This window comes from Triturus cristatus, chromosome 4_2, assembly GCF_964204655.1.
Source record: "Triturus cristatus chromosome 4_2, aTriCri1.1, whole genome shotgun sequence".
In the NCBI taxonomy this organism is placed as follows: domain Eukaryota; kingdom Metazoa; phylum Chordata; class Amphibia; order Caudata; family Salamandridae; genus Triturus; species Triturus cristatus.
In genome coordinates, this window is record NC_140586.1 from 421,285,952 (window position 1) to 421,430,130 (window position 144,179).

Genomic DNA, 144,179 nt, shown 5'->3' on the forward strand with positions numbered 1-144,179 from the left:
GCAGTTGCCCAGGCGACAGCAGCTACAACCCGTGAATGCTCTGGGGACCACTGAGTTCCTCTTCAGAGCCATTGGAAAATGGAGACACTTCCTCCGGATTGGCACAGGACACAGTGTTACCTCCCAGGGTTACCCCCAAACAGCAGATGACCTTCTCTGACCGACAGGCTGCTGTGGTACTCCTCCGGTGATCATCCTTCACCACCCCTGAGTCCTGGGGGAGGGGTCTCTGGCTTTCACCCATAGGGACATTACTTTAGATCTACAGGTCACACTCACACCTTTACACTTCTCCTTCATGATCAATAGCATTCGTTACCCTCCCATCTGCAAGCCATTTCCCCCTTCCGTAGGTAATACCTTTGGAAGCCCCATTCTGGCTTCCCACTTCATGGTTCAGGTTCTCCAGGAGTTGCCAAATCCTCCCTTTCCCTTTCCCTTTCCCATACCCCAAACACCCACAAAACAGCAGAACATGGTGGGCAGCTGAACTCTCCCTACTGCTTGGGAACATGAGGGACTGACCCTATTTAACATTGATGCCCCCCCCCCCCCCCAACAATATCAAATAGTCTCCTGGAGCATTAAAAGCCTTCATGGACCAACAAAAAGGTAAAAAATCAACTTCCTTTTTGACATGGACCGGAGATGTTGGAGGGTGCAGGCTTACGCCAGTATTTATTCTACCTGTGCTAGAGGGGCTCTGATGTTGATAAAGGCAGGCATGCAACTACAAGTTCTATCACAGAAACTTATCTCTGGGGGTAGATCTGTCCTGCTGGAAGCCAAACTGGATGGCTCCCCACTTATCAGAGGCAGCATTTACGCCCTATCCCTGATCAGGCTCCCTTCCTGCAGTACCTCTCTGCTTCAGTAGCAAAATGGGCGGACCTCCCCTCGGTCACCAGGGTGATTTCAACAGCACCTTAGACAAATGGCTTGACCGTTCAAACCCTCCTCTCCCTGAAGCCCCTTGTGTCGCAAAGGCACTCAGAACCTGGCCTCCTGACTCACTTATTGGTCCCTCCAGGAAGCGTGGCACCTGCACAATCCATGGTCAAACTCTACTTCTTCTCCCCAGTACACAACCTGTAAGTTCACCTGGACAGGACAGATTGTGCCCTCTGCCCATTGGTTTCCTCCTCTGATGTTTCGGACCTCAATCTTTTACCACTTTGCCTAACCTGAGGCAGAGCGCCCTCCCCTATGGTGGATGACCCGGCATTCTGGGGCACATTAGCAGATCAAATGACCAACTATTTTGAGCACAATGAGGGATCCACCTCAACCCTGGCTATGGAAGGCCTTTAAAGTGATGATCCAAGGGATGTGCAACTGTATGACCTTGGGTGAAAGGTGTGCAATACATCAAGGTTTGAATGATATTGAACGACAGTCCCTTGATATCAAATGCATGAGGGTTGACAACCCTTCTCTCCAATCTCGCTGCCTTCAGCTTCTGGAAGACGAGGTGGTGCTCCTGGAGCCACTATGGTGGTTAGTCAGTAAAGCCCATGTGATTGTCACTTAGTCAAAGGGTGACAAAACTGGGTGCTTATTGGAGTGGTTTATCGATAGAGAGGCATGGCAGCCGCAAACAACGACACTCTGTGGCCACGATGGGACATTCCTTTACTCCCAGCATATTCACAGATCCTTCATGGTATTCTACAGGGCACTACAGTGCCACCGCCATGACGATTCCTAGAAGCCATCCAGACCTTTGTGGGGGCAAATCCTCTCCCCTGATTGTCCCCTTTGGAGCAGGAGGGGATAGATACACCTATTACAGCACCAGAGAAGGACCTCACAAATCCAATTTCTTATCCCCCATAGCAGTTTAGAATACAAACTATAAAATCCTCAGTAAAATTCTAGCTGATTGCATAAGAGTTCTCCCCTGCCTGATGCATATCGACCCACCAGATCCATATGGACTTGGTCCATATGGCCCAGTACATATGGATCCAGATCCATATGTAGCCGGCCGCAATGCTTCACTGAATATTAGGAGGCTAATCATAACCAAATCATAAAGACTGCGCTGAAGTGCTGGCCACTGGCAGCTGACTTAATTTTAGATCATGAGAAGGCATTTAATTCCCTGAGCTGGGTATACTTATTCGAGTTCTGGCTAAGTTTGGCTTTAGGCATCGCACCATCTTATTGGCCCAGCTGCTGTGCTCGGATCCTTACATCCAAGGAAGTCTGGGTGACCTCTTGTCAAAACCACTACCGGTAGGCAGGGCCATGTGATAGGGATGCCCTCTCTTACCTCTTTTATTTGCACTCATGATGGAGCCCTTGGCTGCCAGACAGAATCTATGTATTCTCACAATACGCGGACAGCATATTTTATTTCAGGAAATTCACAGAGGATAACTCCAGGATCTCCAACCTCATAGTGACATTGGAGACATTATCAGGTCTCTGGGTCAGGTGGAACAAATCGTGTTTGTTCCCCCTGTCCACAGCGGTAGTGTAGGTGGACTGGCACCAGTAGGGGGGAATCAGTACACTGGGAGGCCTCATCCTTCCAGTACCTGGAGATCCAGATTTTTCATGAAGACCAGGACTCCTGGTTGGTAACCTTTGAGCTGCAGTGACGTCCCTGTGTTCCCAGGTAATGTAATGTTATGCAATGTATTTGGGCACTTATAAAGCGCAACTGCCACTCCAAAGGAGCATCATGGCGCTAAGCGGCAACATAGAAAGCCTGGTTGATTAACCCATACTAGATGCATAAGGTGACTTTTTGGGGGCTGCTTCTCTTGTCCATACTGGGTCACCTTGCCATCTCCAAGATGGTGATGACTCTTAACATTTTTGTTTTGCCAACCTCTTCACTGGTAGTTCCCTTGCACATATTTTGAGTACTTAATAGACTACTTGGCAAGCTCATCTGGCATAACTCTTTCTGCAGGGTAGCTTTTTCCAAATTGCAGTTCTCACTGGACGGAAGGTCTGGGACCCTAATTTTGAACTCTACAACTTGGTGACTCAGCTGCAGTGGCCAGTCTGCTGGATATCCAGGTCCTACTTGGAGGATACTGATACCGGGAGTCTGCCACTGTCAGAAGAGAGCTTGTCATCTGTTTAACCCCACTCATCTTTTATTGATGGTGCTTAAAAGCCTTGGAAGAGGCTTTTGTACTACTCACTGCTCTCCTCCCTATGGCCAAAGGGTGAGTTATACTTAGTGTAGTGTGGCAATTGATGGCACAATTATATCATGTCCATTTTTCTAGATCTTTTCAAGATTTGTATATATAATTCAAATGGAATATAATGTGTGTGAAAAAAGTACTCCGAACTAATTTGCAAAGGATAGGGAACTATGTAATGTAATGTAATGTAAAATGTAATGTAAAAATGTACTTCTATAGCGCAACTACCACTCCAGGGAGTATCTTGGCGCTCACTTGCCTTTGGACAGGATATATTTATTGGAAACATAAATGGCAGTGTGAATGAGGCTCGGGGTACTTTACCTGTCTCAAAATATCATACACAAAACTACAAGGATACTATGTTAAATGTTTTAAGATACATATATCTGTTTCACTTGGTTAAATAATGCGTAAGTAAATATTGCTCCCAACGATGTAACCCTGAATGTGGCCAAAATGGTAGCCTTTATATGTCTCTGAAATAAGGTGGTCATCAGCCCAGCCCCTGACCAACGACAATTGATTTTATTTAGGTGGTGATACCAGGGGGTTGCCCATTTAAATAGACACTCTAGATGCACAACTCTATGGCCCTTTAGCAGGCTCCCGACGCAACGCATAGGCTACTATCTTACTGCACGATGCACTTGCTTGTTTCAGAATAACAAAAATATGAAATAAAAAAAGCCTGCAAAATTCTCGGTTTGTGCTGCTGTCTTCTTTAATCAGAGGAATTTGCTGCTGTGATTCGGTTCAGTGAGCTGCTTTACTATTTGGAGTGCGGGAGTCAGAACGCACACAGTGAGCACCTGGATATGAGACTGAAGTTGTTTCTGGCATCTGACGTGAGGGTTTTGTGAACCTTCCATCTTCTGCCTAGTTTGCATGTGGCTGAATAGCATTGACCTGCACCTGAGAGGAAACAACCCTTGGAGACCCAGTAAGGGGCGTGCCGGGAATGCAGGGAAGGTGGGGTTTTCAGTTGCATCTCGGAGGAGATGCGGTGAGAGTTCTCAGTCTTACGGCTCCCAAAGCATTGCTTAATACCGTGGATGGGACAAACGGGAACTCTAAAATAACTCAGACAGTGCAAGGCATATTTTTAGCTTAATCACTCTCATAGCAGTGTCACGTGTTATGTGAGACTGTGAGAAACCACCACGAAGGTATTATGCTATGACAGTGAAAGTATTGGGCCTCGGGATCTCTACAACAGCTTCGAAATGTCAAAATATTTTGAAATCCTAACAGTACATTGTGAGTGTAGTGATTTGAAATAAGGAACTGGACCAACAGAGGAAAAATAAAGAATAGTGAAGAACACAAAAGGAGGTTACTTAAAGCACACACCATAGAAATTAATAAATGGGAGAGTAAAACTCTAAAAAAGTACATTGAGTGTCTACGAATTCCAAGAGGTCTGCGTATTTTTATACTAGCTGCACTCAATGCTATGGATTCAGATTTACTTAAACAATGGCAAACAGACACCACAGATTGCTCCATGAAATTGATAATTTATGCAGAGTTCAAGCTATCTAAAGGATTTAGTACAATCAAAAAACTAGAAAAGGCTTTGGAGAACACTAGTGAAACAGAGGAGGGAAACAAAGACATAAAAAAGACCTAGAAAAAAAATGGATAGTCATGAAAAGGAAGTTCAAATAAAGAATTTAAAGAAATTCAATAGAGACAGAATAAATTTTGCAATTGTCACCAGGCTCTTTGATTCTCTCCATAGTAGACAGACCATGGATCAGATTAGAGATCAAATTGAACCACAGTCAAGCATTTAAAGCTAAGAGGTAAGCTTGGGGGACAAAGACCCCTTCCAAACCTTTCCATAACTGGATTTCTTTGGGGAGATGCACATCTTACAGATGACAACAAGAAGGAAGGGCATAGGTGCTCCCATCCTGCCAAGTCAAACAGAACCAGAAAGAGCAGGAAAAGGAACACGGGAGAGGAGAAAAGAGAACATAACATTAATATCAACAGAAGATGAGATAGGAATAATTCTCTCATTCAATCAACTAGGAGAGAAACAGAGAGCTCTTAAACAAAGGCCTATTGTTATGCCCAAATATAGGAATTGAGCTGGGAACAGTAAGAATTGCAACAAAAAACCCCATAAAATTCAAATCTTCAAAGCCTTAAACTCTATCCATTCTAACTGAGGAAGATATACCCCATCTGAGAACACTATAACGTTTATAGGAAGGGCAAGTGCAACCCAAGAACAACAGATCATGGTACACTCTCTGGTTTAGAATTCTGCACAACAGCTGGCATTGAAACAGATACGTCAATCACAAGTGGCTGGTAGACAAAATCCAAATGTTGTCCGCAGTTATCAGCTGGAAACAGAATTGTTGTTTTTCAAGAACTAGTGTCTGAAGGCTTGAGAAATATAGCAGTTAAAGAATATAAAACAAATCATCACCCTCTTAGAGCCAACATGACCAGGGCATGTGGAAGACTCTAGCATAGGTTTTTTACTGGAAGGCGCCCTTCCAGTACAGAATACTATGCCTAGACATCTTTTAAAACGTTTCCTACTTTATATGTGTGCAGTACAGTGCAGCACACATGCAAAGATGATAAAGAAAGGAAAAATGAAAACATTTCTCCTTTTAACGCCTGCTTTCATATGGCGTTAATTTTCGTCACAAAAACCTTATCTCATATTATTTACATGGGGTTTTGCATCAAAAAGCGTTGGTGGTCGCATGGGAACGCCTATTGACGCAATGTACCGCAAAGCAGAGCTTTGCGCTACCTTGCGTTACTTTTAGTCAATATCCAGTGCAAAACAAATTGTGTGTTGGAAAGTAAATACTAAAAACATTCTGCGTGGGTTTGCGTCACTGTTGTGATGCAGACACAGTGCAAAATGTTAGAAAATGTGCCCCTAATTGCCGCATCCAATGTTTTGCTCAGCAGCCGCAGCCAACACTATCTAAGGTCGGGGTGTTGAATACAAAGGGGCAGATTAATGTTCCCTGGCGCATCCCTGCAAATCAGCAGGGATGCGCCAGGGAAGATGCGTCACGCAAGTTTGCCCTTGCGTCACCACAGATGCGCAGCATTTACAATGCGGTGCATCGTGGCGCAAGGACAAGCAGATGCGTGACGCATCTGCCAGCGTAAGGTTGGCGCATCGCTGGAGTTGCGTCGCAACCGCGATGCAGCTCCAGCAAGGCTCGGGGTGCCCCTATCCCTAACATGCTGCGTCAATCCCTACGCCTGCTTCAAGCAGGCGCAGGGATTCGACGCAGCATGGCCGGAAAAGTGACTGAGTGAAATCTTGTAAATTTCACTCAGCCACTTTTCGGAGGCGTTCCTGCGCCGGAACGCCCCCCCTGTGCAGGTACGCCCACATGTGGTGCAAGCTTTACAACGTGACGCATCTCCCTAGATGCGTCACGTTGTAAATCTGCCGTAGCATGGCGCTGCCTTTGCGCTGCCGCTGCGTCACAAAAGTGACGCAACGGCGGCGCAAAAGTGACGCACAGGACTTATAAATCTGCCCCTAAGGCTGCATAGCCCTGATTTCAAATCTTACAACACTCCCTGCTTTTTTAATCTCACTCTTACAGATTCCTTTTGATCCCTGCTTCCTCCCCTTGATATGGTTTTCCCAACTTGCTCTTCCGCTTCCTTCTCCCTTTTTGTGTTTTTCTTTGTCTTTCCCTGGCTCAAAGTATGTTGAGGGAAAATAAGTACACTTATTATGTTACAAGCAAAAACGGGAAACATGATCCATTAAATAAAGGGTCAAAAAGATCTTAAAAATAGAACAAATCCTCAACAGATTGAAGATTTGCAGGAGGAAAACCCTTGTCACTTACATATAGAAAGACGTAAATGCTAACACAGTAATGATTTCGAAATGTTCCAGGAGAATGTATTTAAGTAAACAAAGCAAATTATTTTAATATACTTTTTCCGACGAATTGGTCTGATAGGTAAATATACTCTAACAGAGTGCTCAGCTCCCATTGAATTGCGAGGATGTGTCTGTAAAATCCCATTTTCACATGCCTCCTCCTGTTCATTCTGGCTGCTGTAGAGCTTTCAGGCCCGTCACACCTGCGGCTGCTGCTGGCGCTCTTCCTGTACCTGGTGTGTATTCAGATGCAGCTCGCCCATCCTCCAGTCTGCGACAGTCACTGACTGAAGGTGTTTGCAGCACCGCTCGTTAAGGCGCCCTTTGTTATGCAGCACATCTTTCACTGGCCGAGGGAAGTACACTTCCTTTCCTCCCCCTTGCTTGAGAGCAGTAGGCCGAATTTACCTGGCAGTTTAAACGGAGTAGGAGTTCACAGACAAGAACAGAAATGGTTTATATTTAGCGCGGCATGGTGAATGTCATGTATGTAATTTATGTGAAGGAATACAAACGCCGCAATAATAGGTCTGATATTTTTCTTAAATAATCTAGTAATTATTTTCTCTGTTGCTTATGAAATTGAACCAAATTCATTGTTAAAATTCGGTCATTGTTAAAATTCGATGATGTTATAGGTTTATGCTTCGTTGTTGCATTTCCCAGGAAAACTTCATTCACTACAATCAATGTTTTATGTACTTTTTATGTGGTTTTTTTCTGCTATGTTTTGCGCGGGAATGAAAATTTAAAAAATAGTTTACGAAATTTGTGTTGTTCGCATGCTTTTCAAGTTCAAATTTTGAAAATATGAAAAAATCCTTAAAGGCCTTTTGAGTATTGGTCACTGACAGAAAATCTACCAATTGATGTTAGAAAGTAGTAAGTGCTTAGTTGGGATATTGTCTGGTATTAGGGGTATCTGCCAGCAGCATTATCTCTGCCATAGAGATCGATGGGCACGATAACTTTTCACAAGGTGGGAATTCTCAAACTGCGGATTTAGGACTTCCTTCTTAAATAGGCAGATTTTGCATTTCCATGCATGTCTGAATATGGCCCTTAATCTCCTTGAATCTGGTTTGAATATCTGCCTCAATTGTGCATGCTAAGAGCTGCATAGAATCTGGGCACAAAATGCCTCCGTTAGAGTTGTGTGGTTGTCAGAAAATCCTGCTGTTTGTGAATGAACAGCTAAATCAGAAACCAATCCAATAGCAGAATTTTCAATGAACAGAATCAATGAGGGAAGGAAAATGTAATGCTGGATAATCCGCACTAACCATATGGTGGATTCTCTATAAACCCTTATTAAGATGGAAATTCCGCCTGTGAACTGTTATTTTGCCACGTACTCCATAAATCAAAGTATTTTCTTTTATCTCCCAACACCAAATCATTCCTTTTAGGCTTATTTTCATTGGAGATTTCGGCAGCAGAGTTAAATATGTCAAGTTATTCTAGTGATGGAGCCAACTCCCTAGAAGCTGAGAATGCTTCAATGAAAACATAGCATTTTCACCACAAATTGGTGGATGTTCTTTTCACATGAAATGATGGTAAGAGAAGAAAATCCTAGTGGCAAACAGTGGAATAGCGTTGAGAATAGTGGTGTACAGTGGAGTGCCAGAGAGTGGAATAGCGTACAATGAAGGAGCATAGAGTAGAATAGCATACAGTAGAGTGGAGCAGTGTAGTGTTATAGAACAGAGAGGAGTGGAGTGAGGTAGAATGTAGTGGTGGACAGTGAAATAGCATGGAGTAGAGTGGTGTATAGTGGAGTGGCATACAGTAGAATAGCATACACTAAGTGGGTTAGAGTGGAGTGGCATACAGTAGAATAGCATACACTAAAGTGGGTTAGAGTGGAGTGGCATAGACTGAAATGGAATTGAGTGGAGTAGCAGAGAGTGGAGTGGCATACAGTGGAGTAGTGTAGTTTGGAATGAGGTACAGTGTAGTGGCATACAGTGTAATAGCATATGGGTGGCATACAGTGGAGTGGCATACAGTGGAGTGGCATACAGTACAATGGCATGGAGTTCATAGAGTGGAATAGCATATAATATAGAGGTTTAGACTGGAGTGGTGTGCAGTGGTATCGAGTGGAGTAGGGTACAGCGTAGTATTGTAGGATGGACATGCGTAGAGTGGAATAGAGTAGAGTGGAGTAGCATAGAATAGAGGGGCATACACTGCAGTGGCATACACTTTAGTGGCATACACTTTGGTGGATGTGCCTAATGCAGTGGCGGGTACTGTGGTTGGGCATAAAGCCACATTGGTCCAAGTGCATTAAAGGACAGAGGACTCGCTGAAGCCTATTTGCTAATGTTTTGGCAACAAAATTTATGTCATTGTTTATCAGGGAAATGGGGTTGGATGACGCACAACAGTTCACTGGGTGTCCAGCTTTGGGAAGTACCACTATAGAAGCTAAGTCTAGGTCGGATGGGAACGAGCCCTTTCACTTGCTTTTTGGTATAGAACCGGAGCAAGTGTGGGGCACAAATGTCTCTGAATTTAAAGTAGTATTCAAGAGGAAATTCATCAGAACCGGGAATCTTCCCACTTGCCAACCACGCATTGTGGACATTACTTCATTCTTCTGTAAGAGGGGGGTCCAGTTCTTCACACTGAGGGTTTGTGAGGTGTGGAAGTTGTATTCTGTCGAGGAGAGGGCTGGCTTGATGCCGGGTGGACCTCGGCTGGTGGTCATATAACCGTCCATAGCAGTTCTCAAAGGCTCCTGCTAGCTCGACTGGTGTGTGTAATTGGTGTCCTAATGGGTTTGTAATGAAGGGGTTCAATTTGGAGCCAGCATCTAAAGTGGCAATCCAGTAGAGGAGTTTACTGCTTTTATCCCCTTGGTCTTAAATGTGCCGGGTGGATTCGCTCCAGCATTTACGAGCCTCATTAAACTTATTAAACTTAAGTTGCTACAGTGCAACACTATTGAGATAGAGTTGGCGGCGGCGGAAGTCAGACACTTCAGGGACTGCTTTGGTCTCCAGCATTAAAAAATTATTTTCACGGTCTGTTATACGGCAGATTATCGCTTTCAATGTGTTTGGCTAAACCTCTGATCATGGCTTTACTTGCTGCCCGTAGGGTCCATGCCTCGGTGACCGACTCAACGCTTATCTCAAAGTAGGTGTGATCAATTATCTATAACGAACGAGGCATGGAGACACCAGAGTGGCCATTTATGGTGAATAGGGATTCCCACATGGAGGGTAACTGGTGAATGGTCAGAGATCCCTTGGGGGAGAATTGTTGCCACTGTCATGTGCGTCATGTCAATGGAAGGGAGAAGTATGAGATAGATGAGAGATAAAGATGTGTGTATGTATGGCCTTTCTCACGTGCCAGGTCTGCCAAATGTTTCATAATTCCAGGGAGTCAATCAAGGAGATAAACACCCTGGATTTATCCTGTAGATGTCTGGTGGTGGGCCTGACAAATTTTGTCTCGGTTAAGGATTGTGATAAAGTCACCGCCATGGACCGTTGTCCCAGGTGAAAGTTTGGGGATCACTTTTGTAAGCTTGTTGAGGGTCTGCCCCTGAAGCTGGAGTGGTAGTGAAATGCTAAGGATGCTGTATGGTTTCCCTTCTAGTGTCTCCACCACTCCAATGCAGGGACCTTGTGGGTTGGGGAATGACCACATGGCCACCAGTGGGAAGTGCTTGTGGACTAATATGGCTACCACTCTAGAGCCCCGACTAAAACCTGCATGAAAGACACAGTTGTATCTGAACCATCACAGGAAGGGGCAGTTAGAGCCCAATAAGTGGGTTTTTTGAAGTAGGGCTATGCTCGGCTGGTGCCGGTTGATAAATAGAAGGCCCAATATGCGTTTAATGTGGTCCATGAGGCCATAAACATACCATGAAATGAGGTGAAAGGCAGCAATGAGGACTATGAGTAGGTGTGGCTAGCATCCTGTGGATTGGTGCTAAGGCATGTGATGTATGGTCTTGGGTGCACACAAAGGAACCTCGGTGTAACAAACTAGAACAAGTAAGAACTTAAAACAGTTATTCCCCCAACAGTAACAACCACCACCCCACACTTCCACCCCAGAAGCATCTGTCACCCTGAAACTCTCAAACAACAAAACATAAAACATTTTGGAGCATTTGAGATGGACCTGATCCCGTGTACAATCATGGGTCTAAGTCAACTGGATGTTTATGCTGTACGCATCGGCAGCTGGATAGGTGGCCACATTTTTATTCGCCTTGGCCGTTGCATCAATCACCGTGGAAATTTCTCCCAACTCCAGGCAAGGTTTCTTGAGCCATCTAGGATGCCGTGATGGAGTGGTTCTCTGATTTAGGAGCTTCCGTGCTCATTTGCGGAGGATTCAGGGAAATATTTACATAGACTACGTCCCCTCCGGGTTATGGGCCACCGGTGTCACCTAGGCAACTTGGCACCACTGACAGCGGCAGAGGGTCCCACCCATTAACCAGATCTGGGGGATTGTGGCAACTGATTTCTTCCTTTTCTGCAGCTGGTTTCCAGGTGCCCTCGTGTTTCGGAGTAGTAATAGCTAGATTTGTGGATCACTTTCAATTTTGCTGGGAAGAGATCTATATATTGCAGGGGCATTTCCTTCAGTTTTGTTTTGAGCAATTTGTGTTGTTTCTGGACTGTCTTGTGTAGTTGAGGGATATCATATTGTGGGCTGACTGGAACAAGACTTTACCTTGGGTGCATGCTTCTCGCAGGATGTTGTCGCGGTCAATGTAGTTTAGAATTTTAGCTATCATAGAACATGGGGGTGCTTCCGATGGAAGTCATTGTGACAAGGCCCGGGGTGCTTGCACCACAATGAATCACAGGGATAGGACTCCCCCTGGGATGCAGGACCCGAAAAAGTTCTCTAGAAAGGTTTCTGGGTAGGGAATTTTGACAACTTCCGGGAATCCCGCGAATCGAAGAATCTTGCTTTTTGATCAGTTTTCTGCATCCATCCTCTGCTATAAACTCCACAGTGCAGATAGCGGAAATCAACGCAGTCACCTTCATCTTAAGGCCACCAACATCATCCTGCAGGGTGGCAACCCGTCCTTCCACTAAGTGACTCTGCCAGCCACATTACAAATGTCCAGGTGAAGGAGGGCGATGTCCACTCCTACCTTACTGATTTGTATTCCACCACTTCCTGTGAGGTTTGGATAGCTAGCAGGATTTGTTTAACTTTCTTGGCAGTTAGGGATTTTTGAGTTTGAGGATACTGGACATACTGTTTGGAGACCTCAGTGGAACTGGTGGTATACTTGTCAATTCTAGATTGGGGTTGGAGGGGCCTTCCGCATGCCCACTGCAGGTGAGGCAATTCAGCGGTTAGCTGGACACCAAGGCTTTGTTTGCATCAGGACAGTAGGAGCCACTGTGTTCTGGGTGGGTAGCACCTCCACAGTCTTTAGCCGAATCCTGGCAAGCGAGTACACCGGTGCCTGGGGATGGTGGGGTTGTTGGTGGGAGCACGAGCAGCCGGGGGTCCATATACCATTGATCCTGGTTACGCAGCTAGGCTGATACACAATGTGTATCCGCCCATGAGGCACGGGCCCTGTCACCTCAGTCATTATGCCCAAAGGGGTGCACCAGGTCCCAATCGGGCATCAGCTAGAATCCTTGAGACCGCCTTGACGGCAGGTGGGGAACACCCTCAAGTAGTGGCACCCTAATGTGCCGTGGTGTAGAGGGCTGAGGTCTAGGAGTTGTTGCACAGGTACGCCTACCCCCACCAGCACAGTTGTGGGGGCAGCTCGAGCAGCTGCGGGTATTCCTTTGACAGTATGTCACCTTTGCAACCACCGTGGACTCTCTCAGGACCAGCAGGCAAGGACAATTGGCCCCACAACCAGGAGTGGCCTTGCTGGTTGTGTCCACACCCTCCCAAGCAACAAAAAGCAGGAGTTGAGACCCCAGCCCCGCAGCCATCCACAGTATGGCTCACTCATGTTCCTTGTCTGACAAGGATCCAGTCTGGCAGAGACAGGGTGGGAAGCGGGATCGTCGCGTGGCTACCAGCTGCTTCAGTCTGGCTACCCATCTACCATTCGCCATCCGCAGATCACGACTAGGCACAATCATTCAGTCACAGCAGTCTGGGACTCCTGGGGTACCTCAGCAGGTCCTCTGTTTCATGGCTAGAGCAGTGCCACACCGCCTGGCAAGTCAGCGGACACACCTCCAAGTCCACTGGAAGCCAGCCAGCAAATCGACTACTTTCGGCACCACAACCACATTGGTGGCCACCAGCTGACATCTAGTAGAGGTGGAGTGTGTCTGGCCCAGCAGAGATGGCAGGGATGCAACAGATAGTGGAGGAAGACCGGGAGCATTTTTAAAATGCATCTGCCATCTTGGCCACTATGGCCATGTTCGCCGAAAGCAAATCTTTAACACAAATTTTATGTCAATTAAAGTGCAAAGAGCCAGTGAACAGAAGGTAACTAAGAGATACATTGTGGCTACTCAGTCTCTGCTCATGCCAAAAAACTGTCAAACTCATTTTTAGTGGGAATAATAACTATTTGATGGCAGCAATATGTAAAAATGTATGATTAATAAGATGAGCCATACAGCAAATGCTGCAATGACCTAACTTGCAAGTGCTGAACCATCCCATGCCGGTAAGGATGGCTAGAATGAAAAATTGGGAAGGCTTGTGATGGTGTCTGGTAGGGAAGCAGCACTTAAACCTAGTAATGAGGCTCATGAAATAGCGCATTAATATATATATATATTTTCAATTGTGTTTATTAAAAAGAAAATATACATGCACCAACTTTATGGGAGGAACCCTAATAGGGAGAATAGCCCAACATATAATTACATTAAGGTGAGCACCTATTTATATTTCCTCAACTAACCGTAAGTGTAATAGCTGACACCATAACTAAACCCCAAGTAGCGTATTAATCTCAACTGCACCTAATAGATAGTCCCATACAGAGAGAGAAGGCCATAAACTGTGTCTCAATAATAACACACTAATACATCCACTAAAATAAAAGCCCAAAGCAGCTCAGTCATCTAGTGTAGGTCACTTCTTTAGCATCAAAGGAAAGATTAGACTTCTGCCTCAAGATCCAAGGTTCCTTCCTCATGACCATTAAGCCGTGCCTCCTCATCTGTGATGCTGCGCTTATATCAAGAAATATAACTCTTGAATCTCTATAGGTAAGACTCTATAAAAGTGATGCAAACTTAGTGTAAAATGTTTTGTTGCCTGTGAGTTGCTTTGCGCTGCTTTTCAGCAAGAGAGGAATTGCATGGGTGTTGCATGGGTGCTCCCACCCAACCGCTCATGGATTTTGATGCATTTTCCTAACTACTAACATTGGTACACAGGGATTTGCACCAAAAATGTACACCTCCTTGAAGCAGGTGTAAGGGTTTTCAGAAAAGCAATCCAAACTTTGAGTGTGTGCTGCACTATACAGCACACATACAAAATGGGAAAAGCATTAAAGCATATTTTTTGTATTGAAGGGCCCCCTTCCAGTACAATACCTATTCTTGACAGAACGTGCACACCCTTGCACCACAGTGCAAGGATATATATGTTGGCACATAGCAGCCAAAAGTGTGCTAGGCAGAGAAAAACAGCACCAAACCTTAGATATGGTACTGTTTTGCTTGTCCCATTAACACAATGTAGGAAGCATCATCGGCTGCTGCTCTGCCTTGTGTTAAAGGTAAAGATAGGAAGCCTGCCCCTAAATTCTCAAAACTCTGCACGAAAAATTAAGTTTACTTTATAAATATTAAGTGTTTTATCTCTCACATTCCTATCAAATGAACCTCTCCTTACCCTCCTTCCTCTGCTTGCTTGCCTTCACTCTCCGAGTACAACCTTCTCTAACTTGCACACCTGTCTGCCCTATTCTCCACTACTGTATTTGCACAAAGTTGCTTACACCTCATTTCGTAGATCACATCTTGTCCTTCTTTGAAATTACATCCCTACAGTGTAACCATACTTTATCTCCTTTATTTAATACTCCAACCTTTGACATGAGTTCACATCTTTCCCACTAAGGGTCACACCTAACTCTTCTTAATTTAACCTACAACACAGAAACTGGATTAAAGGCACTAATCTCCTGTTCCGGAGTAGTGTACCATCCACTGTAGGCCTCATCTACACATCTTCAGGGGTAGTAAGAACTATATAAATGCAAATACAGTACACTACAATCCTAGCATCTGATGAGTCAGGAGGACTGACTGATCAGTTCACGGTAACTATTTTAGAAGTACAAATATGTACTAAGCGAGTTGTGTACTGTATGCAATAGATAAGAGGGAGTGTTGCTGAGCTAAATGTTTATGCTAGTACTATCAAAATGTATAATGGGCAGTCTAAGACTCTTCCTACTCAAGTTAAACACTAAAACATTCAGAAGGTGTATCATGAGGCTTCCAGTACAAATTTCGGCATGATGTCAAGCAGTTAAGGGAAGGGCAAGCTGTGTAAAATGCATCTAGCCAGGTTGTGTGATGATACCTTTGCCTTGAATGGTAAGTATATTTAAGGTAAGTAAACTGTATATATATATATATTCACTGAAAAAACCATAGGTTTCACACATGTTATAGTTAGCGGAAATTTTACTGATAAAAAACCAATGAAATTCCCCCGTTATAGTTAGTGCAGGCAACTATAACTCACGCGACCGCAATCCTCTGCTGATGCTAATACTGTATTTAGACACTTATTTGCCCATGTCTTCTTCCATAAATTTTTAGCTATACATATATTACAAATATTTTTTTTTCATAAAGACACATATGTCATCAGCAGAAGATTGCGGTTGCGTGAGTTATAGTTGCCTGCACTAACTATAACGGGGGAATTTCATTGGTTTTTTATCAGTAAAATTTCCGCTAACTATAACATGTGTGAAACCTATGGTTTTTTCAGTGAATTTGCAAGGTTTTTTAAATGCTAATTCCTAACTATAACGTGTGTGAAACCTATGGTTTTTTCAGTGAATTTGTACGTTTTTTTAAATGCTAAGTTACTTTACGCCATTTGTGGCGTGCGCGCCCACTTAACGCAGTTCGTTCCGTGCGCGCACAGTGAGCACGCGGTGCGCTTCGCGCACCGCGCACCCACTTTACGCAGTTAGTGCCGTGCACGCACGGTGGGCACGCGGTGCGCTACGCGCACCACGTGCCCTCGTTACGCTAGATGGGCCATGTACGCACGATGCGCTTCGCGCACCGTGCGCACATGGAGGACATATGATGCACTTCGTTTTGAAAGGTAATATTTAAATTTTTCACACCTCTAATAAGCCATGCGCAGGATTCGTCGACCGGCGCCAAAGTTATTCAAAATAGAATTTTGCGGATTTCCTATGGAAACGTGGTCCTAACTATAACTACCTACTGGCGACCGCCAGTAGGTAATAGATATACCCACACACCACTATTTTCCACTACCTACCCACAAACCCTAATATTACCCTTCCCACCCTTTACCCCTGCCCACCATTTAAACCTAAACTTACCCATACCTCCCTTTATCACTATCCATCTCATAACTATAAAATTACTCTTCACACCCTTTACCACTACCCACCCAAAACTCTACAATTACCCTTCACCACTAGCCACTCCTAAACCCCAAAGTTACCCGTACCACCCTTTGCCCACCCACCCTGAAACCCTAAAAATACCCTTAACTCCCTTAAACCCTAAAATAACCCTGTCTACCCTTTACCATTAGCCACCCCAAACCCTAAAATTATATGGGCAAAGCAACATAAAGACTCTGAATTCCTGGTACAACCATTAAAATGTAGCAATAAGCATTGATGCCTCAAAGTTATTTGCCAAAAATGCTAAAATCAGTTTACATTGTATCACAGCATAGTGCACCATCATTCTTTGATTGCAGTTAAGAATCAAACGCCAATAGTGAAGAATTCTGGGATTCGAAACTGACCCAAATTGATTTTAGCATTATTTATAAAGCCAATAACAATATTCAGGCACAAAAGTCTAAATTAAATACTTTATGTAAATCAAGTTTTATTTTAATAAATAGAGAAAAGGTTAATCTCAGGAAAATTATTTGACTAAACACAGGGTTATGCAGCTTTTCCTTTGAAATGTCTGTCCTTTCTGCTGCTAGTGTAAGTGTTTGGCAAGCAAAGTGTGTTTAAATGCTAAGTGTGTTTAAGGCTGCAATACCGCCTCCTGTCTACAGGGGCAGAGCTGAGCAAAAATACAAACACACTTGATGAAACACAGGTCCCCACAATGCAATTTTTTGAAAAGTTATAAAAATTGACACAGATGTTCCTGAAGCCATTTTTTATCATTTAAAAGGCATTACCTTGTGGGGACCTGGGATTAGGTCCCCACAGTGCAATCAAGTCCCCACAGCGTGAGTGTGTTATCACGCCCAAGTCCCCACAAGGATAGTCACACACACACACACACACACACACACACAGTTTACAAAACTTGGGTGGGTTTAAACACCACCAGAAGGTAAAGGAAAATTAGTGACTCAGAATGTAATATCCAGAAACTTTACCCCGTGCTGGTACTTTCAGATTGCAGCCACTGAGTCACTAGTTCTACAAATTATGGGGCGCATCAAAAGGTACAATTCTGGAGTCACCTCCGTCGACCTTCTCAAGGTCTGGGTGATGCTTTCTTTGCTGAGATTCTTTCTTAAAGGAAGAGGAACACCGTGATAACCAGACAAAAAGAAAACATTAAATAATAATAAACTAAAAAATAGAGCGCTCGGAGGTCAACACAGGGAATAACTGCGCCGTGAAAATGCTGATGGCTTTGCACTTTGTTGTGAAGAGATCTCAGTTGAGAGTCTTAGCTAAAACGCCAGGACTCTCAGAGATAACAGCAGTTTGGCCTCTACAAATCTGCTGTGATGCAGGCATTTTCAGAGTTTGAGGCAAAATTACATTTGACCATTTGTCATCGTATGTTCTATAATAATAAGGTATTTTCAGGCCATTTGTTGCTGTTTTGCACCCCTTTTTGTTCATTTGTGATAGTGCTGTCAAGAAGCTTCCTGCACAGCCTTAATGTCTATTTGGCCCATTAAACCCTGATAGTTGCTGTGTATTCCTATCCCAGCTCTAGTCAAGGTGGCCATTTTCTCTGCCTGCACCAGGGCCCCTCTATACTACTTTCACATAATAAATCAAAATAAACATATATGGCAGTAAGAATTTCAATTGATTGAGATGTATCTTCAGAGCAAAGACTTTGCCCCAAGAATGATGTGCGCTTGCCAGGTCTGCCAACATTATGTTTGTTCGCTGGAGCAGGCTGCATGGTATTAGATGTAGCCCTGAAAGGTGTGGGTGCATGCACTGACCCTGTGGTGGTTTTCCCTAAAAGAAAGTTTCCCATCAAAGAGCGTTGCATGAGCTCAGTGTTTTGTGGGCCAGATTTACAACTCACAAGTCTTAACTTTACAAAACCCTGCTAATGTTGTTTTGCTGTTGTGAAAATTAGTTGTCAGCTGACACCTCAGTGATAAACCGGTTGTTGAAGATGCTAAATCCCAACTTCCAGAAATTTTAGTAATGGGGGCCGGACTCCTAAAAAATATTGCCTGGGGGGCTTGCCTAAAAAGTTTGAAGACTTCCGCCTTAGGGCACTACTTTAATTAAAAGGTGTGGCCACACGCCACCCCCCTCTGTGAGCCATTATAGGTCCCAGGGAGCCCACCCAGGACACAGACTGTTCCCTGCTGGCAAAAAAAGCATCTGCTTCCATCTGGGGGGAACATTTGTAATTCTCCCATCAAATGGGAGCAAACCATAAGACTGCTCCCAGCCGGCGGGAGATTTAAAAATGCTCTCGCCAGCTGAGAGCAGACTTGTGCTCTGATTCCCTGCCCACAATCATTTTGACATGGAAACAGAACCTGTATTGCTCCCGCCCAGAGGCAGGCAGGCATAAATAGCTGCTCTCTCCGGGTGGGAGAAATGTTGGCTCCTACACCATGCCATGAGCCGGGTGGGGCCACGGGGACCCTATTGCTCTCCCCGCTGCCCCCAATGTGCTCTTTGGGTGCATGGGGTAGGCACTGGGGCACCCATCTCTTTCCCCGGGTGAAGGGGTTCCTGGGGCCGAAAAGGCTCTGGGAGGTGGGCTGCGCAGCACCCCTCCTTCAAAACAAAGAAAGGCCCCAGGGATGGGGTCCCCAGGGCCTATAAAGGTTCAAGGATGGGGGGGAAGTCGGCCCATCTCCCCTTTATTATATTTGGCCCTAGGGATGGGGTCCACGGGGCCTAATGAGCCTTAGAGAGTAGTGGTGGCACACTCTTCCCCTTAGATCTTGGTCCGGGTGTATGGGGTCACCGGTACTCAAGAAGGCTTGCGGAAGAGGGGGCGGGGGGTGCACTGGCCCTTCCCCTTTATTATTGTATCTGGTCTCAGTAGATATGGAGCCTATAAAGGCTCGGAGAAGGGGGCTGCACGCTCTCCTCTCCTGTTTAATTGCATTTGGCTAATTGGATGGGTTCCGTAGGGCCTTTTAATGCTTGGGGAGGAGGCCGCATGGCCCCCTCACCTTTTTATTGTAAATGGTCCCAGTAGAGAGTTTACACCACAGAGTATTAAAAATTGTCTACTAAGAACAGTGTACATTCTAAGCAAAATTTGTTAAAAAAAGACACTATTCACTTAAAATAACCACGGTCTGAAGGTGTTATAAATCATACTACCTGCAGCCTTCATACTGTGGTTCCCACTTTACAGATAGCCCATCTTCTGAAGCAAAACAAGCATCTGTACATATGTTAGTACCTGATGCACACAGTATTCTATGTTATGTAGAAATAGTCATGCTGTAATAATTATGTCTAATAACTCAAGGTTGCTTACAATACTTAGTATGTAGTCAGTAGAATCTTTGACCTGTTAGAAACTTTTTCTGCAGAACCAAAAAACGTGTGTGGAACATACTGTACACAAGTCATCACCTTCACTGGCACATAGAGTTACTCTGCAATACAAAGATTTATAACATCTTCAATACCTCTACACACCTATGATGCATTAGGAGCACATGCGTTTGTGAACACTTACAGCAAGGAGCTAGACAGAGGCTGGACAAATAATTAGGTAGAGAATTAATATGGTAGTTATCCACCACTATGAAAATTTTAAAACAAACTAACACTCATTGGATGATGCCATCAGTGATGTCATAAAGGATGTCATAGAACATGTCACAAGTGATGTAATATGTGAGGTCATAATCAGAGCATAGTAGGGGTGCAAGTTATAGCTAGCTCTGCTAACTATAGCTGGTGAATTTCTGTGTTTGTTTAGTTCAAAACATTAATGTTGTCACTGATATATTCACCTAACTAGAACATTACTTTGTTTCTCAGTTATTGTATATAGCTATATATTTATATGTATGAAAACTTAATGGAAATCTGTTTAAATAATTTCTCATTGCTCTGTGTGGGGTGCCCCTATAGGTATGAACTTTGGAAAGTTGTTTGCTCCCCTTTTATTGATCAAGCAAAACCAAGAGAATGTACAGCTCTGGAATCAGAGCCATGATCCTCTCATTAAATTTCTATCAGCAAGAGTTAATAAAACTACAGTGGGATTTGAACCTCACCATCTTTGACAATCAAGGGCTGTCTGCATGGCGAGCATTATGTGGATATTTGAGATATCTTTACTCTTTGCTCCCATGCTAGACCAAGATAATGCCCAGGAGAGCATCCATAACTATATGTTCATGTTTTTTTACAGTATCCATCATTTCAAAGATACAAAAGCATTAGGTCTTCAATAAAAAGGGGTTATAGCCAGTTTGCATGGAACCGGATACACACTTGCCAAAGGTGAAGCTAAGATGCAGGTAATGCATATCATATCCTTCTTGTCACTAGATCGTCACTGTTTGGGTCTTGTCTACCAGAGAGCTTTTAGATGTCTGTAGGCAAAAACCTCTTGTGGATCGTACCAAAAACGCACGGTGGGCAGACAGCCCACCCATTGTTTAAAAAGTTGATTTGTCAGTCTAAATTGATTGCTTCTCATTTAATGACTTGCCTGCCTCTTCTTCGGTTGTCCCTTTCCTGGAGCAAAGGCTTTTTTTCCACCCTTTTGATTGCCTGACTTCCACTGCTCACATTTTAGGAACTACTTTTTTCCTTTTTCACTAGCCACTCAATGAGAGTGCATATGCTTTGTTATGTTATGTGTATCTGTATAGCGCACAACTCACCCCAGAGGGTATCCTGATGCGGAAGCAAAAGCTGTATGGGCTAAACCAAGGTCAGGGCTAGGCGAAGAGCCAGTTCTTCAGTTTCTTGTGGAATGCAATAACTGAGAAGGAGGCTCAGAGGGGCAGGTCATTCCATGCCTTAAGAGTAAGGTAGGAAAAGGCACAACAGCTGGTTCTGTGGGGTGTGTGCAAAAAGGAGTCTGGCTGAGCAGAGGTGTCTGGTAGGTTTGTGGAAGTTTATGCAGTTGTAGAAGTATGTGAGACTAATGTTGTGACAGGCTTTGTATGTGTCCGTGAGGAGGTGGAAGAGTGCTTGTTTGTGGAGTGGGAGCCAGTGGAGCTTTTGAGGTGTGGGTGATGTGGCTTCTGAGCCTGGCAGCGGAGTATTATATGATATGGGGTCTTCTGGTCAGTTGAGTGTTGATTTCAGCAGTATGTTGCCATAGTACAGTTTGCTGGCAAAGATGGCTTGCAAGACACTTCTGCAAATGTTGGTGTGGTGCCATTTGAAGATCTCCTTGAGCATCTTGAGGATGTGGAAGTAACGGAGACATGTAATCAATCAGGGGACGGAAGAGCTGATATTTATAGATGTCCTGTTCCCATGCTCCTCAATGAACATATGAAAAGACACTCTGGGTGAACAGTTCCTCTCTTAAGGCATGTATGTGAAAGGTGTCACTATATGCCAATGGTATTGTCGCTGGGAGATCTGAATTTCAGATCTTCATGCCCTCACACACCTGTTAGGGTGTCATGCTTCATCATAGGGCACTCCTCGTCAGACCGGCGCTGCAATGTCCAACGGTCCTGGTAGCTACTTTGGCGGAGTTCTTTTGATCTGAGATCGCCGTATGTGAGAGGTGTATGTGGGCAACTGGTGCTATGTGTATAATAACGTGAATGGGTGAGTTTTAAAACAGGCTCCAGACCTAGAAATATTTTAATTCAGAAGGTAGAACTGAGACTGGGTAAAAACAGTGGTGCCACCAGCAGGACGTAAAGTGCCTAGGTGGCTGGTGAATTTATAAGGTCGACATGTTTCGTGTCATCTGCGCTCCGAAATCGAGCAACACTTCTTCAGGACCTATGGTAGGTGAAGGTGAACCCCAATGGAGAGCACCAAATAAAGGACATCCAAAATCGGATGGTGTAATAAGAACGGATGTTGATCCCTGGGCGGGACTCCGTCTAGCCTCTCCACCTTACTTGATGGAAAGTACCACTACATGGAATGAGGGGGAAGTTGGCCCACGAGTTTAAAGGATAACCAACGATTTCAAGGAGGGCAATGCCTGCTCTTCAGAGACCTCGCCGCCTCTTCCTTTTTATTTCATTGACTTTTATGTCCTGAATGAGCTCCTGGCAGTCCATGAAACACTAGGTTTGGATGTAAATTCTTCATCCGCGACATCTTTTCGCATACTGGATCCTATATGGACGAATGTATGTTCCATACTGGTAAGCCTAGAACTTTTATGCCCTCAATATTTTTATTTTTATTTTTTCGAGCATTATATTAAAAATTGATATTATTATAGCTATATTCCACCTTTCTTTCTTCCTTTAGTCCCCAGAAATACAGTCCTGATGAGACCCGGTATTTAAAAGTGGGTCGAAACGCCGTTGACAACAAAAATAAGAGACAGCCTTGACTGAATCACTGTATATTGTATATAAACTGTCCTTATATATTTTTTCCAATAACCTTGTATATTTTTGCTTTCTTCTGTTTGGTCACAATACAAAAGGTTATGGTGTTTTCACTGGGGATCACTTTGCACTGCGAATGTAAGAAAGAAAAGGTAGCTTGTATATATGAAATGTTTTATATGTGATTTAAAAAGTGTTTATTAAATAAAGTCCTCTGTTGAGGCTTGAAAAAAAATTTTTGGGAAAAAAATTGGTCTTTTGAGGGCCTATCGTTATTATTATTGATTTAGTCTTACTTTATTCCTTTTTGTTCATGGCTTACATATGTGAGATTGACTCATAAGCAACCATTGTTGAACATTTTCAAATGAGTTCCTTGTGAATGTTGTTTGTAGTGGATGTATGACGTTACAACGCACACTTTTACAACGCATGCACTTACAACACATTTTTTACAACGCATAATCCATTACAACGCACTACACTTACAACGCATGACACTACAACGCATTTTTAAAAACTACCATTACAACGCATACCATTACAACGCATAATATTTAATTGCATTTAAGGTAAGTATTAGATAGTATAGGGGTAAAAATTACTTTTCTAACTCCAGGGGGTGCAACAGTAGGGTAAGTGTTGGATAGTATAGGGGTAAAAATTACTATTCTAACTCCAGGGGGTGCAACAGTAGGGTAAGTGTTGGATAGTATAGGGGTAAAAATTGCTATTCTAACTCCAGGGGGTGCAACAGTAGGGTAAGTGTTGGATAGTATAGGGGTAAAAATTGCTATTCTAACTCCAGGGGGTGCAACAGTAGGGTAAGTGTTGGATAGTATAGGGGTAAAAATTACTATTCTAACTCCAGGGGGTGCAACAGTAGGGTAAGTGTTGGATAGTATAGGGGTAAAAATTGCTATTCTAACTCCAGGGGGTGCAACAGTAGGGTAAGTGTTGGATAGTATAGGGGTAAAAATTACTATTCTAACTCCAGGGGGTGCAACAGTAGGGTAAGTGTTGGATAGTATAGGGGTAAAAATTACTATTCTAACTCCAGGGGGTGCAACAGTAGGGTAAGTGTTGGATAGTATAGGGGTAAAAATTACTATTCTAACTCCAGGGGGTGCAACAGTAGGGTAAGTGTTGGATAGTGTAGTGTAATATTATGCGTTGTAATAGTATGCGTTGTAAAGGTATTTTTTAAAAATGCGTTGTAGTGTCATGCGTTGTAAGTGTAGTGCGTTGTAATGGATTATGCGTTGTAAAAAATGCGTTGTAAGTGTAGTGCGTTGTAACAGTTGCGTTGTAAAGGTTGTTCCCCGTTTGTAGTACTTTGTACTTACCCGGTTCACAGGGACATAAGGGTTGCTCTTGTGTTTTATAATATAGTCCATGAAACACAGCTCCTAACCCAGCAAATTCAAGGATTTACACAGAAACAAGCAATATTTCCCAGAGGCCCACTCCTAAAGGTGGTAGGGTTATCTAAAGAGGTGTAGAAGAAAAAGTCGGAACACACTGTGCTATGGCACAGCAAAAGGTGGCATCACATTTTTATTGACTGAGCAAGAGTTCTGTACCTGTGAAAACCCAGAAACAGGCTTAGTATTTGTGCTAACAAGCAAGTCTAGTCAAATCACTTGACTTTGCATTTTCTTCTTACATTAGCCATGAGAAGAGAAGGGACACATGTTTATAGATTTTGTGGGAACCCCACCAATATCAGTGAAAGGGAGTACAATCAGAAAACTACAAAAAAGGTTTGGCAAACCAGAGGACATAGCCAGTGCTTTAAACGGAAAAATAGAACTGCAGGTACTCTGTAACAGAGTAATTGCTTGCTTCTGAGAATTGACGGCACTCTCCAATTAAAAGTATTACGTTTTTCTTGAGAAGTACAGGTATTCTCCCTCTCAATACAAAAAAGTGCTGGTACTCCGTACCGGACAGTACCGGCCCATTTAAAGCACTGGACATAGCTTTGTCTTTTAAAAATTCTGCTCTCATTATTTTAGGATTTCCTTACAAGCAGTAAGTTAAGGAAAATTCCCTACTAAATTAAGGATAAAAGCAAATCAGGAAAGGCCAAGGCCAGGCTTGGGAAAGATACTGTATATTTGGTCCCTCTTACAGAAAAGGTAGATGTTTACACTGGGTGCCGCAAATGTATATTCTGAAATAGTACGCAGTCCGCACACAGGCCATACTTTCTATATATGACAGAGCAATTTCTTTAGGATATCTTAAAACTCAAACTTTTGAGACATACGCCACAATATGCTCCTTTCCACCCCATGTTTATACCTATATTGTCAATCATTATGCTGTTCCTTATGGTCTATATCAAACAAGAGCATAGGCTGTACATATTTTACCCTATTATTTAAGTACATATTCTCTCTTAGATCATACTCTTCTATTTCACACACCTTTTCAACAGATTGTACAAACAGATATACTACCAGAACACGGAAAAAAGTTATTTGCGCCAACTAAATATAACTTTATACTTTGGATTGAATGTATCCAGCAACACCTCATTAAAATGTATTTCGGTCTCATTTACTCTAGTGACATAACATAACTAAAAAGAAGACTTATTTTTTAAATATCCATGCTTGTCTGTCCTTAACATTAGACGGGACCATTGAATGATAACCAGTAATGTTCTAATACTTTTAACTCAATCAGACTCATGTCTACAAATAAAATTATTTTAAAATGTCCACGTCATAAGTAAACACAGTGTCCAGTGAAAAGGTAAACGATGCTTCATTTTTAACAGGAACTGATAAGGCCAAAGAGAATGCAATATATAGCGGTAACAGTACACACCTTCAGGTATTGTGAACACTAATCGGTACCAGGACTGGGTGCAGGAGCACCATATTGGATTCTGAGCACAAACCTAATGCTGTACATATATTACCATTTATCTAACAGAATCACATTTTCATTAACATTTGGTAGAAGATGACCACACACCTGCATGTCATGATTACTTATTCATTTTGACTATGGTCCATATATGAAGTAAATAACCAAAATAAACACACATCCTTAGGTCACAACAAAGTAGAAATCTGCGTTCTTTTGACATGAACAATCAGATCGCACCACTGACTCTAACAACTTGCTCATTTGGGTCCAGCATTTAAATTACTGCCATGCTTGAATCAATGTAGGCCTGACTTGCTTTTTACTGGCATCGATCTAGTTCGGTGTGAAAATGTGTGAGTTAGAACAATTTATATGTGAACATTTGCCAGGATTTCTTTTGTTATACTCCTTTCCTTCTTCCAATCAAATCAGCAGCAAATTCGCTGTAAAAATGGGTCTAGCACCATCTTGGTAGCCTTTGCTACTCCCCTCCTAATACTGACAATCCATTCCCTTGCAACGTAAACGTTCAATGACGCCCTGCACTTGTATATTATGAGGTAACGCACCATCAAAGGCATAGTATCACGTTCCTGGATGCTCCTGGTGGAACAGGAGGCTCCGACACTATACTGAAAACAGTTAACCACCATACAGTAACACCCATGTAAATCCTGGGTGCGAATAAACGTTTGGGTAGTAACCGAAAATTAGGATGAGACCAGTGGTTAAAGACTCTCCACATCACATGTGAAGGTGACTTGCACTGACTATTCTGTGTTGCATACATCTCAAAAGTAACACAAGTCACCTAATGCAAAATCTTTCCAGGCCTATAACTATGATTGACCATCTTATTTCTGCTTGCTATAATGGCAGCTGTAGTCTAATATTCGTGAAGTTTAAGTGCAGGTGTTTTCGGTATTTTCTGTTGCAGGGCGAACAAAGGACCTTCTCAATAGAAGACTCTGACAATGAGGTGACATGATTTTCTCACACAGCTTCAAATGATACCATTAGCAAGCCTTAGAATGCATTTATTAACCATGTATAAACACAAAACTGAACCGTAATGCATATGGATTATAATAATATTTTGTAGCTGAACGTAAGATTGATCTGATTGACAAGCCACTGTCTAACAACTGAACATATTTGTAGAACTCTTTGCACTATTTTTTAAATGAAATATACTCTCTCTCTAAATTCCTCGGAGCCAAGTGCCAAAAGGGATATTATATCTTATCATTTAGACATTAAATATGTTTAGTTGCGTTTTGAACTACTGGCAGATCTCCAATTTCCAGGTGCAAGGGAGTAAGGATAAAGACAAAGTCAGTGTGTTCCATGACCTTAAATACATAACTATGAATGCTATGGGTCTGTCAAGACACGGCGCATAAGAAGTGACACTGCGAGTGTGACATGCCTGGTGTAATCAAGTGGTCTGGTTATGTAACATTCGATGAAGCACCAAATATCAATCCAGAGCGGAAGAGAATTCTAAGGGCATCAAATATTTTGCCAAGACACGAGACTGCAAACGGTCTACCACAAGATGATACTTCAAACAAATGCAATTTTAGTGACGGGAGTGTCAAGCCTGGAATAAGAAAGCCAAGCAGCAATTGTCAACCGAGAGTCAGAATGCCCCGGTGGAACAATAAAGGTTTTGCTCAGAGAGAGTGAGGGAGAGATCATGCAATTAGATAGCAAATGCTGTCAAGTGTCATCATGCCATGTAGCAGCAAATTCAATGCAAGAAGTGTGTCCCATCAGGCGTAATACCAGGAAGCAGAGAATATAAACCTGTAACGAGTGGCGTGTTTAAAGGGGCTTTTAAGAGGAGTGGCATTCCAAAAGGCAGCGTGTGTCAACTCGTGGGGGCGTCATGACATGGATACCTAATAGAGTGCCAAGGGGTATGTCGCAGGGACGGGCGGAAATGGAAACTAGGAGGCCGGATTGATGGTTGAATGGTGAGGATTTATTGTAGAGTTTACAAGGTTATTCATAGACTCTCAGTTATCAGCATCATGGATGGTCAGGTGGTTGTGGTCTGGGTTCGACTGTCCAGTTTCGCTCTCCTCTTCGCCCGTATTCTCCCAGGATCCAAGTATGGTGATAGCCGTCCCGGAGTTCTCAAAGAGAAGAAAAGAGCTGTCAATAGTCTGTTCTGTCTCCAATAGTGTTTACCATCACCACACCCGAAGTGCATCAGGAAAGAAAGGGAACAAGAAAAGGATAAAGTAAAATTGAACCCTCCTCCTACGGAGGGACTATAAACTACTTGAGGCTTCCTTTTTGAACACGAGGGTGGCTGAACACTAGGGTGGCTGAGTTACGGGATATTCTCCCCCTATCCACTACAGCCGTAAGGTTTCCCTCTCCAACTGCCTCGGTAGAAACAAAGTGAGTTAAATTAAACTTTCTAAATAAAGAAGACTCGAACTGGGGTGAGGTAGTATGCAGCGCAGGACTGTTTTCTCTTTGGGAGATAATTTTCTCAATGGTGACATGAGCATGCGGGCGTTAGTGCAAGAACAGGAAAGGGTTGTGCCCAGGTTTATTTTCTGGCTCGTTACTCCCTTCCTTCCCTCCCGTCCCTGTTTGACCACTCACCGCGTCTGCCACAACTCTCCTGAGATGCGGCGGCCTCTCAGCGTCCTCTGGGGGCGTCCACCAGTCTTCGGACCAACTATCCGCGTCCTCCCCGATATGCTCGGTTCCTGCCGTGGTTTCCTCGTCCTTCGGTACTTCCCGCGACTCCTTCTCCAACCGCTGATCCATCTGGTTGAACTCCGCGGCGTCTTCCGGGTTCCTCCTTCTACGCGCCTCTTCTTCCAGCGTCCACCTCCTTAAGGACAGTTGTCCTGCCTTATCCGGTTGGTACCTCTTTCCCCATTCGCTGGGTTCCCCGTCCTTCTCCTCAATTTCCTGTAGAGAGGAGGGAGGGGGCTGTTGTTAACTCTTCGTGTCCCTTGATGTTATTTGGACAGAAGGCATCGGTAAAGGGTGAGTCCCCGTCCTCGTACGGCACCATTTTCTCACAGGGTATTAAAGGTTATCTAATTCCATCAGTGATGGCCTACATTACCAAAGGGAGCAAACATCATGAGAGGAGGTGAGCCACTAGAGGAGCGGCTGTGCATTGTTAGGGGGTGTGTCGAGTGGATCGGGGGCCAGTCAGTACTTTGAAACAGGGTTCAGAGAATTCAACTTGGGGGCTGATAACGGCGGTTCCCTGTGCATAGACTACACACAGTGTCCAGCGCAGTCCTTGCACTTCCTGCTGTTGCTGACAGAAGCTATTCTCCCGTGCTCGGGGTCCTGCTACGTCACTCAGGATGTGACATGCCCTGTTACTGGGAAACTTGTGCACAATCACAGTAGCGGCAAGATAGGCCCTGGCGCAGAGTGGTTTCCGGAGCTAAGTGAGCTTTCAAGCTACTATCAGCAGCGGAGGAGAATTTGGGCGGAAAACCAAAGGGGAGAGGCCGAAGGAGGGGAGCACTCAACAGAGAACATCACAGAGAAGAAGCACACTGGCATGGGAGTGCAACAAGGAGCATGGGGAGGGAGAGAAGCACACAGGAGAAAGAGCAAAACAGAACACAAGGCAGAGGGAGAGGAATCCCAAATGAGAGATAATGCGGGTAAGAGGCACACCAAGGACATGACTTGAAAACGCATGCCCTCTCATGAAATGCTTAAGCAAAAAAAAAAAAGACGCGCGGCCGCCAGACGCACTCTGTGGTGGGGGAGGGGGAGGAGGAGGAACGTTGAAGGCGAGGAAGACATGGAGGCGGAGCGAGGTGCGCACGCTTGGGCGCGTAACCGCACGCTCTATGCCTCACTAAAAGCTGTGGTTGGGCTTTTTGAAGCCCACTAACAAAGTCTCGCCAGAGCAGCGCTTGCGCGGACTCAGGCGAGACCTAAAAAGGAAGCCCAGCTGTAGTGTGGACTTGTGAAAATGTTTATGTGTTCCTGTATGGAAAACATTTTACAGTGGTCACTGAACACCAAGCATTGTTCACCATTTTTGGCAATCCTAAAGCCAACATGCCCCTCCTCATTGAGAGGTGGGGTTACGACTGCAGGAGTATAATTACATGATTGTGCATCATCCAGGAAAAGATCAAAACTCTGACAACTTCTCACATGAGCCAGTACAGTGTCATAGCATTACTTCTAAAGCGGCTGATGCCTATGTTAACTTCATTGTGAAGTCCAGTACCCCTGCTGCCATATTGGTAGACCAAATAAATGTTGCCACAAGTACTAACAGAGATTTGCTAATACTCAAAGACATTATTACACACCAATCATGGCTAACACATACTCGCGCTCTTCATGATAACCTTGAATACCAGGAATTAAAAAATGTGCAAGAAGAGCTTTCAGTTCCTCCAGATGGCATCATCTTACGAGGGTCGAGAATTGTCATACCCGAGAATCTGAGACAACAAGTTATTGAACTGGCCCATGAGGGACACGGTGGGGCTGTTGCTATGAAACATAGTTTAACTGTCAGTGTAGTTTTGCAGCTTGAAGAATTTTCTGGATTCACATGATGTATTATTCTGCCACCTAATGGATGGGTCTGGAATTCTCCACTATTTTGTAGTCCTTCTCTTTTAGATTTTTGTTTGTTGGTTGGCATCAACAGAACCTCCATTTGGTGTCCCCTGTAAAGTTGTCCTTCTTCCTCAAAAGCTCCCAACTTTGTATGCCATTTTTAGATTTTTTTTTTGCATATGTTGCTTTCTTCTTCCATCTATTTGGTGGAGGTGGGCGGGTTGTTTGTGAATCCAGATAATTCTTCAAGCTGCAAAACTACATCGACAGTTAAGAAACAATATATTTGGCAGAGTGAATCTTTTCTGGATTCACTTGCTGTGTATTGATTTTGTAGCAGTTTCTAACCTTGTGGTGGCTGGGTTGGATATGGGCACTGATTTGTAAACAGATGTTGGAAAAAACCCTTTGGCCTACTTGCGCTTCTTGTTCATTTGCATGTCGATACAGTAATGTTTTGTAAACGTGTGTACTGATGACCATGTTGCTGCCATGCAGATTGGCTGCAATGGTATATTTGCCAGCAAAGCAGGGTGAGTCATTTCTTTCCCTACAAATGTGCTTTTAGTGCCACAGTTAAAGTTTCTCATGCGTATATGTGGCACGATTGAATTGTTTGCGCAATCAAGCTTGCAATTGTGTTTTTAGCTACAGGCCTTCCTAAGAAACTATTTGCAAATGATACGAACAGTTTGTTGAATCTTTCTGTTCGTCTTTTCTTTGTAGTACATTATGGCGTGTCTTGTGTCCAATGTATGCAAAGTCCTTTCAGCGTGCGTCTTTGGTTTCTTGAAAAAACTTGGGATTTGTATACTTTGATTCATGTGATACTGTGAAATTACTTTGGGTAAGAACTGTAGATTTATTCTCATGATGTTCCTTTCTTTGTGAATTTGAAAATACTGTTTTTGTATTGAGAGTGCTCGCAACTCACTCTGTGAGTGAAGTGATAACCACTAGGAAAGCAGTATTGAAGGTTAGCATTTGTAATGAAGCCTTGTGCAAAGGTTCAAAGGGGGTGGGGGGGGGGGGCGTTTATTAGCGGAGTGAGTACCACATTTAGATTCCATGTAGATACTGGCACCTTCCTTGGTGGTTTAATCTTGTGCTAGGGTGAATTAAAACTAGGTGCTCGTTGGCGCTTGCAAATAAACATCTCGCTGTTTAAGCATACACCTCTGTTCACTTGTGGTGCTCTAGGGGAGGGGAATCATCCTTGGTGGAGCTATTCTCTTCGCTCCCTCCAAGAATCTCTTTATTACAGGTGATGTGAGAAAACTTCTCCCAATATGTCTCTTGAATACGCCACTATTGCATATGCAAGTCCTTCCTCTAGAAGATGCGTTAAATATCTTCACACTGTCTTGTCCATTGTATTTTTCTCACTATTCCCTTTTTAATACACCATAGTAAGTATCTATTCCACTTTGCCATTAAACATTTCCTTGGTGTTGGCGTTGTTTCTTTTAGAACAGCCATTGTGCTTTTCAGCAGCTTTTGATGACCAAATTCTAAGTCTTCATGAGCCATGATGTTAAACTCAAAGAAGACTCTTGTTCTGGTTGTAGAACTCTTCCCCTTTCTATTGACAACAGATCCTGTTGTTTTGGTAGCCTTTGATAGGTTCCTTGTGCTAGTTCCATTAGCTTGGAGAAGCATATTTTTCTTGCCCACTGAGGAGCAATCAATGTTAGTGCCATCCTGCATTTGCTGATCACTTTATGCAACAGAAGAATCTGGGGAAAAGCGTATGGAAATATACCCGACCAGTTTATCGACAGTGCATTATCCAGTGTTACAAACAGATCTATTGTTGGCGTTCCCTATTTCTGAAAGATCCTTTCTACTACCTTCTGGTTCAGTTCCCATGAATGTGAAAGTATGCACCCAAGCCAGGCAGGACCCACCACTCTTGTCAGGGTAAACTAGATACAGAATAAAGATAATCTGTTCTCATCCTTTGGATGCTTGGCAGAGAGCAGTCCGGCTCATCTTATAAGGCAATGTGCAAAGTATGTGTGCAACACAATGATTACAGTAACACAGTGAAAACACCACAAAAAGACTCCACACTAGTTTAGAAAAATAAAGAATCTTTATCTGATTTAAATAAGACTAAAATGACAAAAATCCAACTGGTACTTGTCAAGATACAGGCATTTAGAACAAGTATGCAAATCAGTAAACGTGGATGTTTGTGTGCTTCTATTCAAGTATTTATGGTAAATTTCTTGGGATTAAAATGATCTCCTTTGGGGATCGACAGGTGTACTTCTTACATGTTGGAGCTAGAAGAAAACAATTCTCCTCAAGTCCTTAAAATGGTTCTGGTTGTAAAACGTAACCATGAACTCGTAGTTCCAGCCACCGGTGAAAGTGCAGTGTGGCTACAAGTGTCAACAGTACCTTCCTTCTGGGCGTGCAGAGGTCATGGTCCCGTGATTGGGGCCCACATCACCAGAGGTCTACTCAAGCGAAAAGGAGGTGCGGTGTCAGCTCACGGGACCGTCCTCACGATCCGATGACCAAATGCCAATTGTTGGCGGCATTCTCCTTTAAGACTACTGTAGTCCACGTCGGCGTGCAGTGTTCGCTCAGCTGATGCGCCGGCCTCAGAAGACACGCTGGTAGCTGCGGCAAAACGAGGGCGGAGGAGGCCGTGCCGCAAAAAGGCTTCCCTCGATGCCATGCACCTTGTCAGCAGCAGAGTCAGCGGCTGCATGTGGCAAACCAGGAAGTCGTGCGCACAGGTGCTCAAGCTCCCCAGAATGCAGATACGTGCCCGAGGTGCAACCAAGCATGGGAGGAAGACTTCAACTGCAGCTCGTGCACGTGCTGGTCAGAAAAGTTGTACGCCCTGATTCTTAAGAGGTATCCACCTCTTAAGGATGCCGGTGAAGTCTTTGATGGCCCTGAGACTTTGAAGAAACGGGGGGCAAGCCAACAAGCCCTTGGAGTTCTTGGGTTTAAAGGTTGTAGAGGGTTAGGTTAACACAGCAGAGCAAGTTGCAAAGTAGCAGTCCCTCCTGGCAGCACAGCAATCAGCAGGCGAACAAAGCAAAGCAAGTGGTAAAGTGGCAGTCCCTCCTAGCAGCACAGCTCCTCTTCATTGTAGAGTCTACACAGGACCCAAAAGTGAAATGAATTGGGGGGCGTCAGAGGCCCAGTACCCAAATGTGCATTTGAAAAAGGGGAGACAACAAAGAAGTCTTTGAAGATCACAGGGTCGCTTCCTTTCCGGCCTTTGCTCCAGACACACTACAGGGGGGTATGCAGCTTCTTGTGTCCGGACAGGCACAGCACTATTCAGTGCAAGTGTCTGCTCCTCCATCCCAATGTACCTCAGGGAGGCCCATCAGCCTGGTGATGGGCCACCAGGATATAAATGTCACACCTCAGCTCCCTTTTTGTGGCGGTCTACAGGGAATGCACAAAGCTCAGCCATCACCCTAACCCAGATGTGTATTCAGAGACAGCAGACACAGAATGGTTAAAGTAAGAAAATGCCAACTTTCTACAAGTAGCATTTTCAGACCTGCAATTTTCATACCTGCATTTAATAACCAACTTTCCTAAAAGACGTGTTTTTAAAATTGTGAGTCCAGAGACACCAAACTCCAATTTTCTATCTAATCCCAATGGGAAATTACACTTAAAAAGATTGCCATGTTAACCTATGGGAGAGATAGGCCTTGCAGTAGTGAAAAACGAATTTAGCAGTTTTTCACTACCAGGACATATCAAACTCAAAAGCACTTGTATGTCCTACCTTTTAAATACACTTCACCCTGTCCATGGAGCTGCCTAGGGCCTACCTTAGGGGGGACATACATAATAAAAGGGAAGATTTGGGCCTGGCAAGTAGTTTAACTTGCCAAGTCAAAATGGCAGTTTAAAACTGCACACACAGGCTCTGCAATGGCAGGCCCGAGCTATGTTAGAATTTAATTTACAGGCCCTGGGCACCGATAGTGCACTTTACTAGGAACTTACAAGTACATTATATAAGCCAATGTTATCATGTTTTAAGCACATGCACTTTAGCACTGTTTAGCAGTGGTAAACTGCCTAGAGTCCTAAAGCCAACAAAAACAAGGTAAGAACAAGCATTTGCAATGCAATAGGTCTCGCATTTGCAAAAGTTTCAGCTATTGTCATTGTTCATGACAATGCCTTTATCTATTTTATAAAACAAACACATAAATAAAATGGCATTATCATTTACAATGCCAATAGCTAGTGTTGCATTATTATTAGCAATGCCAACTGCTCACACTTTTATAATGTGAGACCTATTGCATTGCAAATGCTTTTTACGGTTGGTTTCTCCGATATTACCCACTGCATTGGCTTCAGCAAGCACAAATGCATGCAGTCGCCCAGACCTTGAAAAACACCTATACAGTGTGTCTCTTTACAAGTTCAAAACTGCTTTATTTGCAAATGTGGCCACTTTTTTTTAGGTATCTGATTCGGTAATGGGGCCACTTTAATTTTGGTGCCCGGGCCGATTTTATGTCTTAGCCTGACTCTAGTAACTTGCAGAAGAATAATGAAAGCTTAAAAAGTGAGTTTTTTTTAAAAACAGTGACTGATCGTGGCTTCTGAATTCATTGTTGCTGTTCCCAGCTACTCATTAAAAAGGGGTGCAGCCAAACATGTATACCATCTACCTGCAACCATGGCAACTACAGCCAAGTTGGGCTGATACCCTGTAAGGAAAAGCGTTCTTAGCTGTCTGTAAAATGTAATAAAATATTGACTGACTGACTGAGAAATAAAAAAAAAGCATGCTTTCTGTACATGGCTTTGCATTTTTGGCACACTTAGGAGAGTAAGGGTTGTAATCTTGTGTTGCCAGCGAATAAAAGCTGGCTTCAGTGACGTTTCCGGGCCTGTTGGCGTGTCTTAATCAGACATGTCCACGACCTATGAATTTATTGCATTTTCGAGGGCTCTTTGCACGTAACATATTCGTCGCGAACATAATGTCCCCTTGTTGCTTACTTGCTTCCCACAATGTAAGGGGCTGGCCTGTTGACCTATGGTTCTTTAAACTATCCAACCGACCCAAGTGTCAGACGTGAGTTCCACTTGCAACAGACAAAATCGCGTGACCCTGGTTTATCTACCACGTCAGTTGCACGCTATTGGGGGTTAGCTTTGTAATAGCCTCGCTTTTATTTGGCAGTCTACCCGAGACTTGCGTCAGCCTGAAGACGCGTACTTAAAAAATGCCCTTCATTCGAAAACTAAGTTTACATTCATATAAGACCCTGTTTAGCAGAATCGGGTCCCACGCTACGAAGGGATTTACTATTCATTTTGAAGATGACATCCTTGTCAGGCTAAGTCCGGTTTCGTACATGTGTCTATATTGTTTGCATTCTCCAAGAAGAGTTATTTATTCCCGTAGGATTCCCTGGTGTTGCTGACATCAGAGAGAAAGAGAATGAAATATATAAAGACACTTATGGACGTAGATTTTGCCTCCCTGACGTAGGCTGCATTTCATAGCTTTTTTACTGAGCATTAAACAAACAAGACAAGCCCGGCGGAGCAGCGCATTCCAGGCGGGGGAGCGGACCCTTTGAAGTGCGATGCCAAACGGATTGCATGGCGGCACGATGCGTGCGATTGTGCGCGTGCTAGCCATGCAATCCGCTTTTTGGGAGCACTTTTAAAACCCCCTTACAATAGTCTCGCTTTGCGATCGCTTATGCGATAGCAAGGCGAGACCTAAAAAAGGGAGGAAGAAAGCTAAAGCCGGTGTAAATGACTACGTCCAACACTGACCCATTGAGGGTAACGAGTAAGGGACACAGGGTGACTGCGCACCGTCCTGGAAAGCCCATATGCCAGAGTCTTTGCATTTCAAGCACTCGCCTCGATCTTCGCCAATTCCTGATGTCAGGAGTGAGACTTGTGCACCTGAGAATCCAGACAGCCCAATGACTGTATTGATATCTCTGTCACCAATAGCAGTCATGGACACGGCTCCTGTATCTCTGCCGCCTCACAGGACTAGATATGGGAAATTGATTTGCGCACTAAAACAACATATTGAAGAGTTGTAATTTATATATGCATTATTGGTACTTTTTATTTAACAAAGAGGGGGAAGTAGTGTCTTGTGAGTTAGAGAGGACGGGATTCTTTTGGTCCCGGACGTACTCCACAAAACAGTGACATAAACGTATGGGTGATGGAATTTATGATGTAGAATGTTCAGTTAACAGTTACACGCTGAGGTATAAAGACATGTAACACGCTGAGGTATAAAGACATGTAACACCAAGCCCCATGTGTGGCGTGATCATTTACAAGTACCCGAGCTTAAAAAGGATGCTACAGCAACAACACGGAGCAGGATGGTTGATCAAGTAACAGCATGGACCACAACGAAGGGTGTGTAGAGGAACAAGAAACAACACAGAGTACAACAGAGGGAGGGTGGGGATAAGCAAAAGCACAGAGCACAACAGAGGGCGGGGGTAACAACAACAAGGAGTGAGTGCGGGAGGGGACAAGTCACAACATGGATAGTGGGTGGGGAAAGCAACAATACGAAGGGAAGGTGGGGCAAGCAACAAATGGATAATGGGTAGGGGTCTGCAACAACACAGACAGGAGGAGGGGCAAGCAAGATCAGATAGGGGACAAAAGCACACAGATAGAGCAACACAGAGCGTGGGGGAGAAGCACATGAGTGAGACGGCATGCAAACACATGCACTCAACAAAAAGAAAAAAGTTGTTGCGAAAGGGTGAGCAGTGAAAAGACGCAAATATTTCGGCCATGCTCCAGGGGAGGGACAAACAAAAGAAGAGAAGGAAGCAAATGATAGGGACAATGAAGCCAACCAATAGTAAGAAAGTGGCATGATCTAAGCCAACTGCAATCTAACAAAATGAGACGCAAGAATAAAAAAAGCCCCTTCTTAATTGCATGAATAAATCTGATGAAGAGGAGGTTTATAATCTGAATTTTTATTTTATTTAAAAACAGTTCGAAAAATAAAAATTGTAAATGTTCACGGATTAGCTAAATTTTTGTCTTGTGATTGGCATAACTGGGAAAGCCAAACTGAGAAATCATTATATTGGAATACTTTAAAGGCATGCCTTCATATATTTTAGACAGTTTATTTAGGCAGTATGATCTTTGCAGCAAATGTTCGGGACGGTGCCACATGCCAATGTATCCACTGCTTGCATCTTTCTCTAAATTTCTCATGTCCACTGGCTTGACAAAGACTCCTGATGATTTGCCAGTGTGCTTTGCCACAATAAAGTTCACAGCAATATCATCACAGTTCTGGGTTTCATCTATTAGAGCATGTACTGCTGCGGGCTGCTTCTGGAAGCTCTCAAGGTATGACCGATGGAAGAAAGCTGCTCCAATCAAGACCATGGAGTACAGGTCTCCATTGCCAGGTTCAGGAGCAAGCAGTTCAAAACCTCCATAACTGTATATGCCCGAGGAAGTTGAGATATGCTTTCTTGGCACAAAGCCAACAATCTGTTCAGGAAATTGCTGTAAAGCAAGCAAAAGCACAGCGGTTATAAAAATTGCTAACATGCGTTGAGAATTATATGAAATTCTAAATCAGAATAGGTGCACAGTGATCTAATTTAAATAACTCAATAAAAAGGAATACAAGTCCACCACGCACAGTTTGTAACCAAACTATGGCTGCTTTCCTTCACTCTAGCCACGCAAGCTCATAATTGTTTAAAATGACATTTCTTTAGCAGAGGCTTCTTTTGGTATATAAAGGACAATACAAACAGGGAATATCCGGTATATAATCAAGGGGTGCATGTTTTCACTTCCTTCACCAAAGTTACAATCCTACAAAGAAGGGTGCAAACCATACAGAAAATCTGCCAAAGTGTGGACAGTGTGCTGCCTTTACCCCGAACATTGTAATCTGCCTATTTGGAGCTATACCATTAGTTGACTTCCCACTGGCATAGATATCATTTCGGAGGTCCATTTAGAATAGAAATGATCACCCGCTCAGCTCACAGATCTAAACCGGGCCTACATCGTATGTAGAATGCTGTCAGCTTCAAAGAAAGTTCTATAGCTCCAAAAATTTCGCAGGTATAGGGCACATTCAATAAGGCGTCATAACTCTCAAATAAATAGGACACTCCTGAGGTTATTTCCCGCAAGCAGATTTAAGGACACATTTAAACTTATCAGGCATCATTACTGTGCTTCGAGAAGAATTAAACATCTCTCTAACAGGGAAAGTCAAGAGATGGAGAACTAAAGACCCAAAGATTTTACCACAGCCGCTGGTCATGGAACATGGGGCAAATGGGAGGGTCAGCTTTTCATTACTCCCCAAAGGGGACGCTAAATGAGATTTACAGGTGGGTCTGCAGGGGGAACAGTAGACTGGGTGGCTTACTGACCTTAACTGCAGGCGGTGGGCTCCACAACCTCGATCACAAAACTGCTGGGTGTCTTGCCAAGGCTAGAGAGATTGGCGATATGTGGGCAGCTCTACCAAAGCAGCAAAAGGAGCGGTAAGGTTGGTGCAGCTGGTGAGGGAGGCCGGATAGGCCCAGCGAGCATGCAGTGGCCCTGTTCTCAAGAGCAACCATCTTTGTTGCCAAACAGACGAGTCCGGTCAACGGGCATGTCTATAAGGGAGGACTGGCCATCACTTGAGATCCCGATCCATGTCTGGTGGCGCTTAAAGAAAGGAACTCAGCATGCAGGATTGGTGCCTACATATCCAGTGCAAGTCATTTGAAGAAAGGAGTCAGTGCGGAGTTGCACAGCGCAACCTACCGGCGAGCAGAGGTACTACTGAAAGTTTCGGGATTCAGTCTGCCCCCTGGGGAATATATGAAAGGTAAGAAATCTCAAATTAATTTAAGAAGGTCAATTGCCATGAAACAGAAGGTTGGATTCGTCCTAAATCCATTTGTTGTTCCTGCTATTTGAAGTAGCAAGCCAAAGACTTCTGAACATCTCCACGAGACACACTAAAACTGAATGTGAATGTAAAGCAAGGCCAAAAAATGGTTGTGGTAACATGATCAAATATAGAAGCATCCAAAATTATGACCAGTGGTTTGGGGGAAGTGATGGATTGCTTAAAAGATTCAGAGCGAAGTAAGGAAAATGGATAAGCTTTGCATTTAGGAAGCCTTTAGGAAACCCAGGGTCAGATGTACGACCCTTTTTTGCGGGATATCGTCCCTATTGCGACTGCAAAAAAGGGTAATGGCATCTACAAATGCTATTTTGCAAGTCACTGACTCGCAAAATAGCATTTGCGAGTCCCGCTATTAGGAAGGGGCATCCCTTCCTAATAGCGAGTCACCATGCCATGTACAATTGTTTTGCGACCGCAATTGCGGCCGCAAAACACTCGCAGTTTACCACCTACTTCAAGTAGGTGGTAAACCACTCGCAAACAGACCCTTCCCCTTTGTATGTGATAAAATATTTTTAAGAGCAGGCAGTGGTCCCAGGGACCCCTGCCTGCCCTTAAAACGATTAAACTGAAAAGTTTCATTTTTCTTTCTTAAATGCATCCTGTTTTCCTTTAAGGAAAATGGGCTGTATTTAAAAATAAAAATAAATAAAAAAAGACTGCTTTATTTAAAAGCAGTCCCAGACATGGTGGTCTGCTGACCCCAGCAGGCCACCATTCCTGGCAGTGCTAGTCATTCCTAATGGGGTCACAAATTGCAACAGCCTCATTAATATTCATGAGGCATGCAGTTTGAGCCCCCATTAGGACTCGCTAACAGTGTCTGAGACACCGTTATACATCCCAATTTGCGAGTCGCAAATTGCGAGTCGCAAATGTGACACGTTTTGTGAGTCGCAAATTGGTGAGTCGTAGATCTGGCCCCAAGTCCCGAATGGTGCATCTAAAGTTTAACAATCACAAATAAAGGAAACATGCAGCTTTAATCAATGTTTTGATATGAGATCAGAAATGTGATGCAACAGTCAATAGCAAGTTCAAGCACATCCAAGAAGCATGTTATTAAGAGAAAATCTGAGCTACACTGGGATCAACCATTTTCACATTTTATGTGGTATACATTTCTCAAAATACCCATTATGAGACAACACAGTGATAAGTTTGGGACATTTCAAATTGTAATACCAACACAAACACACATGTGATAAAGTACCGACTGCCATACATTACAGTTATATTACCCGTCACTGAGGAGTTCTGCCACCATATAGGTGAATAAGACCAATAGCAGAGTTCCTTTATAAGATCATGGAACTCTGTCTTGCAATATTCTTTCAACGTACAGCAAAAGGTATTTTATTCCCTATGATATATGTTCACACCATTACCCTTCCCATAAACTGCTTAGATCCTTGGTATTTTAGTTTTTCCACATGAAATAGATAGTATGTTGCAGACATGAAGAATCAGAGGTGGGCGAGGCAACTCTGGCTCAGCTCAGGGTCCTCATGGATCCTCAAGCTCAACTCTCTAGCTCTGAGGCCGACCTCTCCCTCTTAATCATGAAGTGTGGATGTCAAAACCAACATTTGTTTGCAATTTTATACACCAAAAACTCGACCCGAGGGTATTGGAGTGCTTTATAAGAGCACCAGTTACATCACACAGGGTCACATTAATTTTATTTATTTTAGGTACAGAGAGATTAACTGATTGCCCACCATCACAGGATGTTGAGCCAACGCAGAGACATGAGCCTGGTTTGCACTATATAAAACCGCCATAAAAAAAAAAAAAAAAAAAAAGAGGGCGAATAAAAGAAGGGGAAGAACAGCACACTGGTGTTTTCTCTCTTATTAGTACCTACTTTAAACAGAAAATATAAGAATAAAGCACTGCCGTAATGATCCTTGACTGAGAAGTAAAATTAACAAAAAATGAAAGAATGGCAGGAGCGGAGCAAGGGGACTTGGAGGCACCTTAGATGTGATGCGGACAACGTTGTGCCTTGGATCAGTTTATTCGTACAACATCGATCTGGAATCACCAGTATTCTACCAGGGACTTCAGCGGATCTTCTTCAGCTACTAAGTGCTAGAGCACAAACGCAACACCCGCTGGTAAGTGAGGCTGTATGGGAACCGTTGCTTCAAGGAGTGAATAATTCTCCCCTCCTAGGTGCTGCAAACTGCAATAGGGGCTTAATTCGCAAATTTTATTTATCAGCCTACTTCAACTCACAAACTAACATTGCTTTCACTGCTATGATGATTGTAGAGTAAACAACGACAAGCAGATGTTCGTATGTTTTTACTCATGGGTTATTCTATAGCGTGAACCAGACCCAAGGTAGGGTATCGGAGCGCTTTACATAGTGAGCAAGATATTGGATAGCACATATAGTAAACTCGTGGCATAGCCAAAAAAAACATAGCATATAAAGTAACCACAAAGCATAACATAGTTCAGGGGATAAAAGCAGAAAAGAGAGTAGTTCTGAGCCATAAGAGTCAATTCGAGATTGCGCGAGTCTTCGCTTCGAAATATCAGTTGACGGAGAGTATAGTCAAGTTTGAGGTTGTGAGCTGGTGTGGTGATTGTGCGGATTTAAGGGAGGAATTTGCTCATCAAGAATAATTTTGCTTCCTTTTTGAAGAGAGGTGTCGGGGATCATTTTTCTGATGGATGGCGGAAGCAAGTTCCAAATTCTTGGCACATCTCCTGAAAATGCTCTTTTGGAGGTTTTAGTCTTGTTGAACCGTGAGGGTTTCAAGAGTAGATTGTGTGCACTCCTAGAATGTCCGTTTCCTCCATTCAATTATAGCAATGACATATTGGTTTACGGAGCTACACAAAAAGAGCATGATAAAGCTCTCACACAAGTATGTGGTTTACTTTCTGATGCAGGTTTCACTTTGAATGCAGATAAATGGGAGTTCAACAACAAAAAGCTGAAATGCTTTGGTCATATCTTTTTTTGTTGGTGGTAAGACACCTGATCCTGCTAAAATACACACGCTGTTAAATACTGATCCCCCACAAGATGTTTTTATATTGCATTCATTTCTTGGCATGGCCAGCTACTGTTCCAGATATGCGCAAGAGTTTGCCACTGTAAGTACTACATTGGGAGATTTGAAGTAAAAGAAGGTTTCATTTCAATGGTCACATCAATGCAAGAACTTTAAAAAAAATATCAATGAAGCCATTGAGAATGCTACAGAAATGGCTTATTTCAATCCGAAGCTTCATAAAGAGGTTGTTGTCGATGCTAGCCCAGCCGGGTTAGGCAGTATCCTTGCACAGCAGATACCCGAATGCAAGAAGGCATATTGTGGCATATGCAAGTAGGAGTTTGTCCCAAACAGTATGCGCTTATTCACTACCTGAAAAAGAAAGTTTTGCCATTGTATGGGCTTGTGAACATTTCTTCCTGTACGGAAACCTATTAAACTGGTAACGGATCATCAAGCTTTACTAACGGCATTTGGCAATCCAAAGGTCAAGATAATTCCTCGCTTTAAAATGATGGGGACTACGATTACAAGAGTACAATTATACCACTGTGCATCGTCCAGGGAAGGATCAGAACCCTGTAAAATCACACCAGCTGCCATTTTGTTAGCCCAGATTATCACTTTCACGAGCCATAATACTGGTGTGCTAAAGTTGGAAGATATAATCACACATCAGTGATGGAACCAACACCCTCAATTTCTCACAAGCTATGGTCATTATCAAAAATGTCAAGGATCAACTGCCCATAAGTCAGGAAGGAGTTATACTGCGAGAGTAGAGATTCCTGATTCCAGAGAGTCTGCAGCAGAAAATTATTGAAGTGGCCCACGAAGGACATCGTGGAATCCTTGCCACAAAAGAGCTCTCCGAGACAGAGTCTGGTTTCATTATCTGGATGAGCAGGTTGAAAAGGAATTAAAGGCCTGTCATCTTTGCAAACGCCTTTCTACAAAAGTTACTGAACACACTATACACAATTCAGAACTCCCGAAGCATGTCTAGGAGAGAGTAGCCATTGACATTTTCCACATGGCAATGGACATCATATGATGGTGATTGTGGAAGAATACTCATGATTGCTATTAATTGAGGATCTTTCATCTACCACTCAAGACTGAGACACAGAGACTAGATGGCATCTTTGCGACATGGGGAAATTGGACAATGGCCCACTTTTTAACAGTCAAGAGTTCAAAGATTTCTGAATATAAAACATCAGAAAAGCATACATGCTGTGGCCGCAGACTAAATGACTTGTTGACCGCTTTATGAGTAAGCAAAAGAAAGCTGTGCTACTCATGAGATGCTCGATCTAAAAACTGTGTTAAATTCTACCCCAAGATCTTATCGTTCAACACCTCACTTGGCCACAGGTGAAAGGTGAGTGAGAGAGTGAGAGAGAGAGAGAGAGTGAGAGAGTGAGAGTGAGAGAGAGAGACAGGAACGTAACTTGTCAAAAGGACTTGGTTCATAAACAAAAGATGAAAGTGTATGCTGATAAAAGACGGCATGCAAAGAACATTGTTTTTAAGAAAGGAGATAGAGTGCTCGCACGTCAGATGTGGCAAAGAAAATCTGATGCTCCATTTGATGCTGAACTTTTTCAAGTGTTGTTTAACAAGGGACACATGGTAACTGCCCAGTGCCCTGGAAAGTCCATTAGCAGAGACTCGTCTCACTTTTGGCGTTTAACTCATCGTTCATCAGATCTACACGTTATAGAAGAGACTGGTTCTAAAGCACCAGTGACTGCGGTTGCCTCTCCACCATCAACACAGAGCCTGGACATTGATGGTGACAGTTCCCACTATCCAATGACAAGATCGGGTTGAACAATTAAAGTGCCAAAAAGATATATATATATATATATATATATATATATATATATATATATATATATATATATATATATATATATGAGAACAACATCCAGCTCTCACAGAGACTTCCATGAAAACAGGCACGGACTTCAGGCTGTCAGGAAACGGCATTAGTTTAATGTAATAGGTCACCCTCAACCCATGAGACAACAGACGCATTTCGGCTTACTCAAAGCCTTTGTCAATCTGTTTGGCGCCAAAACTTACAGCATTATATATAGCCCTTCCCCTTTGAAAGGTATACATAGACAGAGAAAACATACTGTCAAGTACGTAACCAAAATATGCAACCCATATGGCATATGAATGCTCTCGGTAACTATGTGTCAGCAAAGTTGCAGGTAAAGATAATTGTTAATAAATTGCATAATGCAACTATAAATTGACAAAATGTACCATTGCCATAACGAGCATAACTAAAATTGGATTGCATACATGACTAGTATAACTCCAACACTCAAGGGAAAATATATACATTCAAATGCGACGCCAGTTTCTCGTGTCACCTGATTTGTTAAAACAAAATATATAAACGTGTTAAAACTGCGTTCTGCTGAAAGTCACTAAATTGTCAAAATGAAAAAAAAGAAAAACAGCTCTGACCCGGGATATCTGCCGAGGCTCCTGGCAAAGCCTCCCAGTTTACGACCTCTGAACTCTGCATGAAAGCAGTGTTAACTTTAATCTTGTTGCGAATGCCACAATCCCTCAGCAAATATCGAAAGGCATTGGGACAAAATATTGGTAGTTATCCCACGGGATCAGATTAAACACCATTAGTGAACTAAATGACCTTAATGTCAAACTCCAAGCGCGTGCTTGAAAGCCAAAAGGGACTACCAATCCCATAATGCCTTATGACGATAGAAATGTTACGTGGAAGTTCACCAGCGAGTATTTTGATGCAACAAGTCAGTGCCATGAATAAATAAAACCAGGACCAGAGATTGAAGTTCCAATGTCAGAATTAACCATCAGCATGAAAATTCAGTTTAAAACAGGTACAAACTCCGGGTTGAGGGGGACTGATGCATAACAAATGAATAAGCCGAACAAAACTCACCGCTTCGGCATGGGCCTCCACAGTGCCCAGTTACCAAATGACACCAGACTCCTGGGCAAGGCATTTCTTGCTGGGGACACAAAGACCTACTTGCTGGCAGGCGCGAAAACCGCCCCGCTGCATGATCCAAGTCGCCCCCTGCTGCCATCCTTGTTCCTCCTCCTGGCTGCCAATTTGGGGGCTCACCTACTAGCACTTCCGTACTGCTCCAAACACCTTTTCGGTCAGAAGGGAGAGCCACAAACGACTGGTGTTCAGTGAAAAGCAGGACGACCGCCCACACTGCATTTGAATGAGAACAAAACCCAGCTCTCTCAGAAACATCCATGAAAACAGGCACAGACTTCAGGCTGTCCTGATGCGGCATTAGTTTAATGTCATAGGTCACCCTCAACCCATGAGACAAGAGACGCGTTTCGGCTTACTAGAAGCCTTTGTCAATCTGTTTGGCGCCAAAACACACATATATTCATATACATCTTCACTTCTGTGGGGTTCGGAGCGTCATATATATATATATATGTATACATATATTACCTACTGGCGGTCGCCAGTAGGTAGTTATAGTTAGGACCACGTTTCCATAGGAAAACCTCAACATTCTATTTTGAATAACTTTGGCGCCGGTCGACGAATCCTCGCGAATTTCTCAAAATAGGTGGGGCGCGACGCTCCGCTCCTACCCTGAAAGTCTCGGGGGGATACGTCAAGCGGGGGCTGAGATAAAAGGGGGGTCTCAAAACGCGTTTTTCCCATGCATTTTTCCATAGGACCTTTAGAACGAGCTACAGCCCGAACGGCTGAACAGAATTACTCAAAATTTGGCAGAGAGGTAGTCCCTAGGTCAAGGAAGTGCCTTTTGTAGGTTTGGTGTAAATCTGTTCAGTAGATTCTGAGAAAATAGCCTTTAAATCAATATATATATCTGAGCCCGCTTACGGTACGCTTACCGTACGCTTACGGTAAGCGTACGGTGGCGAGCGCGATTCTGATTGGCTCTTAGATCTTAGTAAACATTCGAATCGGCCGAAACCAGGAAGCGGCGGCCGCCATTTTGTGTATTTCACTCTGAAAAAAAAGAGTGAAAACAAGGAAAGGGGGCAATGAGGAGAGTTACAGACCCCCTAACATTTGTAAGGGGGTCAAAGAAGGACAGAAAAGTACAAAGAAAACATTTATTGATTTTAAAAAAAATCACGGGGTACGCGTACGGTAAGCGTACGGTAGGAAAAAAAAAAAAAAAAAAATGAAAATCAGATTTAAGTGTTTAGATATTAGGGGGCTCTAAAAAGAGCCGTTGTGTTTATGAAATGATTTTTTAGTGGTACCTACAAGTAAGTACCGATGCAGAGTCTAAGGTTCAAGAGGAAGACTCTGTTCCCTTCATCATTGAAGTGCACACCATCTCCTCTATAAATGTCTTGCATGTCATAACGCAAGTTGTTGTGGTAAATGGCACCCATACCATAGTCACGGAGGAAAGCAGAAACAGATTTGTTGACGTGCTTTCTTGCTTTGTCATCGCACCGCGTGCCCACCGTGCGTGCACGGCACTAACTGCGTAAAGTGGGCGCGCACGCCACGAATGGCGTAAAGTAACTTAGCATTTAAAAAACCGTACAAATTCACTGAAAAAACCATAGGTTTCACACACGTTATAGTTAGGAATTAGCATTTAAAAAACCTTGCAAATTCACTGAAAAAACCATAGGTTTCACACATGTTATAGTTAGCGGAAATTTTACTGATAAAAAACCAATGAAATTCCCCCGTTATAGTTAGTGCAGGCAACTATAACTCACGCGACCGCAATCTTCTGCTGATGACATATGTGTCTTTATGAAAAAAAAATATTTGTAATATATGTATAGCTAAAAATGTATGGAAGAAGACATGGGCAAATAAGTGTCTAAATACAGTATTAGCATCAGCAGAGGATTGCGGTCGCGTGAGTTATAGTTGCCTGCACTAACTATAACGGGGGAATTTCATTGGTTTTTTATCAGTAAAATTTCCGCTAACTATAACATGTGTGAAACCTATGGTTTTTTCAGTGAATATATATATATATATATATATATATATATATATATATATATATATATATATATATATATATATATATATATATATTACCTACTGGCGGTTGTCAGTAGGTAGTTATAGTTAGGACCTAGTTTCCATAGGAAACGTGTTTTTGATTCGCCAATAACTTTGGCACAGTTTGACGAATCTACACGAAATATATTCAAAACAAATGACCCATTCAGGTCAGCTGCTGTCTTGAAAGTTTCGGGGTGATTCGTCTAGCGGGGGCCAAGAAAAAAGGGGGGGTCCCAAAATGTGTTTTCTCCAGGTTAATTTCCATAGGAAACTTTAGACACTGCTATAGCCATGGGGGCCACGGGGGCCAGTATACTACAGCCTCTGCATGTGGAGCATCAATGTTGGATTGAGGTGACGCTTGCCAGCTGAGAACTCATTCAGCGTTCTTTTTTACCCACAGATAATGCACGCATGGATTGAAATGCATCTGGCACTGCAACCTCCAAGATGCCTAGCGCGGACTCATTCAGAGCAGCCCATCAGAGGGCGCGCTTATTTTGCATAAAGAGAGACAGCTGCTGGTACGTGCCTATTCCCTCACCACGAGCCCTGGAAGAAGAAAAGATATTTTCGAAACGCGTCGGCGAGAGTGGTGTTTGACTGTGAAAGTGAGCTGGTTGGCGCCATCTGCACCGATAAAGGGGGCTAGTGCTTGGAGCCCCGAGTTGATGTTCGAGTGCACCTCAAGCCTTTTGGACCCAAGCCTGAGCATTGATATATATATATATATATATATATATATATATATATATATATATATTACCTACTGACGGTTGTCAGTAGGTAGTTATAGTTAGGACCTAGTTTCCATAGGAAACGTGTTTTTGATTTGCCAATAACTTTGGCACAGTTTGACGAATCTACACGAAATATATTCAAAACGAATGACCCATTCAGGTCAGCTGCTGTCTTGAAAGTTTCGGGGTAATTCGTCTAGCGGGGGCCAAGAAAAAAGGGGGGGTCCCAAAATGTGTTTTCTCCGGGTTAATTTCCATAGGAAACTTTAGACACTGCTATAGCCTGAACTGCTAAACGGAATTACACCAAATTTGGCAAAACTGTAGTTTTTGGTCCAGAAAGAACACTTTTCTTTAAATGGTGTAAATCCGATCAGTAGTTTTTGAGATATTTAAAGCTTTACAGATATAAATAAATATTTGAGAATTGCGAGACCTGATCGGCTGAACTTTCCCGATCACAAGCTTGTTTCGGATTGAATGCCAACACTTCAAACCAGGAAGTGTTGGCAGCCATCTTTGTGACTCGGTATCGAGTCACAAGCAAAGAGGTAAGAAAAACATTTTTAAAAAACAACAAAAGGGGGCAGGGTAAAAAACCCCTGACCCCCTATGCTTTGTGAGGAGGTCCCACAGGGACCCCAGGGCCAAAAAAAGCATTTATTTTTTTGGGACGGAGTCGCACCGAAAAAACCAAAAAAACAAAGCTTGGTCTCCTGTGCTTCGTTTTTTTAAAGCCCTCAGTTGAGCCAGGTCCCGGGGGCAATATTCTATTATGGTGTGAGGGCCCACGGGGGCCCCCACAGTCCCAGGGACAGCCACCTCCCCGGGGCTTCATCATAAAATGTGCGGGAGAATTCCTGCCCCCACGCTGGCCCAGGGACCGCCACCTCCCCAGGGCATTCCTGATCATGGGCGTAGGGGCCCGCAAGCCCCCTCAAGCCCGGGGACAGCCACCTCCCCAGGGCTTAAATTTACCTAACTAAGTGTGGGGGGTCTCCTGTCCCTCCCCACACTGCCCCAGGGACCACCACCGCCCCGGGGTATGCAGTAACACTACCTACCCAGGAGCACGGCCCCCGCCCGATCATAGCAAACACTGCTTTGCTTCAGGGAAACGAAAGCAGGAAACCTGCTCTTGCTTCCATGAAGTGAATCAGAATTGATTTTGGGTAAAGGGAGCTGCAGGTTTTCAGCTCCCTTTGCCCAAAAGCAATGCCGGCTACCTCAGGAGGCAGGGAGCCGGAAGGGACCGCGGGGGCATTGGGGTTCCCCCACAGTCCCCTACACTGAGGCCAGGCCCCGGGGATGGGGTCCCCAGGGCCCCCTTCCCGTATACATTATTAAAAAATAATAACAAATAAATAAATATGAGGCAATGCCCCAGGGGATGGGGTCCCAGAGGCCTAAACCGGCCTCAGGAGGGGGGCCGCACGGCCCCGTTTTAATTATTATTATTATTATTATTTTTTTTAAGTGGGTCAGGCCTTGGGCCCACAAAATATTAGGAGAAGGGAGGCCACACAGCCCCTCTTCTAACAATAACAAGCATTTGCAATGCAATAGGTCTCGCATTTATAAGAGATTGAGCTATTGGCATTGTAAAATTACAATGCCTTTTATTTATGTTTTGGTTTTAAAACAAATAAAAGGCATTGTCATTTACAATGTCAGTAGCATAAACTCGCATAAAAGCAATGTGTGGAGTGCAGCAGTGTGCGGCGTGCAGCAGTGTGCGGCGTGCAGCAGTGTCGTGCAGCATGCAGCAGTGAGTAATGCAGCAGTGTGCAGCAGTGTGTGGCGTGCTGCAGTGTGCGGCGTGCAGCAGTGTGTGCCGTGCAACTGTGTTTTGTGTAGCATTGTGCGGCGTGCAGCAATGTGTGGCGTGCAGCAGTGTATGGCGTGCGGCAGTGTTTCGTGCAGCAGTGTGCGGCGTGCAGCAGTGTGCGGCTTGCAGCAGTGTGCGGCTTGCAGCAGTGTCTGGCGTGCAGCGGCATGCAGCAGTGTGCGGCGTGCAGCAGTGTGAGGCGTGCAGCAGTGTGAGGCGTGCAGCAGTGTGAGGCGTGCAGCAGTGTGAGGCGTGCAGCAGTGTGAGGCGTGCAGCAGTGTGAGGCGTGCAGCAGTGTGAGGCGTGCAGCAGTGTGAGGCGTGCAGCAGTGTGAGGCGTGCAGCAGTGTGAGGCGTGCAGCAGTGTGCGCAGCAGTGTGTGGCGTGCGGTAGTGTGCGGCATGCAGCAGTGTGCGGCATGCAGCAGTGTTTCGTGTAGCAGTGTGAGGCATGCAGCACTGTGGCGTGCAGCGGCGTGCAGCAGTGTCGTGCAGCATGCAGCAGTGAGTAATGCAGCAGTGTGTGGCGTGCAGCAGTGTGCGGCGTGCAGCAGTGTGCAGCAGTGTGTGCCGTGCAGCAGTGTGCGACGTGCAGCAGTGTGTGGCGTGCAGCGGCATGCAGCAGTGTTTCGTGCAGCAGTGTGTGGCGGGCAGCAGTGTGCGGTGTGTAGCAGTGTGTGGCGTGCAGCGGCATGCAGCAGTGTGTGGCGTGCAGCAGTGTGTGGCGTGCAGCAGTGAGTGGCGTGCAGCAGTGTGCGGCGTGTAGCAGTGTGCGGCGTGCAGCAGTGTGAGGCGTGCAGCAGTGTGAGGCGTGCAGCAGTGTGAGGCGTGCAGCAGTGTGAGGCAGTGTGCTGCGTGCAGCAGTGTAGTGCAGCATGCAGCAGTGTGTGGCATGCAGCAGTGTGCAGCAGTGTGTGGCATGCAGCAGTGTGTGGCGTGCAGCAGTGTGCGGCGTGCAGCAGTGTTTCGTGTAGCATTGTGCGGCGTGCATCAGTTTGTGGCATGCAGCAGTGTGTGGTGTGCAGCAGTGTGCGGCGTGCAGCAGTGTGTGGCGTGCAGCAGTGTGCGGCGTGGAGCGGCATGCAGCAGTGTGTGGCGTGCAGCAGTGTGCGGCGTGCAGCAGTGTGCGGCGTGCAGCAGTGTGCGGCGTGCAGCACTGAGTGGCGTGCAGCATTGTGCGGTGTGCAGCAGTGTGTGGCGTGCAGCGGCACGCAGCAGTGTGTGGCGTGCAGCAGTGTGTGGCGTGCAGCAGTGTGTGGCGTGCAGCAGTGTGTGGCGCGCAGCAGTGTGTCAGCAGTGTGCGGTGTGTCAGCAGTGTGAGGCGTGCAGCAGTGTGAGGCGTGCAGCAGTGTGAGGCGTGCAGCAGTGTGAGGCGTGCAGCAGTGTGCGGCATGCAGCAGTGTGCGGCATGCAGCAGTGTGCGGCATGCAGCAGTGTTTCGTGAAGCAGTGTGAGGCATGCAGCACTGAGTGGTGTGCTGCAGTGTGCGGCGTGCAGCATTGTGTGGCGTGCAGCAGTGTGGCGTGCAGCAGTGTGTGGCGTGCAGCAGTGTGTGGCGTGCAGCAGTGTGTGGCGTGCAGCGGCGTGCAGCAGTGTGCGGCGTGCAGCAGTGTGCGGCGTGCAGCAGTGTGCGGCGTGCAGCAGTGTGCGGCGTGCAGCAGTGTGCGGCGTGCAGCAGTGTGCGACATGCAGCAGTGTGTGGCGTGCAGCAGTGTGCGGCGTGCAGCAGTGTGCGGCGTGTAGCAGTGTGCGGCGTGTAGCAGTGTGAGGCGTGCAGCAGTGTGAGGCGTGCAGCAGTTTGGTATATGCACTGCCAGCAACCTGGCACGCCAGTGAGTGCAGAACACTTGCATCACCCTCTCTCTGCCTGCCATTGCGTTCCATGCTTCTTGAAAGGTAAGAAAAAAACGTGCATTTGCGTTTCAAATGTCCGATCCTGCAGCAGCACACTTTCATGAGCTATGCATGATAGTAACCCGATTCAAGGCCCCATTCTCCAGATTTTTTACAAAGAATCTCCCACTTTGCTCTTCTGAAATGTTGGCATGTATGCTATTGCCTGATGCTTGGAATGTATTTGTTTGTAATACATTCCCAGGAGAACAAGCATTTACAATGCAATGGTCTCGCCTTTTGCGTAAGTTGGAGCTATTGGTATTGTAAATGACAAACTTTTTTATTTATGCGTTGGTTTTGAAAACAAATAAATGGCATAGTCATTTACAATGCCAATAGCTTTAGCTCTCGCAAAGGCGAGACCTATTGCATCTATACACACACACACACACACCGAGCCCCACACACACAATCCTTTGGTGAATATGTAGTGTTGGAAGGGGTCCACAGGGGGCACAGCGGTGGGGAAACGAGTGGGACAGAGGGCAAAAGGGGCACAAAAGGGAAAAAACGAGTGGCGCAGAAGGGCACAGAAAAACGAGAGGAACAGAGGGCAGAAGGGCACAAAAAACGAGAGGAGCAGAGGGCAGAAAGGCACAAAAAAAAAAAGAGGGAAACGAGTGGCACAAAGGGCAGAAAGGCACAAAAACGAGTGGCACAGAGGGCAGAAGGGCACAAAAGACGAGAGGAGCAGAGGGCAGAAAGGCACAAAAAAACAAGTGGAACAGAGGCAGAAGGGCACAAACGAGAGGGGCAGAAAGGCACAAAAGAGGGAAAAACGAGTGGCACAGAGGGCAGAAAGGCACAAAAACGAGTGGCACAGAGGGCAGAAGGGCACAAAAACGAGAGGAGCAGAGGGCAGAAGGGCACAAAAAAAGAGGGAAAACGAGTGGCACAGAGGACAGCAATGCACAAAAAAAAGAGAAAAACGAGTGGCACAGAGGGCAGAAAGGCACAAAAACGAGTGGCACAGAGGGCAGAAGGGCACAAAAACGAGAGGAGCAGAGGGCAGAAGGGCACATAAAAAAAGAGGGAAAACGAGTGGAACAGAGGACACAAATGCACAAAAAAAAAGAGAGAAAAACGAGTGGCACAGAGGGCAGAAAGGCACAAAAACGAGTGGCGCAGAAGGGCACAAAAGAGGCACACACCGACCCACACACACACACACACAATCCTTAGGTGAATATGTAGTGTTGGAAGGGGTCCACAGCGGCGGGGAAACCAGTGGGACAGAGGGCAAAAGGGAACAAAACACGAGGGAAAAACTAGTGGCACAGAGGGCAGAAGGGCGCAAAAAAACGAGTGGAACAGAGGGCAGAAAAAAAGAGAGGAGCAGAGGGCAGAAAGGCACAAAAAAAAGAGGGAAAAACGAGTGGAACAGAGGGCAGAAAGGCACAAATAACCTGCCTCGGTGAAGAATCTAGCTGGGCGTGCGGGGAATGGTCCTCTCGTTCTCCGGCTGAAGCGCCAGTTACAGGACATGCAGTTACCCAGTCTGTCTGTGATTGGCTGCCCATGTAGCAGGCAGCTAGTGATTGGCCCACGCCTGCTGCCGGGGTCTTGCAATTGGACTGTAAAGTCACACGTGACCAGGGGGAGTCACGCGCTTTCCGGGAACCCGCCAGGTAAGACATAAGCAAAACAAACCCAAGGAAAGAAGCATGGAGGGTCCGGGGCAGCGGAAGCAGCAGCGGAGGGGGTGAAGAGCATCACCGGAGAAGGGCAGACCAACAGCAAGTGAGTGCAAGGGGGAAGAAACAGAAAATGATATTTTGGGAGGGTGGGAAGGGTGGGAGGAGTGTCGGCAGCGGCGGGGTTTGTGCGCGCGTGTGTGTGTGTGTGTGTGTCTGTGTGTGTGCGTCTGCGCAAGCGCGTCCACAGACCCAGACCCCAATCGCTGCGCGTGCCCTGGTCTGTCTCCCTTGAGAGGCATCTCGGCGACAATAGGTCTCGAGAGCGAGACCTAAAAAAAAAGCAGATGCCGGCATCTCGCCGGAGGCCCAGCCCCTCCTTGCACCACTGTCCAAACGCACCTCCTGGCGCCTTCTGGATTGGGGAATTAAGTCCCCTGGAATCTTAAGGGTCCTTAGAGGCCAACTAGCCCACTAGTTACCTCCAGTAAGCTCCACAGAGTGGGATTGCTAGGAGGTGATCCAAGGCCACACCCCTTTTTATGCCCCTTTTTACGCCACTCTGCAAACGCCCCTCTTGGCGCATTGCCGGTGGGGCAATGAGGTCCTCTTGTGTCCTGAGGACTAAGGTGGACTTCATTCCCTGAGCAGCAGTGCACCAGGAGACGCTTTGCAGAGTTGTGTAAAAAGGGGGCAAGGCCTCAGACCAGTCTCAGCAATCCAGCTGTGTGGGGCTTACTAGAGATAACAGGAGGGCTAGTTGGCCCCCAGGAACCCTCAGGAGGCAAGGGGACGTCATCCCCCAACCAAGAGCGTGCCAGGAGGCACGCTTGCAGAGTGGTGGAGAAAGGGGGTAAGGGCTGTGTCCACGTCTCAGCAATCCCACTATCTGGGCTTACTGGAGGTGTCAGGTAGACTAGTCAGCCCCTAATGACCCTCAGCAGCGAAGGGGACTTTAATACCCATTCAAGAGTGCGCCAGGGAGTGCATTTGCAGACTGGTGGGCAAAGGAGGGCGTGGCCTGCTTTGAGAACTTCGCAATCTTGCTGTGTGGGACTTACTGGAGGTAATAGGAGGGGCAGTTGGCCCCTAAGGTTGTCCTTGGGGGCCAACTACCCCTCCTGTTACCTCCAGTAAGTCCCACACAGTGGGATTGCTAAGATGTTTTCAGAGGCCATGGTCACCTATCTCCACTACTCTGCAAATGCGCCTCCTGGCACAGTACTGGTTGGGGGATGAAGTCCAATTTACTCCTGAGGGACTTTGGGGGCCAGGTAGCCCTCCTGGTACCTCCTGTAAGTCCAATGCAGCAAAATTCCTGAGCACTGGTCGGAGGCCTAGTCCCCTTCTCCACCACCCTGCGAACGAGACTACTATGTTACAGTTCAAAATTAGCATTTGAAAAACCTTAGAAATTCACTGAAAAAACATAGGCTACAGGGACGTTAGTTAAAAATTAGCTTTAAAAAAACCTTAGACATTCACGGAAAAAACACAGGTTTCAGTGATGTTATAGTTAGTTTGACATTTCACTCATACAAAATGACATTTCACTCATACAAAACTAGAGCAATTCGGCCGTTATAGTTAGTTGAGCTAACTATAACTCACGCCCCGGCAATGCACTGCTGATGATGTCAAATAATACATCACTCATGAGACGGTCAGTGACATCATCCTGTGAGTTTTCTAAAAAGTTTAATGTAATATATATATATATATATATATATATATATATATATATATATATATATATATATATATATATATATATATATTCACTGAAAAAAACCATAGGTTTCACACATGTTATAGTTAGCGGAAATTTTACTGATAAAAAACCAATGAAATTCCCCCGTTCTAGTTAGTGCAGGCAACTATAACTCACGCGACCGCAATCCTCTGCTGATGCTAATACTGTATTTAGACACTTATTTGCCCATGTCTTCTTCCATGCATTTTTAGCTATACATATATTACAAATATTTTTTTTTCATAAAGACACATATGTCATCAGCAGAAGATTGCGGTCGCGTGAGTTATAGTTGCCTGCACTAACTAGAACGGGGGAATTTCATTGGTTTTTTATCAGTAAAATTTCCGCTAACTATACCATGTGTGAAACCTATGGTTTTTTCAGTGAATTTGCAAGGTTTTTTAAATGCTAATTCCTAACTATAACGTGTGTGAAACCTATGGTTTTTTCAGTGAATTTGTACGTTTTTTTAAATGCTAAGTTACTTTACGCCATTCGTGGCGTGCGCGCCCACTTAACGCAGTTCGTTCCGTGCGCGCACAGTGAGCACGCGGCGCGCTTCGCGCACCGCGCGCCCACTTTACGCAGTTAGTGCCGTGCACGCACGGTGGGCACGCGGTGCGCTACGCGCACCGCGTGCCCACGTTACGCTAGATGGGCCATGTACGCACGATGCGCTTCGCGCACCGTGCGCACATGGAGGACATATGATGAACTTCGTTTTGAAAGGTAATATTTTAATTTTTCGTATGTTTTATAAACCATGCACAAATGGTGCCCTTCGGGCACCATTTGCACACGGGGTGGAGAGAGTGTGGATAATTTTTTTTTTTATTATTTTTTTTTTAAATATTTGAGTATCTCAGCTCTAATAAGCCATGCTCAATTGGTGCCCTTCGGGCACCAATTGCACACGGGGTGGAGAGAGTGTGGATAATTTTGTTTTTTTTTAAAATTTTTACCGTACGCGTACGGTAAGCGTAATCGGCGAAATTACCGAAAAAATAAAAATTCCGTTTTTGGCCTCGGGGGATCTTTGGGGACTCCCTCAACATGGCTATGTGTGTGGGAGCTGTCTAAACAGGCCCTTTACATGTTTTTGGGCTTTATATTTTAAAAATCACTCTCAGTGCGAGAGAGAAAATGGCGGCCGCCGCTTCCTGGTTTCGGCCGATTCGAATGTTTACTAAGATCTAAGAGCCAATCAGAATCGCGCTCGCGCACGCCACCGTACGCGTACGGTAAGCGTACCGTAAGCGCACCGTAAGCTGGCTCAGATATATATATTGATTTAAAGGCTATTTTCTCAGAATCTACTGAACAGATTTACACCAAACCTACAAAAGGCACTTCCTTGACCTGAGGACTACCTCTCTGCCAAATTTCAAGTAATTCTGTTCAGCCGTTCGGGCTGTAGCCCTGTCTAAAGGTCCTATGGAAAAATGCATGGGAAAAACGTGTTTTGGGACCCCCCTTTTATCTCAGCCCCCGCTTGACGAATCCCCCCGAGACTTTCAGGGTAGGAGCGGAGCGTAGCGCCCCATCTATTTTGAAATATTCGCGAGGATTCGTCGACCGGCGCCAAAGTTATTCAAAATAGAATGTTGCGGATTTCCTATGGAAACGTGGTCCTAACTATAACTACCTACTGGCGACCGCCAGTAGGTAATTATATATATATATATATATATATATATATATATATATATATATATATATACACACACACACACACACACACACACACATACATATGCCTAGGTGTATTGAAGATTGAGTGGCTGTATGAGTGTCAGAATGTATGATTTAGTGGGTGCATGACTGACTATATAGGTGAGTGATTAAACGGGTCTTAGTGAATGCATGCGTGTATGACTAATCTGTGTGAATGTCTATCAGTCTGTCAGTTGGTGTGGAAGTGGCTGTATGAATTGGTGAGTAGCTACACAGGTGTCTATATGGGTTAATGATTGGTTGTCTGAGTACCTGTATGGGTGCCTTAGTGTCTGTGTGGGTGGGTTAGGGGGTATATGACTCACTGCATGGATATGCAACTGGGTGAATGCCTGGGTGCATGGGTTCATGAGTCCATCTAGAAGATGCTGTATGGTTGAGTGAGTGGGAGTATGGCTGTGTTGGTGACTGTATAGATGTTTGAGTACTATATGGGAGGGTAACTGCATTGTGAAAGGCAGTGTGTGTGAGTGTTAGAATATATAAGTGACTATATGCGAGTGACTGTGAGAGTGGCTGTATGGATAAGTGTGTGCTTGTGTCACTGATTGGAAGAGAGTATGTATGTGTTACTATTTGTATGAATAAGTGAGGTGGTGTGTGTATAACTATATAGGCGAGTAAATGGCAGTGTGATTGATTCTTTGGGTGACTGACTTAGTGTGTGAGTACCTCTGTGAGTGAGTGGTGCTGTGTGAGAGTCGGAATGGTTGTATGAGTGCATATATCAGTGGCTGTACTGATGAGTGACTGTGTGTACAAGTAACTGTATGGGTGAGTGAGTGGATGTGTGTGTGTGTGTGTAGACCTGTGAATAAGTGATTGGGTATGTACCAACTGGTATTGGTGTGTTTATGGTTTCGAGAATGGTAGTCTATATTTTAGAGTGGGTTTATTAAAGCTTATATTAGGGTGTGAGGAGGTGCTTTAGATATTCATCAGTGATGTCACTGACCAAGTCATGAGTGATGTAATAAGTGACATCATCAGCAGTGTATTGCGGGGGCGCGAGTTATAGTTCGCTCAGCTTACTGGAACGGCTGAATTTCTCTGTTTTTGTATGAGTGAGATTTCAGCCTAACTATAACGTCCCTGAAACCTGTGTTTTTTCCACTGAACATATATACACACACACACACGTATATTATATGTATAATATTATCTACTGGCGGTCGCCAGTAGATAGTTATAGTTAGGACCGTGTTTCCATAGGAAATCCGCAACATTCTATTTGGAATAACTTTGGCGCCGGTTGACGAATCCTCGCGAAATTTTCTAAATAGGTGGGGCGCTCCGCTCCTACCCTGAAAGTCTCGGGGGGGATTCGTCAAGCGGGGGCTGAGAAAAAAGGGGGGGTCCCAAAACGCATTTTCCCCATGCAATTTTCCATAGGGACCTTTAGTCCAAGGTACAGCCCGAACGGCTGAACAGAATTACTTGAAATCTGGCAGAGAGGTAGTCCTCAGCTCAGGGGTGTGCCTTTTGCATATATGGAGTCAATCTGTTCAGTAGTTCCTGAGAAAATTGCAGTTAAAAGCACGTACATATCTATAGCCGCGCACCGTGCGAGCACCGTGCGCGCACCGTGCGAGCACCCTAACGTTCGCGAGCGTAATTCCGATTGGTCGTTACATGTTAGTCAACGTTCGAATCGGTCGAAATCAGGAAGTGTCGGCCGCCATTTTGTTTGTTTTCAGTGCAAGAGTGAAAAAGGAAGGTGGCGAACGTGAAAAGGGGGCAGGGTAGAGAGTTCCTGACCCCCTAGCCTTTGTCAGGGAGTCCCTGAAGGACCCCGAAGGCAGAATTTTTTTTTTTTGTTTTTAAATCGCGGGGGTGCGCGCACGGTGAAAAACCAACAAAAAAAAAAAATACGTCGTTTATTGGAAAATAAATATATAAAAAAATAATAATACATACATAACTTAGCATTTAAAAAACCGTACAAATTCACTGAAAAAAACCATAGGTTTCACACACGTTCTAGTTAGGAATTAGCATTTAAAAAACCTTGCAAATTCACTTAAAAAACCATAGGTTTCACACATGTTATAGTTAGGTGGATATTTCACTCGTAAAAAAACCAATGAAATTCCCCCGTTATAGTTACTTCAGATAACTATAACTCGCGCGACCGCCACTCTATCACAAGGATGATGTCATCAGTGATGTCAAGAGTGATGCCACTGACCATGTCATGAGTGATGTAATATGTGACTTCATCAGCTGTGGATTACGGGCGCGCGAGTTATAGTTATCTGAAGTAACTATAACGGGGGAATTTCATTGGTTTTTTACAAGTGAAATATCCACCTAACTAGAACATGTGTGAAACCTATGGTTTTTTAAGTGAATTATATATATAGATATATACACATATACACACACAGACATACAAACGCCTTCCAAAGAAGAACGGGTCACACTCACGGGCAGGTCGAGATTTCCTTTAATTTTAGCAATCCAAATTCTTACGGGCCAAATACAACAAATCAACGCGTTTCAGACTCACCGAGACCTTGTCCACGGTTCATGAATAGCCATGTTTATAGACCTATTATATACATTGTTGTTCATTACGACCTTCGTGGTCATTTCCTGTCATTACATCGCATTGCTTTCTGGGAGACGAAGTTTGCAAGGAATATTTATTTTTCAAAAAGAGGATACTGTGCACAAATCCTAAACTCCACAAAAGCAAATTTTAAATTTACATACAACATCAGCCTATGGATAGTTACATTCCTGGATACGGAGATATACATTCATGAAAACAAAATACACACAATGCTGCATCGGGAAGAAACTGCAACAAATGCGATTCTACACGCAGGAATTTTCCATCAAAATACCCCAATCCAAAATATCCCATATGGCTTGTTCTTAAGAATCTGTTCGGAAGAAAATGAATGGAACAAACATAGTAGAATAACATCACAAAGATTAAAACGGAGAGGATACTCAGTCGGAGTAATAAAAAGAGGTCGTGAGAGGACACAAACAAAAGCAACAGAAGAAATCATAAAAGTAAAAACACCAAAGACGAGTGACGATCCAGATACAATCCCCCTGATTACCACATATTCGAAGGAATCTAAAATGATCAAGGGAATCCTAAAGAAGAATTGGAAAATACTCCAACTGGGCCCAACAGTAGCAATGATAATGGAAAAACACCCTAATGTCACATTTAGAAGAGCAAGAACTCTGAAGGATGAATTGGTTCATAGCCACTTCCGTAAAATGAATAGCAAATCAAGGCAGTGGCTGAACACAAAAGGATTTGTTAAATGTTTTAACTGCGAAGTATACCAAATTGCGAAAAACACTAAAGAAATCAAATTGGCGAAAAATAATGTCTGGAAAATCCAAAAAACGTATTACATGCAAAAGCCAATTGTAGTTTACGGAATTGAAGGTCCTTGCGCTCTCAAATATGTTTGAAGTACCATCTGTGAGTCAAAAATGCAGTTTTTAGAACACGTACGAGCTACCATAAATAAAGACTGCAGCAACGTGGTGGCAAAACACATGGGGTTTCACCATGGAGGAGATTGGAAATTACTGAAATTCTTCGCAATCGGAAGTGTGGACTGCAATGAGTGAGGCGGAAACAGGGAAAGAAGGCTGAGACAAAGGGAATCCCGCCATATCTTGAACTTACGTACTCTTACACCAAATGGACTGAACCAAGATGAGGAACTTTATGTACATTTAGTCTAAAATAATCTTCAGTATGTTTTGCTTCTAAACGGGTATTCATTCAATGAAATGTTCACTTTATATCACTGTTAGCACAGTAATTGACCAATCAAGCATGTTCTTTGTCGAGTTTCTTGAAAACACGAAATTCAAGGGGACTAGTATGATTGCAAGCGTTACAAAAAAAAAGGAAAAGAAAAAAAAAAAACTTGCATTGAGAATTGAGTTGCAGAAAAGGCGCATAACATTTCCTAAATCTGTGTAGTTACCCACTGGAGGGGTGGCACTACATATAGAAATAATTTCGAAAAAAATGAGAAGCCATACCATGGTTTAGACCCACTGGAGGGTTATACTCTGTCTCGGTTGCCATATTGTGAAATTGGTGTTTGATAAAAAAAATGATTGACTGACTAGCAAAATGCAAAGATCCGAGCAATATGTATAATATCGCAATACAATTATGAGGTATCTCCCAACCCACTGGAGGGTTATATTCTGTCTCAGTTGCCATAATGTGAAATTGGCGTTTGATATAAAAATAATTGGACTGACTATCAAAAGGCAGCAAAGATCAGAACAATATGTATAATATCGCAATAGCACTACGAGGTATCTCCCAGCTTGGCCCCTAATCTTATTGATTGCATCAGGATTGATTGAATAACATAGTTTTCTTTCACTGTATCACTTTATTAACACAGTATTTTTCACAGTATCATCTTATTTAAAAAGAAATTTTCCTTGCAAACTACATCTCCCAGAAAGCATAGCGATGTAATGACAGGAAATGACCACGAAGGTCGTAATGAACAACAATGTATGTAATTGGTATATAAACACGGCTATTCGTGAACCGTGAACAAGGTCTCGTGAGACCGAAACACGTTGGTTTGTTGTATTTGGCCCGTAAGAATCTGGATTGCTGAAATTAAAGGAAATCTCAACCTGCCTGTGAGTGCGACCCGTTTTCCTTTGGAAGGTGTTTTCTGCGATAATACGGGTGGCTCAGCCGGTGGGTGACGCACCGCCGAAAGTGCAGAAAAGGCCAGCAAGGACGAGCTTGGTTGCGAAGGATACATTTTTCATTTAACAGAGGGGGAGATGTGGTATCTTGCAAGTTAGCAAAGAAGGAACACTTTTGGCTTCCGGTGGACTCCGTAGAGCTGTGATAAGAGAGAGCACAATGCAATGACGGCAGATTTAGAATGTTGAGTTTGCAGTTATACGCAGACTAATGAAGAAGTGTAATATTAAGCTCCATGTGTTGCGCAGGTACCCAGGCTGAGGAGGATGCTACAGTATCTAAAATAGAAATATAATTAGGGTACTGTTTCTGAGATGTAGTCGTGGATAGTGGTTAAGCTCTTTATTGCTTTGCATTAGTGCAGGGATTTTAACCCAAGAACAAATCCCTTACAACCCACTATGTAATTCTCAAGAATGAGATCACCCTCATTTTAGATACCCTGTAAGAAAGTTTAAGTTGTGTCATTTTAGTGTGTAAAATGAAAGTTGTGATAACTTTATCCCCCAAGAATTCCACCCATGTGCCACATTCTTGGCTTCTGAAATGTCATCCATTTCTAGATGTTTATGCGGAGCAGATAGTAAATTTGGTCCGTGTCCTAAAACACAGATGTGTTACTTTATGCTTCAATGCTCATATGGCCACAGTCTCAGACTTTCAAGCTTTCTGATGGCAATCAAACATGTTGGGGATGGGGGAAATGGGGGGGGAGGTTTGTGGTGGGTAGAAGAGACCGGGTTGTCCATGAGAAGTTGCTGTTTCTTTGGCATGTGCTATACACATTGTTTCTGAAGTGTCCAGGTGTGGGTCCAGTGTTGGCGCAGATGGCAGCAGCGCTGCAATTTAAAGGAAGCACTCAAACTCTGCTTCAAGGCATGGTCGGCCTGTCTATTCACCAAGTTACAACCGGGTAGGCAAAGCGGAGAGAGGAAGGTTAGACTTTATATGAAGTTCTTTTTAAGTCTTTTTTGCAGACAAATAACCAGTATTTTTCTTTTAGAAACCTGGGAAAACCAATGTCAAAGCGAGGGCCCTTTGAATTTTCAATCACCTCCTCGAACCTCATCCTCTCATGTCTGGAAAGTGTGAAAATTGTCAGTGGTGGGCCTCAACAGGGCTAATAGATTTTCCCTTAAGAAACTCACAGACAAAAGAAATGTTTTCTTTTGCAGAGAACTTGGCTCAGCAGGAAACATAAGGATGTAACATGCCAACCCCTTCCTTGGTTCTCCCACCAGCACATTCACAGCTTCTGGAAAACACTCTGAATGGCGAACCTGAAATATTAGGGGCAGGGGGGGGGGATGGTGGTGGTAGGGGGAGTTTACAAAGACTGGGGTAAAGGTGCACTGAACTCTGCAGCAAAGGCCATTCAGGCTTATTCTAGGGAGGACAATACTGCAGAGTCACAGACCTGCAAGGTAAGTGGACTCTGCCCTCCTCCACCGTTCTCGTAGGTGCTCTCCATTTTTTGTCATGTTGTGGCTGCTGCTGCAAACTTTTCTCTTATTATGTGGACTCAGCTCATACTTGGGCTCTTAGAGGCAAGATGGACCCTTAGCTCAGCTCTAGCTCAGCTCATCCCAAGAAGTGTCTGGTTTTCCTACCTCTATGAAGAATAAAAACTGAATCCATATTGTGAAACTAAGCAAACCACAAAGCAGCTAGTAATTTGTTTCAAACGTTTATCTGTATCAGTTTATTGTAAAATCAGATAAAAAGATGCTGCAGGTCAGACTGTGTAGAAACATGCAGAGTGTTTCTGACTTTGTTAAAATGACCCACAGCATGCAAAAACTAAATACGCTGTTAGTCACAGTTCATTTTGGAAAGCCGATCAGAGGAATGAAAAGCTGGTTCTCATTTTCATTGTTTAAACTGCAGCTGTAATGATGCTCTATGATCTGCCTTTCACCTGGCTGCTGACTCTGGCAGCAGACATTATGGGGTCACAACTCAACTGTAATAACTTACTACAATTGACTAGATATGTCACAATTCGATAGCAATAAGTAAGTTAGAGATGGGTTTCCATATAGGGATTGAAGGCTCCCATGTATTATACATAGAATTATAAATGTATAACAGTGAATTATGGGGATGTTTTTCACCTTGGGGTCCTGAGTGACATCAAAGACAACAAGAGTGAAACTCGAGTTGTCTATGATGTCACTCAGAGCCCCCAGGTGAGAAACATACCCGTAATTCTTTTTTTACCCATCTATAATTTTATGCTGTGTATAGCCACCAAAATCATCTGCCTTTGCTTTCAATTGCTACGCTGAGGATTAATGAGGGAGCCATGAATAACACAGCCTCCGTCATGTATACTTGTCCCAAAGGTAAAAAAATAAAACCATACCTTACCTGCTAACCTTGACCAACCCCCAGCACCTTCCCAGCCTTCCTTCCCCCTCCTGCAGCTGTACAAACAAGCAGTGATGCCTTGACAAGTTGTCAGAGAGCCCTGTCAACCTAGCCTGGAAGGCCTTTATGATGTAGCAACAATGGGTAACAAGTTTAGTAGCTATGTCACAGCAGTGAGTTATCAGATTCAGAAACTAAAATATACGATAGAGGCTCTCTATGAGAGCCATGCATAACGTGTATATTGTTGCCCTGAATTGATTTACACTGCAGAGATAAATCATGAATCCAGTTCAATAACACATTCCCTATTTTTCACAGTAAGAATACAAACGTTATCCAAACAAATCATGGTCATGCAGTACCTGTTGGTCAAACAAGAAATTGGATCTGTGACGCTCCGTTCAAATTGACATTTTCACCCATGCTCTAGCTGCTAAAGAAGACCAAACATGTGTACACCAAACAAGACAATCTTGAGCCATTTTTATAAAAACATTGTAAGATTGTCAACATTATCTAGAGCGGGGAAAAGAAAACTTACCTTCCAAACAGAAAAAGCAAACGTGACATCATGTGCACTGACCAATGTGTCATCATCCATCATTAAAATAGCTGGAACGATACAAAATGTATTAAGTATCACATTTAGGAATATAGAACAACAAGCCTTGGTCTGATTTTAGGTTTATTCTCCACATACAGAAGGTATACATTCAGTCTGAAAGCAGGTTGTTCAAATTTTCAGTATTAGCTGAGCAGAACTGGAAATTCAGGCCAAGCTTTAAAACAACATTTAGTTAAAATTACTTCTTCAGTAGATTTTGCACCTCATTGTATTGTCAAAGAAACCTATAGCAACACAAGGATGGAAAGATCTCCAATAATTTACAGAAAAGTAACCCTCACAAAAACGTACAGAGTTTGAAGACCTTCTAAGTCAGTGGTGTCTAACATAGGCCCAGGTGGTCAGATTCATGCCAGATTGTATGTATAACCACTGACTATGTAAATGAGTTTCATTTAGATAATCTGCATGTAATGGTGTTTTATGTTGGTAACGGCTATCTCAATGTGTTCCCTTTAGATTCATTTTATGTAATTTTTTCTCTACGGATATTCTGAAAATCTGGCATAGATCTGGCCGTCCTGTATATGGGGTGGGAACCTCTGTTATAAGTACACTAAATGCAACTGACCCTTTTTCACTTACGGCGTTGACTGCCTATCCATCACAAGGTAAAACTAAGTTGAAAAATAAACCTGATATTGATTGTTTGAAACTGTATCATAATATACAGAATGCAATTTGAAATAAAATTGTACGAACACTATGATGTAAATGATTTACTCCATCTCATAAATTAAATGTACAAAGTTTCTTGGCAATGCTGGACAATGATGGTCTTAGCTATCCAGATCCCACTTGCCTGGTTTCTTGAAAAAGTGTTAAATAACTCTTTATTAAACAGATATATGCTGGTAGGGAAATCGCCACGTATTGGTCAGGTCCAAATCTTCTACCAATTTGGAAGGAGGACAGACGTAACTCTATTCCAAACACTATACCCTGGTGGCAATTATACAATATTATTTGGCATATACAATTGCTTAAATTTTCGAATAGCTATCCTGATAGATGTGTTTTGCTGGGATATCTGCAAGATCTGTCAGTTGAGATAGAAAAATATGCAAATGTAATCATTTTTGGTGGCTTCATTGCTTGCACATAAATGGCACTACACAGAATACCTAACCTTGCCCTAAGGAAAAAGGACACAATGTTGCCTTGCAACACCAGCTTGAGATCAGGGTCTAGCATTATATGAGGGCGATGACATAGCAAGGATGTTGAGAGTTCATCCTCGATTAATAGTATTCTCTTGTATTTTTCCTCCCGTTTCCTTTTTGTACGGAAAAAGTATTTTAGATTTCGGCAGAACAAATCAAATCAATTTCCTTCGAAGAAGAAAGATTACTAATACATTGTTATAACTACAATTGAATCTTTGCACACGAATATCTAATCAAATGAAAATGAAAGTGTTCTGGCTTTTACCTTCATCATAAAGGATGCATGGGCACAGGTTTCACTATACTACAAACCAGAAGCTACCTGTAGAATGAGAGTCCCCAGCCTCTACATGCTAAGCTTTCATACCTCTCCACCCATATGTGCTCACTAATCATGCAAGGAGGTATTCTGCGGATACCACAGCAATGATGCCGGCTCGTGCACACTGATTTGGGACTCAGTTGGATCAGAGGGTTGCAGAGCTCCTGATGCTGACTGATGTGCTTTTCACAGTTCATACCTTGTACAAGGCAATGAAGGTGCCCAAATTTCGGGATTTGACCGTCTTCAACCGTCAGCTCAGTTTTGTGGACTGGATACTGACTAGATGCCATTGAAGGGTACTGAAAAGATGAACGTCTATACTAATTTTAAGATTTCAAATGCGGTACTGCTGTTGTCCATATAAGTGGAGGGTTTGCAGGTATTTAATTTTCAGAAGACAACTTACCGTCAGTTTCCAGTGCAGAAAAAGGCTGGAGTCTATTCCTCATTCGATTCACAGTCTGCTCCTCAAAGACAACAGGTACTGGGTGAGGTCCGAGTGAGATCCACAGCTTCTCTGGGGTCTTCTCGCCAATGTTGTTCCACACTACAATCACTTTATGCAGATTTGGAACTGCTTGGTAGTGATTCAGAAGTTTCAACAACACATCGGTTCGGTTAAATGTCTGAATGATCAGCGTGAACGAATCGAGAGGCAAATGACTCTTGGAGTTCTCCTTCCTTTTGAGAGCATTGATCGCATCATCTTTGTTATTGGGAAGAAAAGCGGACAAGCTTCCTATGACAAGAAGCAAAAGGACGCAGACGAGGAAGGACACGTGGAGCATCCTGGTTCTGATCACTCTTCCAGGTAGCTTACAAATATGGTGAATGCACCTTTGAAATAATTGGGAAATAGAAGACGGGTTATTAGTCGATAAAACATTGATGAAACCTGAACGAAAGCCCATCTTGGACATGGTTTCCGTGTAGTGAACTAGATGTCAAGAGAGCACATATGTATTCAACCAGCTAACAAATACAAGAACACATTACATGATAAGCCTATCAGGAAAAGTCTTTGAGACAAAATTATAATTTTGTATCTACCAAAGGCCCATGTCATCTCTGTAACAACAGTATGTCAGTTTTAAAGCATGACCCCTACTAGGCTGCAGCCCACACTGTGAGACAACACTGTATACGAGCTTATATGTGCTTCTGAATCTAAGGTGGGCCAGCTATGAGTTCTCTTTATTACCTTGTACTCCCAGCCTTTAACATTGTGAAAACTGCCAGGAAGGTCATCAGACTGGACTCCCTGGGACACGGCTTTCCAACCTCCAACAGCCCATGCGGTGTGCCTGGTCCATATGAAACTGTAATTTGTCTTGCTCATGCTACAGGAATGGAAAGCACTATAGAAAGGATATCCTCTTTAACAAATGCTGTGCACGATAAACCCAGCTAAAATACCCAACACTTTCACCTCGCCATCATGTTTCAGCTAATATTAGTGTGGTTGAGAGGACCTGCTGCAGGTCATGGGCAGGCAGACCTGCATGTTAAGATGGTTTACAGGCCTATCATTGGGGAAAGGGTTCATAGATTGTGTGCCCAGTACTGGCATGGGATTGAGTACTACATTTGGAGTACACATTCAGGTTTATTTACGCTCTCGGCAGTATCCATGCTTATGCGCACCGAACCATGTCATCAATCCTCACACCCCTCAACGTGTTTCATACACGCTAAACCACCAACAACACGCTTTCAATAATGCACCACAAAGGATGCGCAGGAAAAGGATGCAAGTCAGAGTGTCTCACGTTCTAGCCAGGGGCATGAAGTGCTACACAGCTAATTTAGCAAGACCACCAAGGAAAGCGCTTCAGGCTTCGCAAAGGATATAGAAAGCGCTATATAAATACTAATACAATACAAGCAATGTTTTAAACTCTGGTGAGGTAGATTATTCATCGGAGGATCTAGGCCACCTTATGTGAACCGCTCTTCAGAACAGATAAAATTTAGTAGGAATATATAAGCACATTTCTATGTAAATGCATGACTATCGATGGTGCCTAGTTATAGTAAGCACACGAGGAGCTTTTAAAAGGAGCTTTTGAGAACAGTGTATATTAAGAAAAGAAAAATGAATTATATGGCACAGATTATATACTATATGATAATCAAGGTCAACATAGCCACATATGTAATTTTGATATACATATTACATGACTAAGAAGCGATACTTGACCTACAGGGAACCATTTTGGAAAAGAGAGATGGCGAACAAGTGTAGTGTGTATTACCTACCTCGTCCCAGTCCTTGGATATAAAGATATGCCTCTCACGTACAGAAAATAAACTGTGGAAAACTAGGACTTCGAAATACAAGTGTAGAGAAGACACTGCTGGTAGCAATATTGCATGATCACACCAGGGGACAATGAGACTATGCTAGGGTCTATAAACATGCAGGGTCTATAATGGGAATCATCTTGTAAGAAATCATTTCTGCAGATATAAAGAAGTTAAAGAAAATTGTTAAGAATTTCTAATAAACATGACAATAGTACAGAAAAGATACTATTTATTTGATGGATTTATACACACACGTTCTTCCTTCTTCCAGGAAAATAACACGGTTTTCGTGCAGACTGAGGTCTCAGTAAAAAGGGGAGTAGCTGCATTTTCAAGCTGCGTTCACGTAAAACGCTCATTTCGATAAATGCCAGGAAAGGCAGTGAATGGATCTTCGTATTAATTTAGACAACTTTCTGTTCATCTCATTACTATACCTCATGTCACAAAAGTGCGGTAGAGATTTTCTTCCAGAATTATGGCTTAGGAAAAATCTGTACGAGATGTTTGAATCAGGAAGAGATCACTGTGAAAGCTGAAAAGACAAGACACCCATTTTACTCACAGGAACAGTGTGCGTTCATTTACACTTTGGACACTGTGTAATTAAAAACGTTTTGCCTTATACAATAAAGAACGCAGTCTTGAATATATTTTGTCGCCATCTGTTACCCTTCCTTCCATTTTCGTTAATTCTCTTAAAACATACTTTATATTTCAGTTTCTATTGTACGTTTAAATACCTCATAACAAGGATGTATACCATTTTGTCTTGCAGGAATTCAACTTGTACTTCTAATGTTTTATAAGCATTAACTCCTTATGCAGCTCGACTTAGGCTTATTGTAAATTTCAATAAAGCCTTCAAATTTAAAAGTGACAAGATTAGTCATTGCGCTGGGCAAACAGACTTACCCCTTCCTGAACACCTACACCTACATACACAGTCCTAAAGGAATTTGAGTGCAGGCGGAGACGTGCGAGCAGGTGTATCCTCTGATGCCCACTGTGTTCTTAGGTCAATCTACCACCATTCTATTCGTGCACATGATTTCGCTCATTCTACCTCTCTGAGAGCTTGGTCTGATCTCTCAAGGAAAGGTTGCTATCCCGTCTCTCCATTTGTTCTATTTCTGTTTCCTGTCTCTCTGGATCGGAGATATGCATCCCTGTTCTTTCTCACTCACCGACTTTTGTTTCAAACATCTCTCTCTCACTTCCGTCTATCTGGAACTATCCCTCTGCTGTAACAGGGAGGACAGAGGAAGTTGGGGTGGGTATTAATAATTTTTACAGTCCCATGTTTAGCTCAATCTTACCTCCATGAGTCAGAAAAATCTCTCTCAAACAATTGTGTTTCCGGGGTATCTGCTGCTCACCAGTATGAATGCACTATGCTTAAGCTTACGTATCTCTAAGAACCCTGAGTGGCAACTTTCCCTACAAGCTCTGTTGCTCACCTATGCTCTGAAGGTTCTTTCTTTCATCTTTGTGTTTGTCGTCTCTTTCTATTACCTTTAAGTCTGAGGTCTTACTCTCTCACATGCTTCTGAGTATCTCTATCTTATCTCAGCCGCTTTAGGACTTCTTCCTCATATCTATGCTTTATAGGTGAGTGTCTCTTGCTTTATCTTTTTAAGGTGGTCTGGATAGAGAGTTCAAAACCAAAATCCACTCTCCGCACTCTCATGAGAGAGTTCACAGTTCTCTCCTATCCTCTGTACTACACAAATGTATTTATTTATTTTGTGATGGACACCTACGGAGGTCCACAAAAACACACCGACAGATTAATAAAAAGACAAACTTTACATACAATACAAAATTCTTCCTTGTATATTGCTGTAAAAATTCTTAAATCAAACATACTGAGAAATGTGCAAATAGTGCTAAAAATACTTGAAGCGATCAAATAACCAACCAATCAATATGGTCATGAAAATTGAATTACTGTTAAAATATTTCCTAGTAAATAGACAGAAATGTTTTAAAAAATGGATACATCTTAAAACAAACCATTTCATTCGGAGGGGACAAGACCAAAGATTGTGCCTCCTTGGCAGAGTGAATATTACATTTAATAAAAACTGGCTTTAAAAACACTCACCTAGCACTTTGCAGCTTGGAACATACACATAAAACATGATTCAGATCTTGGATTTGCAACTGGCACAATTCGCAAATTCTCTTCTATCTTGGTGTTTTATCCCAGATAACAGTGACTTATCTTAGAGGCAGCAAATTAAATCTCAGTAGGAGTATCAGCCTTCTAATCCCATGAGGGATATTCCAAGTTAAATAAGGCTGTGGTTTATTCCCCAAGGCACTCCCACTGACCGCTTAATTACTGGACATGGACAGACTTGAGGCATGATCTCTCGCCAAACTAACAGGTGATCTACACTTCTTTAAAAGCGGTTTCAGTACTGATTTAGGCATAGGAGATGCGGGCTATTCTCAGGGCAGCCCTAAGTGTACCCTCCTTCCCCCAAAAGAGGGATTTACTCCACCCAAGAACCGCTGCCAGGGATAAAATGAAGGACGAGACTAATCCAAATTCACGGCGCAGTACATGTGGGGCGGCCAAAGAGTTTAAATTGCAGATTCGGCACAGGATTCGTTCTTCCGCCTTATCGAAAGAGAGCCAATAATTCATGTCCAACACCTCGGCAGCATATATGAACTAGGGAGGGATTTTGACCTTAAAAACAGATAAAACGTGGCCAAAGTGGCGTCTCCCGCAAGTTTTATAAAATCGGTTTAATGCACTTGCCTGGGAGACAGCTTTACTAATACAGTGTTTAATATGTTCTTATTCTAGGCCTGTTTTAGAAAAAACATTCTCTAGTTATAGGTACGAGTCAACCAGTTCCAGTTTTTCAGAACCAACCATCCATTTTAGACATCTCTTTATTCTAAGCCCCTTCTTACGAAAAAACTAAATCTTGCTTTTGCAATATTAATTTTCAAGAAGTGAGCCTCTGCATATTTACTTAGGGTATCCAGCCGATGTTGCAGGCCAATAGGCGTTAGATCGAACACTGCAACATCATCTGCATATGATAGAGAGCCAACGGTACCAATTTTGGGGGCATCCCCCCTTACAGAATTCAGAGCGCCGGGTAGATCAGCAATATACAAAGAAAATAAAAGTGGTGCTAATAGGCAACCCTGCTTGAGCCCATTGTGCGTTCTAATTTTAGAAGATAACCCCCGCGAACCTCCCATCAGAACCTGGCACCAGGTGTCTGTATGCAATTCTATAATCAGACCCAAAAGATGATGTGGTATGCCAAGGAAGACAAGCTTTCTCCACAGCGTCTGATGGTCCACTTTGTCAAACGCCGTGGAGAAATCAATAAAAGCGGAATATATTGGCATAGCTCGGGAGAAAACATATTTCTCTACGATTGTCTGAACAACCGCTAGGTTATCCAGGGTGCCATGGTTCTTTCTAAAACCAGCTTGTTCCGGTGGAAGAATATTCTGATCATAAACCCATTGTTGTAGATGACATAATATGCTTTTTGCAAATAGTTTGCCTGAGGCATCCAGGAGGGCAATCTGTCTAAAACTAGCCGGCACCATTTTCGGTCCTTTTTTTTATACAGGGGGACTATAATGCTCCCCTTCCAAGAGGGGGAGAGGATTTCATTGATTAAAAAAACCAATATTTAAAAAGTGGCTCTAAAAAACAAATCACCCCATGCTTCTGGCTCCTTTTTGATTAGTGCAATTAGGATTCCGTCCGGTCCTTGTGCGCCGGAGGTTCTAGCATTCTTTACATCACTTACCACTTCCTCTCCCGACGGGGGGCCAAATTCAGTGGACGTGGGTTTAACCCCATCCGTCAGCATGAGAGAAACTGGACTATTATTTACATATAATAGGGAGATGTAATTCACCCAGTTCTTTTCCCGGAATCGGTATGGGTAGAGCCCTCTGCCTTGAATCGCAGTATTCCGCGATCAAGTGCCAATATTTTCTTGAGTCTACAGACCTTGCGGCTTCCCTCAGCCCAATCCACTTAGCATCGAGCTCCCTTCTTTTTTCACTGAGCATAAAACGTCTTCTCACTCGCTTAAGGCGATTGATTTCCTGCTGCCGACCAGTGAGGAAATGTATATGCTATTTTCGGACAAGTTGGTTAATTGCCTATTTTAAAGATATCATATGAGACGTATCCTGTTTATACAAGCGAGGTTCAGAAGATGTAGATCTTAAATTACAAATCTCCATTTGAGCCTCAAAGAAGGGTATAATATTGGAGTGAGTAAAACCCTGCTTTTCTACATAAGCCATCTTCACAATCGAGCCTACTTCAAAATAAATGTTTGCCATCCAGAAGGACCGACCATTTACTTTGTTAAAAGTGGCGACGCCCTGATCAGCATTCCCTGAATTCAATGTGGGTAGATCAAAAGCCACTGTCATACCCACTATACTATGGTCTCTACATATCAACGGGCGGACAAAGAGGTTATCACAAGCCCCAAACATTAGGTAAGAAACAATCACATAGTCTAAAAGGCTTGGGAGTGTGTTGGGAGTGAAAGGTAAAATGTGCTAGTTTATTAGTGGGCACCCTCCCATTTAGAACAACAAGATCTAGGCTTCTGATGCTATCAAGGAAAAGAAACCCCCGCTTATCTGTTTTTGCTTTATTTGGTAATAAAATCTCGGGTATGTGCCAGATTTCCTCTTTGTCAGTATTGGCATAAATCCCTGAACCAGAGTTCGAAATTTAAGCATTTAAGTCCCCCACTAATGTTACTAGGGGGCATTCTTCCCCGATAGCTATATCCTGAATAAAAGAGAAAAATACACGCAAAAGATAATCAAAATATTTCCATGGGGGGATGTACACGTTTGCCACAAGGAAGGAAGTGGACCTGCCAGAATCTCCCAGACACGCCAACTTCACATATATACAGAGGTCTGAAGGGTGGCAGAAGACCTTCGGATTCCAGTTAATGGAGTTTTTAAGCAAAATAGAGACCCCCCCCCCCACTAGCGTGTCCCCTTTCCGAATGCTTAGCATAGCAAGAGTAAACAAAATAGCCATCACATTCAAACTCTTTACAGGACCACATTTCTTGTAAGCATATAATTAAAGGGTTCATAATTCTCAAGGAATTACATTTTGTTTCATTGGGTCCCAGTCCGGCCATATTCCAAGACAAGAGTAGCCCACCCAGGCTACCTCAACAGAGCACTCCTTACTGCTTCCAGATGAGTGTTATTCAAAGCTCTTGCAACACAACTCCACTAGGAAAATTCATGTACTAGGTCTGGAATCTGAGGGGCAACTGCCACACTGGGCACAACATTTATTCAACGCCCCCTCAAGTGCACAGAAACTACTACATCTTTGGAATTGCCCACAGAATACTCAGTATCGGGTCCAATGCATCTAGCGCCACTGAATTAGTAGCCCTAGAACCTTTCAAATGATGGATTTTGGGGCCCGCAGTTTGGTATTCTCATATTCATTAACAGATGTTATATCAAGCCCTAGTTTAAAAAAATGCTCACAATTCTTCAAAACCAAGTTAGCCACCATCAGGGAGCAAAAAGTGACCCTAGAATACGGAACAGTGTCATGTACATTAATCATCACATTTAAAATATCCTTGCTTGCTATCGGCTTTAATGCCTCCAGTTCCGAGAATAAGCTAAGAATGTAGCCTCTGTTTACCGGAGTGGATTCATTATCGAATAGCCAGATAAAATCCACCATGGGAGATAGACCGGTCTGTACCCCGCTAGATTTCTTTGGAGCGTCTCTCCAGGGGATCCCTAAAGGGACCCTATCCGTAAAGCTGGCAACTTGTGTACCACCATGGTGTTGGATATTAGAGTATGAAACAGTATTGGGAGTTGGGGCCACAATAATTCTAACAGACGGCGAGGAGGTCCCTATATGGGTTCTATTCGGCCCAACCTGTGGAATAATTGGAGCTTGGGGCCCTCCCTCTAGGTTACCATCCACCCTGGGATCAGAGGAGTCAATGACCCCAGTCCCTGTCTGCAGCGAGGGGATCCCATAGCCCATTTGCATTTCCCCTCCCAATGGATCTGCTAACTCATTAGAGGAGGGATGGATTGCCTGGAGTGACTGCGACACCAGGGTTAGAGGGAATACACCCGGTCCAGAGTCCCCCAGACTCCCAGTTAATGACATGGGCGCTCATATTTTCCCCCTTGCGTTTTGAAGCTAGACTATCCCTCTTACCTTCTTCCAGCCCTCCCTTCCCAGACAATGTGGGGGAGTGCACCTGAGTAGTAGGAGAGATTAACGCCTCCCCCTCCCCACCTGCTTAGTTTGCTTGGTATGGCCCCTGATTTTCTCAATTTCTCCGGCGCCCCCATTCTACCATTTTTAAACAGAGGGAAGATTTTCAAGATAGACTTCTCCAAAGTGGGACTCACTTTAGCCTCTTCCTTTTCAAGATTACACATGGGCGCCATAGGGGGCACCAGGAAGAGAGCAGTTCCTGCCTGTACGGAGACGTCTCTCGACTCTCCCGAGGGAAGGTATGGTGCCGGCCTATCACTTGGCCGCTCTCCCATCTGAGGTAGAATCGTAGCGATCGGTTTAGTGATAACACACTTATTTACCTTTTGCACTTCAAAAAGCATTACAGAAATCATTTCCAGTATGTGGTCAATACAGATTACTCTAATAAGGACACTATAGAATTTTAATTTTTTCAATACAAACAAGATATTCTGAGGGTACACCATCTCTCTCATTTCCCCATTTCGGTTGAGAATCAGGCAAGAATACATCGTGGGCAGGCTCCATAGAGGTACCAATCAAATGACTTGTACTACAGTATAAGAGAGGCATAGAAAGACGCCTGGGAGAGGAGCTTACAATTGGAGTGTTTTCTCCCCTGTATCCACTCATTAACTGATTGTCCTTATGCCTACAGTCAAAATGGTCTCCCCAGTCTCTTTTTTGAACTTCTATATCAATGTCCGGGAGTGTAAAATCTTCCCCTAGCATTGACTCTTCACATAACTTTGCCTTCTCCACCATAGGAGCGCCAAGGCGATCATACAGACAGCCGTCCCCGCCTGATCCCTTATGGAAGTCAGCCTGAGCTGGTGAGACAACCGGTATAACCTCAATCATACGGTCATTCATTGAATGCTTTAACTGCTTTGTCCTATTAACTAAAATGATTGATTGACTCTGCTGGATGGCAAGAAGGTCAGAATCCAAAGGAGCACCGGGTGGTGCGTCACATGGTTGCTCACTGGAACCATCCTCCACTCTTTCAGTAATCTGTTCCAGAGACCGGGGCCCTCCACTAGTTTGCACCTGGCAAGGCTACCTTGAAGTTCCTGCGAATCCACGAGAGGCAATGAAAAAGAGGTTGACAGCGTTACAAGATGAAAATTACAGGTCTGGCCTTCTTGGACCGCAGCTGCCACCTCAAGGTCAATCCGAGGCTTCTTACAGAAAAAAACTGTTATAACAGGGTCGGATTTATAGCAGAGATGCTGTAGTTGTCTAGTGCCGTTAAATGATCTTCTTAGTTTATGACTTGGTGAGGAGGAGAGTACACGTTCGGAGCACAATTTTCTAGAAGTCATCTCGCTCTGGATTTTGGGCTTGCCTGATTGATTCCTACCACCACACGGTTAAACGCTTAATCACTTAATCGGGAGAGTGAACTTCAAAATTCCCAGTTCCCAGGCCGCCGCTTCAACGAAGTCTAAAAGTCTAAAAGTCAGGCAGTGACCGCAGGACCCCTCTGTACTGCACTGGTCGGCGCCAAAAGACGGCACTTAGACTGACACACAGCTTATGATCACCACAGCTCGCTTTAGGCTTGTCTAGTTGGATGAGCTGTGGCCCCCAATACCGGCCCTGGAGCCAAACCGCACCAAGGATGGACAGACCAGGCCAGATCGGGTCCCCCCCCCCCCCCCAAGGGCACGTTATTCAATGCTCCGCAGCTGCACAGTCGCTCCAAACCAGCTCCTTACTCCTTGATCTTTCTCCAACACTGTTCTCGGACGAGCGCCCTCCACGAGGAGAAGGAGGGAGAAACAAGGCAAGGTAGGGCGAAAAAAGGCAGAATGGGCAGGCGGACTGAAGAGACTGAAGCGGTTGCTAAGACCCGTGAGCCTACCGCCGGCCAGCCGTCTCCGCATAGTCTGGCGGTTGCTTTGCTGCCGCTCGTTTTTGCATCCGGGCTTGACCCAGCCAGACCCCTCAGCGTCTCCAAGGCAGGCCGCAGCCCATGGCCACCACACAGTTAAAAGCCTTTTTTTGTTTTTCCTTTTCCCAGCCTTCAGCACAAAATAGCCAGCAGAACTTAGCAGCCGCAGTTCAACACAACCAGAACAACCAGCCACAGCCAGCTATTCAATCGTGCAGGTGCAGAGTTGGTAGAGTTCGTTCAGATCAAAATTTTAGCTTTACTGTGCCAGCTAAGGTTGGTATGTGTCAGATGCGTCAGATTTAAAATGGCCAAAACGCTTTCATTTCACTCGCCACTCCACTCACCGCCGCTGCTCCTTGTCCTCCGTATGGTCATCTATCTTTTGTTTCAACTGGGCCTTCCAAACACCTTCCACCTACCAAACACCACTGCTGCCTCCTCCTCAGCTCCTCCGCTCTGTGCTCCCTCTCCCCACGTGGAGCTGGAGGTGCAATCAGCCCTCTGTTACCCCCCACGGCACACTCGCCACCGCGGGGGCTTGTGGGAGTCTGTGGGGGTCTGCGGTGTCGACGGGGGTCGAGAGCGAGGCCCAGCAGAGCGGTGGTTCAGCATCTCCCTCAGCAGCAGTCAGCACGAAAACACAGCGAGGATTCTCCACTCCTTTCTTGTCCTCCCTTTCTTGAGATAGGTCTACACTTCCTGCAAAGATATGCCTTCAAACTTCAACACCTCTAACAAAACACCTGCGCAGCTGTAGGTTCACTTAGATTATGGGCAGTGTTGGACTGACCTGTCGGGCACTCTGGCATGGCCAGATGGGCTAGCTTTAAGGGGCCAGTTTGTGGGACTGTTTGTTTGGGGTTTTTTTGTATGATGCTGTGGGCCCTGTCATGGCCAAAAAGAAAACCAATACACTGACCCTTCCAAGCTGGCCTGTCAGTGCAAGGGTGCCTGACAGGCACGTCCAAAACTGATTAATACTATGTAAGGGCGTTGCTGCTCGAAAAACAATTCAAACCTCTTTAACTGCTTTCCTTTCGACCATGGAGGGGTGCTTGCTTACAATCCTCTTCTGGGCCAATTAAAAACAAAAAATGGACCCTGAGGCCTCCATCCTCACAACATTTTGAAAACTCACAAATATGACAAATAGTTTTTTTATTTTGTGATAATTTCTGGGACTCTTATAAACCCAATATTATGTGTGTGTCACTATCTCTCAGCCTATGTATATACAGCAAGGGCTAACTAGTCAAATGAGGGGCGAGTCCCTGAAGTATGCAAAGTCCTTTATTTATAGCATTTGTCTTACAAATTCAGACATACTCGGCCAACACGTGTTTCACGATTAGCAATCGCTCACACATCTGTTATGTACAAAGCTTTCCTAGGTCAGTGAAAAAGCATAGTGGTATTCTTCCTTCCTAAGTGTCAGTCAAATACTTCAGATGCTTTTTTGCTACTTAAATAAGAACAGTCCAACTCCCCCCAGCCCAAACTGAATACATGTAAACCCCTCTTCAGTGACAAAGAAAAGCTTTGTACATACAGATTAGTGGCCATAAAGAAGCGATTGCTAAATGCAATAAACACGTGTTGGCCAAGTAGGTGTCTGAATTTTCAAGCAGAATGCTAGAAAGGCCTTTACTTCCAAGACCTGCCCCTCATGTATGCACTAGAGGGAGGGGCGCTGTGAGGTGGTGGGTGGAGGCTAGGCAGGAGGCGGGAGGGGCAAATGAGAGAAAAAAAACATGGATAAGCAGCGAAAATTAGGCAAAAGCAGGAGAAATCACTCAGAAAAGGGGGCAAGGAAGGGGAAAGCAGTAAAGAGCTAGGCAAAAGCACTCAGAAAAATGGGAGAAAGCAGTCAAAAATGAGGCAAAAGCAGGGAAAGCACGGTGAAAACAGGAAAAAAATGAGGGAAAAGCAGGAAAATCACAAGGAACAACAGGGGAAAGAACCGAGAAAGCAGTCAAAAATTAAGCAAAAGTAGGAAAAGCACTCACAACAAAGGGGGAAAGGAAAAAGAAAGCAGTAAAAAAAGGAGGCAAAAGCACTCAGAAAAACAAAAGAAATAATTAAATTAAAAAACTTATTAAAAAATAAAACAATTTCAATTAATTCAACACATGACCTAACCTTTCCCAAATATTAAATGATATTAGTGAGTGTGGAATTTTGGGAAAAAAATAAATGATTTATAGATTTAATTAATATATTTAAATTAATTACTTAATACACATTTAATTTGATAAGTTAATTTATTGTAACATTAAAAAGAATTAGTTCCAAGTTAATAAATATTTTTTATTAATTTCATTTATATTCTACATTAGAATATTTGTAATAATTTGTTTAAGGAATAATACATTTTTATAATCTCCACCTACGTGTACAAAGTTACTAGTAGTAAACCCTGATGCCCTGATGTAGGAAGCTCCAGCCCCTGACCTGAGGGGGTGGAGACATGCAAGTCTAAATCTAGGTGTACATCTACATCCAGAAATTCTAAATAGCAAAACACTGTAGTAGCGTATTACACGTAAGTAAATATACATGTGTATGTATATTTCCCTTTGTAAATAGGCCCGCAAATACCTATGATAATAGTCGAATAGGTAACTATAGCACAGTCCGAGTTTATTAAAACACGAGTTAAAGAGAATTATTTGTTGAAAAAAATGTGAGCTTTGATACTCAATACTGCCAACGCGGTTCAGTGCTAGTTATGAGGGGATAAAAAGCACACTGCAATATACAACTGCCATCATCCAGTGGGGAGCACAATAACCAGGCATGCTTAAGCAGATGCTGTCTATCGAATTCAGGGTGGCAGGATGTGTATGCCAAAAATAATCAAAACCCTCTGAACAGGACGCTTAGACTTGGCGATGAGTAACGCAGACTATTTACCAATTAAAATCCAGAAACATGCTGACTTCTCTGAAACATTTAACCAAAGCCAAGAAAACACATCAAGGATCAAACAGAAGCTACACATAACAAACACACAAATTCCTGTTTGCAGCTGATGTGGTTATGAGGCCATCTAAGTACTAATTTTAGCAAAACAAGTGTCTGCGGGCAGTGTATTCAGCATGAGCACAGTGTTGCTGGTGTCGCCTCAGAGTGACGATGCTTTCAGCAGTTCTATCTGTTTTATGCTTTATGTCTTTCCCTATGACATTGCATTTTAAGTACTCCGCTCCTACTCACTGTCCTTCACACCTCTCTATCATTGCTACAGAGGTTTTGAGTAGCAAAACCTTTGCCCTTTTTAGGTTATGCGCTGTTCTGCGCGACTGGTTGTAGTGGATTATGGAATAGAAGCCCTGCCCACTCTCCACCCATATTTGTCATTGGCTTGTGTCATTGTCGTTCCTAAATGCTGGATTCTGATTCGTAAATAGGCTTGTTAGTCCCTCTTTAGTACCGCCGTGTCTTTATTTGTAATCTCCCATAGCGACTGGCCCTTTTTCTTTGGTTATTACATGCTAAGTGTTATTTAGTCTGTAAGCACTAGTTTCTTAATTGAGTTTCTCTTACTGCAGGCAGCACATGGCCGTCCACTTTCAATAACACGGGCGCCCGCATTCACTTTAACGCGGACGCCTGGTATTATATCAATCCCCCACCCACCCCGCCCCTGATTAACCTTGCTCCGTCGCGCTCGTGTCTTTTTCTCCTACCAACCAGACCTAAAGCCCCACCTCCTCCACGAGATTGTCTACTTCGCCAATATCCTATCTTGTTAAAACTGTCGCTTATCAGTACCACGGCTTGACTATCATTATCATGTTAAAAATGCACACAGGACGGCAGTCATGTGCTCGGATCATGATAAACGGAGGTAAACAAGCCATTAACTGTGCACTCTCTTTCTTACTGCCTGAACAGCAACAGTTGGAAACCACCGCAAAGGACAAGCAACCAAGCTCCCGTCTGCCATATTAAGGTGTCGGGCCCTTGCTATGGAGTGCTTCCAACAAGATAGATATGGAGAAAATACTAGTTGTGGTCGGCAACAGGAGAGTTTTACATTCAACAGCTGTCAGCCTTAAAGTTTCAGAACTGTCTGAAAGCGATCAATTCTGTGTTTGCGAAGAGACGGAGAAGCAGAAATATCTGGATGGAGTGAGGCTCAAGAGCACAAGGTTAGCTACCAATCACAGGCCAACTCATTATCTGGCAGGAAGATCCTGGGGTTGAACCAATAGCTCTCAGCTGGACTTCCCGGGCTTAGAGTGAACCCGTGCACGAACCCCTCAACACAAATTATTTTGAGATATTGTACTCCAAAGCATTTTCAGAATTTGGAGTTACACCTCAAGAGGAAAGGCAAGATACTTCTTTTCCAGAACCATATCTGAGCTAGAGCATAACACTGATTAGCTTTGAAATTAAACCCCTTATTTTCAGTCTGGAGAATGTTTAGAGCACTTGTGCTCAAACGTCAAGACGCAGTAAAATGGCCTGTGGAGGAGAACGGAATAAGTCAAAGGAGAGCTCTGTCAATCAGTCGGGTCTCCGTAGTTTCACGCTAGAAAGCAGAGTTCAGTGGATATTGCAAAGGAGCTGGGAAGGCGCCTTTGGCCCACTAGAACAAAGTTTTTTCATCGTAATAAACACGTCAAAACAGAAAGCAACGTCTTCCGATCTCATCTGGTGAAATGTTGCTTTGTTACATCACTGAAGCTTCACATTAATTCTTCCCTGTTTTCCGAGTTACTCATGCCATACATCATCCTTTTATGTACAGGAATTCTGGATTATTCAGGTTTATTTAGTCGTATTGTGTTAACCCTTCAACAATACTTCAATTAATGCAGGTCCATAAACATGTCCTGATTCCCCAAGTCAGGGCACACATCCTAACCAAGTTGATGCATACCATTAAGTCTCACATTACTGACAGTTTGAGCTGTTGGTGTTGCAAATAATAATGCAACGCCAGAGTTCCAACTTCAAGTAATGCAAGAACTATTGCATTGCAAATGCTCATTTTGCTTGTAGGATGCCTAAAAAACAGAAGTGAGGAAATCTATGTAAGTGTCTGTCTAAGGGGGTGTGCTTCAGTGTGGGGTATTCCAAACAGAAAACTGACCCCAAGGAACAGGCTGCCATATATGATGAACTAGTAAATGTGTCCTTTACCCACACCCACAATCTTAACTCTGCCCGCATTATCTGGCACAAATATCCTATGCTGACATCAAGTGTGCAGGCTACTGCACCCCTTTAAAGACCTCATAATATTCTACTTTTGAAATACTTAGGAGCTGAACTTTCAGCTAAAAGGCACCTTCCCCATCAAACACCAGAACATCTACCACCCTCCAGGTGATCGCACCCTCTTCTCAGAGGAACTTACTGATCTAGTAACACAGTTCTCCATAACGGACTCTAATGACGTTTTCTTGGGAGACTTCAATACTCAATGGAATAACCCAGAAGACACCTCAGTCCGTTTCCTTACTAACCTTCTTGAAATAAATGACCGCAAACATTTCTGCAATGAACCAACCCATTGCAAAAGCTCCACCCTAGATGCTATAATCAGCAAAAATGAGATGATCTCACTTCAATCCTTCACACCCATCGACTGGTCTGGCCACCATCTCATACTGTTTAAGATCAAGACCCATCTCAGATCTCACACAGCCCCATCCAACAAACCTACACATTGGGCCAGGAATATCAAACAAATTCCAATAACTGAATTGGAATCCTGGGTCCGGACCCAATTACAGTATCAACCACTCACTTGTGCCGCTGAGGAACTCACCACCCACTACAATACAGCAATGACTGACATTCATGACCAAGTGGCACCGCTTAAACTGAAACAATCTGGAAAATTACCATTGAATTCCTGGTTCAGCACCGACCTCAACAATGAGAAGAGACACCTCAGACAGTCAGAAAAATACGGAGACAGCACCCCTCTACAAAGCACCTCGCACTCCTACGATCGGCACGCCTTTCTTATAAGAAACACATCTTTAGAGAAAAAGACACCTTCTTTCGTAACCAACTTGACCGTGCTAAAAACCGACCTAGGGAGCTCTTCAACATGATCCAACGACAAACTACCCCTACCTCCCCTCACAAATCAATTGCCACTAATGAACTCTGGAGAAATTGCCAAATTCTTTTCTGACAAAGTGGTAAATACTGAGCAATCTATTATCCAAGTCGAAAATCCGTCTTCCATACCAACCCTTCCCACTGACTCACTTGCCCCAATGGTTGCTCCCTCCACAGACTTTACTATTGACCAAATGGCCCCAAGAAAAACCATTGTCTACTCTGATTTCCTTCAACTGAAAAATAATGCTAATTGGTCAGACTTCAAACCCATAACTGAGATTGAAGTCTACAGTATAATTGCAAAACTGAAGCCCACTCCAATGATCCCCTCCCTTCCACATTAGTACAAAACCTCAAGCATATCATCGGCCTATTCTTGGGAAAAATCATCAACACCTCTTTCTCCTCAGGACTTGTACCAGACACCCTCCAACTAGGCCAAATCACTCCCATACTTACAAAACCAGGAGTATACCCCAATTACTTCAATAACCTCCGACCTCTCTCTAACCTCCCGTTCTGAGCCAATACAATAGAGAAATGTGTCCTTCTACAACTCACTCATCATATAGAGCAATTCTGTCTCCTTGACACTTTCCAGTCAGGATTCATAAAAGGTTGTAGCACAAAAACTGCCATGCTCAATATCATAAATTCCGTGTACAGCTTAGCCAGAATTCTTGTCTCTGGAAAGGATGCGTCAGTTGACATCTCTGAGACAACGAAAAAAATGCCTATGTCACGATATGAAATTCTGATTTGAAATATGGGTCTACAAGCAAATGGCAGTGGGAAAGCACCATCGGTGCAATCAGACAAGGGGAGAGCAGTCCACTCACCTGCGGCCCGATGAAGGGTATACATTCTGTCAATTGTTAATCGCATTAGAAGGGGAGTGTAATTTCATGCTCCCGTCTGTTGCACAATGGGCGGGTGATCCAGGCTCTTGAAGAGAGGCGTGTGATTCTGCCTCCGGCCCCCCCCCCCACCCCACCCCAACGATTGCCTGCTCTGTGCCATCCACCAACGCGATACGCGTGTTCTGTGCCACCAGGTAGAGGGGAAGGGTGCTGTAAGCTGTGCGTCAGATGACTGGCGTTTCTAAACCTCTGCTTCGAAATTTAAGTGGGCAAAGGCCGTGTTGCTAGGCAGGTTGTCTGTGTAACTCTACCTGTGAGGCCAGGACAACTTGCAGTGCCTTATCTGTTCCCGAGGTTGTTCTGTTGATGCATCATTCTGCAAGGCACTGCTCAGCTTCCATATCAATCAGAAAACAGGCTGGGTTCCCAGACCCATGGGGATTAAAGGATGTATTCCTCAACCAGTCAGAGCAGAGGCTTCGCTGCCTATCCACCCGGATGGAGACTGTCTCGCATCCATTAGAGCATCCATCCCTCGTCCGTTCAGGCAGAGACTGGGGTCCCTCAGCCATCTTTGAAGAAGTAGCACTGCATCCACGTGGCAGGGGAGCCGTTTCCGCCTCCATCAAGGCAGCGGATTTGCTCCCATACAAGTCAGGGCAGAGGCTGCGCTCCTGTACGCAGCAGGCTGTTCTAATGTCATTCAGCCGGCTGCGTCACCACGTCGACTAGGGAAGTTGCTTTGTTCCTACATTCCACACACGCAATATGTCAGAGTACGTCTAATACACTTGGCGCCAGAGAAAAGCACAACATGGCAGAAGTATGAGCCCCACCAAGCCTGTCCTAGAGGGGCAGAGGGTAGGGTCAGCGAGGTATCCCAGACAAACGCCTCGAGGCACTGTTGGATCATCAGTCTGCTGACGTCATACAGGCAGCTCTAGCCTCTCCAATTGCTGTTGTGGTCTTTCAGCCTGCCTCACTTTTGTAGCTGAGTGGATGCCAAAAAAATCTGAATGTTTTTCGGTCCAGGGCAAGAATTTATCATAGACAAGATTGACTTTAATTCTTCACAAACAGTAACGAAAATCAAACGTTTTCTGTGAAAAAGTTTAATTTCCCAGAAACCTTTCAACAACTTCATAAACTACTGACACCAACCGCATCATGCTACTAAGGTAATGTGGAAGATATTTGCTAAAAACAAAGCAAGCAGCGCTGTGTGATGAGAGCACTGTGTATTTAATCTAGTGTCAGAGAGTTTGAGCTTTGACACATAGTTTAGCCACTGACGTTCTCTCTTAAGGTGTATTTTTTAAGTGTGAGAATTAAAAAAAATTCCTCTAACAGGAATAATTATTTGAACAGTAAATAAACGAAAGATGAGCCAGAATACGTTTTGCACTTTTTCTGAGAAGAATGCGCATCACTGCCTGCCTAGTAACATCTTTCAGATGGACTAATGGAGGGAGAATACTCTCGAGTTTCAGACCTGGGTCACTGAATTGTTGCTCAATACATATTATTAACTTGCTGCCTCCTGGTGCATTCTATGTAGGTCTAGAGTATTTCTAAAGTGCCAACATAGCCAAAAAGCAGTGGAGCACTGTACAGGGTCACAGACGAGCATAAAGTCCACGAGTGATAGATAGGAGAGGTAGCTGGGTTGTTGACGGTTAATGCATTGTGGTGTTCTTTAAAGAGGGGACTCTTGAACTCTTTCCTGAATTGGAGCAGCGTTGAGGCAGACCGAATGGACATGGGGATATAGTTCTGAATGCATAGAGGAAAAAGGCCTGCTGCGTTGTTTTTTCTTATTTTTACACTTCTCAATCTTCAGTCTGATGGTGTCCTGGCTGTGGGTGTGTTGAGAACCACCGGAGATGGTGAGCTTGCCCGAAAGATAAGCGGAGATGCTGGTTATAATGGCTTTGTAAAAGATGCAGCTGCTTTTAAAGATGGTGCGGGCTGGCAAGGAAAGACACTAGAGTTCCATCAAAATGGAGGTGATGTGATCATATTTCTTTAGGCCCTGCGGCATGTAGGATGCCCCTAAGTGGTGCACTCATGGGCACTGAAGTAGGGATGCTGCAGCATAAAGCTACCTTCTGAAAGACATTTTTAGGTGAGAGCTGGTACCAGGTTGTTTTTGGCAGTGGCTTCCTTGAGGGGAGGTTGGTGTCCAGGGTACATCTGAGTGACTTGGCATTGGGTGAAAGTTGGGGTTCAAAGCCCTCAAGGTTCATGTTAATGAGCCAGGTTTGTACTGTTTCTTGGTGGTTGTTCTAGGTAAATAGCAGGAATTCTGTTTTGGATAGGTTGAGCTTCAGGTAGATACTGGACATCCAGGTCTAGATGATGTGCAGGCATTGCTTGCGGTGTTGGATGTCTGAAACAGAGGAGACTTTCAAGTAGAGTTGTGTATCATCAACATATTGGAGAATTTTAATGCAGTTACTTGTTAGTACAGACCCAAGGGGCTCCATGTAGAGGTTGAAGATGACAGGGGACGGAATGGAATCCTGTGGGACTCTGCAAGGGATAGTGATATTTTGGGAACTGGAGGTGCCCATTTGAAAAGGCAGTGTCAGTTGGAACAATAGGAGGACACTCAGTAAATGCATTGCTGTCTAATCCATCGAGATTCCATGGTGCATAAGATGATGGGATGGTTGACTGTGCATTCTATGAGAAGGGCATTTTATTCCTGATTTTACCTTTCTCCTCTTGTGCTACTACATTTGGATGCAGTGAAAAAGTCACAGAATAGAGTTGATACCCTGCATTTGTAAAAATGTTCTCCATACTTCAGCGCCAAGAAACCCTCCCGGGTGATAATGCACTCTACAAAATTCTGCAGAACATAACATAACTTCTATACATGTCTGGCCACACTCTTAAATTATCACAATGTTACTTTTGCTTCCAGCTTTTTGAGAATGTAATGTTCGCAACTACTTTTGTGGTCTACATTTTCTGGGATATTTTAAATATTTTTCCTCCGAGAAGCACCATTCCTCACAGTGATGGTAGACCTGCCCTTAAAAGGGTGGGACAACTGTGACCTTGTGGACATCACCTCTTTATGGCAATAGTCATGCTCCCCAAACTGTAAATGATCCCCTAAATTCCTTTCTGGGGTGGGGAAGAGAAACCCCAACATTTCATTTAATTTCTTCACGTTTTAATCATGCAGATGTTCAACCTGATGGAATAAAAGTCAAAATACAATTTTCAAAGTAGGCAAACTCCTGGAAATCTGACTGGCATGGATATGCCGCAATACTTCTATGACTTTTTGTGAGATGTGTAATAGTTATAAATATATCCCAAACTCAGTGGGAAACATAAAGGAGTACATTTGTAGGCTTTGTCAAGGAGCCTAGCTCTGCCCGGCTGCCTTATTCAGCACCTGCACACTGCGGCTAGGGCAATCCTTAAACCGTAACCCAGATCCCATATGACTCCCATCCTGAAGTCCTTGCATTGGTTGCAGATGAAGGAAAGGATCAAATTCAAAGCTGTGGTGATCCTTTTCAAAGCACTACACAGCATAGGCGCTAACTACCTTAATAAGCGCATTAATCCCTACAACCCAACAAGGACCTTAAGATCCTCCAATGCAGATCTCATCCGCACCCCCAAAATTTGCCTGGCTCGCATGGGGGCAGATCTTTTGGGTTTCTGGGTGCACAAACATGGAACAGTCTGCCGACTATGATGAGAGCCACTACAGACCTTCCACCTTTTAGAAAATACCTCAAAACCTGGCTCTTTAAGAATTAACACAGGCTTCAGTGATTTGCCAACTGTCCTCTTTCAGCACCAGGACACTTTAGTCCGAGTAGCTGTGCTCTATATTAAATCTGCTCATTCATTCAATGAGGATTAGTGAATCTGGTCCTTAATAAAAAAATTGGCCTCTATGTAGGAAAATTCATTAAAAGATGGTTTCTGCACGTGAGTGTATAGTGACCAACTTTGAATGAATTTCCTTAAAATAAAAACAAATCAAAGATAGTCACGATGCATGTGTTTGCATGCACAGTGACTGGATTGGAATTATTTTTCTCGTCTGAAAAAACATTATTCCAAAATGGTTGCCATGCATAGCGGCCATCTGGGTGGAAAACAAAGCCAACGGATTTCATGAATGAGACCTGGTAAGGGTGAGACCAGTAGCTTAGCAATGCCAGTGGTGGCCGGCACATTGAAGAGGTGGTGGGGGCGGGTGGAGGAGGTGCAGAGATGTGCAGGGGGTAGGTAATTATAATTAAAAAAAATAAACACTTACCTGGAGCTGCTGCCCACCTCCCGCGTCACGCTCATCCTTCCTGGTCCCAGCAAGCACTGGGGCAGGGTCACAGACTCCCTGTGCAATCCTTGCGCTGCTCTCATAGTATAAGAGAAGCGCAGGCATTGCCCTGAGCGGGATGGAAAGACGTTCTGCTCAGACCATGGAGTCTGTGGGGGTTTCTCCAGCCCGGCTGTTCAGTGCAACTGGGCTGGAGGAAACTAAGTACGCATTTGTGTTTTGGTCGGCCTGAGACAAACACATTTGTGCACCAAGGGAGTGCACATAGCACGCTTCCTCCTCATGCCACGCCCTGCACAAGCTGTCTCAGAGCCGGCAAATAAAAATAAAAAAACAATACTAGAACATGGTTTTATTTTTCATTTGCTGGCTCTGAGCCAGGCAGTGGGGCGACGCTCCTCTGCCATTGCGGAGGAGCTGCCGCTGAGCAATGCTTGCTATATTCTTTAGCTACGATGATACTCAGACAACTAAAGCTCCAGCTCATTAACAAAGGGTATATTTCGTTTTTGGTTGAACTGACCCTTTTGAGGAAGATGCCATGTGTTTTTAGCAAAACACAGAAAGAGTATTTGACATGAAATGTTAAAATGACGCAGTTTTATTTCAGGTGTTTTACAAAAATAATCTCAATATAGGTTGTAATTAAATATAAAATGCAAGCTTCTCTGAGGCACTTTGCACCACTGCCTACTTTCCCTGAAGGAAGCTTCTCCCCTGTACTCAACGTCGCTGCCTTTTTTAAGCTAGGGTGTGGTGCTGTAAAAGAGGCCCCCCTAACAAGGTGTGACTGTAAAATGAATTTTGAATAGCACCATTCATGCACAGGACAAGACCACTCTATTGGAAGGCACAAAAGCTCCACTGACATGGAGTGCTAGTCTACCCAGACTGGCGTGCCGGTACAGGAATACTCAAGGTGAATGGAGATGGCATCTCTAATCTTACTGCGAGGGAAAGGGTTCTCTTTTCTTTGCTATTGAACCTTGGATCAGAAGGTGGCTGAAGACGTAGGTGTGACACCCTAACACCTAGGGTGGCATGGGTGGAGACATCCTTTCAGACAATGGAAAAGAAGAGCAGAGTCCTTAGATTCTTGGCAACCAAGAAGCACGAATCAAAGGACTTGTGTTCCAGTTTCTGGGGATGTAATGTGACCTCTATTAATAATATTGAAAAATGATTTGTTAAGTTAAGGCATGCTAGGAGAGTGCCCAATGTTAGACCGCTAGGGTAGGGAGAACATTTTGGGGATACAAACCTGAAAGTAAGTCTCCTTTGAGCATTTTCTTTGAAAGGAGATGGCCAGCAATCCCAACTCACACTATGTGTTTGTAAAACATGGAAATCACATATCCACCAGAGTTAAAATTGGGAACGCCCAAGGCTGTGGCACTGTGTTGCTGTGATCTTTGGTTAGGGGTCACATCGGAATTTGGTATTGTAACGGGCTGCAAAGCAGAATTTGCAAAAGCCTAAATAAACTTTTTTTAAAGCAGGGGATACTTCTTCGGCGTGAGAACGTTATTAAGCCCGGTTTCTTTTTCCCCGTTCTTCATCTTTTTTGTACAGGGGACAACAACAACAAGTGTGCCCAACTCGCTCAGCCCAACTACAGCGATTTGCATAATAAGTCTTGCTTTTTGGTGAGGCAGAACCTGATAAAGCTGACCTAGAATCTCTTTAAGTAGCGACGGCTTCTTCTGCATTAAAACGTGCTCAAGCGCGGTTTCTTTTTCTCATTTTTCATCTCGTTATGTTCTTTAAACCAGCTCACTGTACTCTATACAATCACAATTACATCTGCGCTCCCAGTGGAGCTAATGTGCATGTGTTCGCTTTCATTTGTTTGAGGAAAGTTCTACTTTCATGATGTCTAGGTGGTTATGTTCCAAATCCACTGACCTTCTTCTGTGTACCTCAGCGGAATGTTCTTTTATGCAGTATTGTGATTGTTGGACCTGGCCCTCTCTGCAGGGTCACCATCAAACATTTTTGTCTTTACTCCTCCTGTTTACCTAAATAGTTTTTGTTGGCATTAGGACTCTGACCACTTTACCACTGCTAACCAGTGCTAAAGTGCTTTTGCTCACTACCTAAAACATGGTAACATTGACTTGAACCGGATTGTCATATATAATTTACTTACAAGTCCATAATAAAGTGGTACTACATGTACCCAGGGCCTGTAAATTAAATGCTACCAGTGGGCCTGCAAGCACTTATTGTGCCACCCACTTAAGAAGCCTTTTTAAGCATGTCTCAGGTCTACCATTGCAGCCTGTTGGCAGTTTTCAAACTGCCAATTCGACCTGGCAAAATAAACCCCTTGCCATGCCTAAAACTCCCTTTTTATTATAACTCACACCTAAGGAAGGCCCAAGATAGCTCACTGGGCAGGGTGCATAGTAATAAAAAAGTTGGTAAGTACTTTTAAGTTTTACGCATCCTGGTCTTGAAAAACTCTCAAATTTTGCAAAGCCTACCTCCCTCATAGGATAACACCGGGTTATCTTATGGTCTTTAATAAGTGATAACTTTTGATTGGGATCAGATAGAAAAGCCATGTTTGGTGCGTGAGGAGTTGTAATTTAAACCCCTATTTAATTCTAAAGTTGAATTTTAAGTCACAATTCTGAAAACTTAACTTTTAAAAAGTTGGCATCTTCTTGTCCTAACAATTTCGTGACTGCAGCATGTTTCTACGTCACATGCCTAGGTGCAGTTGGCCTTTGTGTATTCCTTCCAGACAGCATCACTATAGAGGGTCTGGATGTTGGCAGGAAGGGCCATCCTAGCTTATGGACATAAGGTACAATCCTCAGTAAGCCAAACCTTTTCCTGTGGCAAGCCTGCACTCCATCGCGGTCAGCCTAAACTTGTGACTTTGTCTTGGTCCAGCACACTCAGATACCCTCATATGGCGCTTTGTGCTTCTTGATGTTACTTTTACCTAAAACCTTTCAAATTGAATATCTCCAGTTCTACTGGATGGATTTTATCACTGTGAAGTCATTTTATTTATTACATTTTACTCTATTTTTCTAAATTGTGGTGGGATTTCGTCTGATGTTGTATTTTCACTTTGCTGTTTGAGTGCTGTATAAATACTTTACACATTGCCTCTAAATGAAGCCGGACTGCTTTGGTGTCATGCTACCAGAGGAATAAGCACAGGTTAATTTAGTGACTTTCGTAGTTCACCCTGCCAATGATTGAGGTTGTTTGAGAAGGGCTCACACCCGTCTCAACCAACAACCCAATTTCTCACAATGACGATACACACCATTTATTTGTGGGGGCTTCTGTTTTCTTTTGCAGTATTGTACATATTGTTAACATCTGTTACCCTCACACTGCAAAGGTAGCACTGTTCTTTGTTTCCCATTCCTTTGATGCTATCCACTGTACCTTGTAAAACTAATGAACAATAGTCGGAAAAAACATAACATTTGTTTAATGCCCCTTAAAAATGTTGGAATATCTAAAAGTGTAAATAAAAGAAAAAATGGTCACAGGTGCATGCTTTCTTTTTCAATTGAGGAGTTCTTTTTCCTCTATAATGAAGAAAACAGCACAGTAGGAGGGGGCACAAATGTGACTGAGCAGTCGATTCAAGTAGACACAGTAAGGAGCATAGGTTGGAGGCAAAGAGAGTGCATCTTGAGAAACTCATCAGGATTTCCATGAATTGTAGGAAGCAACAGGATATTTCAGTTTGCTTCCGGCTTATGCTTGTTGGACCACACCTATGGTAGCTTTAGTTTCAGAAAAGAAATTGTTCTGTTATGGTTAATGTATAACATTACCAAGCTGACCATGTAAGGAGGAGAATCAGACAGATCCCACAGATAAAAAAGCCAAAAACGTGCATCTTTAAAAAACCCAAACTGAACAAGCCTATACTTCAATAGAGCCTTCATATTAAAAGGGGTAAGCCAGAAAGAAAAGACCATGGACCTGGGTATCAATTGGTACAGAAAACAGTGGTCCTGGACCCATCTATTCACAAAAGATTCCTTCAATAGACAGTTTATTATTCAATAAGAGTTCAGAGCATACATATGGTCAGCTCATGGTTTTCAAGAAACTAGTTAATTGAAATACTGAGATGTGCAACAACCATTGGTTTTCAAGAAGGCATGTATTTATTAATCACAAATTTTAGAGACGGTAAACATATTTCTTAGTCATATAGGGAAAAAAAACTTCCAAGGGAACGTGCAAGACGAATGATTAAGTGTGAAGTGAGTGGAAATTAGAGGGGGAAGGTGGGAGAGTTCCTAAGACAGAATCAGACAATAAAATTCAATCAATTTATGAACGCGACTGATGATAAATAATCCGTCTTTGAGTCCTGGCCTGTGTTGGTTAATTATACAATTAACTTAAACCACATTAATTCATGAGTAATAGAGAAATATATCATCTGTTGGCAAGGCAGGGAGAAGGAGGCATATGGTCCAGGCCTGCTGAGGGTGAGCATCGACGTTTCGACCTGACTTGTGGGCAAGGTGGGTAATTAGAACCTCAGCCTGCGGGTCTTCCTCAGGGCTGGGGGAAAGGAAACAACCTTAAAAAGGTAAAACAAAAAGGGCAAATTACTAAGTAGCTATTTATTGTTGTAATATGTCAAAACTAAACATGCCTGTCTTACCAACCTATTCACAGTGTTGGTAGATGAGGCTACCAGCGTTGCCACTTGAGATAGGCCGAGAGAAGGTCAGAAGGATGTAGTGATTGTAAAGGGATAATGAATGTACAGAATAATAAAATGAGGCTCACCCGCTGCAATGTCGCGGCACCAATTGGGCTCCTCAGAGATCCATATTACATGTGGGAAAATGGATCCTTGTCTACAAAATATGTTAAGCAAGCATGGGTATATTTAGTCCGATTTATAAGCCGCAATGGCAATTGTGCAAGGCCTCATTAAAATGGAACTCACTTACCCGCAACTATGAATTGGTGTAGTGACCGAAGTAAATCAATATGTCAATCTGAACAAAACAGCAACTAAAACAAAAACAAACGGAAAAGAAGGGATTGAGTTAAGGGCGACCCAAGCCTCGGTAGTTTCCCTTACAGGCCCTTATTTACCTTGTAACAATAAGAGTAGGGGTCCTCACTCCAAAACGTCACCATCAGTGTGAGCCAAGCAAGCAAGAATGCTAATGAAGGCTCAGAGACGCGAGGACGTACAGCTGAGCGTCCCGTTGCGTCTGATTCATGTAGACAGCATGACTCGCGGTGGCCGGTTGAACGGGCTAAAGTGATGGAAGACAGACTATCTTCACACTTGAGCACTCTTCTTGCACGTTCCCTTGGAGAAAATTCCTTTTCCTATATTACTAAGAAATATGTTTTCGTCTCTAAAATTTGTGATTAATAAATACATGCCTTCTTGTAAACCAATGTTTGTTGCACATCTCAGTATTTCAATTAACTAGGTTCTTGCAAACAACGAGCTGACCATATGTATGCTCTGAACTTATTCAATAATAAACTGCCTATTGAAGGAATGTTTTGTGAATAGATATGCTTCAATAGAAGCAACATGAGAGATTGGAAAGCAAGGCTCCCATGAAAGAATTGAGCAAAATCCTCTACTCTGATAAGTTCAAATCCATGAGCTCATTGAAAGTTAACTCTGCCCCAATCAACAGACTAGATGATGTCACTACAACTAGTTTTTTGTATGTATGCATGTAGTATTTCTATTGCACCAACCTAGCCAAAAGGCATACCCAAAGACAAGAACATTGTAAAAATTCAATCAGGATGGAACAAGGTCAGTATCAACAGAAAGGTCCTATTAAATTGTAAGTATAGGATTGGCAACCATAGTAAATGTGGTTATTTCTTCTTTATTTAATTGCAATGTACTTTAAAAGTAACACTGCCATAATCAATGTGTTTCATTCTGTCAAACTTCCTCAGGGCATTAATAGTATGCCAAGAAGTAGATCACATTAGACTCAAAGGGCAAGGAATAGCCCAACGTCTTCATTTCCCTCAAAATTCTCAGGGTTAATATGTGTAAGCACTGTAAGAAACACAGGATTATGGTAAAGCATTTTCACCTTCTTTGTATACAATGCAAAGGAAGGCATGAGTTATCCGAAACCCATCCCAACAATTCCAAATGTAAGAGTATGAAAGAAACCGGTATGGATGCCCAAATGCACGTCGTACATCATGACCAATGCGCTTAATCTAGGATTCTGGGATTGCCAGGATGCAGAAATGTGCAAATGTGTTATCCTAAACAAAATGGCCTCTGGGCTTACTAGAGCCATAAAATTTAGCAAGAATAATATGGAGGTTAAAGGACACTTCAGACCAATACACAAAGTCATCCATAATGGATTATAATATATATTAGTACACACAGTGATATACTGATATATTGAATCTGCTCACCTCAAATGCCTGTTTTGCCTGTTTTTCTAGTAGAGTCTTTAAACATAGGATAGGGATGTGGAATCCCTATAGCCCGACGCCTGGGACATATTGTGGCAACACGTTTTCATGTGTATTTTGTCCTTGGGACAAGTAGGCCCAACCCCTACAGCACAAACCCTTTAGCTGCCAGTTTACAGTGCCACATTATGGATCAAGGAAGGGCATTGTCTGCAGTTAAGGTAATATGTGTGTCCATGTGTTAACACTGTTCAAACCTGTATTTATGGTTCAATAATGCAAAGCCTTAATTATTAGGGTGAGCACTAAAAGTAAATGTTGTGAGCTCTGCCTGCACTACTGACGGTGTTTCCAGTATAAACGTGTACACACTTTTTCAAAGTTCAGTAATATGAGGCTGTGTGTAATGCTCCCAGAATGCTCTCTGATCATATGCAAATATTTGCAGAAGCTTGAAAGCAACAGTGATGATTCTTTGCTTTCAAAATAAAATGTTCACAAAAAATGCAAGTAGGAAAACACATTTTGCTAAACTACTGTAAGATTTTATATCTTTGCAGCATCATTTAGTAACATGTTGTATGCTTGTATTTCCCAAAAATATTCATAATGGAAAATCAGTGTAACCAGTTAAAATAAGATTATGGGAAACAAAAATAAACAAGCATTGGCAAAGCCAGTAGGTCTGAAGTTGGCGTACAGGCTTTTGGTTTTGTCAATGCCTGACTTGTTTTGGCATGGTTTTTATAAAACCTTCGGTGTGGGAGCTGCAGGGCCCTCACCATTCTAACAAGCATTGGCAAAAGCAAAAATAGTTTGTCGCAAAAAGCACACATTGCCACATCAGTTCCAAGAACTGAACAAAACTACTTAGTGTGCCAATATGCCCCTTGTAAAAGAGCAGAATATTGTCACTCACAGTGTAGCCAGCTGATAGACCGAGAGAAGGAGCGCGAGAGAGAGAGAATTTTATTAAACACAAAAGGTCATGGTTAACGCCAAGCTTAATTAGAGGCCCAATTATTAAAGAAAGTCTCAAAAGTGTATCCATGGTATATATCCTTGCATTAAGTGCATATGTACAGTTTCCGTGAATTCACAAGAATTTAGAGAAGTAGGCCAAGAAATAGTACTACCAGAAAATATTTGTGAACTGCATTTTAGCATGAGCAAATGTGCATGTGTAGTTTGCTCATGTGAAAATCTGAATGTTTCAAGTTCAATTTCCCTCCACCCACTTTTTTCCCAACCCCGGAAGAAGTTTTACGTCTGCCACTGTCAGGAGTGCATTTCCAACTTTTTTCAGTATGGGAAAAGATTAGAAAGGAGTTGGTAAAAAAACCTTAAAACATGCAAGTTAGTAGGTTTGCACAGACTCAAAAGGGCATTCCAATCCTTGAACTATTGCTTACCACCATCTTCAGCCCCAGTATACAGACCTGCAGAAACGTAGCAACATAAGGGAATTGCTAGTATTCAAACCCTACTATGGTATGAGCCCTGGCATAATTAGAGCGGCTTTATCAGAACTCTTACATTCTACATTCTACTCTATGCCACTGCATGCTACGTTACTCCACAGTATTGCACTATATGTCCCTCTATTCTACACCACTGTACTTTGTCACTGCACTCTATGCCACTGCACTCTACGCCACTGCACTCTACGCCACTCTAATCTACTTTGCACCACTGCACTCTGACAATGTACACTACACCACTTCACTCTACGCTTCTCTACTTTACGCCATGGCACTCTATTCCACTTTAATCAAAGCCAGTGCACCCTACGCCACTGCATCTTCAACTACTTTGACCACTGCACTTTACACCACTATATTCCATGCCACTGCACGCTACTCCACACTATTGCACTTTCCGTCACTCTATTCTTCTCTGCACCACTGTACTGTCACTGCTCTCTATACCAATCTATGCCCCTGCACTCTATGCTCCTCCACTCTACGCCACTGTATGCCACTTTCTTTCTACACCACTCACTTCTACTCTATGCCACGCCATTGCACTCTATGCCACTACAATCATCTGCACCGCTCTACTTTATGCCACTCCACTCTACTCTACTCCAATCTATGCCATTCTACAACACTACTCCACTCAACAACGCTCTATGCAACTCCTTCTATGCCACATTACTCCACTCTATACTATGACACACTACTCCTAGCCACTTCACTTTGACTGTGTATGCCACGCCGCTCTATGCCACTCAACTCTACAATACTCTACTCCATTCCACTCTATGCCACTCCATTATATAACAATCTACTCTGCTGTATGCCACTCTACTCTACAACACTACTCCACTCTACCCAACACCTTCCACTCTGCTCTACACCTCTCCATGTCACTCTACAACACTCTTCTCAACTCAGACACTGCACTCCACTCCACTCTATGATGTTCAACTCTACGACACTCTACTCCCTTCACGGCACTCCAGAACACTGTACGTTACTCCACTTGACTCCTCTCTATGCCATTCAACTCTACTGTACACCACTCTAGCCCACTCCATAACACTCCACTAAATGACACTCCACGCCACTCTCCTTTACCCCACTAACTTTTAGCCATGCTGAACAGCAGCCACTGTGGTGTGCAACATCATTAAAACAGAATGGCAACGCCAATAGTTCTTGCATAGGCGCAACCTATTGACTTTCCCAATGCTTGTTTATGATTATTTTTAGCAATGCTGCTATACAGAATACCTACAAATCATTGCCAAAGTCGACAATGCCCATGCTGTATGCCACGAACATAAGCAATGGAAGAGCCAACTGTTTCAAAGGCAAGATTCATCTTCTCATGCTTGAAAAGGAAATAAATATGACATTTGGCAGAAAAATCCTATCGCATAAAGAAAGAAGTTATCATCATGCCCATGCCTTATTGAAAATACATTTGGAAGCAGATGAAAAAATAGAATAAAAGTAGTACCTCGATCACAGCGCGATCATCGGAAGGATAGCAATCAAACTGAGGCAATCAGTACTTGGTCCATGCCCCAGCCTAAAGCAGAGGAAGTGAGGCCAGTATACACTGGCTAATTAGAAGGCAGTATATTACAGTTACAATAAAGCCACAGAATATTAATGAATGGGGCGGACGGAGGACTGCAAGCCCCTTGTTGTAGCCAATCTCTCACAAGCGAGTGCACATGTAGCGCCTGCACTGTAGCAGACGAGACCTAAAAAGTGGTATAAAGATGTAAACTACTATAAGTGTCTTATCCTCCTTGGCTAATTATTCCTTAACTACACCGACACTCCAAATGTTCTGTATTACCCCTGATATTCATTGCAGATGTTTTAAAAAATTAAAAATGACCAAACCACATCTTTTAATGTTGCAGACAAAGATATCTCAGAAGTCCGCTGCTCTGTCTCCTGGCTTGTGTTGGCAGTTCACTACAAAAGTAAGCTTTTCCACTATTACCATATTTCTATACCATTATCTAAATCTACATCTGCAGTGCTTATAGTGTTGAAATAGTTGTAAAGCTACAATGTTATAACTTATTATAATAAATTATAACTCAGGCCCCATTTCTGTATTTTTTCACTGCACAATCTGAGTGGGGGGTGGGGGGGTTCACCTTATACCTCAACTATTTAAGTTTCATTATGTTTTAGGCTTCTTAAGATGTACTTCAGCAAGTGTCTTTTTTCGTGGCAGTGTGTACTGTATAGAGGAAAAGCTCTTTTTAGTCAGGGAGCCTAACCCTGCCCTCAAAACAGACTTGACTTCAATAACTTATTTTAAGGCACAATTGCAGATCCCTATTACACTTTACAGCAGGAGAACTACTATTGAAATACCTAGGGAAATGTTTTGCACAGACTAATTGTTGACTTTGAGATATTGAGCCATCACGGAGCAAGATTTAGCAAATAACACAGCTGGTCGTTAAGGCTACAACTATTATCCAACAGATTTCCCCTTCTAAGTTTCCAAGAGTCACTGAATAACATAACAGTCTCCTAATGCAAAGTCAGTGAATGTATAACTCCCCAAAAACACGTTATTTAGAATAAGATCTCTACCAAACACAGATACACACTTCTATTACTAGAGAGCAAATGTCAAATTCCATGTTGCTACCGCAGAACAGCTTAATTGCCACTGCTTAAAGCATCACGTATTGCACTCACACAAGAAAACAACTGGGGTCATACCTGCAAAGCCACCTTATGGGGATTTTATCACACTGTATACATATCTAACCCTCTGTGCTCTGCTTAGGGTTAAATCTGTTTATATGGACTGCAAAAAAAACAACAGCAGGACATTAAGCATACATTCAAATATTATATATATTACCGTTACTGAGGGATCGGAAGGGCATCATGAACCACACTAAAAATGTATAATACATATGACAGACACTACTCTCTACCCTACTGCATAGTATTTATGCCTTGCCAGGTTTAATAAATGTGTCGTTATTTCCAGCAATAGACAAAGACCATGTTCTTGACGCCATTACAAACGCTCACTACATCAGTTTCCATTATAGAACTGCTTCACAGCAGAAAGTAGCTGGAACCATACTCAAGGTGTAATTATTTAAGTATGATTTCCTCATCTGTGAGCAATAATGGATGTTAATTTCCCTCTCTAGAGTTATGAACCCAAGCCACTAGCGAGGGCGCAAAGACAGCTAAAAAAAAAGTCTCCATTCTCCTCCAGCACTCTCTCTGCCTATTTATATCAGCTGTTGCGTCTCCTCTCGTTTGCTTACATTTTCTAATTGTTGGAGACTGACTGGGCTTCCCTATAAGCAAAACCAAAGAGGGGAGCCAGATAGCCAAGGGTAAACAGGTTGCTTCTTATAAGCCTAAGAGTGTGCTGCGGGAGAATTGAGCCATTTTTAGGTCGAGCCTCGGCAGCGCATGCGCTGCTCTGCAAGGCATGTTGCATTGAAGTATAGACTTGAAGCTCTGCCAGGCACTCTCCGCCCATGTTATTGGCTTGTGTCCCTGTCCTTTGTAAATGCTGGCCTCCGATTCATTAATAGGCTTGTTAGTCCCTCCTTAGTACCGCCTTGTCTTTCATTTGTAACCTCCCATGAGCACTGGTCCTTTTACTTCTGTTGTTACACGGTATGTCTTATTTAGTCTGTAAGCACTATTTTCTTTAATGAGTTTCTCCTACTGCATTCCTGCAACATTCAGTGTGTGATGTGCGCTTTCACTTTCCAAGCAGCCCGTGTCAAAGGAGGCCGCTTCTTTGAAATGAAATAGGTCTCACATTTACAAGAGTTTGAGCTATTGGCATTGTAAATGACAATGCCTTTTATATAGGTGTTCATTTTCAAAACAGATAAATAAAAGGCATTGTCATTTACAATGCCAATAGCTTAAACTCTCGCAAATGCGAGACCTATTGCATTGCAAATGCTTGTTTCCTCATCTCTGCAGTTAAGAGACAGCTCCAGCTCCCAAGGCCATTGGCAAATTAAGGGACATCAGAAGCTGGCAGAATGCTCCTACTGCTGGCCTGCAACAATAGCTATAGCCCGCAAATGAGCATTCTGATTGGCTGGCAGGCTCCCCGCATTTCATCAAATGGTGCTAATGTGATTTTAGCTTGCAGCACAGATTTAACCCCTAATGCTCTGGTTATGGTTGAACACGTGATTACAATTACTACACATTGAAAGACAGCATGGCATAAACCATATAAGCAGCTCTGATGAGCATAGTATGCTATTTATTACTATTGCTGAGGGATATTTATTTGCCTCTAGTGAATCACAGTACCTAAGCACACTTAACAATGGTCACACGTCACTCAATAGTTTTGCACTATAGGTCAGATGTACTAAATGAGTGCTAAAAATAAGGGATCATAAATTGTGCCAGTCTTTAATTTTATGAGGCGACCTATGTGGTAATAGAATGCATCGCAAAACATTCAGTCGCAGTGGGTCATAGTACAATATGCCAAATATTATTTAAGCAGGTCGCTTTCGTGACCTGCCCTACGATTAGGTACAAAACCAGCGATTATTGCCCTTAAGGAACAATATACCAACATCTCTGAATTTTCAAACCCAAATTGGAAGCCTTTTTTAATGCAGCCTGCTTTTCTTAAAGGAACTGGAGCTGCTTTTCAAAAGCAAATGTCTTCCGCTTTGTGATAACACTGGGGAGAGAGGGCAGTAGACCCCTTAATCAGGGTCTACTCCTCCCCCCCCCCCCAAGGCTGCCGACATTATTCACACAGGGGCAGGTGCCATAAAAGAACACCTCCCTCTTCACGAATGAGTTGCCACCTCCTTTAAGGTGTCCATAACGGACGGACCAACTGTTTGCGGCCACAATTCTGGGAGTGCACCATTGATACATACCAGAACAAATCGCAATTAGGAGTGAACACCCCTCTCACACGGCTTCCTAACTGAGATTTGGTGCGGCTACGTAAACTCATTTTGCGAGTCTTAAATGCTTTTCTGACTTACAAAAGGTGTTTACTTGGTGAAGCACGGTCAGTGTGTCCCTTGACAGCTCTTTTACGCTTGCATTGATGATATGGCATGAGAGAAAAGGCAATGTGTTGCTTAATTTGCACGGGAGCATGCAAGCATCTGTAGACCGTTGTGTAATACCAAAGTGCCAGGGGGGAGGGGTGGGGGGGGTGTTTAGGCGGGTCAACAGAAAGCAGATGTGCACGCCTGTTACGCGCTGGGACACTTTCGATAATATAGCCTAGACAGCGTGTGAGCTGTAGGTATAGTAGAGGGACTGCTTAGCCTGTTGCTAATTGCAATAGGGTGAATAGTCTTTCTGCCGGATAATAAAAATAAAAAAATCTCATGAGTCGATATAAGTCCGAAGGGTGGAAGCAGATTTATAGTTTGTAAAACTTGCACTAGAAGAGCAGAGGGTGCAACCGGCCAGGATTACATTACGATAAGTTTTAAACTGTCTCCAACACAAGCAAGCTGAAACCTTTGAGATGCTAGAACACGGTGTTTGTGTTAGGGGACCAGAAAGGAGACCTGGTCTGCAAGGAGAAGCAAAAGGAGGCAAGGAGAAAGTATGAAGGAAATACAGGAAAACTTCTTGTGCAAGTGTTCGTTGCTTACTAAAGAGAAAATGTGAAAGTAGCAAAGGCAAGCCCAGCTGCAAGACATCTGGAAATGGTCCAGTGCTCACCATTAGTCTTTGCCTAAAGGGCAACCAATGTCAGTGTTAAAGTAATTCTTGAACTACTGGGGTGAAATACAAGGAAGGGTGCCAATGCACACAGCATGGTTTCAGTGTATGGGAGGAAGAGGAAGAGTGGTAATTTTCAAGCTGGTGCACAACATGGGTAGAGGCTGCACAGAACTAGGGGCTAGAAGGCCATCATTAAAAGGCAATACGTGTTCCAATGCAAAGGTGCTGGGCTGAGGAATTTCTGGCATTAAATCTTTACCTCTGCAACAGCATATGCAATTCAAGGACCTCAGTTGTCTTCCACAGGTCCACCTCGAAAGAAAGACATCTGAAGGGACTGATGCGGGACAATGATGGTCAAACTTTTCAGATGACTTGAAGTTTTGGGAGCCCAAATAAAGACCTCTATCAGAGTCTGAATGTGAGAGAAGGGTGTCCACATCACTATGATCTTTCGAAGATGAAAGCCTCTATTTGAAGTGTGTACATGTTCAGCAGAAATCCCAAGGCTAGTCTCCCCACATCCTCGACCTTAGGTAAACAGCCCTGCACTTAGATAAGTCCGAAAGTGTATGCGAAATAAGCACCATGAATGACGTCAGTATCGGCATCAATGACAAAAGGATTAGCATGGTCTGTGGTAGCAAAATATGGACTATTGGGGTTAATATGGCATCAAAAGCACCAACGGGATTGACAAGTGCCAGGGTAGAGGAAGCCTATGGAGGCTAAAACATAGCTAGCAAATCCTATGCTGGCACTTGAGAGGGGGCATCGCCAGGATCTGGAAAAGCCAGAAGTTGGTCTAACAACAGAACCAGAAGGAGCTAGGCACCAGTGCACCTTCAGGCCATAGTCAGGGAATGGGCCTATCAGCCAGATAACCTGCCCTGTGACCTAATGAGATGTTGGTGAGAAGGATTCCCTCCTTGGTAATTCCAAAACTTGGTGAGGGCGGTTTTCTCTGTGGACTAAGCCTTCCTTCTGTACTTGTCTCAACAACGGGATCAAAGTGGAAATGACTCAGTTGCTCGCCGCAACCCAGGTCCTTCCTAGTTCTCGTTAGCCATCTAATGCATGGAGCCATGACCCGTAGCAGAGGTGCGCACAAGATGCCTACTCAAGGGGTCCAAAAAGGATGCCCGAGAGAGAAAGGAATGATATCAATAGAATCCTGACCTTTTCAGAGGAGATCTATTCCTAAATGTACTGCAACCAATATTTTGGTAGTGAAATTCTAAGTGAGAGCAGCAACAGATTCACGGCAAAGGGTGCAGAAAAAAGCAACGTCAGCTTTCAAGGGTGGCACCATATATACAGTTCCATGACATCACATCATTGAAAGCATCGGAGTCAAACTGTTCCCATGGCACCACCTACTAACACAGGAGGGATATTTAATTTTTCCAAATTCAGTCAAGTGCCTGAGGAAAATCCTGCAGTAAAGAACCTGCAGGCAGAAGTAGCCATCAAAATGTTATGAATGCAATGCTATCTGGATAGAACAGAACTTTTCTATTATTGGCTGAGTGACTGAACAGTGTAACCGAAAGTGAGGCCTTCATCGGAGCCAGTAGCACTTCTATGTATAAGGCAAAACGCACTGGTGATACTAAGCATACTTGTCGAGCACAATGACGAACTGAAAAAGATGTAGATTGGATCACAATAATACATAATGATGAAACCTTGACAGATTATCGCTGTGACAAAGCAGTTAGCGAAGCTATACAAATCAGACATTTTCAGAAGAGAACACAAACAGTCCCTGTCCGTCCTACTGAATTCTTTCTCTGGGTGTAGAAAAATATGACCAATTTGGGCCTCATCAGTATGGACGATGTCAATGATAGTAATGCTCCAATTGGCAAGCTCAGCAGTAGATAAACTGGCTGTAATACATGCTGCTTCACTGCCACCATCTCAGCTAAGAGAGGATTCACCCAGTTGGCGAATATTTTTTCAAATATTTTCCAATTAGAATTTTACAGTAATATTGACTAGTGAGAACTGCAGAGTTTCTGATCTTTATTTTTTTTGGGGGGGGGGCTGGGGATATGGCAATAAAGATATGAAGACAGGTTTCAGGATAAACCATAATTTTGTGGTGTGGCATACTCCTTGCAAAGAAGAGGCACATACATCTGGTGCTTTGTGTGAAATTAGTCAGGTAGCTTATTCTCCCCCTAGCCTCAAAGAATTCTGAGAGGCTGAATGTTTGTGTTAACTTCCCCTGTACCCCATCAGATTGGGAACATTACAAAAAGAGAACAATAGTTCCATGTACTATGTGATCTCAGTTGTCACCAGGTGCTCTTCTTCAAGATAAACTGTCGAGAAAGGCATAAGACACTAGTCTGGATGGCTCTACCTCTATAAATGGCTTAATATCCTAATACACAATTGCACTCACTGTTCAACCGATACACAATCTTGAGGAATCCCACAAATAAGAACACTGGTTGACTACACAATTCATAAAAAGTTGAGTTAACATAGCTTCACTAAAGCTCGACTCTCATGAATATCTCAGGAATATTAGTGTACAAAGGTTAATGTTTAACTTGGCAATTTTACTGATCATTGGCATAATGTCCCATACAAAAGCTCAAGTCAACGGAATCTAAAAGGAGGAGGACATTAGCCTAAAGGAATACTCTCACACAGAGGGTTTCGTTTTTAAAGGAGGCACCACAACCTGGGAACCCCACCTCATATGTAACCACGCATTTACAAACACCCACAATACATACTCAGAGGGGTGGAACAATTATGATCTGCACCACCGATTTTCTAGATAGAAAGCGAAGAGTCAATACCCTGCGTAAGGTTCAAGCAAAAGGGCTGTATCCCACCACGACAATAAGATGCCAGCAGATGTTAGCCGTACCTTGACTGGGGGCGAGTGCTTGCAATGTTCAACACTCCGTCCATCATTTCCTTTGGTTTTGCTTTGTTCGCCATAAGTTGGCAGGGTATGCTCAGACGTGAGTCCCTTGCTCACTTTGCCACTGGATTCAAGCAAGCCTGGCTGAAGACGGCTGAAATGCCAGAAACCGGTCCTAGGAAGCTTGTTTCCGGTCCAGGGAAGACATGGCTTGGCAGTTCGGGCTGGACTGTTCCCATGAGGCACAGGGTCAGACTGATTTGCATATGGCCATGTCTGAACTGGGGTGGCAGAGTGGGCTAAAGAACGGTGATGGATTAAACCCAGATCAGTTGACTGGGGGTGAGTGCTTGCAATGTTCAACACTCCGTCCATCATTTCCTTTAGTTTTGCTGAGGGCTGGTAGCTACATATGCACAAAACACTACCACTTTGGATGAACTCCAAAACCCAGTAGAGTGTAGCACAGTCTCGGTCATGCAGAGAACTAATTAGGGGACAAGTGGCATGAGTTTCCTATACCAAAAAACATACTTACCCTGCCAAAGCATAACAAGCATTGGCAAACCCAATAGTTCTCACCTTTTGGATCGGTCAGTGCAGACCTATTGGCCTTGCTAAAGCTGTTCAGAAAACGAAAAAAGAAAAAGGCTAATGCTGATCAGCATTGACAAAAAGATACAAAAACAAAAAAAAGCCATAATAATGCATGTGCCAAACATGTGCATTAGGTGTGATGCTACACTGGCACAGCATCATGATACATATGTGCATGTATATATATGTGCACATACACATCATTACGCTGGGCCATAGTAGCGTCATGATGCATAAGTGTACATGCGCACACACACATCATATGTCATTACATTGCTGCCATTCCAAGCAGGCGTACACACATTTCAGAGCAGTAAATTAAAAACTAACATTGGAAAAACAAATAGGTCTGGCTTATTTAAGGAGGACACGTTTTTTGATGTAATGGACATATGTTGTTGATTAATATATATGCATGCACCCAGTGTATGTATTTAAAAAATCTGCATAATGCAGTATCATATCCAAAACAGAAGGTTAAGCTCCATAGAAATCTAGGAGCTATGCAAAGGATTCATTCTGCCCGCGAAAGTCAAATTCACATAATTAGATGTAAAAACATGTTAGTTAAAGATTGTGTGAGAGACATTTAAGGTGTGATTCTATATTTCAGTCGTAATGAAAAAACTTCATGATGAAAAACCACGGTCACTTTAATTTATCTGCCTAGTGTCGACTCTGGGAAGAATATTGTTATATGTTTTATGCTACAAAATGCAATATAAGGAATCCATCTGAAATCATATATCCTGCTTAACCTCAAACTAACAGCATGAACATGACACAGGTACATAATGGACAGCAGATATACAGGACCTCCTTACAAAAAGAACAGGTGCATGCCAGTGGCAGCAACACAAACACCACACACAACATAACAGCAGTAAACCAATAATTATGATACCACATACAGAAAATGCAACCGCAGTGCAAACTTCCTCCATGTTCACAGGACGTTAAATGCGGAAGGATTTACATGGGAAGCATTAATCAAATATGTGTATGTGCGAGAATAAGATTTGTTTAGGTGGGAGGGTGCATGTAATAATGTAATTTTGAGCTGGGGTGCATAATGGTGCAGTTTCGGTGTGTGTGTGTGGTATGTCTGACAAGGCAATGTGTGTTGGTGCAGTGTGTTCAATGGTGGGATGGTGTGTATTAGCAAACGTGTGCGTTTCGATGTGTGAAGTTGTGTGAGTGTGTTTTGTGCATATGTGTCTGTGTGGATTGTAAGAAGTTGGCAGGCAATTATAATCGCATTTATATAGTCCATACTAGCTCTAACTAGGTTTTAAAGCACTTTAAGCTGGACAGCACGCGCTCCAAAGCCCAAGGTTAGTGATTACTCCAGTGTTACTGGTTAATGTTAGCTATTGTGTACTCAACAAATCATTCCATGCTTTCGTTCCAGTTTCTTAGCAATAGGTTACATTAATAGGAGTTTGGTGTGATCATTTGGGGGGGGGGTTAGGTGAGTTCATGTACATGGTTGTTGGGGTTAGTATAGAAGTTTGCACAGAATTAGTACTGTTAAGTTGCAGGGGTATGACTTTCAATGAAGAGGTTGCAATCTTTGATGTGTTGTGGGTAGTTTTCAACAATACAATAATAGAGATTAAGTCAAACATGCATGTGACTGAGACGGTTGTGCTCGGAGAGGGAGGAGGCATCCGGATTTTGGAAGGGAAAGAAGAGTCATTTGAAAGAAAAAAAAGAAAAGTAACAATCAGAAGTTAGGTCAGCTTTCATGCCATATGTAGAAATATAGAGGTTGCTTTTTAGGTCGAGCCTAGCATTGCAGCCCATGCGTTGCTCGCTCTGCGAGGCATGGTGTTAGTTCTTTTTGGAAAATAGGGAGCCTCCTAATTGTGTCCACTCTCATACCCTAAAAATCAAAACAGGACCAGTGACAGCCTGGGCATTTTTGTGGGGTAAGGGCGCTAATATTGTATTAATATATTGTTGTTGCATGTATGTAGCTCTTTATATTCTAGCAACCCCTTGTAAAGCGTGCACCATAAATTTAACGGCTTCTTTGCGCTCGTTTTGCTACCCCAGGAGAACCCGTGAACTGCAGCCAGAGCTGAGCCAACTAAACTATCCAATTGGCAATTGATAACATATTTTATATAGCCTAGTTTACCATGTGCATAACACTCTAAATACCAGTTGTCCCTATCACCTGGCTGAATGTATTTGCCTTGAAAGAATGAAAGGTGAGTTAGCCCAATCGAGAGTGCAAGCCGAGAACTGAAGCTTGCACGCACACCTCAGCAGCAAGCACTTAACATACTGGGGTTTGTTACCACCTACGTAAGATTACTGGGACCAAACTCAAATGTTTATTTATGCGTAAAGTATGTTCGAGGAACTCAGTCCCTCGACTAAAATAGAGCATCTATTGCAATACATGCCGAGAGCCAAAACGCATTAACAGGTGTGGCTGGGCCGGCTTGACTGTGTTCAGTGTATCCACTTTGGAGGTGACCGTCGCAGTGAACACTTGTGTGGCACAAATTCATGCCATGCAGGACGCACACCGATTTTAGTATCAACTTAACCTACAGAACAACCTCGCTGGGTTTAAAGTGAAACTTGTGACTTCTAGGGTGCAGCCAATCCAATCTCTTAAAACGTAGATTCAATTATGCTAAAAAAAAAAAAAAAAAAAAAAACTACTAGCATGTCTGCACCAGTTCCATTAGCAGCGCGCACATGAAGTCCTCCCAGAGGCGCTAAAGAGCTTCCAGTGTGAAGCTTTCGCTCTGCAAGGCATGCTGTAGTAGGGTATGTTTTAGAAGTGGAGTGGAAGCCCCCCCCATACTTTTCATTGGCTGATGTCATTGTCCTTGGTAAATGCTGGCTTCCGATGGATAATGAGGCTTCTTAGTCCCTCCTTTTACCGCTCTGTCTCCTTTTGTTACCGTCCATCAGGACTGGATCTTTTACTTGCGGCATTACACTGTCTCCTTCATTAGTCAGTAAGCACTCTTTTCACCTCAGCAAATAGGGAAACCCCATGTGGAGATGACCACAATAAGTGCAAGCTAAATTATTTTAAATATTTTAAACAAACGGAGTATTCCATTTTATAAACATAATTTAAGCTTTACACCTGGTCATTGAGTTGAGGTGACATCGTCCAATACGGCCTAATGCAGTAAATTAGGAGTCTGCTGAAGGGCACTTCCATTTGGTCGCAAACTAATGAGACACGTTTTTTACTCTCACCCATTTGCACCATACTAAGACTCGGTGTGCCATCGGTGCATCAAACGCTACCACTTTATTGCGGACTTTCCTGTTGCACTTTTCCGTAGGTGAACTCTTTCATGGCGGCTGGCGTCATAGTGATTTCCACACTGAGCTCTTCGGCGCCTCCACCGCCCTGCCTCGCCTCGGCCTCGAGTGTTTGGACATTACCCGACTTCCAGCGTCGTCTCATTCCCTGCATTCCCATTCATTGCTGTCCAACTCCCTACTGAGGCGACACGAGCTCTCCCTTAAAATGGATTCCCACTCGCTTTTGTCTACCACTGACATTACCCTAGTGCCTCGTGCACATCGTACCCAACTAGTACTGAAAGACGGAGTATTATCTGAGCGGTTGCTAAATTCAAGCTACTGTTTTCCAGGCGTTTGCCTTGTCTGTCCCAGACACAAACCCATCACGTCCCACTGCGAGATCGAGGGAGAGGCCTGAGCTTTCTTCCAGTTTCGAGGCAACTGCATCTTTCTAACTGCATAGCTGGGGTAAAAAAGCATTTGCAATGCAATAGGTCTCGCATTTACGAGAATTTAAGCTATTGGCATTGTAAATGACAATGTGTTTTATTTATGTTTTAAAAACCAAAACATGATTAAAAAGCATTTTCATTTACAATGCCAATAGCTCAAACTTGCGTAAATGTGAGACCTATTGCATTGCAAATGCTTGTTTGGATAGCATGCAATTTGACGAAGCAACACTGTAAAAAGAAACTGACTAATTTATACGTTAAAATAGTGATATATTAGGTACTTTTGATAGATACCGGAATTAGCCAAACATTCTCTCTACTGCAAGGACACCCCTAGATTGCCACTTCAGCAATGCCAGCTGATCAGCGCAGTGGTTGGGAGCATACTGTAATGGCTGGACGCATATACTGAGAAATATCAACAGCTTTAGGCTTTGCTCCAATGAAACAGTAACCTCATGATTATAGCAACGAGAGAATATATAGGGGTAAATTATGCTAACATTGAGATGGAGATTCTGCAAACGCTGAAGTGGATGCCTGGTGAGGTTATCCTCAAGGTGGCTCACGGCATTAATTAAAATAAGGACCCTTTTGGATGCCCTCCGATTGCAGCATGGACCTCTCTAGACAGCGGAAGTGTACTTCCTTCATTCCTTTGGATGGAGGGTGAAGATCCAGACACCTAGGTGAAAGGGATGGTGAATGGGATCCCTTTAAAAATTAAATGAAGACTGTATTAGCAAGGGGTTGCTGATTAGACTTCCTGAAGCAATGTCCTTTGGCGAATGGTGGGGGAGGCTGGGACTGCAGTCAGAAGCATCACTACACAAAGTCGGTGAAGGAGAACAGTCAGGAAAAAACATTTACATTCAGGTAACAACAACTAAAGTTTTTTGTGAGGTGTTCAGTCCTCTCAAATGGTCAGTAAGCCTTTCTGTAACAATATCTGAAATGCTAATTACTCCCCTGCATGAGTCTGAGGGAGGTTTCAGAAGATTATTTACCATATTGTCCCTTTTCAGTTTGTACTGGTGAGGTTTTCGGGAACTGGTTGTATTACAACCGTTTCTGTATTTCATGCAGAGCCCTGCTGTCAACATCACACTGACCCTTGGTGCTGTACAGAACAGGTTCAATTAATACCCAGGTATGTGGCAGTTTGTATACCTTTATGGCCAGAACAGGAAAAAATATGCAATACTGCCCACATAAAGGCTGCAATAAAAGCCATGTACTCCATTCCAGGCGCAAGCAGCAAATACCTGCGTTTTTTGCTTTCCTGGCATGGGTGTAGACTCTCAAATAACTCTAAGACACCTTCTAGTTTAGTCTGCAGCTTATTTCTGCACATCTGGGGATAATGTGTTCAGGTTGTTAATTGTACTCTTTAAAGTTATCAGCCCTTCCCACAAACATTTTCTGCATAGCTTTGAGGAGCTGAGTAACAACTGCATAGGGGAGGGTACTTAAACATGCGTTGATTACATTTATTTTCTCATTTATTTAATTCCTAGAATTACTTTTTAATGGCAGTTAGGGTTGACAGTGTAAGAGTAAGGATTCTTTCTTCTTTGATAACACACATACCCTTTCTCTGTTTTAGGGAGCAGTAGATATTCCAATAACAGAAAGATATACGTTTTCAGTTTAGAAAACAGATGGCCTATCCTTCAGCAGCATTAGCATTTCAAGCCTTGGGTGCCTAGAGACATTTACTGGTGAATGTAGCTCTCTTTAAGTACTCTATAGCGTACTTTATAGTGTACAATAACCTCTAAAGTACAAAATATATATACATTTACTCTACATGTTAAATCGATTTAAAGTTTTGGTTATACCTTCACTTTGAAACTCATCCACGACATTATGCCTCTCTTCCACCCCAGTCCGCAACTGCAATTATTTCTCTTGTCATGCTTTTTTTTTTTTTTTTAAGTGAAACTCGAAAGGAAGCGCCCAACATCAGATTGGGAAAGACACTACATAAACCAAGCACTGGTAAAGCAAATAGGTCTGGTCTACGCAGAAAGTAGAGTTGAGTGGCGTAGAAGGCGTGGCAAAGTGTAGAGTGAAGTGGAGTATAGAGGCATAGAGTAGCGTTGAGTGGAATGTAGTAGCACTGAGTAGGGGTATTGTGTGTAGTAGCACTGAGTAGGGGTATTGTGTGGAGTGAAGTAGCACAGGGTGGAGAGGCATAGACTGGAGTGTAGTGTTATGGCGTAGAGTAAAGCGGCGTAGAGGGGAGCGGTGTGGGGTGGAGTAGAGAGGCGTGAAGTAGGGTGGCATGGAGTAAAGTAGAGTGGCATAGATAACATCGGCGTAGAGTAGTACAGCTGTGAGTGTAAGTAACTAGAGTGTCGATAGAGAGGGCAAATAGGGTTAAAGCAACACAATTAAGAGCAACACAATTAAGAAGCTGTATGCCTGTGTTAAAAGTAGAAAAGCAACATTGCACATCAAGGAATAATACTGAAATGCTTCAAAAAGACAAGTAAGAACAAAGATGAGGAAGAACACATGTATTTGGTCCATGCTCCAGCGAAGAGCCAACAAACTAACAGAAGATAAGCCTATGGGAGTTAAGCAATCAGAAGACCACAAAGTAGTGACACAACGAAAACAACTAATGGTATGCTGTGGGAGGGTTGTAAGCCCACTGAATTGCAAACAATACATCTCACAGTACAGCGCATGTGGATTGTAGGCAGGACCTAACAAGACCATAGCGGGTGGAAAGTGTAGATGTTACTGCAGAGAGAGAGGCATGCATTTGCTAGTATAAGCCCTGGTAAAATGCTCAACTGCTTAGGCCCCCTCTTACTATCCCCCCACTGCAAATCAGAGTATATGACTCCTTATTGGTCTGTCATCTCAAACCTGGAGTGGGGGAAGTTTTAATCAAAATCACTTCTATGTGCTAAAGAGGGAGAGCAATGGATCGACGGGGAGAGGTGGGCGAGTCACTGAAGGATCGAGCCCTGAGCCTGTTCTGGCTCAGCTCAAGGTCCTGTTGGAACCTTGAGCAAAAAATATCTGAGCTTTCATGTGGCTTCTGCCTACCAGCCTCCCTCTACCCAGCATGTGGTCTCACAGCTGCTGACTTTGTACCTGGGGAACCAAGGTTCAAGTCTTGATATCAGCTTAACATACAACATACTGTGATTCTAGGCAAATCATTTTACTCTGCCTATAAATAATACATGTTAACTTGTGCAAGGTAGCTGGTGCTCATGTAAGGCGTTTTAAGTTTCCACTATATAAAACTGTATAAAAATGTAAGTAAAAACAAAGCCTTAACATAAGGGCAAACCAAATAGATAGATACCCACTTACAGGCTTATTTGCACAAAGTGAAAACCTAGATAAATCCCGGCTTCCCCACGTAAATTGTGTAATCTAAAGCAAATATTTTATTTCACTAAAACGTTTGTCTTTATTAAAGTCAAAGTGTCCAAAGAAATACACTTTTTTGAATTTAGAAGAGATTATATTCTGCATGAAGTTTGTTTGATTTACACAGCAAACCTTTTCAGGGCTCGGCTCCTGCACACGCTCAAAGATCCGAGCCGGGCCGTTGGCTGGGCTCTGGCTCGCCTCACCATGTTAATTTGTTGGCTCGCACACCTCTACCGGCGAGTAGGAACAGGCAGCTGCGCTACCAGAGAGCTTGGCCAGGGTAGAAAAACATTATCACTTCAAACTGTGTACCCATGTGGTCACATTTGACAGAAAAAGCCACTAGCTCCACACTGAAATCACGAGGATGGTGGGAGGCGGGGGAGTTGATAAATAATGTACCATCTTTCTCTGTGAATCTATTCAGTAACATTTCCATTTTAAGTTGCTAATATAAGGTATGAGAACGAAGTAATAGCAGAACAAAACCGGAATATGGACTCAATAAATAAGAATAAAGTCAGTCATTAAATAACATACACAAATAATACGGCATGGTCTCTTATTGTAGGAGCATTGATTACAAGGTATATAGTCTATATTGCGTGCTGATAAATGAAAGTTCTTACCGTCACATGCAAAAACTGGAATGCCAAGTTTTATAACATTTTGTAGAATTTGAGAGTTCACCGTTCCGGAGAATGAAGTTACAACAAGTAGTTACTTTCCGCTGAAGGACAAAACGGCCTTACTTTGTTCGGCAAATACATTTTGCCATTAGTGCTGTTGCAATAACAACAATCCACCAACTGGGAAAAAACTACGGCTGCTGCTCCAGCAAACTTTTCAGGTCTTGCAGTGGAATACTAATCACGGTACTTCCGGTCTGGCACTCTATTCCCACAATGCTCCATTTTGTAGTTTTTGAATACTGTTTTGATGAGGCACACCGCCCCTGCATCCCTTGACATATTCTCAACACTTTTTAGGTCACGGTGTTACCGGAACTTTTGCAACGTGTAACTTTGATTCTCACAATGAAGGGATTATTTATTTGCTTTGAAAGTCGCCAAAGTCACACGTTGCATTTTAAAACTGCGTAAAGGCTGTGCATACGAGGAAGTAATATCATATACGACATAATGTGAGCAGCTAGCATACATGCGACATTCCCTATTTAGCTGGGAGTCTTCTGATCGTTTTCAAAGCTAAAATTATCTTATTTTAGATTTTCCCTCTTAAAATAACCTTCACTTCAATGCACGTTGATTCCTCCCTCTTAGCTGGTCCCTTATGCTGGCATGTGGGAATACAACACTGCAAGCGAGAACAACCCTCAAGTCAGTGACTTTCCTGTTAAGTTGAAATGGAGCTCGAAGACTGTATTTAAATAATACGCGTGTGTTTTTTTCATTGAGTTTATTGATGAAGCCTGTAATGTAATGCTGGGAAAGGACTTTTTCAGAAGTGGATTTAATAATCATCTGTAACTTAGAAACTCATTAATGCAACACGTTTCGTTCTGTTAATGTATATTTTGAGGTGCTTTGACACAAGTACACATATAAAGACACTGCATGGAAAAGATATGTACCCTATTCCAAAACCTACGACAAATACATTCTAACTTTAGTATTCTTTTCTGAACTGAAAAAAGTTTATAAGTTTTAGTGCCAATATTGGCAACACACTCCCCATCACACATACAGCAATCTCCTGATGAAATAAACACACAAGACACCCTTTTCGCTGCAGGTTTATTCGCATACCAAAATATGCCAACATGGTGGGTCAACTTACGGGCGATCGAAGGTCAGGCAGCCCCTCTGCTGTCTGTCCACTTGAAGAGCCAAAATGCACTGTGGCACTAACCAATCGGTGCTTACCAATTTTGGGGGAGGGTTTACCCCTTCCCACCTGTGGACCGCCAGTCCACCAAATTTCTCGCGCCCCTTGAGGGGGGCAGAACGTATCCAGGCAGCCACTGGTATCTTAGGTTTACAACCACCCGTAGGACTAACGGGGCGCCATCGCTCCTCCAGGGTCCACAGCGAGGACTTCCTGTGGATATTTGGCCTTTGCACCATTGTTGTGCTCCTGAAGAGGGTACCCCTATGTACCTTTCAGCCTCTGGATCGCCCTGTAACTTCGCCACAGCTCTGGGTGTGGCCACCGTCACAACCAGGGCCCCCCCACCAAGGCAGGCATTCTTACCTACAACCTGCTCATTTCAGGGCCTAGCCCTGGCCCCGCAAAAGCAAGTCCATGCTGACTCTAGACAGGTGAACCCCATCTTCTTCAAAATACCCTGTGTACTTGGCATACAGCAGACCATGCCTGATAAAGCCAAAACCCCTCTGTTCGGTGAATTTGCGCATGGCACTGTTAATTCTCCTGCATGAGGTTTCCAAGGCATCCCCTGACCAGGCTCCTCGCCACACTAAATGTGGGGTTATCTCTGACCACCATAACTCACATGCCCCCAATTGGTTGCTTAACTTACACATGGAGGATTACATTTCTTGCAGCAGTTCCCTCCTACCCATGAGAGTCAAATCATTGCCACCCAGGTGTATGCCTGTACATTCAAAAACTTAAAATATCCTCAGGCAATTACTCTCACTGCATACGGACGGATGTACTGTGTACAACATTGGGATTACCATCGTCCCACCTGCATAATGCATTCCGCTGACATGCCCGCCCTGAAGGCTGTAGTTGCTGCCCCTATCCAGGAACTCTGTTGCCTGACAAAGTTAAGCATGCCTGCATTACCTGCTCAACCTGAAACTTGGTTAGGGGCGTGCTGTCAGCATGAATCAGTAAATAACCCTCTACAGCCGGGCGAAAGGCCAGGTAGGCGGCGACCAAACCCACTGGTCTGTGCCGCAGCTTCTAAGCAAGCTGTTCCAGCACATGCCTCTGAACCCCAACCAAATTATCTCAGTGGCGGAAAACCCATGCCTCCATGTCCTGCTTTCCACCCATCGTGCCACTCTCAGGACGCATGAATGGCCAATCACCCAGACCTTTGAACCTTTCAAATTACAGAAGTGCCAGGTAGCTAAACAATATATTGAGCACTGCACACCATTATATATAACTACTCAAGCTAGCACATAATTCCACATCATAACACTGCACCCCACCAAACATCTGGTGCATCACCGGGCTGTGTTCGGTAAACTCAAAATTTGCCTGTAAATAATACACTTAACCTGTCTTCCGCCCACTCCCCAGGGACGGGCGGATGTATCCCTTTGTCCCACCTGCAAGCATGTCCTGCAGAGTCTGAAACTCAAAGGGGGGACCCAGTTTCCGGGGCACTCGCCTCGCCCAGCCCTTCAGTGCTGCCCTGATAAGGAGAGACATAGTAGGATCTTTCTGGCCCCTCCTCTTAGCATAATGGCAACTGCCAACAGCTGGCCTGAGATCCAGGAGTGGCTTCTCCCTTTTTCCTAGTCATATACGATAAAGGTTTGCACCCTGTGCTCCAAGGATGTCCCCCCCTATCCTCCCTGGCACCCACCACCAAGCACAAATGTCAATGCTTACTGGTCCTGGGTGCTAAGGAAAGCTCGCCTATTTCCACCAGTCGTTGTTCCACTTGAGAGGGAACCAGCGGTGCGGTGAGAGAGGGGACATTCCTCTCTCGCTCTCGGCCACGCCTCTAACAATACAAAGGTGGATCTACCCACAGGGGGGAGGCCTGGGATCCCTTAAGAGTACTCCTAATATTCTGCTACCTTTCATTTCGTTATTGCCTGCAGAACCCATCAAATTGACCGCGACACAGGTGCTGTGTCGCTACACTGGTGTCCCCACCCCAGCAAATGTAACCCATAGCCAGGTTTTGCTAAAGGTATACCAGAGTGCCCAAAAGTTTGCCAATGCTTTGAATTTGCCCCTTCTACCTATGAATGCCAATTGTGCGCTGGTAATTGGCAGCATTGGGGCCCCCAAACCCGTTTACAACACTTTTGGTGTAACAGCACCCTTATTGTAATGCCAACTGCCCCCCCCCCACCCCCCCCCCGGAAGAAGGGCTGCAGGAGGTTCACTAAAGCGCCAGAACCAGTCCCCTACAATCATCTAATACAGTACTCTGCTCCATTTCCTGTACCCCTGGCCCGCAAGCCCATCACAGTCTGACTGCGATCTTTAGATGATGAGTAGCCATGTTATATTCCCACCCTTGCACTAATACCCCTAGCCAGACCTAATCTGCTGGGTACCAGGTTGCAGACAAGCGGATGGAAAAGCTACAGGGATGGTGAAAAATAGGTGCAGATCACGTGTCCTTTTCTGAATTATGGGGATGCCGGGTGTCCAATAAATTGTAGCCTTTGTGCTGTAACCCAGTATTATCGCAAAACGTTGTAAACCCAACTCACTTTAAGTCTGACAAACTTAATACCCACCGTGCAGTGATGGCGAGAATGTAGGCGCATTTGGCTTATCTACCATTTCTGCAGGCATCCAATATGTTTGCCCGACAGTTTTCTGATACAACTATGATGGACAAAATTCAAGATGTGACATATCCGGTTTCAGCGAAAGATTGTCTTAAGTGAACCAGACCCAATATATGGGCGAATGTAAGCCTATAAAATTGCGAATCCCTTCGCTGTGCTTTTGGAATGGTGGGAGCAAGAGAAACACATTACCATTTACCTGCCCATTGCAGAATTGTGGGAATGCTGGATGTTTTCTAATAACTGAGGCCTGTTGCTCTAACCCAGTGTTTCTCCCAAACTTTGGAACCACCGCATGGTATAAGATGACAAGCTTAATCAACCCGCCCAGCTGCGTGGCGGTAAGGCGAGCAAACTGTAACACACACTCGCTTATCCCCTCTTCTGTTAACCACTCAAATGGAAGGAGCTAGACATCCCAGAGCAAATATAACTGTTATAGCCCACTCTGACAGGGACATAGCCTCATGTTCGCCCTAGATGTTGTGATAAGGACTGCTTTATCTGCACGCCACTGAAGGCCTCGGCAAGTAACTTTGAAATGAATGAACAACACGTTTTACTCAGCATAAGACTGTAGGTCATATGTTTACAGAACCATCCCCCCTCCAGTGCCCCTTTGAAATCGCCATTTATTCTCCCAGCGCAAGAGGCATTTTGTAATAACCTGATGGTAAACCTATGTGCCTGTTGGCACTGAACAGACATTTATTGATACCCCCGCTCAAACATACTCATTTTAACGACCTCCGCAGGATGGTAGGCTGAGCGAACCCAACAGGATTAGATCCATACCCCAGAGGCCCAGGCCCCGCAGAAGAAGCTGTAGTCCGCTGAGCCCACAAACCCGGCAACAGTCTGGAATGCAGCATTTTATCACCATCGAAGCTCCTCTGGGATTATAATCAAGGGGCCTTGGAAGTGCAAGTCTATGTTTAATTGCAATATGACCCCTAATTGAAGATTCCCAGTGTATAGTTTAATTCCCCTTGGTGAAGGGGATTCGAGGTCAGAACATGCCCTGTTCTGTGCCACTTTAAGAACCAGGCTGCAACCTCTTGGTCACAAAATACTGGCTGTCGGTATTGTCGTGACCCCCGTCATTTGTGGCTGTGTGCTCTTACCTGTGGGACCAGGCTTGTTATGCTACTTTAATGAGGGGGACCTCTGATGCCAATACTGAGGGAGTACTCTGTGTGGGTGTATTGTGCTTGATATTGGCTGTGCTCCACCCAAGCTGCGTATTTCCTGCATCTGCCATCCCGTAAGGTACCTTGGTGTTGCAAAATATGTGTTTCTTGCTACCAACATAATGGTACTGATCAGCCTCAAGAATGAAAGGCTGCATGAACCTGCTGAGTTTGAACCTGTGACCATAAGGTCACCCACAGTTCCCTACCGCTTTTTTTATTTCTGAAGCCAGTATGACCGCACACGCCCTCCCTGACTACTGAGAGATAAAGCACAGCACTGGTCGGTTGCAAGAGGACGAAAGTGCTGGGGAACAATTAAACATGTTGGGAGTGATGAATATCGGCCCCAGCTAGGCCAGCAGGACACAAGGGTTCGCTCTCCTGCAAATGGAATCTACAAGGAAGTTGGCACGGAAACTGCAAAGTACAAAGACAAAGTTTATTAACCCTTAAGGGTGGTACTACAATCCATACAACACCCTTCAGTATTGCATAGAGTAGCACAAAGAACTTGCGTACACGGTCCCCTTTTATACACTACAGAGAGGCTCATAAGTGGGTGGATACAACATGAAGCAAGGAATATTGCCTTTTATGGACATTTTCAATACAGAATCAATATGTGGGCGGAGTTGACACACTCCTTGAGCCCGCGAAAACATGGTCAAGTAAGGACTAACTGATAACAGATGTGGTCAAGTCTGGGCATGCGCCAGACGGACAAAGGAGCTATTTATAGACTGTTACTAGGCAGATTGCAAGAGCAACTAACACGAAGATAGGACTCTTCTCGTGCTGAGCACGTGGAGACATGACAATACAAAATGGAGTCCAGACTTTAGTCAACATAACGAGAGAAACTTGCTCCGGGAGGAGAATTCATGTCTTCAGTGAATGCTTACTCATACCGCTATTTCAATTTTCAACAGACGACCCTTTCAGCATTTACTGAAGACATCCGGTTTGTTAGGATAATCATCGTATATATCAATTTTCATCATTTCTTCTATTTCTTTAGTCAGATGTTTCTGGTGGGTGACATTGGCAATAGCTTTCTTATCAGGAATGCAGAGTGATACACATAGGGAACAGAGTAAGGGGCCACATTGAATACAAATGCAACAGGAAAACAGAATTGCTACAATGATACAGAGACCAGTTAAGACCTTCCACCCCCAAACAGTGATCAATGCCCAAAACCATCCAGAAAAGGTCCAAGTGCCGTTTTCTGTATGGATTTCAGCTGCAATTTTATGCAACCTGTTGATAGCATTATAGACTGACGGCGTGTGGTCAGGGATGAACACACAACAACTACTTCCGATAATTTTACATGCTCCACCTCGGTCAGCTAACATAACATCTAACACCATACGATTCTGCAATGCAACAATTCTAGTAATCTGTAATTCTTCCGTAAGATTCCCAAGAGCAGCAGCGGTTTGATTTGTCACAGCCTCTACCACTCTTGTTAACCTTCGAACTTTCCTACTATTTAGGGCAGCTCCAACAAAGAAAAACAATCCTAAATTAAAATCAATATACTGCTGCAGACTAGTGTCAGTCTGATCCACGTCATCAATCGATAGAGTACGTTTATACCTATTTACAGTCACATTATTTAACAACTTCAAATCCTTATGATAAGATGCAGGTGCCAAGAATACAGGAGGTAATAGAAATGCCACATAACATACTCCAGACCAACCGGCTGGCAAACGGTAATAACCTTTATTTCCACATACGAAGTATGTATTATGGGATGCTAAGAAGGTACTGTTATTCAACCCGTCGATGTTTAAAATAGTGATGCAATCACTAACACCAACAGAAATATAACCCACACTCTGGACACACAGGTCCGCTTGAGCTTGTGCCACTTGAATCACAAATCGGTCTTTTCCCACAGTGTCTCTGGTGTTCGTGAAAATATAGGGAATCGATTCATTGTCTGGTCGATACTCTTCCCATTCCCAAATTGTCCCATTCGCTTGCGGATATCCATCTTTATCCTGATGACATTCCCTATTAAGTCTGAAGAGTAACCGTCCCACTGTAGGTTTCCGGGTGGCAAAAAGCAAAGTGTACCATGCTCTACAGGAGCCATTATGAGAGAAAGGAAGGGTTATGAACGGAGTTCCTCCTTTCTTCTGGTGAGCTGGCATCATGCCACATATCCAACAGTTCGTAGCATTGGTGGCAACATGGGTGTGATGCAACATCTGGATGAAAGTGTTATTCAAATAAGACTGACGATGCTTCAACTCTTGATACGGTAGTGTATAAAAGTAGTGCTCCTCAGGCACTGGAGTAGTCAACACAAGTAACTTTCGAGCAGGAGTCACATCCTCCACAAACCATGTGGTTATCCCAACAATAGCTACTGTAAACATAAAACCTGATGCACAAAGGATTTTCTTTTTCTCCATGTCAGAATAAAAAAATCAATATCTTCCTGAAACTAAAAGGTTGTCAGAACTCTTCCCCTTAGGCAGCGGTCGATTTCTTCACCAGCGGGCCAAGACGGGTGTCGCTACACTAATGCAGGGCTGATCCCCCCCCCTTGCCTCATTGGCTCTCCGTTTCACTAACCCAAGGGCCGTTCTGACAACGTGTCCTGATACTGAAGAATTCACTTCCTTGGCCTGAGATGATATCGCTTTCCTCCAGGAGTCGCGTGGTCCGGAAAGAGATCCTCAGTATCGTTCGGTTCCCCAGCACGGCCTTTCTCTGCAGTCAGAATTTCTCGATGATCGGTCAATACAGCAGGCTCCACCAATCCAGGCGGTACTTTGCGACAGTGCAGGGAATGGATCCAATTCTTTCTGTTGGAAACCCGCACAGCCGTCCTTGTTGCAAGTAGGACCTGCTCAGGACCAACCCATCTCGGCTCCAAGCTGTTCGTCCTTTCAAAAATCTTCACCATGACATAGTCTCCAGGCCGGAGACTGTGACCTTCGCCGGTGGACCGATCAGGGAGCGCCTCCCGGACCTGTTGATGAATAGAAACCAAGTTATCCGTTAACTGCGCCAGATAATCATTCATCATTACACAGGGTACATCATACACAGCCTTAGGTCTTGGCGGACCCCAAATATTCATTGGGCGTCCAAAAACAATCTCGTACGGTGTAAGACCGGTTCGAGAGTGCGGTATCGATCTAATTGACAATAATGCCAGCGGTAAAGCATCTGGCCAAGTCAAAGACGTCGAAGCTTGGATTTTAGCGATCTTGAGCTTCAGTGTACCATTATACTTCTCGACTAGTCCTGCAGACTGAGGGTGAAACACTGCGTGAAACTTCTGGGTGATGCCCAGACCCTTCAGGACATACTTTATAACATCCGCTATAAAGTGGGGTCCGTTATCACTCCACAGCAGTCTACAAACGCCATATCGAGGGAAGAACTCCTTCAATAGCATCTTGGCGGTAGTCATTGCAGTATTGTCTTTCGTAGGGTATGCCTCAACCCATTTACTAAAGGCACATACCACTACTAGAACATACTTCAAATTGTTACAGCGCTCAAGCTGGATGTAATCCATCTGCAAAACCTCAAAGGGTGCAGTAGGTGTCGCAAATCCTCCTGCTGGAGTTCGAGTACCCTTTCCTGGGTTATACCTCAGGCAAATCATACAGGTCTGCACCACCCTCTTTGCCGTGCTAGCAATCTCTGGATGCTCCCAGACTTGGGTAAGCAATTTTACAATTGCGGAAGCTCCAACATGTGCTAGCCCATGTGCCATCTGAACCATAGGTTGTACAAAAGCTGTGGGTAGCTTCCATCTATCCATCTGCTTATTTCTCCAACAACCCTCATCATCCAATTCTCCATCATTGGACCATTGCTCCCGTTCTTTGTCAGAAGCGGTCCTCTGTATTTCCAGCACCTCTCTTTTCGCATCGTACCATCTTTCTACCTGCGACTTTACTACATACATGGCAGTAGCACCGGGCTGCATCGCAGTCTCCCGTGCCACCCGGTCTGCTAACGCATTCCCTTCTCCAACTTTATCAACTACTTTCTTATGGGCACTACATTTAATGATAGCAATTTTCCTCGGATATGTCAATGCAGTTAAAAGGTTGTGAACTAACTCTCCATGCATTATTTGTACTCCATGCGACGTCAGAAACCCTCTCTCCTTCCAGAGCAGGCCGAAATCGTGCGCTACTCCGAAGGCATAACGGCTATCTGTATAAACATTCACACACAATCCTGTACTGAGCTCACATGCTCGTGTTAATGCTATCAGTTCCGCTGCTTGCGCTGATTTCTGTGGTATGCGTGCTGTCTCCACTATTGTTTGCAGTGTGGTAAGTGCATACGCTGCTGAAGTCGTACCATCTGGTAGCTTCAGGCATGATCCGTCCACCCACAGTTCTCCATCTACATCTGGAAAGGGCGTATCCTGGAGATCAATACGACCCTTTGTTTGTTCCTCAGTCACAAGAATACAGTCATGTGCTTTCCGTGCTTCAGACTGAGTCTCGGGGAACGGCAACAATGTGGCCGGATTTAACGTTACACACCTCTTTAACGTAATATGAGGAGCCAAAAGCGTCAGCTCATATCCCGTTAAATGGGCACTGGTCAAATGCTGCGTCTTTGTCTGATTAAGCAGGGCATCAACAGCATGGGGGACTAATACCAACAGCTTATGAGATAACACAATTCCCTCGCTTTGGCGTATTGACACAGCTGTCGCCGCAACCGAGCGAAAACAACCAGGCAATGCTCGGGCAACAGGATCAAGTACAGCCGAAAAATATGCACAAGGGCGCTGCTTGTCGCCGTGCATCTGCACTAAAACTGATAATGCACATCCATCTTTCTCATGCACATACAGCGAAAAAGGTTTTGTATAATCAGGGGTCCCTAACACTGGTGCTGAACAAAGGGCCTGTCGTAATTGCTGGAAAGCAGCGTCACACTCATTTGACCAAGGAAGAGGAATAGGTGTGTCTTTTGTCAAAAGGGCTAATAATGGCTTGGCTATGTGTGAGAACCCTAATATCCATTGCCTACAAAAAGAAACAAGACCCAAAAATGCACGCACGTCCTTCTGCGTGGAAGGCGCTGGCGTGTCCAAAATTACTTGGATACGATCTGGTGTGAGTGCACGCCCCTCCTTAGACAAAAGGTGACCCAGATAAGTCACCTTTGGTCTACAGAACTGCAATTTCTTCCGAGATACTTTGTGATTGTGGGATGCCAAAAAGGAAAGCAAGGATAACGTACTCTTCTCACACAACTCCGGAGTGTCAGCCGCCAACAAGATGTCATCGACATATTGAATGAGGGCGACACCCTCGGGCAGAACAAAGGAGTCCAATTGTCTTTTCAAAGCTTGACTGTAAATGCTAGGGCTTTCTGTGTAGCCCTGAGGAACTCTACAAAATCGATAAGACCTATTATTCAGAGTGAAACCAAAAAGGTATCGACTATCGGGATGAATAGGAATCGAAAAGAAAGCATTTTTCAAATCAATGACTGAAAACGTCGTCGCCGTAGGCGGGACCAAAGTAAGCAACGTCGTGATATCAGAAACCACTGGATACTGAGGTATCACGATCTTGTTTACTTCTCTCAAATCAATTATAAACCGATAAACTTTGGCATCCGTATCCTTTTTCAAAATGGGTAGAATCGGACTATTACAGACGTTGTAGGGAACTTCCTCCACTACTCCCACTTTAATCAAATCCTGCACAATCTGTACAATAGCCTCCTCCCCCTCCTGGGAAATACGATACTGTGGAAGGCGTGGTAACACCGCCCCCTCCTGGACACTAATGTGAACAGGCGGAATCACCATCTGTCCCACATCGGTATCCGAAGTGGCCCACAAAGTACGAGGAAGGGTCGCTAACACAGCATCCTCTGCAACCACACACATCCGTTCAGACCGAGGGTAATTATCATTTAATATCACCCGCACTCCAGCAGGGGAGCAGCGGATCGTAGCTCTGAAGTGCTTTAGCATATCAAGACCCATAATGTTGTCCGGCGTGTTCGGGGCAAGAAAAAACGGACAGGGTGCAGAAAAAGAATCAACCTGAAATGTGAGGGGTCGAGAAAGAGGGCTTCGGGAGAGTGTACTGTCAAACCCTACCGATGTAACCATTAAGCCAGATGGGGGAGCCCTCGGAACCAATTGTTTAGACAGCGCGCTACGAGTCGCTCCTGTATCTACTAGGAACTGATCAGTAGAACCCAAAACCTCCGCTGATACATAAGGACCCTTCTGATCAACCGGCACCTCAACTGATTCTAACCCCCATCCAACGCATTCCTATGCATGCTGTGAATCATGGTACCCAGAGCGGTCAGTCCCTGACACTTGATACTGGTTTTGTCGATCAAAGACATTAGGTCTATCTCGTTGCTGCCCGGCAGGTTCAAAGCGAGCGTGATCATTAGAATTCCCTCTAAAATTCGAAAAACCCCCTCTACCTCTCGGTCCACCCTGATTATGCCCCTGACGCGATGCATACAACGCCGGGCAATCTCTGGCCCAGTGTCCCGATTGTTTACAATACGCACATTGATTCCTATTCAAATCAGATCGGCCCAAAGGAGGACCATAAGATCCTCCCCTACCTCTATTGATACCCCGACGAGGCGGACCATACACTTGCGCTAACATCACCTTCGTTTTTAAATCTTTCGACTTCTTCTCCTCCTGCCCCTTCGCTTCCTGCTCCTGACGCTCATAATACTGAGCTATAGTCAGGAGGGCTGTCGGAGACGCAGTGGACCAAGAACTTTCACTCGCTTTTAAGCGGGCTACTATTGCCGGTAGTAAATTCGCCACATATTTATCAGCAAAGAGGTGTCGACCCGTATCATCCGTAAGTGACTGACCACTAAAATCATGAAATGTCTCCTCAAAGCGCGTAAAGAAATCTGCAACTGATTCATCAACTTTCTGTTTACACGAAGCTAACATAATCCAGTCAATCTTTTTAGGGGGAATGATTGTTTTTAACTTGGTCAAAATAGCAGCGGGGAGATCTAGGATAATCTGAGGTGGTTTCTGCGCGGGCTTCCTCTCCCTATCCTCATCCTCAAGTTCAGACCACCGAGCCTTAAAAGCGGCAACATCGTCCACCTTCCGTACGGATCGCCACATATCCGGTGGTAAAATAAGCCCAAAGAACAGATCTATATCTGCTAAGGTCATAGTGCAAGAATTCAAGGCCCCCTCGACTTCTTCGTAAAAAGCCGCTGGATTCTTGCGGGGATCAGGCAATGCATTTTTTAATGCCATAACATCAGCCCTATGCCAAGGAGTATAAACCCAATTGTACACAAAATATCCTTTAGCATCAGCGGAGGTAATATCCGCACTAGTTCCCGCTCCTTTAGGAGGAACATACAAAGGTGCCGCCTCTCGCATTGGTTTAGCATGCACTAGGTCGCTCTTATCTGAGTGGGAGGTAGATGATTGGTCATCACCGACACGTGAATCCGACTGCTTTTCCTCCTCTGCTTTTAGGCGCGATCTCTCTTTAAGGTCACTCGCTGCGTCCCGCAATGCAAACAGCCGTCGAGCCGCATCAGGCGCCTTAGAGGGAGAAAAAACACCGTTACGCAATGCTTTAGCATCTAATATTACATCATCAGGCTCAAAAACTGCCGAATATTTCCGAAAGACAGTAATCACTTCATCAGAAAAGTGGCCCAAAAAATACAACTTCTCTCTATCCTGCCACTTCTCCCAAGAATTCAACAACTCAGCAAGGGATAACTTGCCCTTGAGTGCACGAAAAGAAACTTGCCGAAGCTCACCCATTCGGTCAACCGATAACATGGACCGCGTGTCTACCTTATCCGAAACCGATCCAGAATCCTGTGACCTCGGGGCAGACGCGCCAACATAAGGGGGCGGAGAGCGATCTAATAAATAAAAATCATCGTCAGGATTATTAAGGACAGGATAAAGCGGTTGACGAACAGCAGATTGACCCGAGACTTGCAACCTGCGCTCTTTCTCTTGCCTCTCCGTCTGTTCTCTTTCCTCCCGACGCTTCGCTTCCTGTGCTCGCACATGATCATTCTTCCGTTGCTCTTTATCAAACAGCGCTTTTTCACGTTTCTCTCGCTCACGCACTTCCTTCACCCATAACCGGACACACTCAAACATGTCTTGACGAGCACGCCGTTTACACATACACTGTTCCACATACTCAATCTTACGCATATCAAACGACCCATACAAAGGCCATCGTAACTCAGGATCCTTTCTGGTATATTTCCTCCATACTGTGCTGTACATTATGGAAGAAAGACCATGCTTCACATACATATCCCTATTAGGAGTCCCCTCTGGGGGAGCTGGAGCAGATTCCTCGAGGTTTAACCGGTTTCCAAAGCAGCAGCACCACTTACGGAGTGCGCTAAAAGCAGGCATGCTCAAAAATAATGCAAAATATGCAGTATTATCAAAAAAATGGCACTTAAACGTTGTGCCGTTCAAAGTTACACAGCTCCAGAGAAATATCTCCACATTACCTGCCTATATGTGTTGCAACGCATATATTCTCACAATAACCAATACAAGATATGACCGGTCATCACAAATCAAACTCAAATAGCCAAACCCGGCTTCAAAAACTCGGAGCAAGTACCGTATAGCGGTTCTTACCAATCAAGAGTGTCCAGATTCCAACTGCCAAGCTCCAAAATTCGCCCAAACGGCTGTCACGGCAGGACCGACAGAAGAGGTCTCAGTCGAGGACCGGCGCTACCCAGATGGTCAGCTCGGAAGGGGAGGAAGAAAACCTCGGGATGCCAGGACTAAAGTGCCTCTGGCAGTGATCACATCCCAGGCCAAATTCCTCACCTTCGTCATGACCAGTCCTTCGAGCATCCGAGTCGCCGATGAGCCCCACGTGACGGGCGCCAATTGATGAATATCGGCCCCAGCTAGGCCAGCAGGACACAAGGGTTCGCTCTCCTGCAAATGGAATCTACAAGGAAGTTGGCACGGAAACTGCAAAGTACAAAGACAAAGTTTATTAACCCTTAAGGGTGGTCCTACAATCCATACAACACCCTTCAGTATTGCATAGAGTAGCACAAAGAACTTGCGTACACGGTCCCCTTTTATACACTACAGAGGGGCTCATAAGTGGGTGGATACAACATGAAGCAAGGAATATTGCCTTTTATGGACATTTTCAATACAGAATCAATATGTGGGCGGAGTTGACACACTCCTTGAGCCCGCGAAAACATGGTCAAGTAAGGACTAACTGATAACAGATGTGGTCAAGTCTGGGCATGCGCCAGACGGACAAAGGAGCTATTTATAGACTGTTACTAGGCAGATTGCAAGAGCAACTAACACGAAGATAGGACTCTTCTCGTGCTGAGCACGTGGAGACATGACAATACAAAATGGAGTCCAGACTTTAGTCAACATAACGAGAGAAACTTGCTCTGGGAGGAGAATTCATGTCTTCAGTGAATGCTTACTCATACCGCTATTTCAATTTTCAACAGGAGGACCAGAACAGTGAGAATGCCATCTGGCCCTTCATGGCAAACCCAAGAGGTGCCGCACCATTGGCTCCCCTTCCCAATTCAACGAAGACCCATACCACAAACCAAGGCAAGTATGCTCAGGGAATGTATTAGTGAGTGGCTACCCAAGGAAGCGGCAAGCTTATACTTGGAATTAACGCAGTGACCGGTAAGTAAGAGGGGGAGATCTGTTTAAATTTAGGATCTAAAGAAATGGATCATTACAAACTAATGTGTTTTATCTAGCGCTTCAGACTGCATTCTGCTATCTCAGCGCTGTGTCTGGCGGCTGCTACCCTCTGCATGTGTTTCCTGGCCTTCCCGAGAGGGAGGACAGTTGGCCACTGTGATTGACACAGCCTGGGCCAACATAACCTGTGTGTGCTTGCACCTTCCCTCCCCCCTCCCCTGAAGGATATCCTGGCACTGCCTCACAGGTTTTTATTGCTACCCCCATTTGATGGTACTCATTTTATCAACCCCAGGAGGATGAAAGCCTGAGTAGACGTCACCCTCTCCGATGGGATGGCCTTAATAATAGCTGCCCCTATGTAATTCCCATATGCTCAATCTTTCTCACAGGGATGACTAGTGTGCGGGTTACTCTGCTGTGCTCTGCACACAATCGTACCAGGCTGCTTAATTGCTAACAGTTTGAGTGGCTAATGACATAGATGGTTGACATCTAATCGTAGAAGAATCCCAACCACGCACAACACACCTTATTATGAGTCTTCTTGGATTAGTGTGCCGCCGACTGGTAATTTTGGGGCTTCTGTCATTGGCTCGAGATACATACTGCAAACGTCACACTACACCTACAGGTCGACTTATTGGCATGGGCGTCCGCAGGGGGGGGGGGGGCAAGGAGGGGCACTTGCCCCCCCCCCCCTGGAGCACCCGTTCTTGCCCCCCCCTGCAACCGGCCATGCTTTTACAGGCGACTTTTGTCCGTAATTAGGGGCCCTGAAGGGAGCAGAGCTATTCCCTGCCAGAGGCCTCAACTCCGTGATGGGGCGCCTCACACTCCTCCACGCAGCCCCTCCCGCCCATTGTCATTCTGTCTGTGGCTGATTATCACAAACAGAATGACAATGGCCAGTTTGAGCTGCGCGCCACAAGCACGAGTACACCAAGACCTCAGGGGCGTAACAAAGGCCCCCACAGGGGGGGGGGCAGCACGCCTCTTGCTTTAATGTTCTCCATTGAGCACAGCCAAAGGACTGTCTCCTGCCACATCTTTAAATGCATTCATAGCACAAGACTAGAGCCAGTCCCTATCTGCAGAAAATGTGAAAATCTGTAGATGTAGTTTAAAAAAATGTCTACAAGAAATCTGCTGAAACAAAGGTGAAAATGTTGAATAATGTTTCCTAGACAAAATCAAAATAGAAAAAGAAAAGCACATCGAGATGCAGAAACTGCAATCATTTAAAGATACCTGGCAGTTTAGGAGGCAAGATAATGGAGGTGTGTTCGTGCTCTTTCTCTCCCTTATTCACAGATCTCTCTAGTGAGTCCTTATGCCACTGTCTCCATCTCGCGCAAACCTCTCCATCCTTATCTCTCTCTCTGAAGCATTTATGGGTCTCGATGCCAGGGTGTCTCCCTCCTCACTCACCTTTCCTCAAGCCTCCCTTTGACGTCTATGCCCCTGTGAGTGCACTGGCACTTGCTGCATTCGGTCATAGGGAGGAGGAGAACGCCTTCAGTGGGTGACTTCATCGCCTTGTCTGGTGGCCCCCGTTCATAGGCTCACTCTGCAGGAGTCCACTGCCGAGACCAGCCTAAAGTTCTGCCTACCGGTTATTTCAGTCAATGAATATCACAGCCAGTATGCCAGCTTTGATTGTCGACTTTAATGCCCAGTATATGCGGAAATTTTCAAAATTTGTAAAACCTGTAAAAAAAGCTTTGACATCTGTGGGAGACTGATAAATCAGTGATTTCCACAGAAAAATCTCAAATGCAAATTCGTACTTTTGCTTCACAAGGCTACCTTCAGCTAGAATTATACTATTCTGTGAATAAATAATTCGTAATCAGTGCACCATGCGACCACTGAGTGAACGGTAGAATCGGTTACTAAGCTTGGAAAGAAATCCCCATAAATGCGGTAAAGAAAATGTTCAAACACCCAAGAGATTTCCTAGTCGGTTTAGCACCTGTTCCTATTACCTGCTTATGCATGAGCTCTGACCCCAGCCTCGTCAGTTCAGCCTTTCATCCTCTGAGACAAATGATGAGACATTATAGAGAAAAGTTCATAAAAATGTGCAACTGATTTCCAAACTGCTCCAATATCCATGTTAACACAGCTGAACTTTAATTATGAGTGACAAGGCTGAGTATGGGCGGGAGTACTGCACACATGTCCGGGGATCTTCATAAACTGAGGCACATCTGTACCACGGTGTGTGAATACAAAGCCGGGCAGAGTCTACGTTACTGTAGAAGACAGGGACATGGGAGAAGATGAACCCAGTGTGGGTCTCGTTTCTCGTGGTCTTCGTTCTTTAGCTTTAAAAAAGCTGACTTCCCTCAGTCCAAACAGGGAGAGCTCTTCTGATCCTTGCCAGCCCTGTCAGAATTAAATCAAACGATTCAGGGCCTAAAGTAGGAAGCAGATTTCATTCATCGGTGAAAACATATTTATTATTATTTATAAGAAACTTCGATGGTGCTGCCTTTCTCTCTTTGCTGCTTTGGATTAAAGTCTGATGTTAAAAAAAACTGGCTCCCAAAATAAGTGATGGTGCCACGCCTGTAACCGCCGGTACAAATTAAGGACCGGTTTTCAGGAAATGCACAATCTTTTTCCGACAAATCACTGGTGTGACGGACAGCCATTGTCATTGCCCCCACACCCAACACAACCCTTCAGGGGTCCTTCACCATGGGAGCGTGCAAGCTGGATAACCTTGTAAAACACGTGTGGTGCGTGCTGAGTGAAACAATCCCAAGATAACGCGGTTACTGTGTACCGTTCGCACTGGGATTAAGAGTGCCGATAGAACGGTGTGAACATGAGCAGCGATGATTCGCGTCCAAATTAGCTGATGAGGATCTTGTATGTTCGTCATATAACCTGCATAGCCAGACACACGTAATCACTCATTATGATCACGTCTGCCGAGGATCGTGTAAACAAACCTCCGTGCACTTATTTTGACGTGCACTCTCACAAAAGACACTCTTTGTGTTTAAGGAGCGAGATTTATTTTTATTGTTTTAACATCTCTGTTTGTAAGAGGCTGACATTTCACATGCCATGCACATTCCGTCGGGTGGGGGGCACAGCTCATTTGTACGGCCATAATGACCCCGTAAAAAAGCCCTGCGCACCCTTCTCGTGGCCCTCCGTGACTCAGCTTTGGGACCTGCCATAATTAAATACTTATAAGGTCCCAAACGCGAGACCTATTGGCTCTGTCAATGCTTGTTTTTCTCAGCTTGGCCTGAGCATTACCCGATCCTGATTGTCTGCCATTTTAGCCCCGCCCCTATTGATCAACATTAGCCACGCCCCTTTATTTGCCAGGTTAGCCCCCCCCCTGGAAAAATTTCTAAGGACGCCCATGCTTATTGGGCGATAGTTGTGTAAGTAAATATGCAACAACCATGGCTCCGCAAGTTGAAAATTGGTGCTTAGCGTGGTGCCGACTGGTTATTTGCGGCTTCTGTCATTGACACGAGCTACATACTACCAAATTAACACTACACCTGCAAGCCAGACTTATTGGGTGATAATTGCATATGTAAGCAACAACTATGGCTCCATTGTAAGAACATGTTGTAGTGAACATGCTTCAGTTCTGAAATGATGAAGCTGTGCAAGCTCATGCTCAGTCACTTAGAAGTTACATCACTGGCACAACGGTTTACAAAACTGCAACTGTCTCGCCACGTTACTCCAGTTCGCACACCCTCAACGCGAGCCACCGTCGACACACATAACTACCAGCCACCGCGCCTTCTTTTGCTACTCTCCCAACACTCCTCTCTGGAGGAGTTGCACTGAAGTAACCCGTCCAGCGAGCATTTATACACAGGACATTTGGGAGTTGAAAGCCAGGTAACATCGGACCGGTTGAGAAAAGAGTAGAGCAGTGCCACCTTGTGGCCTGACACTTTAATGCATAGAGGGGGATACAACAACTTCCTTTACAACTAAAGATGCAGGATAAACTCAAACGGACCTGCAACCTACCCCTGAATTATATGGAGCACTAATGCCTGCTGACTGGCCATAGCTTTGTGCCTCTGAAAAAGTCACCTGGGTAATCAATTCAGGTCGTAACAATCCCGCTGTTAAAGCAACTTCATAACTCTGACAAGCTGTAGCAACGTGGCACACGCTGAGGTCCGTTTCATACTGCCTGGCAATGTAGCCATATAATCACCACTCATGCAATTCTGCCCTTTACCTCAGAAATGCTGGCAGAATTCACCTTACGAGCCAAGAGAAAAACATACAACTTCGAGCCAACGGGAAAATTCCCACTTTTTAAAGTGTCAATCTTTCCCGCTAAACTATACCCTTTTTGAAAATATCATCCCTTTCAAACCTTCCCCTTCAACTTCTTAGCCTGGAGATTTCAACCGCTAAAATACTTGCCAGTGCCCTCTTGTCCGCTCGTTCGCCTTGCAGCCCGGTCCTCGCGTGTCCAGCAGCCTCGGAGCCCCTCGCTCGCGGTGAGTTTGCCTGCCTCCCCTCCCCGCCCCGGCCCTGTCCCTGGGCAGCACGAGGTGACGGGGCCCTGTGGTCGGAATACCACGGGCGGGGGGGGGTTGCGGGCACAAAGCCAGGCCCAAGTCGCCGGCCAGAGAGGTTGTGGGTGCTGCGGGGGAGGGGGCGCGCGTGTGTTAGTATCGGTCGGGCATCGGCAGGCCATCCAAATATCTCCCTGTGCCGGAATGTGTAATGTAAACGCGGTGCTATGGAAAGCGCCCATTCATTCGGGTCGAGTTCGCGCTTTTAACGAGTCACTGTGGCCTGAAACTGGGGGGGTGCGCACGGACATAGGTTACGTGTTCAATTCATCTGTTTCTATCCCTCCCCACGGGGGAGTTTACCCGCCGATCCCTTCTGCTATTTCCGCTCCGGGACCCCTGGGCGCGTCCCCCCCCCTCCCCTTCCCAGCCCCGGGTGGCAGCTTTGGGTCGTGGCTCGGTGGCCAAGTAGCAGGCGTCGATCCCGCCACCTGGGGAGGAGAGGGGGTCCGTTCGGCTGCGGTGCCGACCTTGGTGCAGGCAATCAGGGTTCGAGCCTCGAGGTCGCGTCCACATTCTGGATCCTTTGCATGTCTCCCTGTACCTGATGGTGTAATGTAGTGTAGTTTATTATGCTATTGAAGCACCTGATGCTGCGTTTCGCTCCGCGGCAATTACCGGGCCTCACATAAATCCAAGATAACTCGTGTGATTAATTTTCTTCCTGATCAGCATTTTGTATAGTTGAGGTTTGACTTCGAAATAGTTAGGGCAGAGGGTCAATGCGCCTGCTGCAAGGAACGTGTGCCAAGTAGATATCAGAGTGCGTATGATGTTAAGATGTCTGCAGGTTGCTGTTTTCAAAGAGACATCGTTTTGTTTCTTGCATTTTATAACTTAAGTGTGGGGTCGATCCCTCCACTGCCAAAGTTTTTCCTGGGCGGGTGTTTTATTGATTCTGTTCAGGAAAATCTCGACTGGTTGCCAGCTCCGGGAGGAGATGTGGCCCGTCGGCTGCGCTGCCGACTTGAGTGAGGAAATCAGGGCTCGAGCCTCGAGGTCGCGTCCCCCAGTCTGTGATTCTGGGCAAATCACTTCATCTCGTACCTGTATTGGTATGCAAATACAGTGCGCGTGCAGCGCTCCGGGGCTTTCGGGTCGAGTTGCGCTATATTAAGTGCGGGACACACTGTGTGCGAGGGGAGATTCCCGGATGGGCAGCGCTGGGGGCTACATGCAGGGCGGCGCACCCCCTGGGCGCGCCCGGCTCTTACCTTCGCGCGCTGTCCTGCCACCACGGAGTGGATGTGGTCACCGCTTTGGTGCTGGACTCCGGGGTTCGTGCCTCGATGCCCCGCCCACTGCTTGTGATTCGGGGCTACTACTTCATCTGCCGGTCCCTGTCTATGTCCAAATACGGTGGAATGGCTCAATTACCGCCGGGTCGAGTGCGCGCTATATAAAAGATGAAATAATTTATATAATTTTTCCAGTTTAAGATCCTGACCTTTTAAGTCACGGGCCTTTGGACTGGAGCGTCTGTTGCCTCCCATGCAAGAGAGACACGGTGGCCTAAAGGTTAAGGTTTGAGACTCTCACACTCAAGATTATAGGTTCCATCGCCAGTGATTCTGATATATTGGGGCCCCCATGGCTGTGTCTTTCCCAGGGCGAGATGCGGCCTAGCGGAGAGCCACTCCTGCCTCGTTCAGTAATTTTAGAATTTTCAGCGGTGGGGGCCCGGCGCGAACCCTGTGTGCTGCTGTGTAGGGACACCAGGTTTACAGATGGCATTCCCAGCACGTTTCATGTGTACAATAGCTCCCCCATCGTGGAGCCCCCCCTGGCAGCGCCTCACCTGCGAGCGCTGATTTCTCGCCTCAACCCCAGCTCTGCGTCGGTCCGGATACATAATGCCGAAGCAGGCCCAGGGGTCAGTGCCGGACCTGGGCCCCGCGTTGCATGTCGGCGCCAAATTGCAGCTTCGCGCGCGTCAGCTCAGCAGGCGGTGTGGTGTAAATCGGCGTTGGCCAGGATCGTTGATGCGTCCCCCTCGGCGGCACTCAGGGATCACCGAGAATGTCCCGGAGATGGCAGGCGCAGGAGGTGGGTCAGAGCCTCCGCGCGTACCTGGGCCTTGGGGGGGCGGGGCCAACCCCCGACCACGCGTGTTTCTGCCTGCCTGATACCTCAGGGCCGCTCACGGCAGCAGAATGGCAGGGGGTCTCGCCACAGTGCTACGCTACCGCCGATCACTTAGGCAGGTAGTAGAGCGTCCGAGCCTCCGCTGATGGAATCACGGTAGGGAGCAGTCCCTTCAACTCACATGTAGGCAGGTTATTCAGACAGGGAAGGGAGCCACCGCCGGAGCCCCAGGGCTACACGCCCGACTCCATTGCTCACCGGAAGCCCTAATGTAGGTGCAAATTTCATAGCGCAAACACTTTCTAGAGGGAACAGCCTCCCCCCCCCCCCCCTTCGGGCCAGGCAAGTTGACGGTGCCCTCACGGGTCCCTCCTTTCTATCCTTGCTGGGGGTCGGGCCCCACGAGACCGCATGGGCGACACGGGTATTGTCTTTGGGAGGGCTCTAGCGCAGTGCTCCGCGGCAGGCGCCTCGGGGTCGCGCCCTTATTAGATCATGTGGGAGAGGATATGGTCCGGTGGCCAGAGCTGCTTATTTCAAGCCCCGAGGTCGCGCCCACATCCTGCGACTCAAGCGGACAATTTCCTTCCCGCACTTGAACGTATTATGTATACTAGGTTCCATGTAAAGCGCTCCAATCCTTCGTGTTGTGTTCGCGTCATATATATCACGTAACATAATCCAACGCCACACTCATTTGGTTCATTATGTTATTCTGCTGTGCCTGGTTGCGCTATGCTCAATGGTGCCCTGCCATGCGCTCCATTACCTTCGGGTCGCCTGCGCGACAGTTTGTTTGCCCACTATCGTGCGGGAAACCAGGGTTCGAGCCTCGCGGGCGAGTCCGCATCCTGAGTGGTGGGCAAGTAACTGAACCGCCTCGCACCTGACTTTGTAATGCAATTAAGGTGCTTCGCCTGCGCTCCTATACCTTCAGGCCTATTATCTATTTCCGCGCCGGAATATGCGATATTTAAGGGTGCTCTGCCTGGCGCTCCAACACCTTAGGGTCGTCTGCGCGTCATGGTGTTTGCCACACTTTGGTGCTGCAAAACAGGGTTTAAGCATCGCGGTTGCGTCCTCATATGGTATTCGGGTAGGCGCAGGTTTCGAGCTTGGGGGGGCGCGTCCACATTACTTGATTCTGGGCAATTAACTTTCTCACCGTCCCGCAGTATGTATTGTAGGACGGAGCTTTGCGATGGGCTTCACCTCCATCGGGTCGATCTCGCACCATGTTAATCCCGACGCGGTGCTGGAAATCAGGGTTCGAGCCTCGGGGTCGCTTACACATCTTCGGTTCTGGGGCAGACCACGTACTCTCACAGGCCGAATGTCATACTGGCAGCGCTATGACACCTTCGGTTCGACGTGTGACGGGCATTGTTCATTGAGTGGGGAGACACCTGTCCGTGCCTTTTGAGCGGAGCACACTATACGTCGCAGGGAGTGGGGGTTTTGCTGTCTTCGGATGCTGCAATTGAATTACGATCAGCCCGGCACACGCTTTGTGCTGCATTTATGGATACATCGCGTCTGAGCGTTAGGGCAGACCGGCACGGTGAGGTAAGCGCTGCCGTCTTACACAAATGTTTTGGGCGGCACCTGCCCGGTGCGCAGGGTCGGCTGAGGATAAGGCATCGCAACCAGCCTCCCCAGGATGCCGGGCACTGAGGGGGGTGTGCCCCCCCCCCCCCCCGCCAGCTTTCCGGTGCTTGGTAACCTGGGTGCTGTAGGCAACAGGGAGCTGCCTGGTTTGTCTCCTACCCCCTCCTCCTTGTTGTGAGAGTCCAGTGAGGGGCCTTACTAGTTACTGGCAGCTGGCACAAGGGCAGAAAGTGGGAGCTGTGCCACAGGCCCCGTCGTTTCGTATATTCCCTCGCTTGTATTGCACGGCTGCCTTTGTTTGGTGCTTCATTCTCAGTGAGGGGTGCTGAAGTGCATTACAGGTGGGTGCTGCCACAAAATCTTGGAAATGCACAGTTGGTAGTGTTTTGGTTGGCTACCTTGAAGTAGTTGTCATGGGTAGAAAGATTACGTCCTTGTAATGGCATGGAGAGAGCCACTCCACACCCCTGGTTGTGAATTATGAAACATTCTTCCCGAATGGAGATGCGAACTCAGCGGATACTCTCTAGCTCAATGAGATGCAGGCAAACGATCTCAGGTGGGCATCTATTCAGCTGGATTGGGCAGTTTACAGTTTAGGAGGACACAGCTCCCTCATATTGTGAAGTGGATCAGATGGGCCAAGCTGTGCTGCACAGCACCACGCATATTCTATAGGTCGCAGTTTGAATACTAGTTCCATGCACAGTCAATGTTAAGTTTTTATTCCTACACGCCTGCACACCTTCGCGTATATTGCTCATTCGGGACACATGTTACACGTTGGTAGGACGTCCGTTGTTATTTACTCGAGTGTTATTGGTTATTCCATGGGTTATCCGCGGGTGTAGAGCGTTAGGCTCTTGTTGTATTTCCAGCGGGTCTGTTTGATGCGGAATGGTGGAATTTTGGGGCACAGACGCGTGGTGGGTCTCTGCGTGTCACACTGCCTGCCTTTTATCTCCCGGTTTGTCACACACGGTTTTTAAGACGATAATTGAGTTGTTAGTCTGTTCTTAGTATTGAACACACCAGGTATTTGTGGTATTGATATTTGATGGTACTCTAGGACACATGTCCTCCATTACACACATCTCCAGACAGGACTGCCCCTCTCCCCCCCCCCCCCCCCCTAATTTTGGAGGATTAGGGGTCCAAATACTGGTGGGGTTGGCAGGCTTTGACAGAGGTTGGCGGCGAGCTCGCACATCATTCGGCTCATAGGATGATTCAGTTGAGTTTGGGGCAGGTCACAGGCCGCTTCTTCACGCGGTGTTTGTTCTTCGAAGTATGGTCGGGTCAAGTGACGGAGTATAGCAATCATCACATGGTATATCTGGCCATGGAGGAATGCCAGGCAAGATTGTAGCGTAGGCAGGGAGTGGTACTTATCGGGGATTGGATGTTCGTCTCAATGGCATGCCGCCATGCAAGGGGACCATGCACCGAGGTCACGTACATCAGGCAGTGACAGGTCAACAGGGACCATTTGTACTGAATTTACATGAGTGGTTCCCGCCACGGTTGGTCAGATGGGAGGCTGTCGTCTTTATTCGCACTGGATACCCTTACTCCAACACTCCTATTGTAAGCTTAGGATGCCTGTTGACGCTGTTAGACCGGCTCTCAGCTATTAAAATCACCTATGTGCCTTGGCATGGTTTGTCTCGCATCAGGGCCAGTTGGGGGTACTGTGCAGGACACGGTTAGACTTCTTGAACATAGACTTGTCAACATCCTCCTAGGAAACCATGATTAGCATGAAGGTATTGGACCATGGAGAGACAATGGTTGTGGGTTTGTGCACAACAGTAGCAAGGGAACTACAGTCTGCTTCATCAGGCCACATGTTCCATCATAGCACCAGCAGCTGTAGAGCTCCCCTTTTTTACTCGGGACTGGGACTGGCAATGTCTAACTCTTACAGCCAGACATGGAATAGGCAAAGGACATACCTTGTTGAGGCAGTAGTATTGTCTGTCTCGCTTCCAGGCCACTTGGGGGTTACCGTTCGGGGTACGGCCCGACTCTCTGGTTGCGTTTGGATGCTTGGACAGGTGCCCGTGCACCTGTACAAGGGGACATGTAGCACGGCGATAAGTGGTTCAGTGGCTCCAGCTATTTGTGTTAACGGGCAGGTGAAGCAGCAGAACTTAGAGGGGCTTGGGTTTGACCTCTGGTTCAAGGGCGGTGTCTGGCAAGCTCACTTAGTAGCCCGTCCTTGAGTTCGGCGAAACAGGTACCATTGATGGGAGTAACGGTAACGGGCAACTTCTCCCGCCCTCCAGCACTGGCTGGCAGCTATGCAGGGTGGAAGTAGCCTTCCAACAGGGGCCTCTTGGTCCATAGGATTGGGGGAAACTCTTGGGAAACATAGTTGGGCTACAAAGTAGCAGGAGAACTATTGGCTTTCCCAGTATTCAACATAGAGGGGTATTTAGGCTTTGGTTCCCCCCGGGTCACGCTGCCCTGTCTGCTCCCTGGTATGCTAGCCGGAAGTTGGGAGGGCATGGCTTCACATAGGGTGGTGAATGTCAGAAGGTGATGGTATACTCCGTCTAGTGCTAGACTCAGATAACGGAGGAAAGAGGAGGTATAAACCTTGTCATCTCTTAACTCACTCACATTGGCACCTCCTGGTAGGAGTGGCCTGGAATAGGTTTTGTTCTTCAGCCAGGCAAAGGTATCATTGCACCATCGCCTATTCTTAGGCAGGTTAATTCAGTCATAAAGCCATGGGGAGTTTAGAATGGTGGTGACTGATGGAATGCGAGGGACATACTGGATACTAGGGCGAAACATGCACCTTGATGCGAGTAGCGTTTCCGGGTAACTTCTCCCGCCCTCCAGCACTGGCTGGCAGCTATGCAGGTTGTGGAAGTGGCCTTCCAACAGGGGCGTATGGTCCATATGACCGAGGGAAACTCCGGGGTAACACTTTTGGGCTCTATTCAGCAGGAGAACACTTGGCTTTCCCAGTATTCAATTAGAGAAGCATTTTACAAGTTTTTCTCCTCTGTGGTCACCCTGACCTGTCCCTCCCTGGTATACTAGCAAATTTTTGGGAGGGCAAGGCTTTACAGTTGATGGTAACCGATGGAATGCGATGGGCGTACTCCAACGGAGTGAAAGAGGAAGCAAGGCGGGCTTGTCATCTCTTACCTCCTCCCGCATGGGCACTGCCAGGCAGGAGTGTCTTGTCAAAGGGATTGTTCTGTAGCCATGCAAAGGCAACCTTGGACCATCGCTTATTTTGGTGTAGGTCATTTCAGTCAAATCCATGGGAGAGTTTAAAAGGACGGGGGAATTCGTCCTGTTGGTACACGCTGGCCGCCGGCCCGGTTGGGGTAGACTTGTTTGGCTGGACCTGGGAGAAGCCCGGTACCGGTATGCTGTAGGTATAAAGGCCTACCGGGAGCCATGCGCAGTGGCGCAGAGCAAAGAGGTCTTGGCTTCATCAGGCATGGTCTTATACACGCCAAGTCCACAGGGTGCCTGGAGGGAGATGAAGTGCACCTTTGTAGTTTTGGTATGGATGCTTTCCGACTGGACCCAGGGGAAGCTTTGGCTGCAGCAGGTTGTAAGTACATAGGTCTACCTTGGTGGGGGGCCCTGGTAGTGACGGTGGCCACTCCCAAGGCTGTGGAGGAGTTACAGGGCGATCCAGGGTCTGCACATACCAAGGGGTATAGCATGCAGCAGCACCGTGTGGTGCTAAGCCAGGATACCCAGGGATCTTTTAGCGTGTCCACTGGAAGACCTACGGCGCCCCGCTAACCGACAGGCGGTTGTGGGTCTGAGCAACCAGGGGCTGCCATGTATGCTCCGCCCACCCATCACGGGGGGGCGTGTGAAGCATGTGGACTGGAGGTCCACGGATGGGAGGGGGGGGACCCTCCCAACATTTGGTATACACCAATTGGCGTTGCCATGGTGACTCTAGGCTTATCAGACGGGCAGGCGGCATGGGGCTGGCCTGCCCTGGGATCGCCCGTAAGATAACCCACCGTGTTTGCATATTTATTATGCTAATAAACCTGCAGCAATATTTCTCCACTTACATTCAGTGTCGTGTGTTTTATTATGATTATGTACTGATGTGTGCTGTGATAACGGTTGCCGATATTGGCACTATGTAAGGCTGCCCGGGGGGGGGTTGCGCAGCGGCCCGCCCCTTTGAGGGCGGCCGCCTTAGTGCCACAGGAAGGCACAGGGGTGGGAGGTCGTGTCCCTGGGTTTGACCAAGGGAGACCCCAGACAGGTAGCTGCTTCCGGCGGGGAGGAGCTAAGGGGGGTACATATTCTGTCCCCGCCCCCTCCTCGCCCTCTTGTCCGCTCGTTCGCCTTGCCCGCCCATCCGCTTACCCGGCATCCGGAGGGACAAAGGGGGGGGGAGGTTTTTTTCTAACAAATTTTCACTTTGTGTTGCAGGAGGAGTTACAGGGCGATCCAGGGTCTGCACATACCAAGGGGTATAGCATGCAGCAGCACCGTGTGGTGCTAAGCCAGGATACCCAGGGATCTTTTAGCGTGTCCACTGGAAGACCTACGGCGCCCCGCTAACCGACAGGCGGTTGTGGGTCTGAGCAACCGGGGGCTGCCATGTATGCTCCGCCCACCCATCACGGGGGGGCGTGTGAAGCATGTGGACTGGAGGTCCACGGATGGGAGGGGGGGGACCCTCCCAACATTTGGTATACACCAATTGGCGTTGCCATGGTGACTCTAGGCTTATCAGACGGGCAGGCGGCATGGGGCTGGCCTGCCCTGGGATCGCCCGTAAGATAACCCACCGTGTTTGCATATTTATTATGCTAATAAACCTGCAGCAATATTTCTCCACTTACATTCAGTGTCGTGTGTTTTATTATGATTATGTACTGATGTGTGCTGTGATAACGGTTGCCGATATTGGCACTATTAGCCTGGAGATTTCAACCGCTAAAATACTTGCCAGTGCGTTCAACATATCGGAAACATTACTTTTTTCCACACAGCTCCAGCATTGCCTGGACAATCAACAAGGAAACGTTCTCTTCTCCGTCGCACTCTCTCACCCGCCCAATTAATTCGAAAACTAGTGTGCTCGCTCCCCTAAGGTCTTATCACATTTATAGAGAAAGTGTGGGATGAGGCGATATCTGAAGTACCTCACGACCCTAAGGATGCACTAGACTCATAAATAGATGGGACGGGAGCTGCTGTTATCTGTTTTCTTCACACCACGTACCCACATGTGTCCCTGCTAGCTGTGCCGAATCGTTATCGGTGAGTAGGTTGCGCTGCCTTACCCGTCGCAAAAGACAGGCTGTGGCCCTACCACACCCTACAAAGCACCTTCTAACCTTACAAATATAACTTCTTTACAGTTATACACATTATCCCAACCCCCATTATAGGGAACACCAGTAACACATCACCAGTTCCTCCTTCTCTGTAGCACCACGACGCACTCGCGTTTCCCCCAGCACCCGCATGAGTGCAGGGCAGGCGCGTCTCCCCCGGGCAAGCCCAGTCCGATGTCCACCAAAACACAACATTTCGACGCCACCATTAAAAGAATATACACCTAGCAATGGTCCCCAGAGAGGGACTCATCTCCCTCTCATGGTCTCCACAGCGAATCAAAGGTGGAAAACCCAACTCTGCATCCGTCACTGCCTCCGATGCACCCGAAAGAATCTCGCCTTTCAGCCCTTTATAGCACAACCTTGGAGCAAGTCCCACAGTACACGAACCCGCCAATGTCCCGAATCACAGGATGCCGAGCCGACGGGAGGCTCAAACCCGCCCTGCCAGCTCGAAAGTCAGCAGCTCCAGCCCCACGCCACATAGTGACCACACCGTCATCCGCTCCACACAACACGCATGCACAGATGTCACCCAAAGATTACACTGACACTTTCATTATGGGTGAAGAACTGTCGCAGGTTTATTTCATACAACATAAGTATGACGATAAGTGGGTTAGCTTACGGGCGATCCAGGGCAAGCAGCCCCTCGCTGCTCCGCCCGCCTTGCGAGCCAGCACGCACGGTGGGTCGATGCCCTGCAGTGCGGCACATTTTTCCAGATCCTCCTTTGGATCACGTGATCTGTCTAATACTCCCGCCCCTTTTAACGGGGGCGGAGCGTGTTGTGGCACACCCCCGGTTGGTCAGGCCCCCCAACCGCCCGTAGGACTAACGGGGCGCCGTCGCGGTCTTCCCAGAACCTCCTTCGGCTCCCGGACCTTGGCTCGGGCACCCTTACTGTGCCGGACAGGGGTACCCTTACTGTACCGCCTGTCGCAGAGGTACCCTTACTGTACCCTTCTGCCTCCAGATCGCCCTGTAACTCCGCCTGCAACGCAACAAAAAACATTACAACATTCCGATAGCGCGCTGCCTCTGCCGCGCAGGGTAAGCGGAAAGGGTGGGAATTCGCGTGGCCAGGAGCGCAGGAAGCAGAGGAAGCTCTGAGGGGGTGAGGCGCTTAAGAGGGGGGTCTAGCCTCACCCCAGCCTCGCGGCACGCCTCCCCCAAGACAAACCCATTGGGGGCCTCCCCTCCCCGAGGCGCGGCCTCGCTAGAGAGGCGGAGCAGGGGGGGGCTCCGACGGGTGGCCACTAGAGGGCTGCCCTGCTGATGTCCCCCTTCGTGGGTCGCGGGCAGCGGCATAGTGACCACACCGTCATCCGCTCCACACAACACGCATGCACAGATGTCACCCAAAGATTACACTGACACTTTCATTATGGGTGAAGAACTGTCGCAGGTTTATTTCATACAACATAAGTATGACGATAAGTGGGTTAGCTTACGGGCGATCCAGGGCAAGCAGCCCCTCGCTGCTCCGCCCGCCTTGCGAGCCAGCACGCACGGTGGGTCGATGCCCTGCAGTGCGGCACATTTTTCTAGATCCTCCTTTGGATCACGTGATCTGTCTAATACTCCCGCCCCTTTTAACGGGGGCGGAGCGTGTTGTGGCACACCCCCGGTTGGTCAGGCCCCCCAACCGCCCGTAGGACTAACGGGGCGCCGTCGCGGTCTTCCCAGAACCTCCTTCGGCTCCCGGACCTTGGCTCGGGCACCCTTACTGTGCCGGACAGGGGTACCCTTACTGTACCGCCTGTCGCAGAGGTACCCTTACTGTACCCTTCTGCCTCCAGATCGCCCTGTAACTCTGCCACAGCTCTGGGGAGGCTCCCGTCGATGCCAGAGCCCCCCTTCCCTCTTGCTACTACTGATGCCCTGCCCCTGAGAGCGCCTCTTGCACGTCCAGCAAGAACATGTCCATCCCTACCCTGGTCAGGTGTACCCCATCAGGCTCATAGAACCCCTCCAGCCTTCCTAGGAGCAATGCATGTCTGATGACAACCCATGCCCCAATTGATGTATTGAGAGTGCCATGGTTCCCAAATTGCTGCTGCTTCGAGGTTTGGATGATGTCTCGACAGGGCAAAACATTTTACGTAACTGCTGTGTGGACGCCGTTTATCATGGCTCCGGATGAAGCTACTATGACTGACTGAGCTGCTGAAGAATACGTATCTCTCAGCTCGAGGACCAAAATTTGTGAACGTTTCCCAACTCCCTGGCTCCAAGGAAAGGCTGAGCGAGAAGGGCAACACCTACATCTGTTTCCCAGGCTTGAAAATATGGCATTGGTACCAAGGCATGGTGAAATAGGTGCTTATGGACCTGCAATCCGATTATGATTTTCAATTGCAAATGAGGGGCCTTCCTGGCTTCAGTGTGTTTCCAAACAGCTACAGCACAATAAAGCAAGGTGAAGGTAACGGGAGAGAAACCACCTCCCCTACGTATATAAACACAAGCTGACATCACGGGATCTCAGGGGGGGGGGGGGGGGAGGGTCCTTGAAAGCCGTGAGCATCAGACAGTATGAGGGGCAACAGCCTCTGCCTTTGTACTCTCACCCAGCACACGGGAACATATGCTCACTGTCCCTGGCTGCATCATGTCACTGTCTCTGGATGGGTAATGCCACAACCTTAGCTGGTGACAGTGTTGTTGGCATGGCAAATGTGTCGTAGAGACAATCTCACCTTCCTACGGCATGCCAGTACAAATAACCCCATCCCAATCTTTTCTTGCTCCCCACTGGGACAGCGTATACAGTTTCGTTGCTGGTTGAATAGGAGCTAGATTTTAAACTTTATTGCTGCTGCAAGGAGTTAATGGTTTGCCTACAGACCTTGTTATACCAGCGTTGTTGCGTTATGGTAATTTGTGGCACCGACATAGTGGCTT

The 144,179-nt window shown here is 44.9% G+C and overlaps 1 protein-coding gene across 1 annotated transcript; it reads right to left on the reverse strand.

The window, feature by feature from the left end:
* Positions 1-37,418: 37,418 nt before the first annotated feature.
* On the reverse strand, positions 37,419-113,162 carry EXTL2 (exostosin like glycosyltransferase 2). The gene is made up of 5 exons (XM_085601903.1): positions 112,886-113,162; positions 69,013-69,110; positions 66,675-67,105; positions 64,694-64,764; positions 37,419-37,980 (listed from the first exon to the last, which is right to left on the reverse strand). Exons 2-5 carry the CDS (start codon positions 69,015-69,017, stop codon positions 37,489-37,491), a joined length of 999 nt encoding a protein of 332 aa, XP_085458029.1. The 5' UTR covers positions 69,018-69,110; positions 112,886-113,162; the 3' UTR covers positions 37,419-37,488.
* Positions 113,163-144,179: the final 31,017 nt, after the last annotated feature.

Excerpts from the sequence above, each read along its gene's own strand:
- EXTL2 (XM_085601903.1), bottom strand. Across the intron at positions 64,765-66,674 it reads TTCTGCACTGGAAACTGACG|CTATTTTAATGATGGATGAT; the intron begins GTAAGTTGTCTT and ends GTATCGTTCCAG. Across the intron at positions 37,981-64,693 it reads TTGCTTTTTCTGTTTGGAAG|CAATTTCCTGAACAGATTGT; the intron begins GTAAGTTTTCTT and ends CTTGCTTTACAG.